The sequence below is a fragment of the Polypterus senegalus genome, chromosome 7, assembly GCF_016835505.1.
Source record: "Polypterus senegalus isolate Bchr_013 chromosome 7, ASM1683550v1, whole genome shotgun sequence".
In the NCBI taxonomy this organism is placed as follows: Eukaryota; Metazoa; Chordata; class Cladistia; order Polypteriformes; family Polypteridae; genus Polypterus; species Polypterus senegalus.
This window is the reverse complement of record NC_053160.1, coordinates 145,602,170-145,746,348: the sequence shown is the minus strand read 5'-3', so window position 1 is coordinate 145,746,348 and position 144,179 is coordinate 145,602,170. Positions and strand designations below refer to the sequence as shown.

At 36.2% G+C, this 144,179-nt stretch overlaps 1 protein-coding gene across 1 annotated transcript; it reads left to right on the top strand.

The window, feature by feature from the left end:
- Nucleotides 1-77,098: 77,098 nt before the first annotated feature.
- Nucleotides 77,099-136,236, top strand: pcsk1 (proprotein convertase subtilisin/kexin type 1). The gene is made up of 14 exons (XM_039759382.1): nt 77,099-77,572; nt 86,012-86,116; nt 89,524-89,646; nt 106,775-106,921; nt 108,770-108,846; nt 117,667-117,755; nt 122,766-122,938; nt 123,524-123,736; nt 125,585-125,685; nt 126,993-127,226; nt 130,289-130,446; nt 132,144-132,277; nt 132,708-132,869; nt 134,169-136,236. Exons 1-14 carry the CDS (start codon nt 77,402-77,404, stop codon nt 134,514-134,516), a joined length of 2,235 nt encoding a protein of 744 aa, XP_039615316.1. The 5' UTR covers nt 77,099-77,401; the 3' UTR covers nt 134,517-136,236.
- The last annotated feature ends 7,943 nt before the right edge of the window (nt 136,237-144,179 follow it).

The following is a 144,179-nucleotide window of genomic DNA, read 5'->3' as shown; positions in this document are numbered from 1 at the left end:
ATATGGAGTCATTAAAAATGGCCAGAAAGGGGCCACTGGAAATAGAACACTTAAGGATAGGTCATATTACCTGTTTTCAGTCCTAGATTTTTTTTTACATATTTTACATACCACCATATAGCAGTTTTCTCTGCTTATTATAATTGTTTTAGGTAAGAAGCAAACCCGTGGTCATCTATCTATCTATCTATCTATCTATCTATCTATCTATCTATCTATCTATCTATCTATCTATCTATCTATCTATCTATCTATCTATCTATCTATCTATCTATCTATCTATCTATCTATCTATCTATCTATCTATCTATCTATCTATCTATCTATCTCATTTCTTCCCATGGTACACTCTATGGTTTTAAATATTTTTCTCAATTTATCAGCGCACTTTTTGCATTTGAAGGTCTCATGTAGCTGGGGCTTTTTCAGGCAGCACACATTTGAACACACATCAGAACCCAATACCAGATGTAATGCCAATACACATTACATTATTCACCTACTCAGACTGAAAAACAACAGTTAGATTTACATTCATATGTTAACTTCACATAAACATACCTAAAGAAAGCTCATGCAGACACATGTAGAACATGCAAACTCCACAAAGAGAGTTACCGGGCCGCATGCCAAGCTGCTTTGGTCCTGTATTGTTCTTTTTAGTTAATAAAATATATTTCTTTAAAAGAATCCTGATGTCTGTGTTACCAGGTTGGTTTGGACGTAAATGCTTTAAATGTCATCACACAGATACCGTCCAACAATTATTATTTTATGATTATTTGGATTTGGCATGTTTGATAATGTCATATTATGATAATTTCTTATTCTTCTAATAAAACAGGCCCTGGCTCTTATCTTATTTCACTGTATTCAACTTCCAGACATATTGCATTTGACATCAAGTTTGCTATTATTGCCCATCACAGCTTGTCACCACAGCTCAGATATCAACAGGACACAAAAGTGACATAAGTGACTGACCTAAGGAAGAACTTCTGGAACCCAAGTATCTTGCCTGTGAGAGAAGTTCTGATATTATATAACATGTCTATAAAAAGTAACACAGGAGCTGGATTTAGGTGTAATGGACTTTTTTAAAATTTACTCAAGGGAAAACTCAAAACATTCTTTGTAAGCAGCAATTAAATGATATTAAATAAAGCTCTGTATCTCCAGAAAGTTAAAGCACATCTGCATTTTCCTATTTGTTTAAGTAAATCATATGTTATGTCCATAAAGCCTGGCTGGCTCGGCTTAGATGGAGGTAGCGCACCTTGTTTACTTAAATATCTTCTCAATATCCTCATTTGGAGGCCTGCTGCTTTCACCACTCCTTAGGTGATATCAGCTGAATTCCATCTCATCCGGGCATCGTGGAGACTGTTGCCATGGTTACCTCACATCCTTGATAATTGAAAGGGTCAAGAGAAGAAATGAGTCAGAGCTGACAGGAGACGCTGGAAATTGAGAGGTCTGCTGAGAACAATGTGCTCATCCCTCTTTTTCTCTTGTGTCGGCGGTAAAGATTTAGCTGTTTTATTTTTGGTTTAGTGCTCAATTAATTGACTTTCTGTTTTGTAATGCTTTCACTTTAACCACTTAGTTTTAAATTACAATCACAATTAAGGAAATGACCACACACTCAAAATGTATTGTTGTCATTATAATTAAATAATTCTAGCAAATATTTAGCTCCCAGTTGATGCAGGCAAAGCAAACACTTGTATCTGCTGACTTGGGATATTTGATTTACATAATGAGTATTTGAGACAGGCAGAGAAGGATAACCTGTTGGGCTCTTCTTCACAGATTGGCATGTACGATCCTATCAAATGCAGGGAAGGGAAATCGCATGGGGGCAAAACACTAGCAACTTCTCCAGGGTAGTGGCAGATTATAGGTTCCAAATCATGATTTGGAATAAGAGAATTTGAAAATGTTATGACATTTATGTGTAACTACTTACCATAATCCATTCACAAATAAAAAAAATAATCTATCCTTTAATTGTTTATCGGACTAAATCTCAACTCAGGGTAAAGGGGCTGGTCTGTGTGTACAAGGTAGAATCCAATTACAGATGAGTTGCTATTTGAAGTCACCCATAAACATCAGATAAATGTATTAGAGGTGCAGAGGTAAACCAAAGCACTGGGAGAAAAGTCTAAGCAGTCACTTTCAGAATGTGCAAATTCTGAAATGTACATTGATTAAGCCAGAATCCAAGTCTAGAGAGCTACGTGTGGAATTCAATGATAAATTCTATCCTAAATATTGCATGTATTTGAGCAGGACAGTTTAAATCTAATTTGGATGTGAGACGATGAAATATGATTCCATTATTATCATTTAACAATGATCGTAATATTAATAGTAAGCTCTAGTAAGCCAATGGGTGTGCACTGTGGCGATCTTGGTTAAAGCTTCATTGAAAAAAAGCCATGAAAAGTAAGGAGGCTGAGAGTACTGCAACAACTTAAAGAACTGTAGATACAATTCTCTGAAAATTACCTAGTGCTCCAACTTTTAGCTCTTAACGGTTGATCATCTGACCATTTTAAAATCTGAGAGGTGCTGATTTACACTGAAGTGAACCAGCGGCTTGATCTCCATGTACATTTCTCTGTCTGATGTTACTGCATTGGATATTGTTTAGATCACAGTGTAGTAGACACCCCTTCAGCCCATGCAAAGTGGGAAAGACCTCCATACACAAATGACCCCCACATCAGATTGCCACATAGCCAGTCACAAAAAATTTATTTCATTTTAACATTTTTAGGCTAAATGAAACAGTAAAAAAACTAGTGTGTCATGTTTTTTAACATTACAGGCAACAGATGAGTGAACAGCAAAACATTGGCATAAGTTAGCTAGTAGACAACGTGATAAGAAAAATTAAATAATAGTGCTGCCCAAATCAAGAACCTGGGACAGCAAGCCATTGCCAAGCCACCAAAAATAACATTTGTGCTTAAAGCATCAGCGCAAGAAGGAATTGGCAGAACACTTCCTGTGTCATAAACGGAACTGACTACCAGCCAGCATCTTTAATTTGCCTGACAAAATTCTTTAATCCATTTCGAGCATGCAGGGCACATTCAGGATAGGCAGATCTGGAGGAGTTGCAAAATTGGTCTGAACAGTTAAAAAAAAAAACAGATACAAGGCAAAAATCAGGATAGGCACTTTAAGATGCAGCATGAACGTAGCCTTAAAATAATTCTGCTTTTTTAGACAAGAGCTTTTTAATGTTGACAATGGCATCCAAAAAAGTTAAATACGTGAGAATGCTAAATATGGGAGTATTAAATCAAATTTCTATTGTAAATGTTTTTTTTATTCCAAAACTCTGTGTTACACTACTGGTTTGGATGTCTAAGAATACTGCAAGAGAGAAAGCATAAAAAATAATATATATAAACAATAATTAATAATAATTGGCACTATTACATTTAAGTACTGGTTTAACTGTAATTTAAAAGAAATAATGTATTCTTTAATATGTCCATGTCTGTTGATGTACATTGGAAAAACTATCATTCCATTAGATACAGGATAGCCGAGCACAAAAGTGATATTAGGATTCAGTTAGAAAAAAATGCAGTCTCCGGACCACTGAAATAAAAACTAATCTGAAAATGGTGGTCCAAAGATATTAACAATATCAAACAAAAAAATAATCATATCAGGATAATCTAAAAGAAGGTAAAGTATAAGATATATACAAATATGCAAGCGGTACTTGTCAAAACTTCAGGATCCTTACAAAACTGTGCTGTACCAGAGATGAGGAATGTAATCAGCAATAGGCACATGTGCCAGAAATCCATAATGGTTTAAATTCAATCACTGTCAAGGTGCCAGTACTTTAAATGCCAATACATATTGTCAGATTATTGTCCTTGGGCAATCTTCAGATAAGTATCTTGTCATGTACACCTTTGCAGAAGAAAAATGTGTGCACTTGGAAGTAGATTGAAAAAAGGACTGAAAGATGAATGAACTGAAGGAATCAGGCAAAGTTGAGGTCTAAAAGGTAAAGTAGATGTAACAATCTGCCATCTGAACAAATGGCAGGACAAAAATGAACAGAAGTCAAATACCAAAATTAAAAAAAGGAGATCTCTAAACAAATATAATTACTTAGCAAAGCCAGAAGTTCTTTTAGAAATATCCAGAAGATTGAATAATGAGTACTGTGCATTTTGTAATGGTGCATGGTGATGTCAACATGCAACGTCCATGTAACTGGCACCACGCATCATTACCATAAACAACACAGCCAAGGCGATGAGAAACAAACAAAATGACAGTGAGCGTGAAAATAGAAAAATAAGGCATTTGCATGAAAAAATGATCATAAATGGTAGATACATGGGGGAATGGTGGCGCAGTGGTAGCACTGCTGCCTCGCAGTAAGGAGACCTGGGTTCGCTTCCTGGGTCCTGCCTGCGTGGTGTTTTGCATGTTCTCCCCATGTCTGCGTGGGTTTCCTCCGGGTGCGCCGGTTTCCTCCCACAGTCCAAAGACATGCAGGTTAATAATGATAATACATTTTAATTATTTGTAGGCACCCTTCTAAGTACTCAAGGACACCGAACAATAGACACAACATAGATTATAAACAAAAAACAAAAAAACTAAAATACAAAAATTTAAATCAGACAGAGCAATTGTAATCAAAGAGAAAAATCAGTCTTAAACAAATGAGTTTTAAGTTTAGATCTGAAAAGTGAAAATGATTCAGTATTTCTAAGCTCAGATGGTAGTGAGTTCCAGAGATAGTGGTAAGACGGACGAAGGGGACAGCCAAGTGGATGGAGGAGGAGGGAATGGCAACATGGAGGAGGTCGGACAGATATGGAGGGGCTAGGTTGTGGATAGCCTTAAAAGATTGAATTGAATGTGGAACTTAACTGGAAGCCAATAAAGCTGCTACAAAACTGGAGTGATATGGTGAATAGAGGGGGTTCTAGTAATGATGCGGGCAGCTGAATTCTGGACCAGTTAAAGCTTATAAAGAGATTTGCGAGAAAGACCAAAGAAAAGGGAATTACAATAATCCAGACGAGAAGTGACAAGGCTATGAACAGGGATAGCAGAGGTGTGGGGAGTGAGTGAGGCGAGAATACGATTAATGTTAACCAGGTGGAAATATCCAGACCGGGACATGTTACTGATGTGGAACTGAAAGGATAAAGTACTGCCAAGGACGACACCCAGACTCTTAACCTGTAGGGAAGGGGAGACAGAGGAATTATCAATAACAAATGACAAATTATCAGTTTGGATAATGTTGATTTTGTACCAATGAGGAGAACCTCAGTTTTGTCACTAGTTAATTTAAGAAAATCTGAAGAAAACCAGGATTTGATTTCTGCTATGCAATCAGTAAGTGAGGAGGGTGTAAAGGAAAAGGTAGGTTTGCTAGTGAGATAGAGCTGGGTGTCATCAGCATAACAGTGGAAGCTAATGTTATATTTACGAAAGATATTTCCAAGGGCAAGGAGGTAAATAATGAAATGGAGGGGCCCCAGGGCTCTGAAGTACCTGAACTAACAGTGGTGGGTTGGTATGTGAAAGTTTTAAGGTGAGAGGTAGGATCTGAACCAATCTAGTGGAGTGTGGGTAATGCCAATCGAAGATAATCTATTGAGAAGAGTAGTGTGACAAATAGTGTCAAAGGCTGCACTCAGATCAAGGAGATTGAGAATAGTAATTAAACCAGTTAGGTGTATTGGCAATCCTAAATTGTGTGTGCTTGGTGTGTGTGTGTGTGTCCTGCGGTGGGCTGGTGCCCTGCCCGGGGTGTGTTACTGCAAAAGCTACATTTAGACAAATAAAGTACTATCTGTCTTTTAATTATCTATCTTTGTCTGTCTAGTGCCTATCTATAGTGTTTTTTAAATATTGATCTCTCTACATATAGTGCTTTTAAATGAACTATCAATGTGTCTATCTATTGTACGTGTCCTGTAATGAACCCAAATCTCACTTGAGGCTGGTTCCTGCTTTGCCTCTTGATGTTATTGAGATAGACTGTGGTACCCTGTCTCTACACCTCTTGCTAGAGTAAGTGGGTCTAGAGCTTGAATGGATACCTTTATGCATAGAGTTCAAATCCTAAGCGTTCCATTGCTTTAAGGCAGGGGCCTCCAACTTTTTTTCCCCTGAGAGCTACTTTTACAAAATGAAAATGGCCGAGAGCTACTCATGTTTTCTAACGTTTATTCTCATAGCTTATTTCAACCCAAACAAACTGAATAAGCTTGTTTTGCCTGATCATTTACAAAATGTTGCTGTCCACAACTCACATCTTGCATTAGAAACATCACAAAAAAATATTTAGTTCACCTGCAAGTGCATTTTGTATGTCTGTATGCATTTTCTAGTCTCACACTATTGAATTAAAACATGAATGCTGTCAAAACGGGTGGCACGGTGGTGCAGTGGTAGCACTGCTGCCTCGCAGTTAGGAGTCCTGGGTTTGCTTCCTGGGTCCACCCTGCCTGGAGTTTGCATGTTCTCCCCGTGTCTGCGTGGGTTTCCTCCGGATGCTCCGGTTTCCTCCCAAAGACATGCAGGTTAGGTGCATTGGCGATTCTAAATTGTCCCTAGTGTGTGCTTGGCGTGGGGGGTAAATGTGTGTGCCCTGCGGTGGGCTGGCGTCCTGTCCAGGGTTTGTTTCCTGCCTTGCGCCCTGTGCTGGCTGGGATTGGCTCCAGCAGACCCCTGTGACCGTGTAGTTAGGATATAGCAGGTTGGATAATGGATGGATGGATGGATGCTGTCAAAACAAAACAATGCAATTACAAACACACACAGATATTCCTTATTCATTTGTCATTTTGTACATGACACTGTTTCACTTCACAAGAGTATTCACATATCCAGTTGCATGTGTGATATGATTTTAAGTAAGTCAGATGACTGGCACTGCATGAAGTCAACAAGAGAGACAGGTGTATGGTGGAGTGTAGCCACTTAGGGTCACTCTTACGGAGTCATTTAAATGTCAGTCTTGTTCTGAACTTTGATTACTTGACATTCATGTCAGAAAAGGCAGACTCACAGAGGTATGGAGACCCAAACAAAGCAGACATTTTCAGAGCCCATTAGTGAAGATTCTTATAGTTATCTGGCTCTACTAAGCTCCAGAAATGCTGAGAATGCTGTTGAGACTTTAACTGCACATTATTTTCAAGGTTTACTAATATATAATACATAAAATCCCATGTCTCTCTGTCTGTATGTCTGTTCACTTTTCGTGAGAGAACTACTTAACATATTTAGATCACGGTTTTTATCTATAATTTGCTTGAACATTCCGATTGATTTTGCAACTTCTCTCATTTCGCTATGTATCATAGTTCACTTGCGGTACCGATTTATTTATGCGAATCCAAGAAAAAAGCAGCAGACCGAGGGGAGGAGTCTTCCTCATTCACTCACCAGCTTCAGGGCATGTTCCTTAACTCCGCTTAGCTAGAGAACGAGAGAACAATTGAATTCAACTTTGTTTGATATTTAAAATAATAGTTTGAGTCCAGATATTCTCTTAAGTGTATGCCACAATGAAAAGATCGATTGCAATTCAGATTGTGGATCGTGATATGATTTTTTGGAAAGATCCCCCACCCCTAATTTATGTAGGATTCATTAATCCTTTGGCAAGCTACTTGGAAAGGGGTTGCGAGCTACCGGTAGCTTGCGAGCTACCGGTAGCTTGCAAGCAACGTGTTGGTGACCCCTGCTTTAAGGCCTTGAGCATCCTGGATCCTTTCTACATAGTCTTTGCTGAACCTTGTGGGCCCAACCTTGCTTCCGTTTGTTCATCTTGCCTACTGTCATCTGGGGCTGACTTCAAGATGCTATCACCCTTATGCTCTCATTGGTATTCATTTAGTGCCATTGCTCATTGCAACAGATTTTCTGTTACATTTTTATTGCACAATTTTTTTTTTAAACCAAGGCACTGAGAATTTTTTTTAGAGACTGAAGTGAGAAGTCAAGCAAAATGACACCTTTCATTGGCTAACTAAAAAGATTACAATATGCAAGCTTTTGTCATTTTGCTTGACTCCTCACTACATTCATAACGGCTAACACGGTACAACACCCTAGTACCTTTAGAGACTGAAAAATCTTAATTCCTTCTTTTGTGATTATAGTTAATGGTTTAAATTGTTTTAAAAAATGTGATAAATAACAATTTGGAGAATTAAGATGTAATATGAAATTAACTTGATGTGCAGGTTGTTTGTAGAGTTTTGACTTAGACTACCATAAATGAAATCAATTAGTGTACCTTTATGATACTATAAATAATAAAAAAAATACTATATACTTAAAATACTAATTAAATACTAAAATAAATGTTAAAAAAATATTAAATATATTAAATACTTAAAAAAGTGCTTAATTTAAAGTTACAAGAATAAAGTTATTATACTTTCTACTGCTAATTATCCCTTTTCCACAACCTTGGTAATGAATGAGTGGATAGAACAGATTGATGAATAGATGAACAGATAAATGTATGGTTGGATGGATGGATGGAAGATTAAATATAAGAACATTCAATGACTAAAAAACATACACAAGTAAAGACAATCACCAGGACTTACAGAACTTTAGAATCAATCAAACAATCAAAGATTAAAATTACATGTAAAGCAAGAAAGGCTTTTAAACCAATCTGGGATGTGCTTCTCAAAAATAATCGATCTTAGTGAATATCAAACAAGATAATAAATGATGCAGGTAAAGAATAAATTAGTTTGGTGAGTGTTTCCTGATGCTCTTTATTATTCAAGACTTAACAGATGAGTATAAAGTACTTGTTTGTAGGCTCCTGCTGCTCTTCCCCAGCATCCACATCAGAAAAGCACAGAATGTTGATAATATGAACATAAACCCCCCAATGGTCAAATATATGTTATTCTAGCAACAGCACCCAGCATTGCCTGATAAGTAATTTTAAGGCAGAATTATTTAACCTCTATAAATGGTGTTTCTTAAAGTGTACCTTCATAGAGACAAATTAAATTGATTTAAATTATATCAGAGCTGCAAATCTGGGAAAATGCAGTTTCCTTAAAACTCAGTGGAGGCTTAGAACATTTGACATGCAAGGGATTGCATTTCTTTTGTTTTTCCAATTGGAGCACAGACAGATGAAGTGATTTGCTCGTGCTCACAGAGTGTCAGCAATAAGATTTGAACCCACAACCTTGTTATTTGTTATGCGTATGGCTCAATATTAAGTTGGTTGTTGTGTGCATAGATTTGGACATAGCTGTCTTTCTGAGGACAAGTGCAACACTGGTGACACAGAAATGGAGAGCTGTCAAAAACTGAACAGTGGGACTGAGGGCACAGTTCTGATGTGTTCCTCTTTCCAATTTGTTCTGCACCAGACCAAGAAGGGTCATTATTTCACAAAAGAGCAGCCTGTATGTTTCTATTACTTGTTAGTTATTGAGATAGTCCAAGGGATTCGTGTCCACCCGCAAAAAGAAAATTTAGAACTGTGACTTGACTTCTTGGACAGCACCGTCTCAAATGCTGCCACTGATTGAGATTTACAGTTCCCGGATTGCAGCCACTCCCATTGCTGGTATTAAGGAAAGATTCTCCTTCTGACATTAAAGGATGTGACTGATTACATAGGGAGTTTGATTACTTAACATATCATGAACTCAGATCATCTTTAGGTATTAAAGTGGCATTATATGAGCTAAGTTGCAAAGAGACCCTTTTGCATTAATCTATAGCCTACATTATAATTTTATATTTATACTGCATCATTGACCTATTATTATTAATATTATTATTATTGTTGTTTTTATTTTAATTGATATTGTTATCACATTGTCAAAATAACAGCATCAGTGTGTTTGTTGTGATCTGCTTCTCTGTGGAAAACTCGCAGGCAAAAGCACAAATAAAGAACGATAAAAATAATGAGTGGGTTGGCTCATTATTTTTCAAATGACATTAAGTACTACTTTAATTTCAAAGGGTTTCGGCAAACATTCATAAATTAATGAACAATCTCAAGTACGAGATAGCGAAGTACTTAACGTTATGAAGCTTTCATGAAATACACATCTGACTATGATGAGTAATACAGTTTTATATAAAGAAATAGGGTGAGAGTTCCAGAGAGTAGTAGATAATGGAAATTTTAAGTGGGCTTAGAAAATTCAGATGGTATGGTATGGTATGGTATGGAAAAGGAAAATCAGGCCAGAATTTTGGAAATTATATAATCTCACAAAAAAGCCCGACTCGGCAACCTTCTCTTCACGTCTTTTTAATCATTTTCCTTAAAGCCCTGTTATGAAGCATAGAATCTGATCCGCCAATACCTTTCTATATATATTATGTAATGTGTTGTGACATCTGAAATCTTCAAATAAATGCATCTTCACTAGGAAAGATTTATAAATTCTATTTCATTAATTGAAGATGATAAATTGTTTAAGCAAAATCTTATGATCTTCTGAATAGACCAGCACTTTTTGTATCTTAAATGACTGTCAAATTTGACCTGTTAGTCAGAGATTAGAACAAGAATAAGGAGGACATCATGTAAGACGATTTGTGTTTTCTAGAACCGTAACATCTTAAGCCCCTGCGTAAAACCTTCAGACACATGGCAAAAATGCAAGACCCCATATAGACAAATAAATCCTGGAAATAACATGCAGGAGAAATTAAATTCAATACATCTACCATTTTAATGGTGTCTCCAGAATATGCTAATATAGCATGTTAGTGAGTACTGGTGCTTTAAAGCTTTGAGTTTAAAGAGTTTGATTCCTGGGCCCATCACTGTTTTGGTGGAGGTTGCTTTTACTCCCTGTTTCTGTGATTGTTTTTTTATTAGGTGTAATTAAAAGACAGAAGAGATTACAAATCTCAAAATGGGGCACCCAAAGGCAAACCCCATATTACCTTTTCGAACTTTATTAGTAAACCTATTTTATTGTTTTAATACAGGATTATTTTTATAGGGAGTATTAATTTACTATGGGAGGTGATTTTAATAGTAGGTGACTTGTAAATAATTAAAAATATTTTTTATGGGAAGAGTGTGCCAGTGCCTCAGTCCTGCGGGACTGCATTCCTCCAATAACCCATATATTACAAATAAGACATGGGTTGAAACTCATTTAAAAAAAGGCAAAAGAAAATGTCATAAAGATGCAAATTAAAAATAGACTGTTTAGGCTGTGCTTCTGGTCTTAAAGGCTCCTGACAGGAGGAGGTTGGTCCAGGCAGGCAGACACCAGAAGTGGTGTCAGAAATGTCATGGTCGTCAGTCTTCTGGGGCCTCACGTATAAACGGCGCGTACACACAGAAATGTTGCTTAAGAACGTTTCCACGTTCAAATCGCGATGTATAAAACCTAAACATGGCGTAAAGTCACACACATTTCCACGGTAGCTCATACGCTGTCGTATGCAAGTTCTCCACTCGGTTTTGCAGACTGGCGGCACCCAGCGTCAAAGCAGTGCTACTGTTCCTGTGTGGTTTATCTTTCTTTTTCAGATCCACATCCCTGACGTGGCTTTATAAATACACTGAAATTAACCGCATATTGTTTATTAGTTTAATGCATCTGATTGTAATTAACCTGTAATAATATAATGTTCCACAGAATGGTCAAACTATTCCAAATACCATAACTGCTTTAGCGTTGTTACTCTCACTGCACCTTTTTCTTTTTCTTTCAGCTGCTTGCATTAGGGGTTGCCACATCAGATCAACTTTTTCCATATTATTCTCACTGCACCACTCAGAGTATTTACTGTATATCACTGTATCTGAGTGTGAGTCACAGCTGTACAGCAGCTGATCGAAAAGAGAATTATCGGTATACAGCATCAAGCACACGCTGCCTCAGCTATTCGCTATTTGAACTGCTCTCATCCGACAAATGCTTCAGAGTCTTTCTTGTACTGACCTTGCGGTTCAGAAACAGTTTCATCCCAAGAACTCTAAACGCACTCCATCAGTCCATCAAGTGTTCCTTGTAGAACTGTCTGTACTTATAAGTACAATCACCTCACTATAAACATGTGATACAGTTATAATATTGCACCACCTGAGCCACTTTATAAAGCGCGTATTTACATATGATGACAATATCATTTTTAAGATGAAATGCAGCAAAACATGTTTATTATATTATACAGATAAAACTTTAACTTTAACTACACAGTGCCGCAGCGCTAGCCAGGAGCTGGAAGTTCATTCACGGATTGTTCCTGCCTCGTGCTGTATTCTTGCTGTGGCTGGCGCGACACTGGAAGGATAGATATATAGAATAATTAAACATTATGAAGATATTTCAATGTTCCTTAAAAGTTTTGAAGAATTGGCGTTCTAACATTACAGATGACTTAACATCTATTACAGAGCTGATTGTATGGCGATTGGGTATTTGGAGAAAGAAAAGTAAGGGCAGGAATTGGAGGTTAGTACGTTTGAAAGAGGCAGTACTTCTGTAATAAAGTATTTCATCGAAGGTCACGCATGGCACAGCAAGCATCTTGTTTGAGACATGGACAATCACTGCACCACCGTGTTCCCATGTTTAATAACATGCTTTAACTCCTATCATCATGAAAATTATATCACGTATACTTCTCAGTATTTTAATTATTCAGAGAGCTGTAATATTACAAATGTAATGGATTCCGTGTCCTGTCGGAGGAAGAGAAAGCCCGGAAGCACATAGTGACTCACACACATAGAAGATCAAATACAAAACAAAGCATTTAACATTCTACTTTAGTTACAATGGGATTTGAGAAACTAGTAAATGAAACAATTTTATGATGAACTTTATGATGTTCTTATTTAATGACAAAATAAACTACATGATTAAAGTGGAAATTTCGAGATTAAAGTTGACATTTTGTGCTATTTTTCCCACTGTGTGCGTTTTTTTTTTCTCTGTACCCTAATAAGCTTTCATATGACACTCAGACGGTAGGCTACGACTTGCCTTTTCACGGCGACTTTGATATGTGACAACTTCTTTTTTTATTTTGGGCACTGTGTAACTTTGTGAACTTGAGCTTTCCAGTTTCTCCGACACGCTATGTCACTCGATCAACTTCCTTTTGTTGTTTATACCACTGTTTAAACCAACAAATAGTCAGCTGCCTTGCCTCCACAAGGTATTCACTGAAGTTCTTCTATTTTCCCTCTTACTTTTGTCATTGTCTTTTCACAGAAGGCTGATCTTAAGGGCTATTTATATTGATTTGCATATTCAAAGAGGTGTAATTCTGGGAGGAGACGGGGCGGGACAGCAGGTGTGTGCACTTGCGTTACTTTTCACGCTGACCGGGATTTATGTAACGGAAGAACGTGGAAGTTGGCGAACGCACAGATTTATGTATCTGGATTTTTTTGTGCATAAGTACATTTCCGCTCTTTTGTGCTTATGTCATATTAAAGTGCGAATTCTACACTCGGCGTTATGCATGAGGCCCCTTGTCTTCAGAGAGATAAGGAGAAAAGGTATCAGTCAACAGTGCCCCCTGGCTTTTCAGTGGGAAATGACAATTATCCGAGCCTTTAAACTGTCCTCTGTGCGCACACATGTGACACCATGTTCTCACTCACATTCCAAAGATGTATATTTTAGGTCAACTGGCAACCAGTGGTGTTTCATTCATATTGGGTGCCCACTTTTATTAACAAAAATATAAGAATCATAAGCTTGATTAATTAAATTAGATTCTTTTTTGACTAATTCCTTTATACTGTTTATTTTGATAAAAAAGAACATGATCAGAAGCTGCAATAGATTATCTGTCTTTGCTGCTAAAAGCGACCCTGTGCTGAAAGTTTCTGTGTCTTCAGATTTGACTTAATGCAGTATTTGTTAACCAATCAACAACATAGAAAACAATTAGACTAGGGCATTGAATGTCTTCGTCAAATTGAGTGGGTACACAAATACACATCATGTACAAATGATGTAAAACTCTCAAAATCAAATTGAGAAATTTAACTGTTGTGCAATTTGGACCAGAAAAAGGAAATATTCCCATTAAGCAGCAATCAGGTGATTGTGGAAAAGTTTATTTGAGGATATTGTTTCTATATGAGGATAAGCTCAATATTGTGATGAACTTGTGGCAGAACTACCATGAGGACTCCAATTCTCTGCAGTCAGCAAGAGTGGGTAGGAGTTGATGTAAGGAAGAGTGCCATTTAAAGGGAGTCAGTTTTAAGCAGGAGAAAGGATTACAGCAAAGCTGTGGTCGTCTTTCCCAGACAACATCTCAATGTGGATGCCCTGCTTGATTCTTACATAATACAATGCAGCAGGGCTTCTGTTTGCAGAGTGACTACACATGTATGATGTGATTAATCTACTTAAAACATGCATAATCCTAAGTACGAACATTGTCCATAGCTGATTTATTGCATATTCCATAGTACCAGAATACAATTTCAGTGTTCAGCCAACACTGAGCAGTAACATGACTGCCTATTTACTGAAAAGGATTTCACATCTTGCTGAAAAGTACATAATTTTTAAACTATAACACTGAGATCACTACCTATGGTGTCCCCACTCCTTGTGGGAAACCTCACCCAGTCGCATTTAGCAACTACAAATTTTCCCCTTGTAATTGAACGTGGGTATGAGTTTGAGCATACCCTGGAATCAGTCAGTGTCCCATCCTTGCATATGGATCACATAACCCTGAAGTGGACACAGAGAGTACAAATAACAATAAATGAATTCCAGTACACTGGCTCAGGATGCTGTAGAATATTTTCTGTCAAGTAACCATACATTACCTTGGTACATATATGTACTGTGACCTTCAAGCTAGGACCTTCTCTATGGTATGGATTAGCTTCAGCATTATATTCCTGTACATTAGCATGTACTCTAATTTGTAAACCCCAGTAACTGAATGCAGCAACATGTGTAAGGATGGATTTTAGGAATCTAACTCTGAAGGATTGTAGTGTTTTATTCATGACCTTTTAATTTATAGTTTTTACACAACGATTTTATAGAATTCAAGGTACTGTGCAAAGTTATTTCCCAACAAATGAAAGTTAAGTAATCATATTAGCACGATGGCAGGAATAAATCTTTTAAAGCTCTGCCAACCTTATAAAATGTGAGCTCCACTGACTCCTCTCCTCACGCCCACCTTCCCATTCTTCATTAGGCAGGATTTCTGCATTCACCAACTGTGCTCATTCGGCAAGCCCTTCGACAGTCAACATAGCAATAAATAACTCACCCTGTGCTTCTGTGCAAACAAAGGCTTTTATGTTGCTAGGTAGGCAGACATTAAGGTTCCTACTCGAATTGTTTCCTGTTTGCGCTTGGTAGGTAAAAGAGACTTGATGTTTGTATAACACTAGCATTTAATTGCTGGTTTGCATGATGAAAATGCTTGTGTGCTATTTTTTTTCAAGACAGATAAATTAAATCTTGGCTTGCTTGCAGTCTATGGCACTTTGAGCAATTGCAAATGACATATTTAATTTGACAGGTTACAAAATTTTAAATATATGCTATAAATGTGAAGAATGACTAGATACGCCTGGCAATTTCAAAATTACAAGGGTGGTATACTGCATTCTAAATTCAGTTGTTGTTCAAAAAGAGAAACACAAAGCAGAAATATAAGGGTATTAACAAAATTTAATTTGAAAAAAGAAATCTTTATAGTGTCTTATATCACTTTTTATTATGATGTAATCTTTTGTGGCAAGGATTCTGTCAAATAAACTGAACTTAAATGAATCCTTCTCAGAGTGGCACAGAGGTTAACTCTAGAGATCTAAGATCAGCTTCTTCTTTCTGTGTGTTTGCTACCTATTTATCTCATTGATTCATACAAAGGAAAACTAGCAAGTGTTGTACAATGGTGCAGTGCTACAACTTCATAGCTGGGTTCAAGTCCCTGACTTCAACATGGTTTTCATATTTCTTCAGGTAATTATATTTCCTTTGCACCCCATACACCTGTGATTAGATTGATTATAGGCTTTAAATCACCCCAACCTGTCTGGAGTTGTTTCCTGTCCTGTATCCAGTGCTGCATGAATAATGTTTGGATCACTACAACCACATAATAGACTACACAGGTTAAGAAAACTAAAGGATGAGTAAATCATTGTAAGGGTGGCAAAGTAATTTCTATGAACCTTACTTTGGTCTTATCATTAATATCAATTGACAAAAACAAGGCTAGCACACAGTTGCAGAGTCTGGTCAGTTGAGTGTGTTTGGAGTTTTCCGATTCTTCCTCTATTAGCATCTGTTTTTCATCCACATCTCAAAAATGTGTGTTTCAATAACCAGTAAATGTTAAAGAGTTGGATTAAAAATGTTGTAAAATGATGATGCTATAAACCTATACATTTGTTGCACAGATCTATCACAGGTCCACAGGTCTGGATGTATTTTCCACCCTGGTAACTATGTGTTTATTACATGCTTAAGGATTATAAAAAATACAGCAGTAACTTATACACCTTGTTGTACGGAGCATGTGCCCATTCAGTCACATAAATGGCATCCCCTGTGCACAAAGGTGTCCGTAACTTTCATAACTGCTGCCTGTAATGGATGGACCAGCTCAGGTTGTAATCACTATCCAGAATTTTGTGCTGCAGGCACCTCATGCTGCCCCTATCGCCCATAGCTAAATCCGCCATTGGATGTTATAATGGTTATTGGTGCTTTCTAGTAACTTCTGGCACCTACTTACATTTCCACTCATTTCAGCACTCTGGGTGAAGTTTGCATGCTCTCCCTATGTCTGTGTGAGTTTTCTCTAGCCATTCTGTATACATCCAGCTTTTCTTAGCCATCTTATTCAATTCATGATCAAAGGGAGTGGTCACCTATTGTGGAACATCTTGGGGCAAGGCAGGAAACAAACTTGCGGAGGGCACGAGTCTACTGCAAAGCACTTTCATGCACATAATACCAATATAGAGTCTCTACTGCACTTAATAATACATGTTTTGGAAGTTGGAGGATCACCAGAATACACACAGTAAAACACACATATATTCCATACAATCTGCACAAAAACAGTGTTTGCACCAGAATTTGAATTCAGGATTAAGACAGCAGCTTTAACCATTGATTCACTAGGATGCACCATCCCACTGATATTAATTAGAAGCATGAAGAAATAATCAATCAGTCACTCGGTTAATTCATTTTTTACTTAATTCATTGGTCACTTTTCTTACCTGATAACTTGGAATAGTGTGGCTGCCTGAGAATGTGTTCCCTGTTAGAGTGGATGTAACCCTCCGCCAAAAGCTGCTAGTTTAATTTCCTGTTTCTCACAATCCTATAAAGATGAAACAAGATTGAATGATGAATTAATTAATCAATGTAATGCTTCAGGTTGACTTTTTAACAATTTTGAAAAATAAACCAGTTTAACTGAAACAAAGATGTCATTCCAGCACCGGTTCTGGTGTTCATCAACAGGAGGGTTTCCTATGTAGCATCTGTTTGCTGATGTACAGAATTGTATTTTGGTTATAGTTTCTGGTTTTCTTTTTATTTTGAAATTGTTAACCATTTTTATCATTCTTTTTATTAATATTTCACAGATGCTGCCATCAGGTGTGTTTTTAAGGCCGAGTCAATGTTGTTTATGACTGTTTAGGCTCGTGGCTGAAGTTATAGGTGTGATGTCAGTGGACCTTGTTTAAAACAGCTGCATAATATCAGTACCATTTTAATTTCTGAGCTGAAAACAAAACTATGTGGTGTGTTCATTTATTGAGAATTAAGAAAATAACACAAAGATGAAACAATTATAAAATAATTTAAACATCCATAGCAAGTAAAAAGGTGTCTTGCCTCATGATGCAACCCATCTCCCCAACTACCCCAAACACAGCCCTGCATGAGAGAATTATACGGATACAAAAAGTTACTAGTTTCCCGATCTTAGGACAAAGAGGTAGTTATTAACAGTCACCCTGGCCATTGGGAGTTGAAAGAAAAATGGAGCAAAGAGAGAGGAGGCCAGGATTATTATTGACAATCTTTATTAGAGTGTCAGGATCTTGTATGTAATTCCGACAATCACATTTAGTCAACATTTTGGACTTTGGTATTTTAGGCTCAGATTGGTGGCTTAGGCTCCGTAAGATGTCCTGTTATGACACCAAAAAGTTTAGCCAGTGCCCAAAATTCTTTTGGTATAAACAAAATGTCACCACAGATAAAATCATGGATGGTGATACAAGTTAACAAAGAGAGACTATTGGAGGTCCTGCCAGTTCTGCTGACTTGGAAATTCTGCATTTACATTTCTGGAAATTGTACACAGAAGCTTTTTTTTGAAAGAACCATTATTTTAAAAAAAATGACACAAATCATAATTCAGTCTTCTGCAATGCCAGATATTGATTTGCTTAAGCCTGTTTTAGTGAGATAGGAATTAAGTCAGATTAAAGCAATGGTCAGCACTTTGTGCACAGAATAGATAACCAAAGAGCAGAGATAAACAGATTTGTTGAAATGCATATCATGATATTTGAATTTTTAAAAATATCCATTGTCTGAAATCTTAAGCTTTACAGCTTTCCTTAAATAGCTAAAAATAATCCAGCTTTAGTCTGTGCTCATTTTAGTTATTAATTATTAATATATATTATATCATACTCAACTATATTCAACAACTCTCAGGAGGCATGGTGGTGCGAGCAGTGTTTTTACTGCATGTCCTTTGAATTCCTGTTTGATGTGATTTCTCCTCGTGTTCCCATATATATTACTGTTTTGCTTTCCTATTTTATATTGTGTAAAGCACTTTGAGCTACATTACTTGTATGATAATGTGCTATAGAAATAAAAATGTTGTTGATGTTTATAAGTTGCCTTAGATAAAGGCAACCGCTAAATGAACAATAATAACAACAAAAACACTTATGATGGTTTGGCACATTTGCATATTACATTTTATAAATACTGATTATGTACAGTTTCAGTCACAAAAGTCTTAAGTTTGTTTAGATAAAGGAGAAGAAGCCTTTTAGCTTGCAGGAAGGGGTTTGAACCTACTGATGAATTTGGAGAAGTGCACAGGAGGAGCGAAAAATCTGAGTATTGCATTTTCATTAGATAGATAGATAGATAGATAGATAGATAGATAGATAGATAGATAGATAGATAGATAGATAGATAGATAGATAGATAGATAGATAGATAGATAGATACTTTATTAATCCCAAAGGGAAATTCACATACTGTGGCAGCAGCATACTGATAAAAAACAATATTAAATTAAAAAGTAATAAAAATGCAGGTAAAAACAGACAATAACTTTGTATAATGTTAACGCGTTACCCGGTGGAATTGAAGAGTCGCATAGTGTGGGGGAGGAATGATCTCCTCAGTCTGTCAGTGGAGCAGGACGGTGACAGCAGTCTGTCGCTGAAGCTGCTCTTCTGTCTGGAGATGATCCTGTTCAGTGGATGCAGTGGATTCTCCATGATTGACAGGAACCTGCTCAGTGCCCGTCATTCTGCCACGGATGTCAAACTGTCCAGCTCCATGCCTACAATAGAGCCTGCCTTCCTCACCAGTTTGTCTAGGCATGAGGTGTCCCTCTTCTTTATGCTGCCTCCCCAGCACATCACCACATAGAAGATGGCGCTCATCACAACCGTCTGATAGAACATCTGCAGCATCTTATTGCAGAAGTTGAAGGATGCCAGCCTTCTAAGGAAGTATAGTCAGCTCTGTCGTCTCTTACACAGAGCATCAGTATTGGCAGTCCAGTCCAATTTATAATCCAGCTGCACTCCCAGGTATTTATAGGTCTGTACCCTCTGCAAACAGTCGCCTCTGATAATCACGGGGTCCAGGAGGGGCCTGGGTCTCCTAAAATCCACTACCAGCTCCTTGGTTTTGCTGGTGTTCAGTTGTAGGTGGTTTGAGTTGCACCATTTAACAAAGTCCTTGATTAGGTTCCTATTCTCCTCCTCCTGCCCACTCCTGATGCAGCCCACAATAGCAGTGTTGTCAGCAAACTTTTGCATGTGGTAGGATTTAGAGTTGTATTGGAAGTCTGATGTATACAGGCTGAACAGGACTTGCTGGGTCTAGTGGGCACATGGGATCTGCAAAGAATTGTGCTTCTTACTCCAAGGGTTAGGGTAATGTCATTACACCACAAGTACTCCCGGGTCCAGCATAAAGGGAGTTGCCTCATCTTCTCCCAGTGAGACAGAGTGTGGAGTGGTTTTGGGAAAAGTTCACCTGGGAAGTTTGGAAAAATAGGAAGAAAAATGAATACAGGGGGTCCTCGGGTTACGACACAGTTCCGTTCCTACAACAGTGATGTAACCCGAATTTTGGTGTAAGTCGAAACATACCCTAGCCTAAGTCACTTACCTCTCTTAACATATTTGTAAAATCAAAATCTAGAACATAAAAACACAACTAAGCCACAGAAACAGGACATAAATATACTGTACTGTGTACTTTACTGTAGTAACAGAAAAAATGAGTGTAAAAAAAATCCTTACCTTTAAGTTTTTATGGGAAGTGAGCATTGTAAACTCGAAACGTTGTATGTCGAGATGTTGTAACCCGAGAAACCCCTGTAGTAATTATGTTGAAGAATCCTGTTTAAGGAATTGTCCAAAAATAAAAAAAAATAATTTATTTCAACCCACAACTGTGTACTTAGCTGTGTCATGGGTTTGAGGCTTTGATACATTCCCTAATGAGCAGTATATATATAGACATAGTATACACATAGTAGTAATTTAAATTAATAGATGAAAAACCTATCTGTAATTTTTGTTTTTTGCAGTAATATGCTTTTGCAATAAATTATAATAATGATCTTTTATAAGTTAGTCTGTTGCAAGGTCCTTTTTACTAACTTATACCAGCCAGATACAGTATCACATGATGTGTACATAACACAATTTTATTGCATATGTTAGCTAAACATTATGTAAATCATTTTATAAGTAAGAGACTCCATCTTCTCTTTAGTTATCATATTTACTAGTATTTAATTCTCTATTATTAATGTGCAGCAGATGGTGCTTATTGCCTTTATTCCAAGTTAAAAAAAATCCACAAACAGCCTAGGTTGCTTGCTTAAACATTACTCCTTCAATGATTGTGTTGATTAAGACAAGTAAATCAAGTTGCAAGGTATCTGGTGGTGTAAAATATTAATGTGATGAATCTGGGCTTTTACCGTGCTAATTTCAGTATAATTCATGATTTTTATTTTCTTTTGTGGTTATTCATAATTGTTTTGTGTCATTTCAATGCAATACAAGGTCCTTTGTTTCATATGGGTGCTGCCACAGTCACAAGAAATATTTTGTCTTCAGGTCTGCTCACATAAGACAGTGACACATGGCTTCTGGCATCTGTCACTGTATTGGATTCAGCTTAAAATCAGGGCTAGTCAGGAGAGTTCAAAATAAGGTTGTGTAAAGATGCTTTGGCAACATTCTATGACTTTTGATTTTAAATTTATGTCTCTGGTTTTATCCATTTAGCTATTATTTGCTTTTAAATTATTTTAAATGCCAGATTAACAAAGTTACCAATTAATTTCGGTTGCAGCACTGGTATACCTATTTGTTTTTTAGACCCAAATTTTCTTGCTACAGAAAGAATTTACAAAAAGGATCAGGAGATAGATGTAGTCATAAAGATTCATGTAAAGGTCAAAATACACAGATGACAAAACAAAAAATAAAATCTTAAATTCAAGTGAAAAGTCATTGCCACAAGTCAATTAGTCAAGAGATACTGAACATAGAAAATTGCACGTAATATTTTAAGGAAATATTCACAATCTTGGATAATCAGAACATGTGCAGTTCCAGCCTTTGTCACAAAAACGAGACATGAACAGATAAAGGTTTGGGGCAGCCACCCGTATAATATGGTATCCTGGCTGCAAACGTCGTTTTTAACAGAAAAACAGCACTGAAGTGCATACAACTGAGTCCAGAACAAGACTGAGGGAAAAGGGAAAAGGGGCAGGCTTTTAAAGGGGAAGACAGGAAGTGAGGTCATGGATCGAGCCCGGACGTGACGCCAGAGGGACCTGAGCTGGTAAGGTCTAGTTCCATTGGCTCGGTCTCGGAAGTGACGTCAAGAGGACCAGGTGGAATCTCCCTTGAATGGTCTACAGGAAAGGGAGAAAAAGAGTCAGGGCACTCTGCCACATCCCGGCATGCCTCAGAACTGCCTTCACTCAAGCCCTTTAGCTGCCTCCCATGTGCACATGTGTGACACCTTATAAAACTATGTGTTAATAACATCGCACACAACACCCTCCTGATGATTCTTGAAAACAAAAAGATAACTGTAAACAACACAGTTTTCTTAATGGTAGTGCCAACAATAAAATTTAACAATATTGACATTTTCAAAAAGCATTCTGAAAATGTATAAAGTGGTGAAAATGTATTCTCCACAAAATAAAAAAACAAAGAAAGCAGGAAAGATGCAAAAATGAGTGCAAATCTTCACAGGTATCTGATCTGTGCTTGTTTTTTTTTGCCATACACTCTGTAGTTCCTGGTCGCAACCTTCCATTTGCTTCTACTGTATCTGATTTCTTTCAAATGACAACAATTGACCTGACTTACAAACTCTTCTTCTATGTATCAGGCTGTAATCCTATCCTTGACTGTCAGAATTTCATCTGCTTAGATTAGTAGACGGGGATAAGAATCATAACACATTCTACATATGAAACCTATATGTGCTCATGGTGTAAGCATATAGCCATTCATTGTTTGAATACATGGTTTTAGGTTGCTCTTTGACAAGAGGACATGTTTTAAATCAAAGAATATGGCAATTAAACTATATTACAAGTTGGGTTGCTCCTCCAAAATTCATGTAATCTCTATAAGCATTCTTGTTTGTTTCTCATGTAACAACAGAAAGGTTAGGTACTTAGTCGAAGCACCACCTGAGAGAGAAATAGGTGAAGTGATAGGTGCTCATCCTCATACCTCCCATCCTTTTGCGCCACTTTACATAACATCTTCCATTGAATTTTCATTATCCCTCTTTACTAAATTATTCAATATGTTTTAATGTTAACTATTGACTTAAATTGTTAAATAAATCTGAGGTGAATGGTGCATCCTGGTCAATCAGTGACTCTTTAGCAATCATGGTAGAGGGACCATACTCACTCAGAGGGTCTCAAGGAACAAAATTGCATAGACTGCAGCTCTGAGTATATACTGTACAGGTGACACTTACCTAACTTTTTCAGCAGCCTTAAGATATCAGTCCCGACCCGTTTATTTGGAATATGAATTTTCAGCAGTGCTGTAAGGCTCCACTTGGGTCATTATTCCCACTGCTTGGGCACTCCCTGGTTGTAGCCCTCCTTCTCCTCTTTCTAGTTATCTACATGTGTGTTTCAGTGTGTTGTTACTACAATATAACACAATGCTCACAGTTATTTACTTAGTGGATGATAACAAATGATAAAAGCTTAAGGGAACAGGCAAAACTAAAAAGTCTCATAAATAGAAACTCAAAAAGAACTAACTGAAAGAATTTCACAGATTTCAAAAAAATAATGTAGAATATGCTGCAAAAAGTTTAGTATTAGTTCAAAAGCTTGCATACTAAGCCTTTGGCGCTGTCATTTTTATAGGGAAATAGACATGAAATAGGAAATCGCCCTGGAAACTGCAAACATGATGACAGCCATTCACTAAATATTTGTAGAATCTAGAATTTTGGATAATTACCATTTGTGTGATGCTGGAATAAATACCATCTCAGAACTGATGTTATCCATTGCAATGTAAAGTAACCAATGCCAACAACATGTACTGTAGATGGGTTATAGCAACAGCACCGCAAAATGTCGATAAGCATACCAGAAACAATATAACTGGGCGGGAGAAATGCTAATTGATAAATAATCAAATGTTACTTTTTAATAAAAGGAAGTTGTGCAAAAATGAAAGTGAATCTGAACACCGCACAATACCATAACTACAAAAAAATTGTCATTAATAAGAAAAATTTAGTAAAGAAAAAAACAAAACCATACTTGCTATACTAATTCATAATATCACCATTATAATGAAGTAATTATAATAATTAAAAAAAATAAATAAATATTCCTATGCAGAAATTATCAAAAATGAGTAAATACAGGAAAGAAATAATCAGGACATCATCACAACAATGTGCAGTGGAATATATACCCCTAGGCTATATTCTGTGATAACAAACCCCGAGTGACAACTAAGGCTATGTCCAAACTAATGCATTTTTGTTTAGAAATGCAGATATTAGTCTAAATGTTTGCCTTTTATCTACACCACCCTAGCATTTTGAACCTCCATTTTGAAACCTTTCTTTAGAGCTACAGTTATCTGAAGTGTGGATGGGTTCCAATGTATTTTTCAAAATGCAGGCTCTAATTGCTTTATGATCTGTCCATGCTTATTACGTAGCCCTTCTCCAATATGTTTCGCCCTTTACCCAGCCGGCAGCTACACCTCCAAGACCTGTGGCCTGGATAATTTACTGAGAAATCTAACTATCAAGCCGTACTTCTACACAATTAAACTTTTCCCCACAATCGACGGTATAAATGCAAGTACACAAAAGCAGGATGTAAAATTAAACGGATTAAATGTATTAAATGAAACAAGACATGCCACAAAACAGATATAAATATAAATATCCCTCCACCCCAGCAACAACAAGACAGCACCAAATATAAATACAAAAACCCTCCCTTGTCCCTGTAACATATAACACACAACACGAACAACAAAATGACTGATAAACAGAATGATTGTGAACTTGAGTCCGAATATAAAAAATGTCCTGAATACGGATGACTGAACTAGCGGCAATTGTGGTGTTTGATTTTCCCGGCGATTGGAGCAACCTCACCGTGATTCCTCGGCGTATGGTGGATGGTGAATCGACCCCGGGGTCTCAGCAGATGCAGGTTGAAAGACAGTCCGGAAAATGAAAAGCAAACTGGTGAAAGGTGCGATGTGAAGGAACAGCAAGCAAGTTGAAGTGGTTGAAACAAAACGGTCTTTTTTTCTTCTTCCCCCCTCTTTCCTCTTAAATAGTCTGTGACGGCTGTGATTGATTAAATAAGAACAGGTGTTTTCCAGGTTTGCGGCTGTGGTCTCCTTCCATCATCCGTCCTCCTTTACGGGGACGGCATTAACTGATGCACATACAAACAGCAAATGGGACAATGAAACGAGACGCACTCAGAACTGACATTTAAACACTAACTATGTGGCCCCACTACATTGTTTCCCCGTTTCTAAGTGAACCTGTTTCACCAGGAGGTGCCCTAAATTGCACTCTTTTAACCAAAAGGCAGATTGCAATTGCTGCTGGTGGGTCGTCAATGAATTTAAAAAAGAAAACCTGGGTTGTGAGACCATAAAAGGCTTAGGAACAGTGGTGCAGGCCGAATGCATAAAAAATAGCCACTAGGAGCAGCATTGATCAAAACAAACCTTAAAGGACTCTCCAAAAGTCTGAAAACATTTGAGACCCTGTGAAAAAATAAAAGTAAACAAAAAAATATACTTTATACTGTGGCTTGGTTTGGAAATTTCTAGAGCATTATTACCCTACTATTTTCCTGTGGACCTTGGCCATAAGAATGAATTACCTTGAACTTGGTTGGTCATAAATGTGCCATGAAAAGTGATCATAAATAAATAAATGTCTTATGAAATATGCTTTTTGTTGCTTATTTACTTATTTATTTAATATTATCCATAATATTCCTCCAAACGCATTATGAAATAATGCTTGAAATAAAACTATTACTTTCACAAGTCAGAGTTGAGAGGGAGGGCTCTAGCACAGCATACTGTGTTTTTCATTGGTGGATCAGTAGATGGGCGTAAATAAAATAGTTCAGAATTAATTAGAAAAATGCATAGTACTGCACACGAAATGGATTCTGTTCTGATCCTTTTCATTTTTTGCCTTTTTACTGTATGTTCGCTGTCTTTCTATGTAAATATATGGGAAGGAAAAAGGTGACATCTAGACTGAAAAAAATGTTATTTCCAGGGTGAAAGGGAAAGAAGGAAAAATACACAATGTTTTGGCTGTATAGCCTTCATCAAGAATGCAATTGAAATGGAAAAAGCAGGCAATATATAGCATGAACACACGTGCTAGTCATTTCCTGGTTCTCTTGCTTGCAGCGAATCGTGCAGTGCATTTGGATAAACACGAATATCAACTCTATCTTTGATACAGTATCTCCATCTTTTGAAACTATTATTGCTGACAATTCGTCACATGACGGCTTATTATATATGCGAGTGTAATCTTTCGGATTTATATAGAAATCCAAGAAAACTTCTTTGTATTTTTCAGATAAATTTCGTGTAAAGTGCAAAACTTTTGGACGTATGCATTTGTATCCATTATTAGCTATAGAATTTCTAATACGTCTGATCGTTTAACTCTTTCGATTCTATATTGCGGTGGCGAGGTAACGCTGCTGCCTCCCGGTTAGGAGACCCAGGTTCGCTTCCCGGGTCCTCCCTGCGTGGAGTTTGCATGTTCTCCCCATGTCTGCATGGGTTTCCTTCGGGTGCTCCAGTTTCCTCCCACAGTCCAAAGACATGCAGGTTCGGTACATTGGCAATTCTAAATTGTCCCTAGCGTGTGTGTGCCCTGTGGTGGGCTGGCGCCCTGCCTGGGGTTTGTTGGCTGGGATTGGCTCCCGTGACCCTGCAGTTAGGATATAGCGGGTTGGAAAATAGATGAATGGATTCTATGTTGCATCGTTTCTCCGTGATCATAAATATAAACCTGACCGAATTGTGGTTTCTTTGAAATTAGTAGCTCTGTCATATCACCTAAGTCCATATATTCGATCTCCTTTTGCTGTTCCGTTATTTCACAGAGTAATAATTTCCATTTATTAGCGTTAATGTGATCTTTACTATCAGTTTTTTGAGACTTTTCAATTTAAGTACTTTCATAATCTCTAACCTGCTCTGCATGTGTATCATGCCAACGTTTTTGAACCTCTTTACAACGTTCTACTTTGTCTTCTACTGTTTGTCTTTTCTTCATCTACCGTTTGTCTTTTATTTCGGCCCCCGCTTGAACCTGTTAGGTCTTCAATTCATCTCTTGGCACAAAGTCTTGTCTCGCGGGACGTGACATTATCTCTCGGAAAATATCTTGTCTCGTCTCTTTGAAAAAGTCTCGTCTCGTTCCAAGATTTTTTTATATTATATCTTTTCTGACCTGAAAAAAACAAATAAAGGGACGTGTCAAAGTGTCGGGACATAAGGGGGCTACTCTGGTTAATGATGAGGTTGGTTGAATACATTGCTTTTTGAATTTTGGTCCCATAAGAGCACCACTGATCTTTTTCACCATCGCTAGTAAAATGAGGTTGGTGGGTAGAGGTTGCTGGCTTATGTGACACCAGAACCAGATGAGGCAGAATAGGAGGCTGTGCCTCTACATCACAACCATTAAGGCATACAGGTCTGTTAACTTACCCTGTGACTCTGAATGCTTTCCCCTATGTACCCCTAAATTTGACACCAAAAGAAACATAAATTGCTTTTGCATGTGACAAACTATATAAACTTGCAATGAGAAAAACAGCTTTGTTATTGTAGTGAAATTAATTATGGAAATAAAAGTATATTTTTCAAAACCATATGAAGGGAACTTTACCCCAAAAAACAGGAAAGAATCTAAACTTGCCAGCCAACTGAATTTTTGCTGAAATGAATGGATGAGGATTGGCATTGACTTAAGCAAGCAAGTGTTATATATTATGTAATGTTCTTTACATTGTGTTGTTACTTGATTATCATATTTTAGAAACAGTTGTTCTAGGATGAGTCTACATTACATGACAGTATACTTAAGACTTTTAGGCATTGTTAGTCTATTCAGTTATCCATTTGTGTAGTTTCCTTTAAACATAACTTAAAACCTCATTATGTGAAACATTACCACGGCTATATATTTAGAGAAACACTTTTCCTAGGTAAATATCAGGCAAATAAATGGCTAAAGTAAATGCCTTGAATCCACCTTCAGAGAGAACAACAATGAGGATGAATAGGCAATGTATTTTGCCCTTCTTAGTTAATTTGTGCTATTGCGGCAAATAGTATGTACTGCTCAGAATATATAAAATCCTTATGCCTTCAATGGTGATTACATTTAGACAAAAGCATCTATCCTTTTCTTTTTAATGAGCTATGTGTGCAATCACTTTATCCTCTTATGAAAAGCATTTACATCCACATAGATTACTCTCATCCGGAGTCATTGAATGCGAAGTGGTGATAGTCTTTTTGTCATTTTAAGTGTTATTGTAGCACGCACCTTATAAAATAGGGCAAAAAATAATAACATTGCAAGGAGAAAGAACTTAATAGGATATATTACGGTCTAGGGTGTTTTCCATATGCAAGATTGTAATAGGAATGGAAAAAACTTGAATAAAAACAACCTCAATGGATTACTCAACATTCAGACTCATTACAATAATAGCATTATAAACTTATAAACATTTTCAAAAAGGTTTGGTCAGCCCTTTAATATAATAATATGATAAGAAGACAGTTGGTGTATTCTGCATGCATCTACTACATAGAACACAGGTTCAAACAGAGAGTAGTCCTTGCAGAGGCAAACTACACTAATTAGTTTTTTTCAAATTATAAATCACCAATGCATAACTTCTTGTAGCTATATCTGGGAATGATGTGTTATTAGGATGTATTGTCAATACTCGTAATGAAAATGATATTGGTGTCATGATGTCATAGCAGATATATTATCATCATCATGTCAAAGTGTCTAGACCCTAATTTCTGATGGTGTTAGCATGTGCTCCGTGTGCTTGCATGAGTTTCTAAGTGGAACTAAGAAGTCTCTATGATAATGCTGTTAGCTGGAGGACTAAAAGTGGCTAATCATTTAGTTAAGGCGGAGGCCAATTTTAGATTTTGAACTTCACTTAACTGTCTTTCAAAAAGCATTACACAATGTGGACATTCCTAAGTACCTGAACCAAGCAAACACTATCCTGTTACATAAAGAGGTGACTGCATCAATCCCTAGTAAATTTAGTACACTTATCCTAATGTGCATTCACAAGCAGACTGCTGAACTAGTTCAAAGGACAAGAGAGACAAACAGGTTTTCCATACAGGTCTGTTTGTGAATAGTTAAACTTATTTAGGTCATAGAAGTCATATTTCTTTAAGTTGCTTGAGTTTTATGAGGAAGAAATAAAAGATTTAATTGCTGTAGAATATATGATCTTCCTTTCTTTCAGCTCTAAAAACCTTGTGATATGGTACTTAAGAGGCAGTTGTTTATGGTGTGTTGAGGAAAACAAGGACATTTTTTGAGAATTATTTGAGTTTGAAAGGAAGGTTTCAAAGGTAACGCACTCCTCTCAGGACTACCCAAAAAAGACTTAAATCATTTGCAACGAGTGCAGAATGCAGCTGCTAGAATCCTAACTGGGAAAAGAAAATCCGAACACATTTCTCCAGTTTTGATGTCACTACACTGGTTGCCTGTGTCATTCAGGATTGACTTTAAAATACTGCTTATGGTTTATAAAGCCTTAAATAATCTCGCTCCATCTTATATATCGGAATGCCTGACAACCCTATATTCCAAATCGTAACCTTAGATCTTTAAATGAGTGTCTCCTTATAATTCCAAAAGCTAAACTTAAAAGAAGTGGTGAGGCGGCCTTCTGCTGTTATGCACCTAAAATCTGGAATAGCCTGCCAATAGGAATTCACCAGGCTGATACAGTGGAGCACTTTAAAACACTGTTGAAAACACATTACTTTAACATGGCCTTTTTATAACTTCACTTTAACTTAATACTGATACTCTGTATGTTCAATTCATCATAATAACTATTCACAGTGGCTCCAAAATCCATACTGACCCCTACTCTCTCTTCTGTTTCTTTTTCCGGTTTCTTTGTGGTGGCGGCCTGCACCACCACCACCTACTCAAAGCTTCATGATGCACCAACATTGATGGACTGAAAGCCAGAAGTCTACGTGACCATCATCATCAGGTCCTTCGATGAAAACCCTAAATACAAAGAGGACTGTTTGACTTATGTTAGATAGATTGCCCAGAGGGGACTGGGCGGTCTCTTGGTCTGGAACCCCTACAGATTTTATTTTTTTCTCCAGCCTTTGGAGTTTTTTTTTTGTTTTTTCTGTCCACCCTGGCCATCGGACCTTATTCTTATTCTATGTTAATTAATGTTGACTTATGTTTATTTTTTATCGTGTCTTCTATTTTTCTATTCATTTTGTAAAGCACTTTGAGCTACATTTTTTTGTATGAATATGTGCTATATATATATGTGCTAAATGTTGATTGATTGATTGATTGATTGAAAGGAGGTCCTGGGGTTGCTGCTTTTTAAAAATAATGCATATAATGCAGCCAGTATGTCTGCTATAGTTACAGAAGACACTAAATTAGCTGGTTTATAGGAAAGCATGGATTTAGCAAAGTTTCTACAAATTGTTAGATTCTATTCCTTTTTAGGATGCTTTTGGGCTATTTTTGAATTTATGATTTAGTTCAATAAACATATTTTTGATCTGGTATTTGTTTCTGTTTTTCTTTTCGCCATGTTCTGATTTTTTCATCGTGTAATATTTGGTGCCATCCTGGTTACTAACATCTTTTCTGTGTCCATTTGATGCAAATCGTCTCTGAGCAGATGGCACAGTCAATGCTATTTTATAAAAGACCAAGCAGAATTCTTGTCTGACCTTTTAAATAAGAAAGGAAACAATCTGATTTTCTTCATAGAAGTATAACATATTTGAAAACTTTTAGGGTCTTTATTTTTTCTGGTTTCTGACTGAGGTTTGGTTCAATTACCTGACCTATGCCCCTTAAAAGAATTATGATACAGTTTCACAACCGAAAAATACCTTTGACACTTAAGATGTCTGTATTTGTTGAACATACTGTATATGACAATTAGATCTTTTACCTTATAGTATTCAAAAACACATTTAGGAGGTCAAGTAGCCTCATCACTGTCATCAAAAAGATATGCCATTAATTAGAAAAGCTGCTAGGATGGTGGGCTATATAGCACATTAAATGCTTAAGCCATCATTGAGACGACTTGTGGAAAACTGTGCTGTTTCAGGTCTGACTCCAGGGCTAGGTGGTATGCGCTAGGAAGGAAAATGATATTGGTGGCATGTTGTCACAACAGGTACATTAGCATTGTCACCTCAAAGTGCCTAGGCTCTAATTGAATAGCTTTGATTTACAACTGAGATTAAGAGCTGGCATGATAGAATTGTTTAGAATAGCAAGTAGACACAGGGTCACTGGTTGAAATGGGTTACAGGCAGTAACACAGCCAAAGGTAGACGTGGATGGGTAATCATCCTCCCACTCAGAGCTCTCACTCACCCAATTAATTTTCAATTTTCAGATTGAAATATATGCACAATATTTATTTTATGTAAAAGAGTTCTATGTTTCATTGTTAGTATTATTGGCTATCCCAAATAATATATAAATATATCAATGTTTACTGTAGTATTTTATGACCACACCCACATCCAGTCATCCTATCAAGTGCTGCATGAGCGTGTGTGATCATTTACTGATAGTTTGTTAAGCAAAATTGCATAAAGTGAAAAATCTAGGTTAAAGTAGAATATATGTTAAAATGGCTAAACAGAACTCTCTATTCAATTTCTTTAAAAGACTTCGATGCACTTTAGAAGAAGATGACATACAGTATCTGAAGTTAACAAGCAAGCCTCTGTGGACGAAACTAGACCTATGCCTTCTCTGTCTCCACTACTGGAAAGTCCCAGCCAATGCAGACACATCAGATACTAGTGTTTCTGCTTTACTCGCCCCAACAGACCTTTCAGTGATAGATGAAAAACCTTCTCAGCCTTGGTTGCAAACATCCCTGGCTACAAAAACTGCTCTCGTTTGAAAGAGAACTGAGAGAATCATTGGATTATGATGAGATCATTTCAATGTTCAACACAGAGCCATAACGACTTGTGCTTGGATTACAACAGTAAGGAAATATTTTCTTTTGCTTATGTTGGCCTAAGCTACTTGTATATACTTGTTTATAAAGTAAAGTAATGTATTCTAGGCCTATATAATAAAACATAACCATGTATGTATAAGCCTAACTGTTGTAAATATACATATTTACATAATTCACAGTGTACTGTAGCATTATACACTGTCCTGTTTAATTACAAGACTCTCATCATTTCTTTTTATATATCGTACGTGTTTTATTCCATTAGTATGCTTTAGTAATAGGCCTACAATTTGTTAAGGTCATGCAGGGCTGGCAGAACACGGGCTGTTGAGTGCCCCAGGTCCTAGCGCCCTCCACCCCGAGTCGGCAGCAGTCTCGCGCCGCTCAACAGGGATGCAGATGGGAAGGAGGCTCTTTCTTTTCAATAAGGAGACTCAGACCGTCAGGGCGTCCCAGAGTGACAGGAGGAATCGGAGGGTGAATGCCGGTTCCTCCGATAGGATGGGATGTGGTGCTGGGTGCACACGTCCGGGTGCTGGCAGAGGGAACCCTTACGGTCAATGGTTAAATCTATTCCAACGACAGGAGGGACACGGAACCCCCGGAGGGGGTGCCGAACAGGCAAGTGCCGGGGTGCCAGATGGAGGGGGGAACGCTGCCAGTGCGTGGCACAAAGGGATGTCACGGAAGGGTGTCCAGGCAGCAGTTCTGCCCCTTTCTTTCTGTCTGTTGCAGGACCGGACCCCAGACAAGCAGTAGGACCCACTTCGTTGGGAACCTGCCCTCAGGAGACGGGCCGTCTGCTGGAAGGACTCTCCGCTGGCGTGCGGGTGCCGCCACGGCTGGAGGAGACTGCGAGGGAGCGAGTGGCTCCAACCAAAGGGGTGCGAAAACCTCGGAGGGGGTGCCGAAGGAGTGGGCAACGGGGTGCCGGTAAGAGGGGGGAGCGCAGCCTGTGCGAGGCACAGGAGGACACCAAGTGGTGGTATCCAGGTGGTGTCTCCGCCCCATCCCTGTTGGGAGAACAGGGCCGGACCTCGGCTGCCCAGGAGTAGGACTCACTTCGGGGGTAAGCTGCCCTCGCGGAACGTGTCGCTCCTCCCGAGTGGTCTTCGCTGGCTGTGGGGCACTGTCAGGGATGCCAGGGGCAATGACCCGGACAGGACGCCTTGAGGGATTGAAAGAGGGTTTGCGCCCACCCTGGATCACATGGGGGCCGACATCCTGGTTGCTTTGAGGGCCACGGGTAGAGGGCTTGGAAGCCCAACCCCGTAGGGACCCGTGGTCACCACCAGGGGGCGCCCCAATGCCTTGGGGACCCTGGACCTCAGCACTTCCGCCACACCAGGAAGTGCTGGAGGAAAGAAGAGACAGGACACTCGGAGAGCTTCCGGGAGAACAGCCAGCATTTCCGCCACACTGGGGCATGTCCAGGGAGGAATGCCGGGAAACATCTGGAGCTCATCCGGGATGAGATAAAAGGGGCCGTCTCCCTTCATTCGAGGCTGGAGTCGGGTGGAAGCGGGACAAAGCAGGAGAGAGAGTGGAGGCGGCCCGAAGAAGAAGGCATTGTGTGGCCAGGACTGTGTTTGGGGTTTGTGTGCACTTGATTATTGTAAATAGTACATTGTAAAATAACCGTGTGGTGGTGATGGATTACAACATGTCTGCCTGTCTGTGTCCGGGCCGCGTCCACACTGGTCAGTTCTTTAAAAAACAATGTATTCTGTATGTTTATTTTCATAAATTTGTAAAAGGTTCTATTTTATTCTTTTGGAACATGCTGTCATTCAATTCAGAGTATTACTGAGTATAGGGTCAACCTTTAAAATTATGCAAATTATACACAGATATACAAATGTTAATCACTAAATTATATTAACAGTGAATTTATTTATGTGCCATGCTTTAAGCTTTGTAAACTGTATCAGTTATAATCCTAAAACCAAATGAAGGTAAAACAAATTTCATAATAATAAATATAAACTAACAAAGAAATTATTAGACAAATTATGATATCTAGATCTCAAGGCTAAGCCCACACTCAGGAATCTGGGTGTTGTTCTTTAACATGATTGGAGTTTTATATTATATTTACTAAGACTGCATTCTTGTAGAACACAAAATATACAGGGTATCTTGACTTACTCTGCAAAATGGTAAAACTCATTTATGCAAATACCCTTTGAACCTCCATCATTCACTATTTACTCAATTGCTGAAAAACCTATAGACAGGCTACCTCTTACATAAATACTGCAGCCAGATTGCTAATGTAAAATTGCAATAAGTGACATATTAAACATGTTCTGGCATCTCTGCATTAGCAATACATCTTATTAAAGAATGATTTTATAGATAATTACTGGAATTTAGATGTTTCAGTGGTTTTGATATCTTCATATATAGAGATTGTTCTGTTGGCCATTGTGCCAAATTATTCTCGTCAATAATCTAAAGCTGATTTCTTTAAGTAACTTACAGAGAAGCATAAACAGGTGGTCAGACAGCCCTAAATTCAACCATCCTTTTAAACATGTTACCATCTTTCTTTTACATTTACATATGTGCATGTAGGCCCAATGTAGAAATGGCTTCTATGTGTAGTTCTTGTGCTTGGTTTAACATTGTTAAAAATGACAGGTGGAATTCCCACCCAATATTTAGCTTCTACACTTCATTATAACAATTCAACTAATTCATTTATATTGTAATTTACCTTAGTGTTATTTTGTATATTCTACTAATGAACAATGAATGCATTACAACTACTACTGTAGGAGTCAACACTAGGTTCCAGTGATTATAATTTAAACTTCGGTTAACTGGTGAATTAAGTTAGTTAGAAAATTAATGTACTTGTAAGAAATGTAAATTACTGTAAATCACTTCAGTTCAATTCAATTGATTTGCATCGAATGTTCCACCCTTTCAGATCTCAGAGACCATCAGTAAAGTATTACCAAACGTTGACAAAAGCACAAAACAATACTAAGTAATAATAAAACGTCACTATGCAATAAATTATAAACATTAAAAGACCATGCAATATGTACATACAAATATACATATAATATTTAACACACAACTATGTGATAGGAAACACAAGTATCTTTAGAAAAATGACATAGACCATGAGGTATGCAAAAACAGACCAGAATCTGAACTCCGAGCTTCAATACTGTAAGGCAACAACACTAATGACTGCTTCTTCCTTCATTTATTATCTAAGTATTAACACTAAACCATTGAGAAAAACACAGAAGGTGTGAAAAAAAAACTGTTTTTTTTTTAAGTTTTATAAATGTATTATTCTTTAAAGTGCTTAAATCCAATTTAGGGTAACAAAGTGGTGAAGCCTATACTTGCAATATCAGACATGGTAAGAACCAACTGTGGGAGAAGTGCTGGTCCATCATGGACCATTCATGCACATACAGGGACAATCAATAATTGCCAATTATTCTAACACCCATGTCTTTGGGGATGCAGGCAACACCATGAAAACACAGGGAAGATGTGCAAAGTTCATATTGACACTGTGGATTCAAACATTGGATGCTGGGGCTATGGGGAAATGGTATTAACCACTTTACCATGTCTATAAAACAATCACATACAACATAGCATTTGCAACCTATAAAAACCCAACAATGTTCAATTTTAAGTTGAAGTATACAGTGATTTAACAAATTAAGAAAAAAATTAAAACAAATTTAATCAGTCTTCTAGTCAGATGTCGTGCAAATAGCCTAAGAAAATTTTGCAGATTTGATTTGGATATTCTTTCATATAAATTTCACAGTTCCATTTTGATAATAAATGACTGTTTAATAAATATAAACATATTTATTTATATTTAGCTCATTCAGTTTGGTAATATTAAAGGAAAGAATTGATTAAAATGTTTCTGCTCTAGGTCAGTCTGTTTTGAAGAGGAAGATTTAATTGTGAACTAACAGGCTGGTAGACAGCTTATTGACTTATTGTACAAGTATCTGTAAAGGCTACACACCATAAATTTTCTGTGTTTTTTTCAACAAAGGCAAGGTCAGAAGATCCGAGTGTCTGTTTCCAGAGAATGACTTGCCATACTAGAGTAAATGTACAGCTCTGACCCAGGGGCATACACTAATAGTTAATCCATCCATGCTAGTGAAGATGTACAAGAACTGGGAGCTAGGCTACTTTTACAGAGAGCTACAGATATTTGGATGTTTATGAGGAAGGCAGAAGACCTGGAGGCTGACTGGCAATGTGAACAGAATACAAGAGTGAGTTTCAATGTGTTTAGGCACCAGTAACATAGCACTTTTTTTAAGAATGACAAAACAGAAAGGAAACTAAACAGATTTATAGCAACATACAATTAACATTTGGAATGTTGTAATTCCTTTATAGAAAACTCACTTAATTTATGGTGGCATCTTCTAATCTTATGAATTATTTTTGTGCTCTTTTATCTTGATTAGGGTCTTGATGATAACAAACTAACCATCTTCTTATGGGGTATTTTCAGGTTTTCAAGGCTAGCTAAGACATATAGTATTCCTTTAGCACAGCTTGGGCCAACTGTATTCAGCCGTCCTACAGTAGGCAGGTGAGGTGCTTGAAAGGGTGCTGCCCACTGACTCTGTAGTCTTACTGAGTGACTTCAATGTTCAAGTTGGGAATGATGGAGATACCTGGAAAGGAAAGAACAGCCTGCATGATCTCAACCAGAATGGTGAGTTGTTACTGGATTTCTGTTCTATTCATGAATTGTTTGCATCATACACCATGTTTGAACACAAGGTGGCTCATAAATGTACATGGTACCAGAGCACCTTGGGCCAAAGGTTGATAATAGTCTTTACATGTAATTTCACCTGAGACCATATGTTTTGGATACTCACATGAAGAGAAGGTGCAGAGATGTTAACTGATCATCACTGGGTATTGAGTTGAATTCAAAGTGAGGGGCATAGGCCGGATAAAGCAAAGTAACCTAGACGAGTGGTTAGGGTTCCTCAGGAATATCTGGCTGAGGCTCCCATTCATGATGAGTTTAACTCTTATCCTTGAAAGAGCTTCTCCCATTTGCAGAGTGAAGATGGGGACATTGAGTTCAAAGGATCCCTGCTCATGACCTCATGGAAGTGGCTGCTAAAAGCTGTGGTTTTAAAGCAATTTGAGCATCTCATGGACGCAACCCTATGACCTGATGGTGGATACCAGAGGTAGGGGAAGCTGCCAGACCAAAAAATGTGGCCCTTCAGGGCATTGCTCTTTGTGGGATCTCTTGACTTGGTTAAGAGGTACTGACAGGCTAAGAGTTAAGTCAGATTCATTCACTGTGAGAGTAAGACTTACCAAACCTATGTCTTCTGACCACTCCAGGCTGTGTTTGCATGGACAGTTTTTCAAGGCACAGCAAACGACATGAGGTTGCCCATTTAGGAAGTCAAATGATTTGCTGTTGAGTGTGAAATGGCTGGGATAAGGATCAGCTCAAGTCTGAGGTTATGGTTCTTTCTTAGAAAAGAATGGATTGCTCTCCAGGTGAGGAGGAAACAACTAGCCTTAGAGGAGTTATTTTAAGTATCTTGGGATCTTGTTCAAGTGTGATGGAAAAAGGGAATGTGAGATCGACAAGCAAATTGGAGAAGTGGCTGTTGTTTTGAAGGGGCTGTATCGAACTGTGGTGGTGAAGCGGGAGCTAAGCCTAAAGACAGAGCTCTTAATTTACCAGTCGATCTACATCTCTGTCCTAAATTTTTGGTAATGATCAAAAGAATAACATCATAAGCACAAGATGAAGAAATAAGGTTTCTTCCCATCGTGGGTGGGCTAACACTTTGCAATAGGGTGAGAAGCTCAGAGATTCAGGAGAACCTCAGAGTAGAGTCACTGCTCATCCAGATGAAGTAGAACCAGTTTAGGTGGTCTGGGTATGTTGTAAAAATGCCCCCTGGATGGCTCCCTCTAGTGGTGCTAAAAGCAGGTTCCAATGAGCGAAGATACTGTAGCAGACACAGAACATGCTGGAGGGATTATATCTCTTGGCTGGCTTGGGAATGACTAGGATTTCCCCCAGAAGAGCTGGAATCTGTAACTAGGGACAAGGAGGTTTGTGCTGACTGGAACCCTTATCAGGAAAAGTGGATGGGAAAATGAGATGAGATGAGGTGCAATAAAATCTGTTCATTCTCACCATTTTACAATTGACAGCAGATTCCAACTCAAGTGAAGGAAAAATACATGTGCTATTGTAAGTGGTTAGATATTGAGGGTCTGTGGCTAACTGTAGTTAAAGTTTCTTCAGCATAACATTTTTCAAAGAAGTATCCAATGGGAATTTAAAACATGTGCTGATGTTTCAAGCTAAAATTGTTAGCTACATTTGAACATGACAGATAGCAGATCACGGTGGTGCATTGCAGATAAATTACAATGTCAGAGAGTATCAGAAAAGTATTGAATCATTAAAACCTTTAGATAATGCGGTTGTGTGGTGTTTTTCAATGTAATTGAAATACTGAGTACAAGTTTAATCACTGTGCCACAGAGCCATCTTTCATCATTTCTAGGAATATTAAATTGCTTTTATTTTTTATTTTTAATGGTCAAGAACATCATATCACTTACCCTTTCAATTTCCAGGAGCAGCAGGAATAAACAGCTGTGCCTGTGTTTTGCATAAGATAACCATGCACCAAAAAGAGACAAAAACAGGATGGGGTGGAGGAAGAAGCCAGACTGTTAACATATAATGAGATCCATCTTTGCATTCTGGTACAGTAAGAGACAGGATTGACTTTGAAATCTGCTTTTCTATATCTATATGTTTCCCCTTTGCCATACTATTCGTTGCTTTAGACTGGGTTATCATTTTTATGCAGATGATCATCAAAGATTTCTGACCTTAAAACTTTCCTCAGTGAAATTAAAACCTAGATGGAGCAGAACTCATTAAAATTAAATTGCAACAAAACTGAACTCCTGCAAACTGGCACTAAAGTGCAACTTAAAACAATGAGCTCCTTTTTAGTTCCTCTTGACGGTGATCTCATTAGACCTTCTTTTAATGCAAGGAATCTTGGTGTCATTTTTGATTCCTCCCTTTCCTATTCCACCCACTTAAACCACATTTAAAAACTTTGTTACTTTCACCTCTGTAACATGTCCCATGTATGCACTCACTCCTCTCTTTTTCTAATGCTGAGAATCTTGTCCATGCTTTTATCACATCCCACATTGTAACTCCCTACAGGCAGGTGCCGTTTTTAACCTTTTATCAAAACTCTGCTCCAAGAGTCCTAACACATATAAAGCACCAGCAAGCACATAACACTTATCCTGCTTTGCCTCCACTGGCTCCCTGTGCCTTACAGGATCAAAGATAAAATTCTATTAATAACCTACAAAGCTTTAAATGGCCTCACACTGCAGTACACCCATGACCTTCTTTCTTTCTATTACTAAGGTCCTCTGATTCTGGATCTTGTCGGGCCCCACACTAGCCCAGCAGTCTATGGGTGACAGGGTTTTCAGCTCAACAGCGCCCAGACTTTGGAATGCCCTCTCTAAATTAATTAGATCAGCCGACTCCATTCATTCTTTTAATAAACAACTTAAAACTCATCTGTTCAGGAAGGCGTTTAACTTATCCTAACATTCTGATGCTTCTTTTAGTTTACCTCTCTTCCAGATGCTCAGGATAATGTGTGTGTTTTATATCACAAATGATATTTGTTCAGACATTTCTTTTAGTATCGAATTCAGTATTTAACTCTGGTTTATTTTTGCTTTTATTCTATTTAATGCTTTCTATATCCTGTATTTATCTGTTTAGTGTTCTATGCAGAAGATATTTGTATCCAGTGTTACATACACCCTGTAGTTTATATCCTGACCCCACTTTATCCCATGCCCTGCAGAGAGGCATGGCTGGATTCAGCACATATGACTGCCAGTGTTTCACTATTTTGCTGTTGAGAGCTGCTAACAAATGAGTAAAAAAATTTAAAAAAATAAAAGTTGACGTAACCGCTGTCAAGGTTAAATTGAAACAGTAAACTAATTTGTAGTTAAAGAGGCACAGAATGTTTGCCAATGCTTCCCAATGGGAGATTTTATAATTTCAAAAATTTATAGAGCACCCTGTGTTCAAGATATCTCACCAAAAACTGAGCAGTCCTGACAAAATTTCTTTAAGAATAAGGGTGACATGGTTCAACAAAATTGGTTCACTGCGATCTAAATTGTTTCATGTAGATATACTGGCAGATATCGCTATTGCAGTAGGTACTTTTTGTATTAAAAGCGAACACACCTAAAAAGACATGGGCAACTCTTATAGTTACAAGTGGTCCCCCATCTTATTAAATTAAAAAAAAAACACACACAAATATCTTTATATATAATATGCTACCATGGCTTTTCAATTGTCTATCCAGGATTTTAAATCACCTGTACCTCGCAAACCATTTGAACTGTTGACCTGAAATTTGGTACACACATACTATATGGCGTCTAGTATCTGCTTTTGGGGTGATGATTGACCTCCAAGGTTATTCCTCTTTTTATTTTAATTTTATTTTATTGTAGAATCAACTCTCGGCAGTGGCCAGCAGGGCAGCCATCCAGCACCCCCTCTTCATATCTTAAATCATTCTTGAGGCAGATTGAAGACTTAAGTGCCAGCTGAAGTGAAAAATTAAAGAAAACTTACTAATTGCAAAACAAACACTGACTTAATCAGTTTTAACTCAAAAAGATGCTGACAAAAAAAAGAGAAGAAGCGGGCCGCTAGGGTGGAGACAAAAAGAGCTTCTCAGGAAGCAGCAAGCGCATCAACCTCTGAGCAAACGAATGCTAAACTTACAGAGAAAGAGAATGAAAACTAGGAATGCTCAAGTCAAGTGTATTCACTGCATGTTATCGTGCAGTGCGCTGTTACTGGTTAGATTATAATAAGCGAAGGGACAAGAGGAGTCATTTGAACTATACATTTTGGCCTCCAGGCTTAATCATATTTTGAACACAGAGACAAAACTGTAGAATTCTCTTATATGAGTTTTATTTTCCAGATCCTCATACATTTCTTAAAAAAAAAAAAAACTTACTGTTAAAGGGCACTTTTTACAGTTGTATTCTTGCAGACCAAAATATACCTTTAAAATTAAGCCGCTACTTTTCTAATTGCTACCTCACGATACAATCTGTTTTACGGAGCCATGTTGTTAAAGCAGAAACCTTAACAACCTTTATAAAGTCTCTGGTTGAGATATTAAGACAGTTTAGCTATTAGCTAAACAAATGGGCTTGATGAACTTAATAGTCTTGTTTCATTTGTCCAATTTCTGGTGTTCTTACATTCTTTAGACTGAATGAAAACATGCAAGTTCTTTTTAAATGTTGGTACACATGTATGAAATCAATTTTTTTGATCCATCCAGCAATTAATTTTCCATTACATGGTTTTAAGAAACTGAAGCCTATTGACTTTACCTGTACCTGGGACTGGATTCACGTTTAATGCTCGCACATGTGAGCGAACCCTGATTTTTATGCTTACAGCCACACAGCAGACTGCATACATAAATTACCTGATTGACTGAGCTAATGGCGACCTCCATTTTAAGAAGCTAGCATCGCTGTCATCTGTAGAAGGAAATAAGCACTGTGACAGACTTGCACATTAAGCACTCTCATAACATAATGCAGCAGTATGACAATTCAGTACAAGTGTAAATTTATTCCTTAGATGTTTATAATCGCAAGCTGTTTCACCTCTAAAAGTACTTTATTTTGACTTCTATTTTCTTTCATAGATAGTGGGGATCTATTAAAAAGGGTAAAACTCCTTTTCAACTGTACATCTTTAATATACATTTGTCCATATCCTGAGCTAAACCACCAATAGCCCTCCAGTAGAATAATCTTAATTATTTTAATAATTGTTAATCACATTTTAAATATTTATAAATGCAGTATTTAGAATACCTGGGGACTGGAATTGGAAATGGTATTCAAGGATATTAAAATGCAAAATGTCATAAATAAAATCACTTTACTTTTCAATAGTTGGCTATGGAAAGTATTCATTCAATGTAAACTGGGAACCCTAAAGGAAAATGTGATCTTCCACAAATCATGAAGACCATTCAACTAAGAATTTGCATGCAACACTCAGGAATACTTGCATTTTTTATTTTACAAAAATTTCAGTCATTGTAAATTAAACCACCCATCCGCTCATTTTCACAACTTGTGTACACTGTTCAGTTAAAGGCTGAGGGATGTCCCTATTCATGTATATCACGTTGGTCAGTCATTCATACATGTCACTAATATATATAAGCCAAGTCAGGATATGACGTCTGTTAATAAAATAACAAAAGTAAGTACAGTTGTAGTGACTGACATTCGTTAGTAGAGCATGTGAAGCAGTAATTGTTCTGAAACAGCTGGAGATCAAAAACATGATTGAGGGCAAAGAAAATCCACAAAGCCTCTGTAATTAACTTTGAGCAAGCGCCCCCTGCCACCAATGGCCTGAACAAGCAGCAAGCTAATGAGCTCCATATGAAGTGGTTAACCTGGGGGTGCCATTTGATCAAGTTAAGTAGGATTTTAGAGAGATTTTTGCAATCAGCCTCATACCCCTGAGCATACAGATTAACCCACATGTGAAATCTGGTGGTCTATGTTTTGTAAACTGATTTTCTGGGAAATTAAGAATCTATTTAAAGGAAATGTTTCAGAGCATCTGTAATGCTTCTTCTACTTAAAATTTCTACTTTTTTGTTCTTTTTTTTCTAACACAATGACGCTGGACTACTCCCTTCTTCTCCACTTTAAAATGTCTCTTTGCCTCTCTAACTTTTTGTTAGTACTTTAACACTTTTCCATTTTGTTATTATTTTTATCTTTTCTGGCTTTTTAGTGTAGTCCTCTTGAAACTTAGCAATCAGTAGCTACTTTTCCTGTAAGCCTTAAGCAAAAATGTTATATGGAAATGAAGGTGAAAAACAAGACATTTTAGTTATTCAGATTTCATTGATGACCTGGTCAAACTGAGTTAAAAAGTAATGAGAACGATCTATGTGGAAAAGCAAATTAAAAAGGTTGGAGTTTTAAATTCCTGGCACCAGAAAACCTGTTCTAAATGATTCATTACTTGTTTTTATTATATTTTTTTCTTCTTTTGTTTAACTGTATCTTTTCTGAACTTGTATCTTCATTTTTATGGTAATAAACCCAGTGAGTAAGGAAATGATATATTTTTCTCCAGTTTTGCAGGGTGAGAGAGGCTAATCTTTATTAATTAACCATAGTTAAACCTGACACTGTAAATTTTTTTAAACTAACAAACCTTTCCTTTCTAAACATGCTTTCACACCAAATTCATTTGGGGTGTTTTTTTTTTTTAAACTCTGGAGCAACTTCCCATGTAATCCCCTTCATTTATGTAGATGTGAACACACCAATCACACTTTAGGGCAGATCAAAGGAGTTGGACCGAGACTCTTTTGAGATGGTAGTCTTGGCACAGTGCCAAGTGAACCTTTGAACCATTTGCATGAGGTTTAAATGTGATCCAACACAAGACTGATCTAACTACAAAAAAATAATGTGCATAGTGGGAAACATTTCTGTTGGTAATTAGCCAATCTCAGCATATGTGGACAATCACATAAAAAAAAAATCCCCTAATCTGCAACACAAGAGTGATGATCGTGGGTGTCATGGGCACCCTCTCAATGCGATCACACTTCTGGAATGAGGCCAACACTGAAAACACATTAACTTTGATACTATGTCGTAAATAGATATCCAATAGATGTGATATTCATATAGCAGGTTACTGGAGAGTAAATAAGCTCCATTACAGAGTGAAATTTCACGTACCTGATGTCAGTCTGAATGAAACTGAAATACATTACTATATGCCCTCACTAGAGCTTGCCCTCTTCTGTACTGTCATTTAGATTAAATATGTCCTTTCTATTGCATGCAAAATAAGGCATCTTTTTCATGTACTTCTCTAGCTATCACATAATCAACTTTTCTGCTCACAGACTGTGGTGGTGCACAAGTGCAGCTCTTCTTGACCCTTCAATGAATAAGATCACAGCACACACTTGAAGGTAATTAATCAGCTTTGACTATTTGAAATCAATCTTAATACTAATTGACACTATATTTTGAATCTAGCCAAGCCGGTCAATGAATTGTCAAAACACATGTGATATATTATGCCACATGTAACCAGTAACAAACACATTATACAACAATGGATTTATATCTGCAATGAAATCAATATCCCTGTCATTAATGTTTTGGTGAAATCATGCCAGCCTGTGAACTATAAAATGACCTTACAGTGGTCTAACTAGTAAATCTATCCATTATCCATCCCACTACATCCTAACTACAGGGTCACAGGGGTCTGCTGGAGCCAGTCCCAGCCAACACGGGGCACAAGGCAGGAAACAAACCCCGGGCAGGGTGCCAGCCCACTGCAGTCTAACTAGTAAATCATTGTATGTAAAGAAAGCTGATAATATTGATGCTGATTTAAATTATTTACATAGCTTTAGTGTTGTTAGCTATAAACCTGTGCTAGGATATGGTTGTTCTGCAGTGACTTCATGTGCAATATATCAGTACTATAGTAATGGACCTCTGACTAAGAGGTCCATACAAAGTGGAAATAGATGCGCATAACATAATTGCTTTTTTGAGATGTCCCAACACTCTGATACATGCATCTGTGCCCTTCTGAGATCTTAAATGTGGCTTTATTAAATATTAGTGTTAACCAGTAAGAATTTTCACATCAATGAACTGAGTGGTAGAAAACAAACTTTCTTACATTGAGTGAAACATGGCTCAGTAGTGTCTGTGTGGCAGTGTAACTTGAAGCAGCACCCCTGAATTACTATTTGTTCATTAGGTTCTCCAAGATAAAAAAAGGAAGTGATTTAGAGACAATTTTCTCAAGCCGATTAAACCGTAAAGATACCATGTTTGGCACTTTCATATCCTTCAGGTAACTTGCCATAGTTATTCAAGGAGTGATGCAGTCTCTCGTATAGACCATTTAAAACCAAAACATAATGTGTCCTTTATTAAAGAATTCTCAGACTTAGTATGTATAATAATAACCAACTGTGACAGATTCCAATTGTAGAGGATTTCAGTTTTTATCTTTATATGCAGTGCATCCCTAAAGCAGTAAATTGTAGAGGTTAAGGCTTTGGACCTCAAAACCAGTGGTTGTTGGTTCAAATCCTGCTACTGACACTGTGTGACCTTGAGCAAGTCACTTGGCCTGCCTGTGCTCCATTTGAAAAACCAAAAGAAATGTAACCAATTGTATCACAAATGTTGTAAGTCACTTTGGATAAAGGTGTCAGCCAAATCAATAAATCTAAAGCAAGAGAATTTATTAACTTGCTCCACTCATTTGAAGTTGGCCAGTACACCACTGCCTACACATAAAAGAGAACACATGTCGTATAAAGTAACTTCAAAATGATTTAATGTTGATGCGGGGCAGGTTGTGAATATCAGGTTATCTGACCATTTCTATATTTTATTTAATGTAGAAATACTGCTAATTAGAACTTGTTGTGTGGTACAAAATCTGTAAATTTTGTTCTGTATTTTCATTATATTTTGCTCAAGACAACAACAGATGAACTAAATTCAGGATACATCAAAGCATATGCTCTTTAAAACAGCTGTTCAGACAAAAAGAAAGGAAGACATGCTGATACCTCAGGCTATTGATTACTTTATGACCTAAGAATGGATGGACTTCTGGGACAATAAGTTGCTAAATGATTTTACAGCCTGAGTAAGGAAGACATGCCAGTAGGTACTAAGCATCATCAAAAAAAGTTGTATTGTTTGGGAAAACGGACAGTGAATATATTCATCATACTGACAGCCAGCCAATCAGAATATCTAACAATCACATCTTGCAAAACTCCCCGGTAGAATTTTATAATAAATATTCCTTCGTGTGAAGAGCAGCATAGGAGGGAGGAAGAAGAAGGGACAAAGATGTCAGGAGAAGAGAACAGAGTGACGTCATCATCCGGGCGTTTCCATCTGATGATCAGAAAAGCATCTAATGAACAATTCTTAGAGATCAAAAGTACTACAGTGATCCCTCGCTATATCCTTTTAACTTTTCGTAAGCTTCACTCCATCGCGAATTTTAAATGTAAGCATATCTAAATATATATCACGGATTTTTCACTGGTTCGCGGATTTCTGCATACAATGGGTCTTTTAATTTATGGTACATGCTTCCTCAGTTTGTTTACCCGGTTGATTTCATACAAGGGACGCTATTGGCGGATGGCTTAGAAGCTACCCAATCAGAGCATGTATTACGTATTAACTAAAACTCCTCAATGATATACGATGTGCTTCCCACGCAGTGCTTGAATGTTTGCTTTTCTCTGTCTCTCTCACTCTGACATTCTCTGTGCCTGACGGAGGGGGTGTGAGCAGAGGGGCTGTTTGCACAGAGGCTGTTTGCCTAGAGGATACGGATGGTCCTCTAAAAAATGCCGCTTTATCGCGGTGCTTCGGCATACTTAAAAGCCCAAAAGCACGTATTGATTTTTTCGTTTGCTTTTCTTTCGCACACTCTCTCTCTCTCTGACATTCTCTGTTTGCATTCTTTTAATTGTGAGAAAGAACTGGCATCTCTATCTTGTCATGGAGCACAGTTGAAACTTTTGACTAAAGGGTGTTATTTCATGTCTAGAGGGCTCTAATAATGTTAACAGTGTGGGAGAGTTTATAAGGGCTTAAAATATATAAAAATAACCATACAAACATATGGTTTCTACTTCGCGGATTTTCATCTATCGCGGGGGGTTCTGGAACGCAACCCCCACGATCAAGGAGGGATTACTGCATTTAGATCTGAGATATATTTAAAACATTGTATGTTGTTTGTGCCGATAATAAGTAAGTCTCTTGAAGTGCTGAGAGAGTGACAGGCTGTGTTATTCCTAAGGCACTTGTTTGGTTTAAAGAGCTAGAGGTTAACCAGCTGTGTGTGTATTATTCATGGGGCACTGTTGTGGTTAGGGTCTGTGTGTATGTGTATATCTATGTATGCATGTGTTAATCTTAAAGTGCAACAGTAGACCAACCTGGTAACAACTTGACAAGTACACTTACTCTTAAAAGAAATAGGTAAAGGGTAAGTAGAGGGAAATATCATGATAATACAGAACTAAAGAACAGCATATTGTTAAAAAATGTTATTTTGATGCATTTGCAGCATATAAGTTTGGTAATATTCACAATAATCAGATTGAAATCAATGCTTGTCTCAGCACTGCCAACAATGCTACCAGTAAGGCGGAATATTTTGTTTCTAAAGTGAGAGTACATAATATCCCCTGAAAAAAATTATTAAGAAATCCTTTAGCACTAAATTACTTTGGAAAACTTACAGGGTGTTAGATCTTAAGAGAAAATGCCATAGGAATGAACATAAATAGAGGAAAGCTAAATTAAAAGTCCACTATTAAATGTTAAAGGCATGTATAGCTGAACATAACAAAGCATTCCATCTTCAGAGGAAGTCCTATTTTTCTAAAATGATAAATGACAGTGCTAGAAATCTCAACAACTCATTGTTTTCTAAACCCAGTTCTTTCAATGGAACACCTTCTAAAAACTTCAAGCAAAACTTTTGTCTCTTTTCTTAAACACAAAATAAATGATATTAGAAGTAATATAATGCATATATGAATCTTATTAAACCTCATGATGCTCTTTTTAGAGAATTAAATTCCTTCACTTAAATACTGTATAGGTGTACCTGAACTCCATATAGTAATTTCTCAACTAAAACTTTCCACTTGTGTCACTGACACTGTCCCAACTGGCTTTTTTAAAGAAGTATCCAGTTTACTAATTGATAGGGTATTTGACATAGTTAACTCTTTTGGGGGGGTCTTTCCAGGTTGTTTAAAGACTGCAGTAGTTAAACTCCTCCTTCAGAAAAATAATCTTGACTCGTCTGTTCTTGACAACTTTAGATCTATTTCTAACTCATTTTTTTTAAGTAAAATTCTAGAAAAATTTGATATTCAGCAATTAAATAAATATTTAAATAAACATTATTTTCTTGATAGGTTTCAGCCAAGTTTTCAAACATATCATAAGTACAGTACATTCAGTACAGAACCTAGACTGCCTAAAGTAGTAAATAACTTGTGGCCAGAGGCCAAGTCTGATCTTGTTCTACACTGTATGTTAATAAATCATCTCAATATGTGGGCTGCTCAGCCAGTGTCTTAAACTTTAGTCTTATTGTCTTATCTGACATGTAGAAAATTCTTTGTTAGTTATTGCGATTGTAGTTCAGAGGTCCAAGATATTGCAAATGGCGTACCTCAAGGATCTATTCTGGGTTTGCTATTATTTTCAATCTGTTTGCTCCCATTAAGAAAGATTATCACAAAACACAGGGTGAAGTACCACAGCTATGTACAGTAGGTGACATACAGCTTTACCTGTTTATAGCATCTGATAACCCTGACACTCTGGGCACTCTGATCCAGTGTCTTCCTTTTATTCTGAATGGATGATTACTAATTTCCTCAGGCTAAATAAGGATAAAAAAACTGAAATCTTAGTTGCTAGTAAAATGAAAATAATGAGGGTATTAAGAATATACTTGATCTCTTAGCATTAAAAGCCAAAGCAGAAGTAAAGAATTTAGGCATACATGAACTCTAACCTAAACTTTAAGTCACATATTAACCACATTACTTACACAGCATTTTACGACTTAAGAAACATTGCAAAAATTAGACCTCTTATAACACAGTAAAATGCTAAGAAATTATTTTACCCTTTTGATTTTACTTGGCTAGATTACTGTAATGCACCCCTAATTGGTCTGCCTAGCAAAGACATTAATCTTTAATAGTTAGTCCACAATGCAGTAGCAAGAATCATATCCAGAAAAAGAAAATCTGAGCATATCTCACCAGTTTTACCATTCACTTAAAATACTACTGGTATATAAAGACTTAAATAATCTTGCTCCTTTCTACATTTTTGACTGGCTAACACACAACTTTTTAAGTCGTAACCTTAGCTCTTCTAATCGTGGTCTGCTTATTGCTCCAATAGCCGAGCTCAAAAATGCACCAGAAATATGGAGTATGTTACCAATAGAGATGTGCCAGGCTAACACATTCAATCACTTTAAAAAACTCCTATAACTCCACTTTTTCAAATTTTGCTTTTTCATACCTAAATTTTGCTTCTACCTTTAATAAATTAATATACACAGAACAATCATAGTATTTAATGAATCTGCAATCATTATTAATCTTTATTCTGTTCTCTTTTCTGGTTCTTCTGTTGTGATGTTCTGCACCATTACCACCTGATCGAAGTTCTGTGCAGCCACCTTTGATATTTGAATGAAAGCAGATTGCCAAACTTTCTATGAAATCCACTGTTTCGAAAATCTTTAAGACAAAGCCTAAAATAAATAAATAAATAAATAAAATACTTAACAATTATGTTAAGTAGAATGCCCATTGGGGATTGAGTAGTCTTTTGGACTAGAACACCAACATATATTTTTTTTCTTTCATATTTCTGACCAACCTGGCCACCTGACTTTATCATTGGACTTGCATTTAGAGACTTAAAAAACAATTCTAAGAACTATATAAGAACTATACCTCTTTTAATTATATATCTATCTTATGTAAGTGTGCATTATTTATTTGTTGCATACTATTTAGTCATTATTATTTTAATCTAATTTTCTAATCTAATATAATTAATTTAATCTAATGTAATTTAATTTGCTTTTTCTTTGCTTGTAACTATTTCCTTGACATCTTATAAAGCACTTTGAACTACATCATCTGTATGAAAATGTGCTATACAAATGAATGTTGTTGTTAAAACTGTGCTTTGTGAATTGCAACCTATGCCACAAGGGGGTACCACCAACCCTCAAACCACAGACACAACCACAGCAAGACAGTCTTGGGTGCAAATAAACATTTTTTATTTACAAAATACCTTTTTGCAGTCCACATTACAATGTTCAGTTCATGAACTTTGTCCTCTGCCTCCCGACTCTGACTCAACTGAAAGAGGCTGGATGGTTTCCTTTTATGTTGTACCATGGAGTACTTTTGGTGCCAGGGCCCAGCCCACTGAAAGCATGTCTGGGTCAACAGAAGCCTCCCAAAACATGGAGTCCTTCTCCTGGCAGTACCAGTACTACGCATCCCATGGATCCCTGTGGGTGTTTCTACTGGGTCCACTCCGGCAGAGAAATGCCACATATCTGATACACAACTTCTCCCAGTCTATCCATTAATCATTCCCCTAATGATCAAGCCCCATCCAGCCAGACTATTCCTCCTCTCATGTTGTCCTTCCGTTACGGCTTCCTGGCCAGGCAAGGATCCACCTTCCATCTCAGTAGGGATGCCAGTCTGTCTGCCATGGGGCTTACAAACTGAACTATCTCAGATTAAAACAAAGTAATTAGTCCTCTTCTGATTTGGCACAAAGCAAACAGATTACAAGTATCACAAATGTTACAAGTCTTTCTTTTCAGAATTTTCTCACAGTTTCCTTTGTTAAGAAAAATTCATGCACTACCAGTTTAATCAATTCTTGTATCTTTCAGTCTGTTTAGTCTAATTTAGGGTCATGGAAGCTGGTTCCTTACCTGGAAGCAAAAAGCACAAGTCTGCAACCAACTCTAAACATGTATCAGGTTATTGTTATGCCTACTGACAACTATACTATACAGTAGAGCAATATTAATCTTAAATGCCACTGACATGATGACATCATACAGCATGCCCACCAGATACCATGCATATGATCAGCAACTGGTGTCATCACTATAAACAGCATGATGGCACCCAGGCCGAAACATTGCAAAATAATGTCACCCACATAAACAAATTGGTGGTATGATAAGTAATAAAATTTGTTAAAAACTGTTCTTGCATCCAAAATTTTATTCTTGACACCCATCACAATACACATTCACACGCACACTCACTCTCACTCATACTGATTCAATTTAGAGTCGTCAATCAACTTAATTCATACATCTGTGGGATGTGGTGGGAAACATGGAGTGCTTGGAAAAAATCCCAAAAAGGGTGAATATGGAAATTTCTCCAAAGTAATTGCCTTAGAATTTAAACTCAGGGCATTGGATCTGTGAGGCAGCAACACTCATTTTCAATTTCTCCATTAATATTATTTCCCTTGGTTATCTCATTAGTCATTTTTTTTCTTTTACACTCCCACACAACATTGCCCAACTTGCAGGCGTCATGCTGCTCAGTCCTCTGTATTACACATAGTGGATTTTTCTCAAAATCAGTTTCCTCTTCATTGTGCAGTGATGCACTAGGTGAGATATCAGAGCAAGAAAAAAACCATCTACGTATCTCTTAATTTATCTATTCATTTGCCAACTGACTTAATCTACATTAGGTCGATGGTGGCCAGATTTTTTTCTCATCTACATCAGGTTCATGAAAGGAGCTCTAGGCTGAATGGTAATAATTAGGGAACCTATGCATGGAGAAGCAAAAGGATACAGAGACTAAAAGAGAAATTTTCATTTTCAGAACCCACAACAGTTTAATGTGGAGATCATCCTGGTAGGGTAAGGGGAAGAACCAGACCTAGACAGAGTGCCAGGCTACTGCAGGGCACATGCATGTATACAATCAAACTCACTCATGCATGACCATTTTAATGTTACCAGTTAACCTAACATGCAGGATTGTGGATGTGAAACAAATCCAAAATTCCTTTAGAAAGGAAACAAATAAGATAATAAATGGAAATATACAATGACATTGAGTGGGCTGTAATTCTGATCACGGTTACAATGGATGAGTATGTGTATATTGCAAATTATGCATTATGTTTGATATGAAAGTATTTGTAATTATATGAATATAATGAACAGCTCTTGCAAGGTTACAATAATCACAATACCTTACATGATGGCATGCCCATGGTGCACTTTCATAAATGTGTCTTATATGTGCAAATATAATATATATCATATATATCTATCAGCATATTTTCTCAGTTTATTTGGTTGTGAAAAAAACGGAGTGGAACTTAGCAGCATCATGGACAGAGTAAGAATCTACCTTTAAAGTGATGCCAGCTGATTTAAGGGCACATTCATCCACACTCACGTATACAAACCTAATGTGGTGAATTAACTTAACATTTGTGACTAAGGATGTGGAAAGAACATGAAAAACAAGGAGAAAGACCACTCTGACACAAAAAATAAATAAATAAATAAAATGAGCATGCAGCAAATAGTGTTAGAACTTGCTTGGGTACCCTGAGATGTGAGCTGGCAGTCATATTTTTTATTTTTGTGTCTGTTGGTGTTGAAGAAACAAGCAAGTAGGAATTTTATGGTTCCCAGTTACAGTGTCCCAGTGTCTTGATTTCTCATCCTTATCAAGCTACACAATCTCTGATACCTAAATGAAGAAATGTCCATTCTTGTTGTTCAAACCCACTTAATCTAATTAAGTGTCACAGAGGCCAAGACAACATTATGGATAAGGTAACAGATAACAATGGGTGGGGTGTTATTCCATTGCAGGCCACTATTCTGCACACACGCACACACATGTCTTTAAGAGGTTGGGAAGAAAACTGGAGAACCCTTGGTAAATTAAAAAAAAAAAAATTACATAGACCCAGGGGTTAATTTCACACAGAAAACAATTTTCTCTAACTTTCAGCCGGATAAGTGTTAGATCACCGAGGGAAATTAATATGCCAGTGGAAGATTAAAGAGGAAAGATTAAATATTGAATAATTACATCCTCTCAAACAATGACACATTCTAAAATTACTTGTAATCATTCAAGGGGCAACATTGATAACGAAGAAGTCAATAATTAAGCTGAGTTGCTTCCAGTGAACCACATACTAATAATACCGGGAAAAAAAAGGGGGAATTTCTGGTAATTATGTTTCCGCAATGTTTAATTTTATATGCACTTAACTCTAGGGTGTTTGATTGCTGATGGAAATTATAGAAATGAAGGAGCATACAGATCTTTAATGTCCTGTTAAGCTTGATATGATCAGATAGATAGATAGATAGATAGATAGATAGATAGATAGATAGATAGATAGATAGATAGATAGATAGATAGATAGATAAGCATAAACTTGATTTTTTTTTTTTTTGGCTTTCATGTAATTGTTTAAGTACATTGTGTTATCTGTAAAATAAGCTAAAGTATACTGTACTCTGTGGTCGCCTTCTCTTGCACTCCACTGTTTTTTTCCTGACAAGCTATATTTTGGTGAAAAATATTACAAATCTTTGTGTCAATAGGAAAGTCTATGGTTACATAAATCATTATGAGCCTTTTGTTATAAATGCATATGTGATATATGAATCATGTTAAAAACACTACAATGAAGCCCATTATATTACAATTGTAATTATGAGCAATATTTTGATTAAACCTCCTCTGCATTGTTTTCTACAGTGGAAGGCTAGTCATTTGTTAATTAGGCTTATTGATGTTTTGGTTCCTGCCATTGTGTTAATAATGGCTTGCACTGCTCTTAATCATGAATATATATGATTACAGCCATGAGATTCATTTTTCCAATTAAAGCTCTATGGCTGAATTACGATTTCTGTCGTTCATTTTACTCAGATCTTAAAAGCAAGAAATAATTGATCTGTAGCTTACTAAATTAACTCTGATTTTAATTGTATTATTTTTACAATAATTTATAATCCAAACTTTAGAATAGGTTAATAAATATAGTGTAATAAACATTCATAAGATGTAAGCACTTCATAAATTGTTACTACAGTATATGACTTAAATGGTATAATTAATTGCCATGGACAAGGACAATTCTTTAAGAGAGAGAAACCTTCAATAACCTTCAAATCAAGAAGTTCCATATATTTCTTTATCTTAATGGACATTAGGATGAAGAAAACAATGGCAAAAGGTTTACACAAGCTGCTTTGAATATCACCTTTATGCCATAGTTAAAAGTTTTAACCCTGTGAGTTCAAAATATAATCTTAAGTGTTAACTGAAACACCCAGCTATCAACAACAACAACATCCATCCATCCATTTTCTAACCCGCTGAAGCCAAATTCAGGGTCACGGGGGTCTGCTGGAGCCAATCCCAGCCAACACAGGGCACAAGGCAGGAACCAATCCCGGGCAGGGTGCCAACCCACTGCAGGACACACACAAACGGGTCAATTTAGAATCACCAATCCACCTAACCTGCATGTCTTTGGATTGTGGGAGGAAACCCAGTGCACAGAAACACGGGGAGAACATGCAAACTCCACGCAGGGAGGACCCGGGAAGCGAACCCGGGTCTCCTAACTGCGAGGCAGCAGCGCTACCACTGCGCCACCGTGCCGCCCTACAACAACAACAACAACATTTATTTATATAGCACATTTTCTCTGAGGCTAAGGATCTGCGCTGGTATCCCAAAGGTTGCCGGATCGAATCCCCGTCACTGCCAAAAGAGATCCTACTCTGCTGGGTCCTTGAACAAATTCCTAATATGAGAAATTGTATAAGGAGAAGTAAAGAACAAAAATAAATAAATACATAAAAAATGATGTAGCTCAAACTGCTTTGCAAGATGAAGAAAGAAAAAAAGAAAAATCTAAAAATAAAATTAGGCAACGCTAATTAAAAAAGAATAAGATGAGGTCCGATGGCCGGGGAGGACATAAAAAACAAAAAAACTTCAGGAAGCTGGAGAAAAAAACAAAATCTCCAAGGCCACGAGACCTCCCAACCCCCACTAGGCATTCTACCTAACATAAATGATCTAAATCAGTCCTCATGGTTTTCAGACTTCACTTGGAAGAATTAGACAAGTCATGTGGACCTCTGGCCTTCAATCCATCAATATAAGGACTGCATGATGCTTTGATCAGGTGGTGATGGTTCAGATCGCCACCACAGAGAATCAAAAAATGAATAGCAGAGAAACTAGGGGTTAGTATGGATTTCGGAAAAAAGAAAATCAAGAATTCATCACTTGTCAGTAGTCATAAAGATCCCCCAAGATCAAACTGCTTCATCGTGAAACAGACTAATGTCCCTTCTACTTGAATGATAATTTTCCTGAAGTAATTTTATTGGACTAATAATCATGTTTTATTTATTATTTGAGTTACTATCATTAAGGAGATGCCATTACAGTGACATTCTGAGATGTATTTTGATGCATTCACTGCCATTTTGTTGAACTCTAACACAGTGGTAACCATATTGTTATCAAGCATGTGCTTAGGTATCTGTGTTACCCATGTCATCATCAGTTCATGATTATTTAAGATGGTAGCATAACGTTGTTGACATATTAGTGATATAGTGATTCTTAAAATAGATCTTTTCTTAAAATAAACACAATATTTGTGAAATTATTGCAGTTAGGGAAAGGACATTTTTAGCTTATGTTAGGACTTTTTGGTTTAAAGATGTTTTTGCAGATCTCACATCTTTTCTTTCTTTAATTTTTAAGGATTTATTTGTTTTTCTTTGTGTATTATAGAAGGTTTTGTAAGACTTGCTAAGTCCATTACTAGGTTGTCTACTCTTGAACCTTAAGATTATCACACATACAGATACACATACACATAGGGATCTTGTAGACAAAGTCTCTAGTGAAAGCCTAATTGTCAGTCACCCCACAATATTCTACTGAGAACCTCCTCATATTCACACATAGATATCCTTAAATAGACAATTGAGAATATGTCTTACAACATTCTCTATGGGGTTTTAACTTACGTAAATATTCTTAAATAGACAATGGAGCCTTAATATCTCTCACAATCTATACTAATAAAAGGCAAAGCCCTCACTGACTGACTGACTGACTGACTGACTCACTCACTCACTCATCACTAATTCTCCAACTTCCCGTGTAGGTAGAAGGCTGAAATTTGGCAGGCTCATTCCTTACAGCATACTTACAAATGTTAAGCAGGTTTAATTTTGAAAGTCTATGCGTAACGGTCATAACTGAATCCTACTTACGTACATATATACGGCCATAGCCTGCAGCTCGGTCGCTGTGTGAGGCGGAGTTGTGTCCCCTATCACCACGCCTCCCACGTAGTTGGCTGCCTGCCTATATTGTGTCCCCCATACCCACGCCTCCAATGTAATTGAGTGCCTCCCCATATAAGGCCGTCTGTCAGTAGCAATCCAATAGACACGCTGCCGCTAAATATTCGCAGGCAAATCAAAAAGTTAATTCCGGGAATGCCTGTTAAACATTTTAGATTCATGAGTAGCGATTTGGGTGGTGAGACGTCTATCGAGGTGATCATTGTAATATTTATATGTCATTGAAATGAATTATTATCAGGCATGGTTTAGGCACCTATATCATCAGGAAGGCACCAGAAAAAGGCACCTCAAGGTTACTATTATGCAAGTTAATTTAGAGCACGGATGTCGTGAATGTAAGAGCTGGAATAAATAAAGTTCCCCTGCATACTTTAAAAGAAAGTCTCACCATCATTTCATTTTTCACAATTTGTGAAAGCAAGACATTGTGTCAGAATAGAGGACAGTCATGGATTTTGTTGGAGTTCCCTCGACACGAATTGACTGGGATTCTCTAAACCTGCCGGGAGAATGGAAAAAGTTCAGACAGCACGTGGAGCTGATGTTTTCTGACCCACTAAAATGCAAAGACGAGACTGAGAAATGCAGCTACCTGCTCCTGTGGACTGGGGAAAAAGGAAGAGACATTTTTAACACATGGACTCTCACCCAGGAGGAAGCCAAGGTACTGAAAATTTATTATGACCGTTTTGAGGCGTTAGTCATGTCTAAGACGAATACTATATTCACAAGATACAAGTTTAATGAGAAGACGCAGGGTATATATGAGACTTTTGATCACTTTGTAACGGAGTTAAAATTGCTGGTGAAGGACTGTGCTTATGCAAACGAAGATGAGATGGTCAGGGATAGAATAGTGTTTGGCACAAACTCAGCGAAAAGTGCGAGAGAAACTTTTAAGTGCCAGGTCTGAGCTAACATTAAATAAAGCTGTGGACATCACAAGATCGCACGAGATAGCACAAGCACAGCTGAGAACCTTCGATGCATGTACTCCGAGTGGCTCACGTGAACCGACTGTGAGCATGATACGCAGACAACAAGCAAGAGCTCCAAAGAGCGCTGAACAAAAAACGCATTACACAAATGAAAGTTTAAATTAAGTTCATAGACAGGCTGCCGCTGGTGTTTGTAATTTAGTGCCTGCCCATATAAGGCCGTCCGTCAGCGGCAATCCAATAGAAACACTGCCGCTAAATATTCACGGGTGAAGGACTGTGCTTATGCAGAGGAAGATGAGATGGTCAGGGTGCTGGGTCTTAGCTGACATTACATACAGCCATGGACATCACACCAGATCGCACCAGCACAGCTGGGAACCTTCGATACAAGAACACCAAGTGGCTCACGTGAACTGACGCAGTGCACAAACAAAAAGCAACAGTTCCAAAGAGTGCTGAACAAAAAAAAAGCATTACACAATTGAGAAGGCAGCAAAAGAATATGAAGCGAGTGACGCATACAAGCATATTCATAAGTGCAGCTACTGCGGAAACAAAGCACACGGTGGAAAAAGTCAATGTCCAGCTAAAGGAAGACAGTGTAAAAAATGTGGTAAATTGAACCACTTTGCTAAAGTTTGCAGGACTGGGAAAAGTAAACCCGTGCATGCAGTGTGTGATGTCTCAGATAAAGAGGAAGACGAGCTGTTTATTGATGCAGTAAGAAAGGAACAACCCTCTGAAGCTGAACAAGCCTTTGTAGACATATCAATAGGAAAGCAAGGTGTAAAGCTTAAGTTTAAATTAAGTTCATAGACACTCTGCTGCTAAATATTCGCAGGCAAATCCACAACATAATACTGGGAATGCCTGTTAAACATCTTAGATTCATGAGTACCGATTTGGGTAGTGAACACTTCGATGAATGAAACCTGTTATCTTTACAATGGTTGACAAACACGGAATATAACTTCAAGACAACACATCCTCCAAATACGAACCTGATTGAAAGAAATAATGATAATCAAATCCTTGATGACAGCAACACTCATAACAGTCACAAAACAATTACATTGACAATCATGTTCCGTTATTTTTAAAATGTTTCCTTTTCTTCTTCATAACTTCTTTAACACACTACTTCTCCACCCGAAGCGAGGGTATTTTGCTAGTCTTCTTATATAATACGCTACCATGGCTGTTTGTTTGTCTGTCAAGGATTTTGAATCACCTGTAGCTCGCAAACCGTTTGACCTATTGACCTGAAATTTGGTACACATTTGGTGTGGCAGAAAAGTAATGAGACTGGCAACACTGCAAGCGATCTGGCAACGCTGCGCTGTTGTCCTTGATAGAGCATGTGTATCAGTACCCTCCCATAGCTCAGTGCGAGTTTCAACTCCTTCCGTTAACTACGTGATTTTTGTGATTGCTATTAGTGAAGTTGTGTTTTTGGTTGTGCGTTACGCAAAATGGAACAGCGGAATTTGAAGCAACGTTGTGCCATTAAACGGAAAGTGTGACGTTTGAAAAGTTAAAACAGGCCTATGGGGAACATTCTTTATCCCAAGCTCAAGTTTTTCACTGGCACAAATCATTTTTGGAAGGCAGAAAACACGTTGAAGATGAACACCGTTCAGGGAGGACTTCAACTTCGAAAACCAATGAAAACATCGAACGTGTGAACACTGTTGTGAGATCAGACCGTCGTTTAACATTAAGAATGTTGAGTGAACAATTAAATTTGAACAGATTTACCGTTCGTCAAATTTTAACTGAACATTTGCACATGCGAAAGGTCTGTGCCAAAATGGTGCCGAAAAACTGCCCTCTCCATAACAGAATTTTTGACCTCAAAAGGCATTCCTGTGGTTCCCCAGCCCCCTTATTCACCTGACCTCAGTCCGTGTGACTTTTTCCTTTTTCCTAAACTGAAAAATGTCCTCAAAGGACGTCATTTCGGGACTTTAGAAAACATCCAAAAGAGTGTAACGGACATGCTGAAGACCATACCGGTTGAAAACTTGCAGCGCTGCTACCAACAGTGGGAACAACGTCTCCATCGCTGTGTAGCTGCCCAAGGGAACTACTTTGAAGGGGATAACATTGATGTTTGAAAAAAATAAAAACTTTGGTAAATAAAAAATCAGTCTCATTACTTTTCTGCCACACCTCGTATAATACATGATGTCTACTAGCTGCTTTCAAGGTAATAATTGACCTCCAAGGTTAATCCTCTTTTTATTTTTATTTTATTGTTTAATAAACTCTCAGCAGTGGCCAGCAGGGCAGCCACTGTGTATAGGCACCGTTCTCATTCCCCACCACCTTCGCCATCACTTCCCCTACCTCTTCATGTCTTAAATCATTTTTGAGACAAATTGAAGACTAAAGTACCAGCTTGTGTGAAAAATTAAAGAAAACGTAATAAGTAATTGCAACACAAACACCGACTTAATCAGTTTTAACACCGATGAAAGAAGAGAAGAAGCGGGCTGCTTGGGAGAAGAAAAGAAAAGCTGCTCAGGAAGCAGAAAGTGCATCAACATCTGAGCAATCGAATGCTAAACATGCAGAGAAAGAGGATAAAAACTCTGAATGCTCAAGTCAAGAGTATTCACTGCAGCACCATTACTGGTATTCTATATAAGTCTCTACTTAAGAACTTACTTACCAGCACTGACGAACATACTGGTGTCATCACAACACAATTAAAAGTGCAACTCTTACCCACATACCAACCAAACAATATGCCCTGTTTTTTAAAGAACAATAATACCAGCAATATTAAAAGAGAATACAAATAGTTGTCTTTTCTTTCAAGTAGCATAAACACTATGGGCAGGTTATGTGGCTGCCCAAATATGGGTATCTTAGTTTTCAATTTATTATTTCAATCACTCTAGCTATAAAGACAAAGTATGTAAGTTTAAAAGTAACTTTGTATTTATTAAAGAACAATAATACCAGAAGAAGACAATATTAAAAAGAGAATACAAATAGCAAAGACTGGATATATATATATATATATATATATATATATATATATATATATATATATATATATATATATATATATATATATATATATATATATATATATATATATATATATATATATATATATATATATATATATATTAAGAGGCTAAAGGCAAAGCCCTCACTGACTGACTCACTGACTGACTCATTACTAATTCTCCAAGTTCCCATGTAGGTAGAAGGCTGAAATTTGGCAGGCTCATTCCTTACAGCTTACTTACAAAAGTTAAGCAGGTTTCATTTAGAAATTCTACGTGCAATGGTCATAACTGGAAGCTATGAAACTGGGGGGGCGGAGTTTCGTGTGACATCATCACGCCTCCCACGTAATCATGTGAACTGACTATCAACGCAGTATGTAGAAAACCAGGAAGAGCTCAAAAAAGCGCTGAAGAAAACATGCATTATATAATTGAGAAGGCAGCGAAACAATAAGAAGCGAGCGACTGACATATACAGCTATATTCATGAGTGCTGCTACTTCGGAAACAAAGCACCGTGGAAACCTAAAGTTTAAATTAAGTTCATAGACGGGCTGCCGCTGGTGTTTGTAATTTAGTGCCTACCCATTTAAGGCCGTCTGTCAGCGGCAATCCAATAGAAACACTGCCGCTAAATATTCACGGGTGAAGGACTGTGCTTATGCAGAGGAAGATGAGATGGTCAGGGTGGTGTTTGGCACAAACTCAGCGAAACTGCGAGAGAAACTTTTAAGTGCCGGGTCTTAGCTGACATTACATACAGCCATGGACATCACACCAGATCGCACCAGCACAGCTGGGAACCTTTGATGCAAGAACACCAAGTGGCTCACGTGAACTGACGCAGTGCACAAACAAAAAGCAACAGTTCCAAAGAGTGCTGAACAAAAACCGAATTACACAATTAAGAAGGCAGCAAAAAAATATGAAGCATCTGATACATACAAGCATATTCATAAGTGCAGCTACTGCGGAAACAAAGTACATGGTGCAAAAAGTGAATGTCCCGCTAAAGGAAGACAGTGTAAAAAAAAAACCCGTGCATGCAGTGTGTCACATCTCAGATAAAGAGGAAGACGAGCTGTTTATTGATGCAGTAAGAAACGAATCGATGAATGAAACCTCTTATCTTTACAACGATTGACAAACACGGAATGTAACTTGAACACAACACATCGTACAAATACGACCCTGATTGAAACAAATAATGATAATCAATTCTTTGATGACAGCAACACTCAATAACACTCACAAAACAATTACTGTATATTGACAATCATGTTACGTTATTTTTAAAATGTTCCATTTTCTTTTTCATAACTTCCTATATATACCCCGATCTACATACTCTCAAATAGACAAGCCACATACCGTGGCGCAATTGTAGAGGCTTCGCCTCTAGCGCTGACAACCGAGGTTTGATTCCCGAGAGGGTATGTACGCGCGCTTCCCAATTATTTTAACCTCGCATCTCCTTGGTTTGGGACATATGAAAAAATATGCGGTTAACGCAGAATCATGTTACGTTATTTTTAAAATCTTTCCTTTTCTTTGCACAAGCACAGCTGAGAAGCTTCGATGCATGTACTCCATAACAAAAAATTTTGATTTTTTTAATCACACTTTCAATTCCAAGCAAAGGGGAACTTTTGTCAATGCATGATTTCCTGGTACATCGATTACACTGATGCACACATCACAGCTACAAAAATGTTACAGTCAGAATGAAGCGCGTTCCTACCCCATTTCAAAAAACTACCCGAGCGGAGCCTTGATAAAAGCATGGTTTTGTGCACACTGAAAAGCAAGCAAAATTAGATGCATTACAGAAAGTGGACTTTGTGGCTCTTACTGGGGATCATTGGACTTCCGTGACCGTTAGTAATTCTAATTACATCTAATTACAAAATGTTCAATGATCTCACTGTTTTAGCCTAATGTACAAAATAATTTTGGCTAAGGTTACTCAGAGTTTAAAGATTAAGTTGGTCAAATTACCTTTTATGTTTCTGACTTATTTTTTTAAGAAGAAAAACTGCACTTTATGTTGAAATTTTGGTTATTATTATTTAAAGACAATACCATTCTGAAAATGTACTTAAAGTACTTAAACTACCACTTTATCTTTAAGTCTGCCCAGTTTTAACCAGGAATGATATTTTTGTTTCTGTTTTGAATTCAAATGCAGTTTAAAAGCATTTTTTTCAGAAATTAAAACAGCTTGAGTTTACAATATTCATGTCCATGTCTATTATTTGATTCTTTCGCCCACTAAAACCCTTTTAAATTAAAAAAAAACATTTGCAATTTGGGGCAAATTGATAGATAGATAGATAGATAGATAGATACATAGATAGATAGATAGATAGATAGATAGATAGATAGATAGATAGATACTTTATTAATCCCAAGGGGAAATTCACATAATCCAGCAGCAGTATACTGATACAAAGAAACAATATTAAATTAAATAGTAATAAAAATTAAAAGAATTAAAATAAAATTAATGTTTGCATTTACTCCCCCGGGTGGAATTGAAGAGTCGCATAGTGTGGGGGAGGAACGATCTCTTTAGTCTGTCAGTGGAACAGGACAGTGACAAAAGTCTGTCACTGAAGCTACTCCTCTGTCTGGAGATGACACTGTTAAGTGGATGCAGTGGATTCTTCATGATTGACAGGAGTTTGCTTAGTGCCCGTCGCTCTGCCACAGATGTTAAACTGTCCAACTTTAATCCTACAATGGAGCCTGCCTTCTTAACAAGTTTGTCCAGGCGTGAGGCGTCTTTCATCTTTATGCTGCCACCCCAGCACACCACCGCGTAGAAGAGGGCACTCGCCACAACCGTCTGGTAGAACATCTGCAGCATCTTACTGCAGATGTTGAAGGATGCCAGCCTTCTCAGAAAGTATATTCTGCTCTGAGCTTTCTTAAATAGAGCATCAGTAATGGCAGTCCAGTCCAATTTGTCATCCAGCTGCACTCCCAGATATTTATAGGTCTGCACCCTCTGCACACAGTCACCTCTGATGATCACTGGGTCCATGAGGGGCCTGGGCCTCCTAAAATCCACCACCAGCTCCTTGGTCTTGCTGGTGTTAAGGTGTAAGTGGTTTGAGTCGCACCATTTAACAAAGTCTTTGATTAACTTTCTGTACTCCTCCTCCTGCCCACTCCTGATGCAGCCCACAATAGCAGTGTCATCAGCGAACTTTTGCACGTGGCAGGACTCCGAGTCATATTGGAAGTCTGATGTATATAGATTGAACAGGACCGGAGAAAGTACAGTCCCCTGCGGCGCCCCTGTATTGCTGCACACGATGTCAGACCTGCAGTTCCCAAGACGCACATATTGAGGTCTGTCTGTAAGATAGTCCACAATCCATGCCACAAGGTGTGAATCTACTCCCATCTCAGTCAGCTTATCCCTAAGGAGCAGAGATTGGATGGTGTTGAAGGCGCTAGAGAAGTCCAAAAACATAATTCTTACAGCACCACTGCCTCTGTCCAGGTGGGAGAGGGATCGATGAAGCATATAGATGATGGCATCCTCCGCTCCCACCTTCTCCTGGTATCGAACTGCAGAGGGTCTAGGGCGTGACGGACCTGTGGCCTCAGGTGGTGAAGCAGCAGCCGCTCCATACATACATACATACATTACATACGATTAATCAAGATTAATTATTACGCAGCCTCTTATTAATTGGATAAATTTTTTTAATTGAGTCCCACCCCTAATATATATATGTAGATTTGTATATATGTAGATATGTATATGTGTATATATATGTATATATATGTGTGTGTGTGTATATATATGTGTATATATGTAAATATATTTACAAAGTATATATATATATATATATATATATATATGTTTATATATACAGTATGTTTATATATGTGTGTGTGTGTGTCTGTGTGTATTTCCGCTATATATATATTTTGCTATATATATATATATATATATTAAATATATATATATAGATAGATAGATAGATATGACAACAACACTCATATCAATGACAAAACAATTACATTAACAATCATCTTACATTATTTTTTAAATATTTCCTTTTCTTTTTATAACTTCGTTAACACACTACTTCTCCGCTGGCTGGTATTCTACTAGTATATATATATATATATATATATATATATATATATATATATATATATATATATATATATATATATATAGTCTTACGAAAAAGCTTATGAACATTGTCAAAGAGTGGCCTTTGACTAGCAATAGATGTTATTTAGCTGGCAATCTGACGAAAATGGTTGCACGTCTCTCACCCTCTCCCGATGTCTTGGGTCCCTTAGACACGCTGTATTTATTTCAAAATTCCAAGTGGGATTCCAGAACATGTAATGTTACACACATTTGAATGGCCATTTGTCGATATGATGGATGAATTTCTTACAGTTTTTGACTTACGTAGTACCTTCTGGCATTTCTTCCTTTCCCAAGCTGTAAACCAATTTGGCAAGGCACCTCCGTCTGTTTGCAGGTTATAAAGTAATCAATATGGCTGAGGCATCCCAGCCATTTCCCTGAGCTTCTGTTCTGTTTACACAGATGTTTTTAAAGTAAGGCATAAATCGGGAAGAAGAGATGCTTTGATGTTAATTACCTCCTTAAGTGTTAAATTCATCCTGTCCATCTGAGCAAAATATTAGTTCTAAGGTGATACTATTCAGGTACAGAATCCACTTTGATATTACTCGTCCTTGTAAAATTAAGTTCATCTTTGTTTGTGTGGGCAAAAAAATAAAATATATAATTTAAAATCCAAGACATTATACTTGGTTAATACACCTCTTACCTGTCCTAGAACAATGTTTAGGTCTGCTCCATTGAATATGTTGCCATTCCCTGATAATCCGTTAAAATTACTATTTTAGCTCCATAAATACTGTTGATCTTTGTAACTCTGGACTTTCTTACACCACCAATGATCACTAATTCCTTAAGAAGTTAGTGTATAAGCCTAATGCTTATATACAGGATCAGAACCATGATGTTCAAAAATATTACTAACTTCAGGATATTCCATGAGTTCAGTTGTCTCTTGTCTCTTGTTCTCTTGTCTATAACTGCTACTTCCTCAGGTTGTCATCAGTTGATATTATTCAGGTTACCAGTCAACACCAACTCACATATATTTCTGGATTTTACAGTCCTTCAGTGGTTTGGTAAAGCTTTGAAATGGTTGCCTTCTTATTTTGCTTACCACTCTGTATATTCACATTAATATACAATCTTCATGGCACGGGGAAATTTATAAGAGATCAGAACCAAACTAATGTGAAGGTAAATGGCCAAAAGGTAAAACTTTTTGACCTATGTTAAGACAGTGAAGGGACCTGTTTCTGTCATATTGTAAAGAATAATTACAGTGATCTATTTATAGGCAGCCTTAACTTACCTTGCCTTAAAGGCCAAGACAAAGGTGAATAAGATAAAAAATCATCATTCTCTAGCATACAGATGACTGTATCATCTTTTCCCACTATCCAAAACAAACTGCCAACTGTTTTAGTTCAGGCCCACGAGAGTCTAGGTCTATTCCTCAACACCGGGAAAACCAAGACCTGCACCAAAACTCACATGGCCAGGAATATAAGCCCAGATAATTCACCAACTCTATAGAACTTCTGTATATTTTAACCCGTTTCCATACATGAGCAGACAGCTGTCACAAAGGGCAATCATCAAGACTGAAGTTCAGCAAAATATCAGCTTTGTCAGTAGCTCTTTCAGGAAATGGTTCTGTCATTTCTTGGAGAACCTTGATCTTAAGAATGAAACCAATGGTAAAGGTTTATAAGACTGTGTCAATCAATAGTTATCCTGACAGTATTGAGATCTACTATTGTAATTTCTCAAAAGATGCTGCTTCCCAAAGATTAAAAAAATTAGCTGGTAGGAATGCTGCACTAATTCCAGCATCCTCACTGAAGCAATGATGAGCAAAACTGAACCCTTGATTCTGCTGAACCAACTCCACTGTATCAGTACTAGATGCCCCTCTTCACAGTCAAGTCTGCTGCTCAAAGCTGAGCCGAGGTAATACAACCCAGGGTGGCCAGCAGAAGTGATTTAAAAACACACTTAAGGCCTAGCCACTAAAATGTCAAATTAGTATCATTAGTGGGAGACACTGGCCACTCAACACATTTTATGGCACTATATAATTCATCCAGAAGCACTATATTTTGAGACAGATCACCTTTGTGATAAAGCAGATAAAAAGCAGAGATATAAGTAGAGGGCGAAGAGCCAAGATTTGCAAAAACCATTTCCAAACAAAATCTCTTTCCATCATTGTCCCAAGGTCAATGAGAACCTCTTCAGGACTTGTAAACCATCTAATGTCATAAATACTGTATAACCTTAATCAGAAGCATTCTCTTTTACAGTGACTACCAATGGTGACTCTGCACCAGTTGCTCTGTTCCGTTTTTATGTAACATCTGTTTTAATTATCTTAACTCTTAATTGCTCATATTTTACCAACAGTGAATTTTTTTATTAATCTACCATTTACATGCTGATTTAGCCTTGCATGCAATTTTGTGAGGTGAAACTATTAAATAAACATTCTCTGATGAAAACTGAAACAATTCAAATAATTATATTTTCAGAGTACACATTGGAAGGAGTTCAAAGAGAGATAATAACCTATTTTATTAATTATACCATCATATTTTACCTAATAAATACAGTATAATATAGTTTTAACCTTCAGTGTATGTGTCAGTTTCTTTCAGAATGTTCAGTTATTTAGTTAGTTTTATTTTAAACAGAGTTACCACAGCCTCTCACTGTTAAATCTATAATCAGATGTACGTATTAATTAAATCCAGTAAAATATTTTCAAACTCAAACTGCTTTATTTACATGATTTAGAGTATTTTAATACAATATTTAAATGATTTTATTGCACATTCAGTATTGAAATGAATGACCATAACTCCTATCAGTTTGTATTCTTTGCTCATGAATTCAAGTTTTAACGTCATGTCTTGTATGCCACCTAATATTTTGGTCAAAACATTTTTATCATATCTTTCTACTGTAATAACATGAAGTTTTTTTATTAGTTCTACTGAACATCTTGAATGGTGTGATAGTTAGAGCAGTCAAATTTAAGCCCGGTCCTGTCAATATTTAAATTGTATGTTCTGCCAGGGTCTGTGTAGGATTCTTTCATTTTACTATGGATTTCCTTCCACATTCCAAAGAAACACGTGAAACATTTATTCGTGCCTAAAGACTAAAGTGCTGACGTACTTCTGGTGATATCTCAGACAGCTCAGTCACATACATTCTCCATACTGCAGTTGTGATTTTTGATTAGTGGCAAGAATGTCAGAAAAAAATAAGTTTTTAAGTTTCAGCATATACATAGCTCTACAGCTGAACATTGTTGTATACCTTTACATTGAGCTTCCAGTAAGTACAAAAAGATACTTAGTTTCCATACGTTTCCCTCCGATACGGAAATCCGATCTAAATGGGCCGTCGTTATCTGGATAGTGAGCTTTACGGTTAGCCCCATACTCAAGTTTGTAGCAAGCATTTTAAAAAAATATTTTCACAAGCAAGGGTCTGAGACAGGGTGACGATTGTTGAAGAAGGGAGTGGATCCTGTGTTGTTAGACTGAAACTATTTCTCTGTTCAATATTAAAAACTGGGGGTTTGGGAGAGGAGAAAGCGAATGATGGAGGGGGTGAGGAAGACGATAATAAAATCCTCAAGGACTACTACTATGCTTCAGCTCCGGATCCAGCAGTTGTTAACCTTGTGCTTGTTAAAAACATGTCTCTCAGAGAGGAGATCCTCTAGCTGAGGAAACAAATTGAGACCCTTACAATGAAGCAGCATTCAACGTTTTCCTATCTCAGTCAGAGACATTAGCTTTTTTAAAAAGGCAGACTCATGATATTATTTATTGTAGCATTAGCGCTGAGCACCACAGTGGATGGAGTCTCTGCTCTTTACATGGCTCTTTGAGGTGGCCCGCTATCTGTAAAAGGACTGCCTGCCTTTTTGTTGCACTAGTTGAAAAAAGTGCATGTGACTGTGCAGAGTTGCTGTTTTTCAGTGACTCATCCCTGGCTGATATAACTTGTCCAGCAATCGCAGTATTAAGCGTACATACATATTCACCTGTCCTTTGAATAAAGTTTAATGACTGTTTTTTAAAAGAAGCCTAATGTAATCACATATTTCTCCCATGTAAGTTCATAGTAGCCACAAGTTTTTAATACGTCCAGATTTTACCTTCGTAATTTTTGATGTAACATGAAACCTTTAGTTTGATGCCCTTCTCCTTTTTAGCTGCTTATGTTTGGCACAGTGTTTGAATAATGTGACTTATGTTATTTACCATAAGTCTAGGCATGGCTTGAAGTGATCGAGTGAAAAACACAAGTGCTAGTCTGTTTTGATATCAGTGCCAGTAGTGCAGCAGCTGGCTGCCATGGAATCCGGAAGAGAGTATTGTGCATTGTGGTATAAAACACACAAATATGGGGAGTGTTTTATTTGTTGGGGCAAAAACAAAGAGGAAAATTAGGAGTGATGAAAACTTATACCTAATGTCTCATTTTCATACTTAAGAATGTAGGATGATGCTTCAGAATATATGTAACGTAATGTCTGCCCTGTATCCAAGGAATTGGCCCCATCCCTCTACTCACTTCAAGAACAACACTGTGACCAGAAAAGTGTGCTATACAGTATATAGAACTAGTTCTTACTAAGTATAGAAATTCTTACAAGTCTTTGTACAACAGAAATGAACTGGCTGTAATACCAATTTTTCCCTTTATTCTCATCTTTTAAAATCCTATTTAAGTTTGTCAACAATTAAATGGGATGCCCTTGATTAGTCTCCAAACCTTTTTCTGACCTCTGAATTTTGCTTTTACACTTCTTTCAAACACAGTTGTCCCTCTAGCTCTTTTAATAATAATAAAAATACATTTTATTTATATAGCACCTTTCTCATGCTCAAATAGCTTAAGGATAATGGTTAATTTTAAGATTTTATATGCTTGATTTTATAATTGTTTATACAGAACCATTAAAGAAGATGGCTGTAATTTGGCTGACCTAGCATTGCAAAATGTGAAGAAAATCATTACAAATCTTAATAGATCTTGATGGGAAAACCATATTTATCTCTAGAACCAATGGTGGTTTTGGACCTGTATTTCAAAGGTTTTGAATCCCAATACAGGCCACATCTGTTGTGTGGGGCTAAAAAGTATGATTCATATTAGAAACACAGGCAACTAAAGAGAGCCGAGTCACTATGAAAAGGTCAGTCATTGAAACACATAAACAATAACAAATGTCAAGTCAAAATCAAAATACTTAGCAAGGCAGCCTGAAGCACTAGAAGTCAAAGAACAAGGCATTAATAAGAGAAAATGGCAAGCTTAAATATACTGCTTAAATTTTGTGAAAATTAGGTGTTTGAACTAACCCTGTGAGGAGTATATGCCCTGTAAGTGCCCTGTCCAAGACTTGTTCCTCCCTTGTGCCTGATGCTATCGGGACAACGTCTGCCAACCTATGACCCTAAAATGGAATTAACAAGGCTTGAGTAATAGATGGATGATAATATGGTAATAAATCATTGCCAAACAACTGCAAAAACACTGCTATCTGGTATTACAGAATTGCTCCAAACAACACGTTTTTGCAGGATGCTTTAATTACTGGTGGGGGCTGAGGTCACAATGATTAATTTCAATCCAGTCACACCCCCCATCAACCCACATCAACCCCTTCAGCATTCACATTTAATCCCTTTTAAAAACAGGGCACGATAGTCATCCAAAGATAGGAGGTTTAATGGGGCAAGTTATAAATAAGGATAGATTAAAATTTGTCCGACTGATGGGCAGAGGATTGACATATATATATTCAGATGGTAACAAGGACAGAATAAAGATGTGTAATTAAGGTAAAAGAATGTGATGAGTAAATTAATATTGGAAATTGTGGCATAAGTCATTAATACTAAAATGAAAAATAAGAAATAACATATTACTTAAGAAAGGAAAGTTTCAGTGAGGGGTTTCCATAAGAAACAATATATTAATAAAAAGAAAAATGTCTCAAAGTCATTGTTAGGACCTTTTTTATATAATAAACAAGACTTTGATGGCTGCTTGGTTTTTTTATTGCCTTACAGCTCAAATTGGGAGATGTGACAAGAGACATTCTGCAATATGGAGGTGTGGTGATGGATGTGCTTGAATTTGGCATGGCATGTACATGGACCCAATATTAGGAACACCATACTAATACGGTGTTTGACCCCCTTTCGCCTTCAGAACTGCCTTAATTCTACGTGGCATTTATTCAACAAGGTGCTGAAAGCATTCTTTAGAAATTTTGGCCCATATTGATAGGATAGCATCTTGCAGTTGATGGAGATTTGTGGGATGCACATCCAGGGCACAAAGCTCCCGTTCCACCACATCCCAAAGATGCTCTATTGGGTTGAGATCTGGTGACTGTGGGGGCCATTTTAGTACATTGAACTCATTGTCATGTTCAAGAAACCAATATGAAATGATTCGAGCTTTGTGACATGGTGCATTATCCTGCTGGAAGTAGCCATCAGAGGATGGGTACATGGTGGTCATGAAGGGATGGACATGGTCAGAAACAATGCTCAGGTAGCCCGTGGCATTTAAACGATGCCCGATTGGCACTAAGGGGCCTAAAGTGTGCCAAGAAAACATCCCCCACACCATTACACCACCACCACCAGCCTGCACAGTGGTAACAAGGCATGATGGATCCATGTTCTCATTCTGTTTACGCCAAATTCTGACTCTACCATTTGAATGTCTCAACAGAAATTGAGACTCATCAGACCAGGCAACATTTTTCCAGTCTTCAACTGTCCAATTTTGGTGAGCTCGTGCAAATTGTAGTCTCTTTTTCCTATTTGTAGTGGAGATGAGTTGTACCCTGTGGGGTCTTCTGCTGTTGTAGCCCATCCGCCTCAAGGTTGTGCGTGTTGTGGCTTCACAAATGCTTTGCTGCATACCTCGGTTGTAACGAGTGGTTATTTCAGTCAAAGTTGCTCTTCTATCAGCTTGAATCATTCGGCCCATTCTCCTCTGACCTCTGGCATCAACAAGGCATTTTCACCCATAGCACTACCGCATACTGGATGTTTTTCCCTTTTCACACCATTCTTTGTAAACCCTAGAAATGGTTGTGCGTGAAAATCCCAGTAACTGAGCAGATTGTGAAATAGTCAGACCGGCCCGTCTGGCACCAACAACCATGCCACGCTTAAATCACCTTTCTTTCCCATTCTGACATTCAGTTTGGAGTTCAGGAGATTGTCTTGACCAGGACAACACCCCTAAATGCATTGAAGCAACTGCCATGTGATTGGTTGATTAGATAATTGCATTCATGAGAAATTGAACATGTGTTCCTAATAATCCTTTGGGTGAGTGTATGTGGATTAACTAAAATAAAAATGCAATTGTATCCAATTCATAAACATGACTGGATTTGGCTATACAATTCTGAAAAAAACACTTACTTAAAAAGGTTAATTTTGATTTCAGTCTTAAATACACTTGACCAAAGTGTCCACTCTGATTACTGAAACTTATTTGCTGAATTCACTTTGCCAATACCTTGGATCACTTGATCACTTCAATTACTGTAAGTAATTTTGGGGTTGTCACTGCTCAAAACTCAATACATCCATATCTGTCAATCTTTTAATGCAGGACACGTCTTTTAAGCAGGAGTATACCAGTAAAAAGTTTTTTCCAATATTGCAAAATTTCAGTAAAGTTTATATTTGCATTAGAAGCTAAGTATGAAAGGCATTATATTAAATGATTTACTATAAATCACACTGATATAAGAGAATAAATGGTTTTCTCTCATATCCCTCTGAGTTTCTTCACTGTCTTCAACATTGTTACTCTTGTATTGGCCAGCTGAATCTTTGAGATGTGCCATCCACTTAGCACAGGCTCTCCAAAGTTCACTACTGAGTTGTCAAGGCCAGTCTTTGAGAGTAAAGAACCAAGCTGCAGTCAGATGGTCACGCAACACAAGGTGGATTTGGATTGTCATTTGGAGTAAGCACTGGGTCAGAAACAGACAATTCACAGACGCTTACAGTATGCCAAATATTAACATTCAAGTGAATAACCTAAACTGTATAATCCTTAACAACACTTGAAAGCTTTAATAGATTTTGCCTAGGCAAGAGGTCGCAATGCTAGAAAACCATGTTTATTTTTTACCTATCTTATCACATGACAGCTGCATATATATTGTATTTTACAGTCTTTGAAGTAATGAACTAAAAGTGGAGCAGGGTCCTTGTTTTTTCACAACGTGGCCTAAAGGACTTTATTGGATGTAAATCCAAACCTAGCCTGGGTTTGTGGATAAACTTGTAAACACCACATCTATACCCGCTACATCCCAATACAGCTTGAGTACATGCATAAGATCATTTCCATTTCTAATAATCATAACTGTAATCTTTTACATCTGACAGCCATTATAAAAAACAGGGCCCTACCTGGAACACAGATGTCTTAGTTTAGATGATTATTGATAATTGTAAGACAAAAAGCCTTCACCACATATATTATTATTCTTCTTCTGCAATAAAAAAAAAATAATAATGATAAGAAAAAGAAGAAAAGAACTTTAAGTGTAGTAAACGTTATTAAGAAATAATCATTTTAACAATTTGCCCCAATATGTTAGTCTAGAATACAATGCTAAGCAGTAACTATGGACTGTACTATTTCATTGTTTTTTATTATATATAATAGCAAGGATAAAATATAAATATAAAGATGTAAAAGGTGAATATGTAATAATCTGTACAACAGAACATCAGTAAGGTTATTTTAAATCATATTACAAAAATACCAACTCCTTATTAAAGGAGCAGCACTTAAGGTCAAAGGAGAGATGTGTGATGAGACTTCCTTTATGACAAGGTTGCATATTGCATTTTTCACATAATATCTGGTTTCCTACTGTATTCCTATGCTGCAGTTTTGACTGGCGAACAACCCATAAACTGGTCAGATGTGAGGGCATGTATGGAGGTACATGTAACAATCCTGTGGCAGAACCGTGGTTATTACTGCAAGATTCTGTCTTCAACCTGTTGCATTCTAAAACATCCTTTGAATCTACTGTGAATAAAATAAAATTAATAGGAAAGTTAGTTAACAATAACTTACTAAAATAGGGTAATGTTTCAAACTCCAAATAGCCCTCCAGCTTCCAGCCTTAATTGTAAATATATTCAATATGTCTAACTTAAATTATGAAGTCTTCCATTTACTTATTCAGTAAACTATACTGCTTTAATACATTTTGCAATTAGGGATTTTTCCAGAATTTGAAATTTGATGGGAGGAAAGGAAACTGTTTCATTGAGGCATACCATATAATGTTTTAAACTCAACAAAATATTTAAAATATTCAGATAGTTCATATCAGTCTTGAATGTCAATATTGTAAATACTTTATATCTTCCATCTACTAAATATTTGAAAACATTTTCACAGCTTTACATATAGCTATAATCTAGGCTTCTATATCTGTGACTCACATGTCTAAACATTCATGATTCTCTTTCACTGCTAAATTGAAATAAAGGAGGTTAACTCCCTTGAGACAAAGATCCTAGAAAAAAAAATCAAGGCTAGGCATTAAAAAGCAGTACATTTTCGTTACCAAGGATACAGATACTTCTTGCTGCCATGTTAACTGTGCCTCCCCCACCCCCAGGTGATGAAGGCACAAGTATGAAGAAAGACTATCCTCAAGGTAACATTATATAATGTTTTTACTATTAAATTACCTCTTGTTTCTTTGTTTTGACTTTTAAGAGTAATATAATGTAAATTTGATTCTTCTGTCAAATTCATGTAAGTGCAAATGTAAAATTTATTTATATGGAAAGGAAAAGCAACAGTGCAGATGAAGTGGGGCTAGAGTTAGAAAAATTAACATCTCACTTCAATATGAGTGTGTGGAGTCAGCACAACAGTGTTCTTAAAAACATGTACTTTGTATGATTGTTTCTTAAGAAATACTGCAAAACAATGAAATTATCTAATGATATAAAATGAAGTGATTGAAGACAATACACACAGAATTCACCAATACAGATACACACCAATGTATCAAAGGGTAAAGCAGAGCAATCAGTAAGCTTCCTCATGTTCCAAGGTAAATACAAAGACAATGATTTGGAACACCTGACTGTGGATTGGGAGAGTTGCCCACTGTGTTGGAGGCCTTTCTGAGACAGTTTGCCCCTACATCTACATACATATTTGAAATAAAACACATATTATGAAAAGTAAACCCCTATATAATATGTTATAAATAAAAAACCTGGTAATAAAAAATAATTGAGGAACTTTGATTATCTAGTTCATTTTAGGCTAGAAGCAGCACCTGGTGTTACACCGATAAGTAATTTTAAGTTCTGGTCCATTTGCTGCTGATTTACTAGTCACACACACAGGCTTTGGGCTTTATGTATTAGATGTATAATGGATATCCACTGCTTATTAAAAAAAATTACTGTCAGATATATAGTAAGACCTCAAAAGCTCTGGAACGGAAACTCCTATGTTTGAAGCTGCTGACATTATAATTAAAAAATGCCCACTAAACATAATGTACATTTTAACAGTTTAAAACAGAATGGTAGTGTAATCACTTTGTTTATAACCTTTGTTACAGCAAAGCACTACTGTGTCAAACCTATCTGCAACTCTCAGAAGCAAGTTCAAGTGCAAGTGGTAGAAAACATTAACAATTATGTAAATCGATGTCCTAAAACAAAATACTCAACCTAGCAACCTACATTTTAGTACTATCCAATGTAACTATAAATCATGCAACTAAAAGTAATGATTACAGTATGTTGAGAATAGTCAACTGAAAGAAATCTTCAAAGATGTCTTTTAGATTGTTAAAATATTCCTATAATAAAATCAGTCTTATAAGATACAAAATTGTAATTTATTCAATAAAACAGTATTGTCATCCGCATCATCCCTTTAGTAACATCACAATATAATCTGGGTGCAGTTATTGCTTGAATTTATACCAAGAAAGACAATATTGAGCAAATTGTTATTATAAATTAATGATCTTAACAGATTACTAAGGGTAATACTCCATAATTACAAGGCAAATGATATGCTGCATAAACATAAAATGCTAAGAATTTAATAGAGATAGATAGATAGATAGATAGATAGATAGATAGATAGATAGATAGATAGATAGATAGATAGATAGATAGAGTGAACTCATGTGTTCCAAGACAGATAGAATGATTTTATAATTGTATAAAGGAAATTATCTTCTGCATGCCAAATGTTCAGGGAATTAACAAACCTCAACTTCTACCAACACTCATAGACTATTATTACTATTTTCACTATAATATATTTATTTTTATGTTGGTCTAGTGACTACTCACTTTTTATTCCAATTAACATAAGGAATATGTATATAGATTGGTTTTAAACAATAGTTTATTAACAAGCATTTAACCAAAAAGGTTAAATCAATAAAATGTATTTTACATTTATTATAACTGACAAATTTAAAAAAACTAACATTAAGTATAAAAGAATAAAAAACAAAAATTGTCCATCCTGAATGGACCACAATACACCTTCAATTCCACACACTTAACAGAAAATATCACTTTCATTGGCAAGATTATAATACGTAAACACAGAATTTCAGTGCTTTACGCATTAATAGTTTGAGTGTTCTGTTCCATGACCCTTTGTGTTTTCACCTTTGGAAGATGTCATTTGCTTTTTAATTTTCATCGGTACATCACTTCAGAACTGCTTTGGGCTGTTACCCTGCCTGAGGTTTGTTTCCTGCCTTGCGCCCTGTGTTGGCTGGGATTGGCTCCAGCAGACCCCGTGACCCTGTAATTAGGATATAGCGGGTTGGATAATGGATGGATGGACATCACTTCAGAAATGGAAGTCTCCTTTTAGAACGTAATCTGCCACGTAAAAGAAAAACGTAACAAGTGAAAAAGAAAACTGAACAACCTTTAAAATGCCTTAAAATACCTAGAAGATAAGACGAATACAAAATTTCATTTGTCGAGACACTTTAAAAATACTGGACAGACAGACAGACAGACAGACAGACAGACAGACAGACAGACAGATAGATAGATAGATAGATAGATAGATAGATATGATCTGAGATGCTGAAATTAACGGCCGCCTAAACAATGAGCATATCGAGTTATATTTTCTCAGGCATTATAGTAAATTTGAGTTGACGTCTGAACAAAATATATTCCTGAGTTAGATATTAAGACATGACCACCTGCACACATATACTCCCATACTCACAAAGATAAATCAAGTATACACTGTAAATATGAACGAGCATAAAAGACAGAATAAACCAACTAAGCATACACATATCAGCTTTTCTAAGCCTCCTGTTTTTAAAATAATGACCAGAATCCGAGCCGAGCTTTAATGCAAAGGCCCCCCTCCACTCAGTATTATAAGTGTCTAGAACATCTTTCCGCGATGAACAGGGCGCGTCTACAGACGAAGACAGACAGGGATGGGTTTTCGCATGAGTACCCTGCAGGCAGCGCATCCCCCCACCAACAACCTCAGTTTCTCACATCTTTAAAAGTCGCTTCTATTTTTAGAATCTTCCCACGTCGCCAGAATCCCACTTTTCTCTTGGGATCTCAGTGCGCTTCGTTCTCCAGGTAGGCTCGATTTTGACGTCAGAGGCAGGCTGTCGTAGTTTGACGTGTAAACACAGAATCCCATCCCATCTCACTATAGCATGCAGTTTTTGCATTATTATTTATTTAATTTTTCAATAAGGCAACACCGTGACTCGACTGAGATCTACTTAAAGTCGAAAGGAGAAGCTTTTTTTTAATTTGACCGCTTTTTTCTCTCAGTCTTTTTTTTTTTGTAAATATACAAATCTATATTTTTTACAATGGATACGAGATGCTGTATGTTTCTCTCCGCTGTTTGCGTGCTTTTATGCACTCCGGACATTTCTGCTGATGAAAAACAATACGTCAACGAATGGGCAGTAGAAATCCCAGGAGGAGTCGATGCCGCCAAAGCAATAGCCGAAGACCTGGGTTACGAATTAGTGAGACAGGTAATTTCTGTACTATTTCTCTCCGCCAAAGTAACGTTGTTTGCTGGCGGCAGGTGCCTGGCGCGCATCTTGCCAGTGGCACGTGCGAGTTTACCGTGCGCCCCACCGTCGGTTGTAGTTAAGTTCATCACTGCTGGGCTGTCAGGGTTTATTCTTGTTCCGTGAGTTTTTAATTCACAGATTATTGAAAAATTGAAACAGCAAATAAAGTGGAAGTTTAGCTGTTTAAAGAGATTACGATTTGTTGTACTGAAAATACACCACATGGTGTTCAGGTGGCAAAGGTGCGGTTTGCTGTTCTCGCCAGCTGCCGGGTGCGGGTTTCCTTCTGCGCCTCCAGACGCCCATCACTACATCCACACTTTCCGTAAGGTTACAAGGAGAAACTTTGACAGTAAGCGCATTATGGCAGTCGTCTGAAAAATCATATAGTGCGGAGAACGCCGATGTAGTGATGAGAACAAAAATAAGGTCGTCTTTCCCGTCAGTGAAAGCAGCGTATTTGAGGGGCACATGGGGTATCATTTATTTAGAATGGATTTTTAAGATTTATTTTTTGGATGATTTTAGTTTTAATTCGGGGATGGTGTAGTGGTTTGCAATTTTGCCCCAGTATCCTGGGCTCGAGTTATAGTCTTCGTGGACTGTACATTTTTCCCAGGGCACTCCTGTTTTTTTTCCCACACGCCAAAGTTGTTAATCGGCACCTCCAGACTAGCTGGTATGTGGGTGTACGGTGCGCCTCGTTGATGGATGGTTTCTGATATAAGCTGCAAGCCCCCCGAGACTCCGAAATGAATGCAATTATTTGTAATACTACTACTCTACAGTTTGAAAGTGAGATTCGTATCAGAATTGGTTATTTGACAGCTTTGTAAACAAAACAAAATTCACCTAACGCATACCATGTATTTGCTCAGCAGTCTGTTTTCCAGGCAACTGATAACAGGCATGCAGGTGAAAAGATGGAGAAGATTTTTTTCTCTCTCATTTTCTGGTAAGGACCTTACAGTGGACAAATCTACAACATGGGGATTCCAGAAATAAGTTGGGAGATGTAAATATAATTTAACTGCATAATATGCGTCATATTTTAGCTTTAAAGTTGTCAACCTAGAATTTTAAAGCAATTCTTATTATAAACCAGTTAATAGGCAGTATGTTACTGTAGCATGTTTTCTTGCCAATTAATTGTACAAGGTCTTCTGTGCCTTCTCTGGTTTAGCAATGATAACAATATGCAGTTACACTGTTTTTCCTTTGCTTGGAAGAATTTCAGGCAAGTCACTCTGTCCTACCATGCCACTTCTTGCATATGTGTGTTCTTTGTTCAGATCTCCAGTGTCCTTACAGAATGTCATGTTCATGGGCATCTTGTATACTTTTCAGTGGGTCACATTTGCACCTCCCTGAGCAATACACATTTTCTGTGGATTCCCTGTGTGGTCAGATCAGTAGGTCTTGCAATTTAATGAATACAATTTTATTTTTTTAAACTAAGTGACCCTGTTTCATTGTCAGGAAAACAAGTTTCATTTAAAAGTTGAATGAAAGTAAAAGGCTTACAACTTTTTCTGTTTCCAACTGTTTCATGTCCACTGTCATTTTATGTTTTCTGCAGAAAAATACTTTTTTTAAACATTATTTCAAATGAAAGTAATCTGATATAAAATTATTTACAGTATGTTAAATGTTTTAAAATTTTCAGTGCTTTTGAATAATGGAAAAAATAAACATATACTTGGTAACAAGGCCTCGGAGATCTACTATGTGATACTCCAGCCATTTTCAGTTATCTGAACTTAATGTGCAATTTAAATTATGTTAATTTCTCTCAAGTTGCCATTGATGTCAGTTATGCTATTTATAAATATGGACCAAGGAGTATGGATGTACTGTGAAAAAAAGTGATTATACTATAAATGAAAATGTATGGGCCTGATATTTAAAGAGCAGATTAAGTTTCAATGATTGATGTGACATAAACCTTTCATACTACTAGAAAATTCATACATTGACAGTCTTGATAAATTTTAAGATTTGTTCACCCTGTAGTATCGGTTTAACAGTTTGCTTTAGTGAAAAAGTAGAAAAAAAGATTAAATAAAGAACTATTTACATAAAAACAGAAACCTAAAATGAGCAGAAACAGATTTGGGAAACACAAGATAAGATAAAGTGGAATATTTAGTAAAACACCTAAGTCTATTTAAGTTTTTGACTGTCATATTGAAAATAGTTAAGTCAAATTTGTGCAAGAGAAATAAATCCAGAGAAATATCCAGGCAGCATTGGGTGCAAGGCAGAAATCAAACAGGGACAGGACACCTGTCTGTCATCGCAAAAATAAAAAATAAAAATAAAAAAGCACACTTCACACAGAGAGTAACATGGTGTGGGATTCAAAGTCAGGATGTTGCCTTCTTGAGGCTCTGTGTACTGTAAGTTCTCTATAAATGTGTGGCAGTAAAACATAACTGAAACACAGCATTATGAAGGTGTAACAAGCCATGACTATATTTGATTTCTAAGAAAGGTTAAGTATTATAGTTTTTAAACTGTAATAATGCAAGCACCTGAAATATGAATGGTGTTGTTCATAGTGCATTTTTGCTGTCAATAAGTAAAACATAAATTTGTAATTTTTTTTTTTTATTTATTGAAGCAAAAATGTCTTTACAGTACTTATATACGCTAGCATTCAGATGTTTGCAGTCATCCAGAAATGTTGACATTATTGATAGAAATTGATCCTTTTTATACAATACCATTAAACTGATTTAAAAATATAGCCAAGACATTTCTAATGTTTCAAATGGCTCTGCTGCACTTACCCTCCTGTGCTGTTGTGCATCTGGGGTATCTGCTTCTTTTCCAGTTTTCCTTCTTCTCCTAAGATAGTTTGTCTCTTGAATAACCTTTATTTTACAAAACTACAATAGACACATTTCTTGAGAAAGCTTTTTTGTTTTGGCAATTTTTTAACCCAAAATTGAACTTTAGGTGTGCCAGTACCTTGCAAACCAAGGAAAGAAAATTTAATTACTTTATTGAAAAGTGTGACAGGTCTCAACTGTGCTAATGCAATTATAAATGTTTCTTTAATACCAATTAGCATTTAAACATGTTTAATTAAAGACAAGCTCTTAAGAGTTTACCATTAAGACACTGAAGAAATAGCTGCTGTAAATGGTGCGTTGTAGTCATATGTGCGTAATAAATTATAAATCAGTCATTCCAAGCCATTTGCAACATTAGTTATGTCTTGGCCATGTTTTAAGTCAATTTAATGGCACCTTGTTTTACTTAAAAGTATCGGTTTCTATCAAAAACATGAAACTTTCTCGGTGATTACAAACTTTTGAATGGTAGGTTACATACACTGTAACATTTACTCTGAAAAGTTACAACTTAAGAACATAAGTAGTCGGGCATTTTATCCCAGCATAGAATGTCACTTCCAATACATGTGATAATTCCTAAATATTGTGTAGTTGAGATCTGATTACTCCGAAGAGTGCAACATTTAACTAAAATACAAATTATACTGGTTTCATGTAGATATGGCTGTGTGCCTGAGAAAATATTTCATAATATTTGAGAAAAAAAAAGACTATTAACAAATTTCAATGTACATGTTGATTAAAAGATTTTAAACTAACACCTGATTTCCACTGTATTTACTGCCTTCATAATTTTTAACATTAATATCATGTCACCTCTTAATGTTTGTTTATCTAAGTTTTGAAGGTGCAACTCCTTTTGTCTTTCTTTTTAGTTTTGGCCCCACTATTTTTTTGTTTTCTAGTACTTCAGCTTGTCGCTTGAGCATTTCTTACTCAGTTATATTCTTTCAATATGGAGACCAAATGCAACCTCACCAGTGCATGCGTAACATGTTAGGATTTCTTTTCCAGTTAAGTGTTGACAGAGCTACAGTATGTCTTTCAACTAAGCTGTACTGAGTTGGTTCTTAAGTAGTGAATGTTTGGATGTTTGGAAAGTCTGATAGCTGGTGTTTGTCAGGGACATTTTGGATGTCAGTTCATAAGACTGGGAGGAGTTGTGGCTGGCTTGGGTTCAGTGAAGTCTAGGGTTACTAAAGATCAGGACCAATTTGGATGAGGATTTCTGTTTGGAAGAGGAGAGTACAGAATCTGCATAAAAGGTATAGAGATGTTAATATTTTATTAAAAGAAAAAAAGGAGTTTAGGAAACAAACCATCAGCCTCAGCAGTTTTCCATAGGTCAAAGAATCTAGCGCCACCTAGAGCTCTGACAATGTAATTGGGGAATCCAATGTGGTGGCATCATCCATTAAAAGTCTAGGATGGGACAACTTATCTAAAAAAGAATGCATTTTTTGGAAAGGACTTAGTTTTCAAGGAATAATTCATAACAGAAGTTACAAAACCAGTTATTGTGTATCCAGAGGCTTGTTAATCCATCCATCATCCAACCCACTATATCCAAACTACAGGGTCACAGGGGTCTGCTGGAGCCGATCCCAGCCAACACAGGGCAGGAAACAAACCCCGGGCAGGGCGCACACACACACACACACACCAAGGACAATTTAGAATCGCCAATGCACCTAACCTGCATGTATTTGGACTGTGGGAGGAAACCCACGCAGACACGGGGAGAACATGCAAACTCCACGCAGAAAGGACCCGGGAAGCGAACCTGGGTCTCCTAACTGCGAGGCAGCAGCGCTACCCACTGCGCCACCCCGGCTTGTTAATACATTTTAATAATTTATTTTTAATGTAGTATTTGTAAAGGCTTTACATTTCTGTAATCTTAATTCCAGCAGTGATGCTTACATACAGAAACATAATAGTGAGCTCTTGTGCAATAAATTTCAAATTTTATTTTCTGCAACAGCAAAAAGTTTAATACAGACCATATTGGTCTGATCAGTAGCTCATGCTTCACATTCTCCACATGAAGACGGGCCTGCTCCAAGGATGAGAGGTGAATTTCAAGATCAGGAGTTTTTTGCTGGTACATCATGATATGTTACTAGCATATCAAATTGTGAAATTATGAGAAAACCTTTTATGCCTAACTACACATATGCAGGGCCATCCATAAAGCCTGAGATGATATTAATTAAATCTACAAGGTAGAGGCAAGCATATCATAGAATACTTTATTGTGGAGCAAAGATGAGTTAAGCCTTCAATGGAAAGCACAAAAAAGCTTTGGGAGATTGTGCATTTACGGTTAGTGAAGCTGAATATTTCAAGGGATGCATTAACAATAAGAATGGTGTGAAAAATTCATTGAGAAAAATGAAAATGTTTTAGTGGGAGGATTTAACAATCAAAAAAATAAACAAATTTTAAATCAGAAATAGGCTTTTACAGCAAATTAAAAACAGTCAATTTAGCAATGCAGTTAGAAACAGGAGTTGATATTTTATTGGGAGATTTTATAAATTTCAATTGATACTGTCAATAATATTTTAGTCTTTCAGATTTAAAATGAATGATTACAAAATGAATGATGATTTATATAGTATTGATGGAATAGATTCAAGAGAGGGATTTTTTTACCATCCATCTGCATTAGTACAAAACATTATCTACTGATACAGTCTGAATCTTTGTTAAGAATTCTGGGCTAGTGCTGCTAAGGTTTAGCTGATGAAAGTAGCATTTATCAGAGCACATCTCTGTCCATTAATCTGGATTCCAGAACAAAACCGCATCCCAGTAATCAATGACACTTTTGCCCAGTGAAGGTTGGGTGGTAATTTTTGCCTTGGAACCCCTGCAGATATGTTTCCTTCTCTAGCCTAACTGGAGTTATTTTTTTTTTTTATATTTTTTTCTGTCCTCCCAGCCAATCTGACTTTACCTTTTTCTTTGTTTCTTATTCTTTAATATATTTGCCTAATCTTTTTTATTTTTCATTTCATATAATGTTTTGTGTTTGTGTTGCCAGGTAAAGCACTTTCAGTTACATTGTTTGTATGAAAATGTGCTATATAAATAAAGGTTGTTTTGTTGCACATTTGCAGTTTACTCCATAATCTCAGATGTTCGAAGAGGCTACTCAGTAAATAGGAGAAACCAAAAGATAAAACAGGTGACAATAAATAGGAAGGCAATAAGCAACAGGTGTCTCTATGCATCCCCACTCCACTGTAAACATGAATTGAAAACGACTAGCAGGGCTACCTTTCCGGTTCCCACTCCAACCAAGCCAGTGACAACCCACATCCAAATCCAAAATGTACCATCTAACCCTACTGGCAACCACTAAAACAGTACAGAATAGCTTAAAGCTAAGTCTGACTCCAAGAAGCATACAGTATCTATTGCCTAAGGCAGTGCCAAACAAGTCCTTGAAGCCAAAGAAGACCTCTCTCATAACAATTATGTTAAACAGTGCCCATAGACAAAATGGTAGACAATATTGACATTCTAAACAGATAGCATTCTCCCAGAAGGATGGTAGAAAAGTATATTTTTTTGTGATTGCAAAATGTGAATGCGTTCATTTGAATGAGAATGTGCCAGTAGTTTCCAGAGCTAGCTTTGGTCAATGATCACTTGTGCTTAAGTATGTAATATATTGAGTTCGGTTGAATGCAGCAGAAATGTTCAGAGGTATATCTTTACTGGTTTTAGTTAATGCTGAAATGAAGTTGGGAAAAGACGAAAATACACTGGCCCATATAGGAAAGATTAAAAATAACCTTGCAATCAATAAAGTTGATGATCTTCAATATTCATGGGTTTGGGCAGTATAAATTATGACGTCTCTTCAGTATAGGAGCAAAATCATACAAGGGTAGAATTACAGTAAAACTGAGCATAAATTATTTAGAAAATCAATGGCATTTCAATGTTTTTGTTTAATTTCCAAAATATAAATGTTATTTATGTGGTTTCTGTCTTCCAGGTTCTGAATGCTTAGAACTTAGTTATCCCACTTGATGTTCCAGTAAAATAATCTGTTTTTAATCATAGCTGATAATTTCCATCATCATTCTAAATTCCAATAAGATTTTTATCTACTCAGTTTTAAGTTTATATAGTTGTTTCTTAGAAAGCTAAGGTGAACTTGAGTTTCCATACTTGATTGAAAAGTATGCTCAGACATGGTTTCCTTTGTATGCAGATATTTTTTTATGAGTTCAGGTTATTCCCTATAAGGTGCTGATGTCTCAGCATAGTGCATGGTTCAAGTAAATCTTTGAGCCCTTGCCCGACTTTAAAGAGAGAGATACAGAGTATTCTAACTCATCTGTCTATCCTATATTCAATGAACAGAATGTCAGTGTTTCCTTAGAATTCCATGTTACCTTTTTTGCTTTTTTATGACTAAGGCTGTCAGTGTACTAGCACTGATTGTACTCAGTTTGATTGGTTGTCTGCAAAGAATTCCTTTTCTCGATTTCAGTTTTAACAAATGGATTACTACAACTTAGTGTTACTACTTATTTCTGTAAAGGATTCATTTACTAAGGTTGGGACCTTCATATTTACATATGAAATTATAAGAATGGAGATAATGCTGCTTTGGTCACACTCAGCAGACAGTGTAGCACACCCACCCATTTTACAAATGAAATGTGCAGCACAGGATGGAATCTGTCACTAAAGGAATCAAACCTTTCCATTTAAAAACAACACAAAACTTCTAGAAACAGCTCTCATGTTCTTGCCCACTTTTTTGTTCCGGGTCTATATGTGGAACGTGTTGATATCTTTTGGTTTGATGAGTTTAAACAGAAATCGATTTTATGGAGTTTCTTGACATTTCTGACACTGACTAAAATAATTCTTTTGAAACCTGTGGCCTAGTGATTTTTTTTTATTTTATCTTCTTAACAAGTGGAGAAGTGACTATTTTATTTCACCTTCCCAACTACTCAGTGAAATAAAACACAAAGGTAACTCCTCCAGTTTGTGTAGATATTTCAGACATAGTTAGGGGTGAATAGTGCTTTGTGTTCAATTAAAGTTTTGACTGAAGATTGAAGACCTAAATATAAATTTTTATGAAGTTGCTCCGAATTTTGCTCTTAATCCTTTTATATATATATATATATATATATATATATATTTATTTATTTATTTGTGTGTGTGCGCACATAAGCTGGAGTTAATATTTGGACTTTTTCATTATTTAACTTCACTATATGCTATGTATTTTTTTTGTTTTGTTTTTATATAATTTCAGAAATGTCTGTCATCTTGCTTATTGTATATGGAATGTCCTGCTAATAGAAGTTTGAATCCTTTTAATAATTTGCTAAGATATTCTATTGTATCAAATTATGTTTTTAATGCAAATGAAAAAATTACATGAAATGTAATCAGTACTGTATCTTTTTTAAGTACTGTATTCTCACCTATTACTAACTAGAAATGGTTTAAGGTAAGCAAGTGTAAATGTACCTTTTTTTAAATTATACTTCAGATTGGAGCACTTGAAAATCATTATTTATTTAAACATCCAAGTCATCCAAGAAGATCGAAACGAAGCCTAGATCACATTACCAAGAGGCTTTCAGAAGATGGAAGGGTAGGTTGTTTTAGTGATGTCAATATTGTCTAAAAATGACCAGAAGTATTAAATACAAATAAAATAAGACAATATTTTAAAAGAGGCATTGTAAAAATATCTACAAAAAATGCCAAATACTTAAATGAAGCTCTGTTAACAAAACATTTTATTTTAGGTGTGGCAGAAATCATTTATGTCTTTGTACTCATTTGTGTAGTTTTAATTTTTAGACTGTTAATTTGGAGTCTGAAAATAGTTGTCAGCACCAATATCAGCACCAGCATTTGTGAAGAATATCCTGTCTGTTTTGTGTCCAAGTGCACTCTGTAGTAAAATGCTTAAAACAGCTTTTGCATTTTAATAACTGCATTGATGACCTTTTCATTTTTTCATAAGTGCACTTAATTCATCTTTGAATCTGTAATAGAACATAGTTATTTCCTTTCTGACTTTTTTGATGCCATTTCTCATTTACATTTTTATTTGCTCTTAAACTTTCCATCAGCCTTTTCAAACGATTTTGCAAAATGAGAACAGTTTGATCTTTGTATTAAAATGGAGGGATAAATTATTTAGCATCTTTTCTTTGTGTCTCTGAAATGCTAATTGTTCAGTAATAGTCCAGTCAGATAATGTTTAATTGAAATTAATGAAATATGCATCAGTATGGTGTTTTTTGCATGTTTTGTCAAGGTACAAGTGATAACATACCTTACACTAAAAAGTATTTTTAAAGTATTGTTACACAAGGCATTTATATAACTGTTACACTATACAAAAATAGATTTTCTAGTATAAAAAACGCTATAAAATATTTTTGAAGTCTTAAAAAGGTTATAATCAATACTGTAAACAAGCAAAGAAAATAACTAAAATATTGTCATAAATGTAAATAATTAATATTGATGTATTGATCACTAGTATTAGTATTGATTTATAAATATCAGGAAGACTTTTTGTTTCACTTTTGTCTGTCTGGTTTGAGAGCCTACAAAGTTAACACATAAACATGTACTGTACTAGTGCACCAGGGTAATTTAACATAATTTAACATCAAAAGTTAATGTACCAGCACTAGTCTTTGTACTGTGAGATAAAATCTGGCCATCTGTATAGCTCTACTTGAACACTTTGATAACAGATAGTGCAGTGATGCAGCAGTGCTGATCGGAACACAACCCTTGATTTAAATTGTTTAGGCTAATTATAATTAAACCTTCTAGCTTGTAAGTGTTTATTACTTAGCAGTGTTGTCAGGGGAATTTACTTCAAATGTTGTATTAGACATGTAGGTTGGCAAAATATAGGCTTTATTTTTAAACTGTTGTTATTTCAAATAAAAATTCAAAATAGAAATGTATTTATAGCAGAATCCCTTAAAATAACTTACTTCTAAACTAGTATATTTAAAAGCATATTTTTTCCTTTCCCAAACTCCTGCTGTGGCATGGCATTTAGCTGTTTTTAATTTCCTATAATATTCATATTGGGATAAGTTCTGTCTCATTTTCAATAAAGTGAGTTCAAAAACTGGATCAATGGGTCAGTGCTTAGTTTTAATATTCTCATAAAACACCTTACAAATAGGGCTAGTCGTGAACTAGGAGTCTAAGAGTTCTAAAGCACTTCCAATAATACCCACTAGAAGGAGGATTTCACTGTCCAAACCCACCTTATAATGAGAGAAAGCACAGAATCTTTATAAAATAAAAGATTTTGTCTTCACAAAAAGGTATTGCAATCACGATGAAGCACCATGGAACACAAAGACAAAACTGAATCGCCTATAACAAAGGAAATCCAAGTCGTACAAGCTCTCAATATAGAATGCAAATAGAGAGGTTGAAATAACAGCAAGATAGGCAAAATATACAAAAGGAATAAGGACAGCAAAAACATAAATAACTCACCTACTTCAGAGCACATTCATAATGAACCACCAGGAACTGTGGAAGACCCTCCAGATTTATAGAGTGGAGGGCAGTTGCTGGTGGTGATTGGCAGGTGGCACTGCCTCTTGGGGGACCACCGACAAAAAACGTGGAACATAACTAAGGCAGCTTATATATGCAGACAAAACCAAAGATAAAGAAAGATGCACGTAATCAGGATAAAAATGATTAAAAATGAATAAAAGAGACATAAAATATTGATTTGAACCCCAGCCACAGAAGTAACCCCGAGATATGATAGGTTCATCAGGAAAATTTGTTAATATCTTTTGATTTGGAAATTTCAACAACAAGGCAAAGAATTTTTTTTTATATAGAACTCTTCTATCATGAAAGAACACTCATAGCCTTGGTTTGGAATGTGGGATGTGGGTTGAGGTGGGATCTGGTATGAGTTGGGGTGGGTTAGACCCTCCTCTATTCAATAATTCTTCCCTAGTGGGGAAACATGGGGTGGGTAGCAGGATGTTAGAAGAAGCAGGGACTGATGTGGGCGGAGTTGGAAGTCAGATGTCTTCATATTCTATTATCCTCATATATCTGCACGATGTACAAATGTTAGCATATGTCGAAGACATTAGATGTTTATTCAATTAATATTGTTAGTAATGATATTTATTAATTAATTCATTCATTCATCACCGAATGAGATAAATACTAGCCCCTGCTGTACCAGAATATACTGTAGTAATATCATATATTTGCAGAGCCACAGAGCCATGAAGTCTGTGCAGTTTTAAAATATACTGTCACGTTACACTATTGAGACAGTGCTGTTAGGATAGAAGTTAAGGTTAGTGTTTAGTGTAAGCAGTAAGTGGTAACACTCAGACATCCAACCCTACCTGCAACTGACCTCAACCCATCCTGCATCCTATAGCAAGGACCCTCTCAAAGATCATCCTAAAGAGTTTTTAATTTAGAAGAGACAGAACACCTTGTTTACACATAGATTTTTACAACTGGAGCACAAACAAGTTAACTTGCTGAACATTACACCGACTGAACTAGCAATGTTGGGGTTTAAACTCAAATATCCTAGGCAATATTAGTTTATACTTGACTTTAGTGCCATAACAGTATTAGTTTCATGAAACAATTTGATAAATCTCATACAAATTAAACATCTACACAAACTAGCAACATAAGATGAACAACTAGAGCACACTGCCTAAAACGAATAAAGTGTTATAGCCTCTGCTTGGCAAGTCTTATATCATAAGCACTCTTAGGCAGCATAGTGTAGCTGTATGCATTGTTTTTTGTTTATTTTAATAAATATGTACAATATACTTTTTTGCTGTAGATATAAACAAAAAGATCAGCATTCATAGATTTGTTTTTTACATCTTTATATTGCATGTATTCAGGTATACTTTTTAAATTTGTAAATTAGCTTTAATATCAAAATAACAAAATTCACCATTGCTCAGCCAAAGACAAGGATAATATTTGCCTTTTAATATGACACAGGTGTCTTGGGCAGAACAGCAATATGAGAAGAGAAGGACAAAACGAGCTCCACTCCAAAGCTGCAATGACTGCACCACAGAGAAACTGTTTGATGATCCAATGTGGAGTCAACAATGGTACCTGGTGAGTTTTCATTTCATTGTAGATTTCTTATAAGTATTATGTATCTCGAAACGACAGTAATTGACAAGTAAATTAGAGGAAACTGGGAACCTGAAAAGAATGTATTGATCCATTCGGTGTTGTACAATTATAGGTAATGAACAAGTAGGTCAGTTAATTTATGTCAATACATTGCTAATCACCAAAGGACGATAAATGTACTAGCAATTGCTGTATTAGTTTAGCATTAAAGAAATTAATGTAAAAGCGTTATTCTGCTTGCTTCAATATATTTTATTGGATATGACTTTTAAGCCCATTTTATGAGTGAATGGGGGTACAGAATAATGCTTCGCTAAATACCATGTTTTTTCCTTTTGCACTTACCTTCAGAGATCTGATTTTTCTAAAAATGGAGAGTGCAAAACAAAAGATGCAATTAGAAGCTTTTATAGTTGCATATTTTAAGCAAACAAATGTAAAGGCTGTCATACATCATTTACATCATGTTCCTGCATATTGAAAAAGACAGTTGCACAATACAGAGCCATTAAAATAGCTAAAAGCAAATTAGCATGATTACAGAGCACATTTTTTTCTGTATCCACAGCATTACAATATAGAGAAAGCTACTCTGAATTTGTCATCAACATGGGAGATTGTGTTGTACTGTTGTTTAACAACATAAAGATAAGGAACGGCATACAAAACTTGTTTTTTACATTAAATTACATTTTTAAAAAAGGCTGTGTAAATTGGAATCACTTTAAGATAGATTAAAAAGTAATATGATCCGAAAAAAATAAAATAAAATAAAAATGTGGCTTATTCCACTACCATGCACCATGATTAGGACAGCAGATGATTTAAATACTGCATAAGCAGTTGAAGTGTAGAAATTTAACCCACTATGAAAGGTGGTTCAGACAATGAATAGATGGGTGTTTATGCAAATTTGAATGAGAAAATGTTGATTGTATTGGCAGGAAAACTCTATAAACAGCATAAACAAAAAATAATTTGAAACAATAGGATGTCAAATGTTTTTGGACCAAAAACCAAATTTACAGTTTATCTCAAAACTAAACAATGATATAGTATATTCCATTCACACGTAAACTGACACTATGATACAATTAAAAATTGATTCCTTTTACTGTCCTCATTCTATTAGATTTTATTAGAGTTCATTAGTTTGGATATCGTAAAAGATGATAAGACAAAAGAAAAAGAGTTGGGGCAACACTGCAACCCCATATATTATTAAGACAAAATATTAAAGGCATTGCAGCAAAAAATGTCCCTCTTTTGCTGTTTTAACTGGTTCTAATCATCTTAAATATAGTGGGGGCAGCTGAAATTTTCACCTTCTCTTGGCACAAAATAAATTCTTATGACACAAGTCTCAAACTAGACTGGACAAAATGACAACATTTCTTGTTAAGTAAAGACCAGGCCGGAAGAGCAGGATCTAGGGGGATAAACACCAGAAGTGATGTCAGAGGTGGTCAGGTTGTCAGTCATCCAGTGTGTAGATTGTGGAAGAGAAGAGGCATTAGTATCCTGTAGATCACAGTTGAGTTATCATCACCAGAGTCTATAAGCTGTCCCCAAGGTGCACATGTGTGACAATATAAACCAAGATGCTCCTACTGCTGCTCGTTGGTGACAATGAAATTACTGCCTAGTAACTGCAAGTATTTTAATAATACAAACTGGTTATTACATTAAAAATAGTTGAATATGTAAGTACGAATTTCACTGCACTCTGTAACAGTGATAACCCTACCCTTTTCACCTTCTGCCTGCACAAAATAGATTCATATGACTATCACTTGTGTTTTACTTTTACAACCATGCTTTCTGTCAATAATATTTTTCCTGCTTTGTTCTCCAAGCCTTCTCAGAGGTTTGGGGTGTGCTGTCTCATGATAACTGCCTAAATGCTTGTGCTTTTTGTCACATTAATTATTGGTATATGCAATTTCACAGTGTGGTGAGGATTGCAGAACTATACTCCATTGAATTTAAAGGTCATCAGTTCTTTAGCAAGCAGCAAATAGTACAGTAAAGTAAGCGGAATCATCTCACTCCAAATAGATAATTCATTATGGCCAGTTCAAGCTTCAGATGAATATATAGGTTTGGGCAAAGCAGGTTTATAGTTGTTTGTAGGGAAAAAGACATGTAGGCTATGATTGCTACACTCAAGCAAACTTTAGTAATAATAATAATAAGAAGACAAATGATACAAATAAATAATACAATAATTAATAAATAAATAATAATATAAGAATAAACTGTGTTTTGTGTACTCACAACTGTAAAGCTAATTTTGCCTACCTCTGTATATTAGTTACCACTAAATAACATACACCATGTGGTTAGTTAAAGTTCTTTCTTTTAATGAACTTACATATGTAGTGAGCAAATAGCTCATACTTGAAAAGTACACAAGGTGAAATATGCATCTTACATACAAGCTAAACTTTACATGATGAATCCTTAGTATTAACAAACATCTTCCTATACATCATTCTTGATAGGTTTAGCATGTATGGATAAATATTTTTCTTCTCAGATATTTTTGCAAAGTATGATCATTCTTAGTTACAGTGGTGCTTGAAAGTTTGTGAACCTTTTAGAATTTTCTATATTTCTGCATAAATATGTCATAAAACATCATTAGATTTTCACTCAAGTCCTAAAACTAGATAAAGAGAAACCAGTTAAACAAATGAGACAAAAATATTATACTTGGTCATTTATTTATTAAGGAAAATGATCGAATATTACATATTTGTGAGTGGCAAAAGTATGTGAACCTTTGCTTTCAGTATCTGGTGTGACCCCCCTTTGCAGCAATAACTGCAACTAAACGTTTCCGGTAACTTTTGATCATTCCTGCACACCAGCTTGGAGGAATTTTAGCCCATTCCTCCGTACAGAACAGCTTCAACTCTGGGATGTTGGTGGGTTTCCTCACATTAACTGCTCGCTTCAGGTCCTTCCACAACATTTCGATTGAATTAAGGTAAGGACTTTGACTTGGACATTCCAAAACATCTATATATATAATTCACTAAGGCAAGACACCCATGGAAAGCACGCCGGACGGGGCGTTGATTCACTAAGCTGTCGACAAGTAAGACGCCCATGGCGCATGCAGGAAGGAGCCACGCCCACCAACTCTAAGACCATTGGATACGACGACAACTCGCAGAACCACGCCCACCAACTCGGACGTGATGACACAGGAAAACCAGCGTCATTTATGTTCGTCTGTCGTAGAGTCCACATGCAACTCTGAGCCACGTTGACTGTTCATAGAGGCATGTTTGTTGCGGAAGTGAATCGCTATATGCAGCGTGTAAAACAGTTTGAGAGGGGTATCCCATGGGATCCTTAAAACAATTCTTTAAAACTTAGGTTAAAACACAATGAAGGAAGCAGTCTTTAAAAACCAATAAGCCCTGTGCTTCTGTTTCATTACCGTCTCACCTGTTTCACCAATGCAGGCCCTGCAACAGTCGAGACGCTCTCTCAGCAGCTGACCTTCTCTGTGCCTGACCGGTTCACACAGAGGCAGCGCAAGAGAATGCCACGCACACACAGGCTGCGCCAGAGACAGACAGAGGCACACATACAGGCAGCTGGTGGGCGGCTCTCCATGAGTTTCTCTTGCGAGCGGGCACATGACCAGGCAGTGTGTATGCTTCGAGAACAAGGGTGGACGCGGCATGCAACCGGGCACATGACCAGGCAGTGTGTATGCTTCGAGTGCGAGGGTGGACGCGACAGGACCATCTAGGAAAAATCATGTCGCGGATGTGAATTGCTGTAAACAGTGTGTAAAACAGTTTGTTTGTCACAGATGTGAATCGCTGTATGCAGCGTGTGGAACAGTTTGCGAGGGGTGTCCCATGGTCTTACAGTTGGTGGGCGGGTCTCTGTTGGTTGCTCTTGCGAGCGGGCACATTACCAGGCTGTGTGTATGCTTCAAGAGCGTGGGTGGATGCGACAGCACTATCTAATAAGAATCATATTTGTCGCGGATGTGAATCGCTGTATGCGGCGTGTAAAATAGTTTGTCGCGAATGTAAATCGCTGTATGCAGCGTGTAAAACGCTGTATTGTATGTTGCCCTCTCCAGAGTTACATCTTTTCATTCACCTACTGTCGTATCCTCAAAACCAACCCCATTTGGACAACTGTGTCTTTCAGGAGGCCCCTGGGAAGACCCAGGACACGCTGGAGGGACTATGTCTCCCGGCTGGCCTGGGAACGCCTTGGGATTCTCCCGGAAGAGCTGGAAGAAGTGGCCGGGGAGAGGGAAGTCTGGGCCTCTCTGCTTAAGCTGCTGCCCCCGCGACCCGACCTCGAATGGATGGATGGATGAATGGATGGTGTCTTTCAGGAGGTGTTCACCCATCAACACATAATTATGCGGCTTATGCTACACCGCGGGTTGGCTAGTTAGCTTTATTCTTCTTTAAACATTCTTTGATAGAATGACTTGTGTGCTTAGGGTCGTTGTCTTGCTTCCTTCTCTTGAGATTCAGTTCATGGACAGATGTCCTGACATTTTCCTTTAGAATTCTTAGATATAATTCAGAATTCATTGTTCCATCAATGAAGGCAAGCCAACCTGGCCCAGATGCAGCAAAACAGGCACAAACCATGATACTACCACCACCATGTTTCACAGATGAGATAAGGTTCTTATGCTGGAATGCGGTGTTTTCCTTTCTCCAAACATAACGCTTTTCATTTAAACCAAAAAGTTCTATCTTGGTCTCATCTGTCCACAAAACATTCTTCCAATAGCCTTCTAGTTTGTCCACATGATCTTTAGCAAATTGCAGACGAGCAGCAAAGTTTTTTTGGAGAGCAGTGGCTTTCTCCTTGCAACCCTGCCATGCACACCATAGTTGTTCAGTGTTCTCTTGATGGTGGACTCATGAACATAAACATTAGCCAATGTGAGAGAGGCCTTCAGTTGCTTAGAAATTACCCTGGGGTCTTTTGTGACCTCGCCAACTATTACACACCTTGCTCTTGGAGTGATCTTTGTTGGTCGACCACTCCTGGGGAGGGTAACAATGGTCTTGAATTTCCTCCATTTTTACACAGTCTGTCTGCCTGTAGATTGGTGGTGTCCAAACTCTTTAGAGATGGGTTTGTAACCATTTCCAGCCTAATGAGCATCAACAACACTTTTTCTGAGGTCCTCAGAAATCTCCTTTGTTCATGCCATGATAAACTTCCACAAACATGTGTTGTGAAGAGCAGACTTTGGTAGATCCCTGTTCTTTAAATAACACAGGGTGCCCACTCACACCTGATTGTCTTCCAATTGATTGAAAACTCCTGACTCTAATTTCATCTTCAAATTAACTGCTAATCCTAGTGGTTCACATACTTTTGCCATTCAGAAATATGTAATATTCGATCATTTTCCTCAATAAATAAATGACCGAGTATACAGTAATCCCTCGCTATATCGCGCTTCGACTTTCACAGCTTCACTCTATCACGGATTTTATATGTAAGCATATCTAAATATATAACGCGGATTTTTCGCTGCTTCGCGGGTTCTGTGGACAATGGGTCTTTTTACTTCCTGTACATGCTTCCTCAGTTGGTTTGCCCAGTTGATTTCATACAAGGGACGCTATTGGCGGATGGCTGAGAAGCTACCCAATCAGAGCACGCAGTTAAGTTCCTGTGTGCTGAATGGCTCAGCAACAAAGCGCTGAATTCGATTCCCCAGCGTTAACCAGGAAGACTCGTCTCGCTCATTCAGCATCAACGTGTTTCGCTGTGTAAAGATTTAACTTTTGTGCTCTTTTGTGTTTATCTTTGTGCATAGTCAAGCCCTTCATTATGGTTCCAAAACGATCTGCTCCTGCTACTGCTTCAGGGGCCGTGCCCAAGCGCCAATGGAAGATGTTAATGATTGCCGAAAAGGTAAACGTTTTGGATATGTTGAAGGAAGGGAAAAGCTACACCAGTGTAGGACACCATTACGGCATCAATGAGGCTATGATTCTTTTTTTTTAAAAAGTAGGAAAGGAATATAAGATCTATGGCCACAGTGTCCTTTTAACCAGGGTGCAAAACGAGTTGTAAGTGGATGTAATAAGGCAGTAGTCCCGATGGAATCTGCTTTAGGGATTTGGATTGAAGTCTGCCGGAAGAAGAACAACGGCGGTGCTACACAGTTGCCTGAAAAGGCTCCTTTAGAAGAGCTGTAGCACTCTCCTTTGTTGTGCAGTAAAACTAAACTCATCATTATCGGTCAAGTCATTGTGTCATTGTTGGTGAGTAACAAAATTTAATTTTCTACTTACACTACTTAGTACATGTACGTACATTTAGTGTCACTGTACACACATTTACTGTATACAATTTTTCTTGCATTGTATGTATTTATTGCTGGTGGCCTGTCTATTGTAAAGGCTGTAACATATGTGATATCGGAGATGCTGATATCTTATAATATTTAGGTTTTACTGTTGTCGCAGTTGGGGGCACTAGCGCTCCCTTGAACCCTCAGGTACCACGCCAAACACCTGGTATTTACAAGTTTCTGACCACTTATAAAATGTGTTCAATGTGCTGCCCATTGTGTTGGATTGTCAATGCAACCCTCTTCTCCCACTCTTCACACACTGATAGCAACACCGTAGGAGAAATGCTAGCACAGGCTTCCAGTATCCGTAGTTTCAGGTGCTGCACATCTCGTATCTTCACAGCATAGACAATTGCCTTCCGATGACCCCAAAGATAAAAGTCTAAGGGGGTCAGATCGGGAGACCTTGGGGGCCATTCAACTGGCCCACGACGACCAATCCACTTTCCAGGAAACTGTTCATCTAGGAATGCTCGGACCTGACACCCATAATGTGGTGGTGCACCATCTTGCTGAAAAAACTCAGGGAACGTGCCAGCTTCAGTGCATAAAGAGGGAAACACATCATCATGTAGCAATTTCGCATATCCAGTGGCCTTGAGGTTTCCATTGATGAAGAATGGCCCCACTATCTTTGTACCCCATATACCACACCATACCATCAATTTTTTTGTTTCTCCTGCGGTGTTGCTATCAGTGTGTGAAGAGTGGGAGAAGAGGGTTGCATTGACATTCCAACACAATGGGCAGCACATTGAACACATTTTATAAGTGGTCAGAAACTTGTAAATAACTCATGAAAGAATAAAGTTACGTTAAAACCAAGCACACCATTGTTTTTCTTGTGAAATTCCCAATAAGTTTGATGTGTCACATGACCCTCTTCCTATTGAAAAAACAAAAGTTGGATCCAAAATGGCCGACTTCCAAATGGCCACCATGGTCGCCACCCATCTTGAAAAGTTTCCCCCCTCACATATACTAATGTGCCACAAACAGGAAGTTAATATCACCAACCATTCCCATTTTATTAAAGTGTATCCATATAAATGGCCCACCCTGTACTTCCTCATAGCTCCAGGAATTTTGTTTTGATTCCCCAAGAAAGTCATTGACTGTACAGAATTTGCATATTCTTCTCACTTTAGTCTTTCCTCAATATACTACAGGTTTCATGTGCATGTTGGGTAAATTGGTAATAGGAAATCTACCTAGTATGAGCAAATGTGGTCAAGTATAAATCTGAGTGTGCCCTCTAGATTTGGTTTTTACTTTTTGTCTGATGTAGTATACCTATAATTGGAAACTGTAAATGAAATGAACAGTTTTCAAAACATTAATTTGTGGAATAAGAAAATAAACTCCTTTAAAAAATCACTGTTGCAATAAAATGCTTAGGAAGTACACAATCCTTTTTTATTTATTATATTGTATTACTAATTGAATGGCATAGTAATGCTATGTTTAGCACTGGTACCTCACAACTACAGAATCCAGAGTTAGATTTTCATTCAGATTGCTGTGTATGTAGAGTTTGCGAATTACACTGAGGTTGGTGCGTCATTTATTGATATACTCCTGTTTCCTCCAACATTGCTAACTTTTTAGGTTTCCTGTTTTACTGTACATTGGCCACTTGTGAGCAAATAAAGTTGTGAATATACTGTAATTATGCTTTACTATGGACTGGTGCCCTAGCAAGGGTTTGGACCTCCCTTGCGCACAGTGCCCCGGAAAAGGCTCTTGTATGATTAAAGGTAATACCTGTATTTGCACATTTCATACTTATGCATAGATCTGAATTGATCGGTCTGTAAAGGGAAGTGTAAATTAAATAGAAATTTAATCTAAGTAATATATTTACAGATATACCAAAGAAATATCTTAAACAGTCTGTTTTGCCTCCACAACTCACTAATTCTCCTCTCCAATTTCAGCCTATCATATTGTTAGCAAAAGTAATGTAGACTTATAACAGTTACTGGGGACTGTAATTAAGATGGCCATTTCCTATTATTGTAGAAAACTAGGGGGCTTCGCCCATACTTCCATTATATCTCACCTGCTCTGCCTGTGTATTGCACCAACGTTTTTGAATTCTTCACGACATTTTACTTTGTCATCTACTCTTTGTCTCGCGGGACGTGAAAGTGTCTCTCTGAGAAAGTCACATCTCATCTCTCTGAAAAAGTCTCGTCTCGTCCCAAGATTTTTTAATATAATAGAGAGATGTTCTAAAAGAATTCAGACCCCTTCGCTTTCTGCTCACTTAATTGTGTTGTGGATTTAATTTTAAATGGATACATTTGCAATTTTTACCAATCAATCTACTCTAAACAACCCATAATGACAAAGTAAAAAAATGTTTTCAGAAAGGTTTGCAAATTTATTAAAAATCAAAACCTGAACATTGAGTACCTCGTAGAAGCCCTTTTAGCAGCAATTATAGCTTTGAGTGTTCTTGGATAAGTCTCTACAAACTTTGGATAGTTTCTCCCATTCCTCCTGGTATCCAAGCTCCATTAGATTGGATGGGAAGCATCTGTAAACTTCCATGTTCAGGTATTGCCATACATTTTCTATGGTATTTAAGTCTGGGCTTTGGCTTGGATATGCAAGGACAGTCAAAAACTTGTCCCAAATCCACTCCAGCATTATCTTTCTTGTATAGTTAGGGCCATTTTCACACTGAAAGGTGACCTCTTACCCCAGTCTGAGGTTGCATGCATTCTGGAGCAGGTTTTCTTTAAGGACCACTCCATGTTTGGCTACAATCATCATTCTCTCTCTTCTGACCAGTCTCTTTATCCCTGCCACTGAGAAGCACCCGAATAGCATGATACTGCCACAACTATGCCTTACCATACGGATGATATAAAGCAGTTGATGAGCAGTGCCTGGTCTTTGTCAGACACAGTGCTTGGGTTTCTCCCAAAGTTAAATGTTTGTCTCATTAGATCGGAATCTTTTTTTCCTCATGCTCACAAAGTCCTTTAAATGCTGTTTGGCAAACTGCAAGCAGGAGTTAGCTACTCTACCATAAACTCCTAATTAATGGAGTCATCCTTCTGACAGGTTCACCCATTTCAGTAGAGGATTTCTGAAGCTCTTTTAGAGTGACCATTGGATTCTTGTTCACCTCCTTGGCCAAGGCTCTTTCTGCACAGTTGCTCAGTTTGGCCAGTTGAGGCAAATGTGCTCCTAGGAGCACTCAAAGCTTTTTGGTTTTATAACCTTGCCCTGATCTATACCTCAGCACAATTAGGACTACAGATAGTTCCTGCTACTTCTTGACTTGTTTCCTGGCCTGACATACAGTGTAAATTGCAGGACCTTATACATACATATGTGTGTCTTTCTACACTTTGTTTTTTGTTCTGTCATACATTGTTAATTGCGGGATTTTACTGTAAACATAGGTGTGTGTCTTTCTAAACTATGTACAAGCAATTAAGTTTGCCACAGATGGACTACAGTGAAGTTCTAGACACCTCTAAAGGATAGTTAAAGCAAACAGGATGCACCTGACTAGAATTTTGAGTACCACAGCAAAGGGTCTGAAAACTTATGAAAATAAGAGATTTATGTTATTTTTAGTTTAAATAAATTTGCAGACCTTTCTGAATATGTTTTCATCTTTTTCATTAGGGGTTATTTAATTTAGAGTGATAGACACAAATGGCAACTTTATTCATTTAAACTTGCATCTACAACACAATAAAGTGTGCAGAATGTGAAGGGTTCTGAATACTTTATGAATCCACTGTAAATTAACTTTCCATTGAGACTGGATTTTTCTGGGCTCAGAGCCATTCTATTGATTCATTAGTGAAAGCTGTTTTTCTTTAGGTGGTCTTCAAATAGGCAAGAATTTCTAGTCAGTCAATGAGTCAATTAGGGACACATAGCTTTATATACTGTATGCTGCATAGATAATAGGACTATAAATAATTTAGTGCTTGCATCACAAATATTTATATAATGTTATGTGATATATTAGCAGTGTCCTGCTGATATGTTTAAACCAAATGTCACTTGATCTCTTCAAATTATCCACAAGGTCACTACTGTATTAGTGTTTTATTTACATCGTCAAACTCTCATATTGTTCTGCTAAAAAAACAATAGAAATGCCTTCATGTATTGTTGTGATCTGTTATATATTGTATTAGACTGTTATAGCTTACTAAAGATACTATGTATTCTATATTTCCACCCTTCTGAAAACTGTCAGTTGATAAATTTAAAGAATATGCCTAGTTTGAACTTATTTGATAGTTCAATCTTAGATGTCACATGGAATGAAGCCGAGGGGCAGTTTAATTTCTCCTCAACAAAGGTGACTTGCTATTGTTGAACTGTTAGGATTTTGTTCAATCACAATAACTGTAGTGTCTTGTCAGATATCCCAGAAAGTAAAGCATTAAAGCAGTTTAGACATGAATTTCAGCTTGTGGTTTTATCTTTGATACACTTGTAATCGTTAAAGCTATTAAATGTCACCTTATTCAGCCCTGTCTCTTGAAGATGTTAGTTGAATTGACATGTCACTGTGGCTTAATTAAAAATGCTCACTTAATAGCATGGTCTTGTCACTGTAAAAGTTCTAAAAATGTTTCTGGTTATGTGATGAGGAAGGGCATTGATGAGGAGTAAAGTTGGTAGGTCTTGGGAATCTTCTGGTACCCTTGAAAATTGGCTTTATTTCTTTGAATTGTTGGCAAAGGTAATCAAGGAGATATAGTTCTAAGCTGGATCTCGGGTAGTAGTATTGAAGTACAACTGAAAAGACAGAGTTTGAGCAATTGCAGATTTGAAAAAGAAGCTCATCAGAAAGAAAAGAAAACATTGTTGTTGTAGTCATCTTATTAGTAATGGCCAGGTTCCACCAAAGGCAAGGGTTTCTTTTTAAGATGGTAATGATTCTAGATGCTCCAAATAGGGGTGTGCGATATTGGCAAAAAATGGTATCTGGATATTTTCTAGGACTGTGATGATTACAATAATTAGACGATATTTTGCATCCTGTAAAAATGTGTTTGTAAAAGTCTTATTGATCTAGCTTGGTCTTGATAATAGGATATTAATTGTAGCTTACTAATGAGATTAATGGAAACAACAGTTAAGGAAAACAGGTCTTATTTATTTACTTAAAACTAAAGTAAAATAACATCAAAACATTAAAATTACCATTCAAAGTATTGCTGAGTTCAAACAGTGCAAGTATGAGTAAACCATTGCAAAGTGGCCTACAGGATTTAAACAAAAAAATTGTACTAAGACCAACAAAATTATTATAATTAAAGCATTTTAAACAGACACTTACCCTTACTGTAAACAAGATATGAATCCAAAGGGAATAAAGTACTAATCATAATTGAAATACAGGGCATGAACATTACAGTTTGGATAAACATAAACTACTAATTAATGGAGTGCACTAAATGTGTTCCATCAGCACTGTAAGAATGACAACATGACAGAGGTAAAGAGATGGTGAACTCTGTATATTGGTAGATGAATTGGCCAAAAGGACAAAAAAAAAATAATCGAAAACAAGTGCTATGTTAAAATGTATTCTTAAGGCGGGAGTTATACACTGACTGACTACTTCTGATGGTGGTGTTCTTAACCTGGCCTCTAGTAGGAAGAGGTAGGTTTGCTGGTGAAAGAAGAAGTAATGTCACAGTTCCTCTTTCATTCCACCACCTATTCTGAAGACAGAAAGGAGAGATGTCCCCTATTCATTTGTGTATCAATCAATCAATCAATCAATCAATCAACATTTATTTATATAGCACATATTCATACAATGAATTACAAAATGAATAGAAAAATAGAAGACACAGTAAAAAATAAACATAAGTCAACATTAATTAACATAGAATAAGAGTAAGGTCCGATGGCCGGGGTGGACAGAAAAAACAAAAAAACTCCAAAGGCTGGAGAAAAAAATAAAATCTGTAGGGGTTCCAGACCAAGAGACCGCCCAGTCCCCTCTGGGCAATCTACCTAACATAAGTCAAACAGTCCTCTTTGTATTTAGGGTTTTCATGGAAGGACCTGATGATGATGGTCACGTAGACTTCTGGCTTTCAGTCCATCAATGTTGGTGCATCATGATGCTTTGAGTAGGTGGTGGTGGCGCAGGCCACCACCACAAAGAAACCGGAAAAAGAAACAGAAGAGAGAGTAGGGGTCAGTATGGATTTTGGAGCCACTGTGAATAGTTATTATGAAGAATTAAACATACAGAGTATCAGTATTAAGTTAAAGTGAAGTTATAAAAAGGCCAAGTTAAAGTAATGTGTTTTCAGCAGTGTTTTAAAGTGCTCTACTGTATTAGCCTGGCGAATTCCTATTGGCAGGCTATTCCAGATTTTAGGTGCATAACAGCAGAAGGCCGCCTCACCACTTCTTTTAAGTTTAGCTTTTGGAATTATAAGGAGACACTCATTTGAAGATCTAAGGTTACGATTTGGAATATAACGTGTCAGGCATTCCGATATATAAGATGGAGCGAGATTATTTAAGGCTTTATAAACCATAAGCAGTATTTTAAAGTCAATCCTGAATGACACAGGCAACCAGTGTAGTGACATCAAAACTGGAGAAATGTGTTCGGATTTTCTTTTCCCAGTTAGGATTCTAGCAGCTGCATTCTGCATTCGTTGCAAGTGATTTATGTCTTTTTTGGGTAGTCCTGAGAGGAGTGCGTTACAGTAATCTAGTCTACTGAAAACAAAAGCGTGAATTAATTTCTCCGCATCTTTCAATGATATAAGAGGTCTAACTTTAGCTATGTTTCTTAACACTACATATACTGTACATACAGTATGTAAATGCAATGTAATATCAAAACATTCCCATCTGCTTAATACAGTTCAGGTTTACAGGAGAACTGTCTCGGCTATGTACAACAAGGCGGAATCCAGTCCTGGGCTGGTCTTAAGTATATCAGAGGACATATATAGCCATGCAGGTCTAATTTAGAATTGCAAGTTAACTTAACAGGCTCGACACTGATAAAAAGAAGATAAATCAGCATAACTGGTGAAGAATTTAACTCAAACATTTGGAGAGCAAATTATATAAAAGAGTTACTCATTGATACATTTAAACCAGGATGATGGAACCATGAGCCATCTGTGTGAATACATGAAGCCAGTTATATTTCCCCAGTGGATATTTGACCCTGTCGTTGCCATTTAGACTTCTCCATGCTTAAAATGTACTGGAGAACTGGATTTTAGTTCCATACATGTATTATCTCAGGACACAGGTGTGAGACACACCTTACATGTGACGGGAATGATGGGACAATTAATAATGACCTATTTGCCTGTCTTAATATGAATGTCTGTTGTTAGCAAGCCATTTAAAGACATGGCTGGCTGAACCTCAATATACTGTATATTCTGCTTGTATGAAGTATGAAGGCACTGTCCTCTTATTAGTATAGGAGATGTTTAAAAATGTCTGATGTAAAATAGCTCCTGTTCCTGTTTCTTTCTAGGCAAATGCTCCTTATTTTGTAAATTGAAGAAGACTGGAGGCACACATTAAAAAGCATAACCATTTTTAGATGATATTAACAATGGATTTGTGCCAATATTTGTTAAGGCCCAAATATATATAATATACCCTACAGCAAATAAAGTCTATATATGTGCTTCTTCAAGTTTGCATATCTGGAATCTAGCTGTCTGTCAAGTTATTTCTAAAGGATTAAATAATTTACTTTAATGAAGTCACTGCATGACAGGGTTATAATAAAATTATATTAAATGTTTCTCTTGCCAAAGTTAGTATTTTTTATGGTAGCAGAAAAAATGTTGCAGTCCTGCCATTTTGTTTGGCATTTCCATGGAGAAGCTTCAATTAAAGCAGTTGTGCTTAATTCCACAAAAAGGCCTTTTTATCTTTTCAAAAAAGGTGTGCTCAAAGAACTCAATTTCAAAATCCTGTAATATACACAAAAAATCAAAAAATGTAATGTAATTTGAATATAATAAAAAGAAATGGAAGGAAATAAAAAATAAATTAAATGTAAGGTTTCATTATCATGTAGCAAAATATTTTTCAGGTTTTCAAATACAGTATAAGTTTGCTTGTAATATGCCAAAATATTGTCCAGTGTGTCACAAACTATTTTAACAGAGTAAACTCTATACCAGACTTTAATATATAGGACTAACAGAAAGGTGGTTTACATCCATAAAATATTTGAACTGTTGCATTTTTTGATTGCCCAAAGTTTAATTACACATTTCAATAATAATAATAATCCCAGAGCTTTAAAGTGTAGGAAGAAAAGGTCTAAATCTCATAGCATAGAAAAGAGAGAAAAATGTTGAGAACAGGTCTGAAGCTGTGAGTGGAACTGTAGAAAACTCCACAGTGCATAACATGATTTAAATATTCAAACGAAAAGTTTAAAATCAAAATGAAACTGACCAAGATCCAATTTTATTTTTTGAGAACAGTAAAAGTATAATCTCAGCAGGGTCACCTGTTTAAAATTATCATAACAGAGATTTGCATACCTTATAATATATTAACCAATTTACTGGATACACAAACAAGTCACATAAGCAGTAATCAAGCTGGTAGAGTATGATGCACATACTGTACTTATTTTTATTTTTGTTTTGTGGATACCATGCGTTGTATCTTGGGAATGTGAAAATTGCGTCAAAATGTTTTATACTAGTTAAACATTTAGTCAGAGTATGAGCTTTGACAAGTGACCAAAATAATTAACAACACACCTTCTGTTATTGTAGCTTAGTAGGGGATGAGTTTGTGATGTGTAGAGCTTTATTTGTTTAATAAAGGAAATTAAGTAGTTCTACAGTCAGTGTATATTTCAGTGTAGTGCAGAAAATGACATTTAAATCATCTACCCTTTTACCAAATACCTTAGGTAGAGCTGTTCCTGGCAGCATAAGGTACAGTATGGAATCCAGCCCTTTTTATTTTTATACTGAATAAAATATATGCACCTGTTTGTGTTGCTCCTAATATCTTTTTTTTTTACTTTCATATAACTGTGGCTATTACTGAAGTGCTAATGTTTAAGGGCTTGTATAAAATTATCCAAATATAATAAAAATAAGTTTGATCTCCAAGGATTCAGATTTTTCATTGAGACAACAATGGATCTAAGATGAGTCACAAACTGAAGTAACACTTGGCAGGTGTAAAGGTTGTATGTTTTTCCGTTTCATGTGTGATTCATCCTGTTTTCTTTAAAATGCCTCACATTTTCAATGTCTTAACTAGATTCTCTTGTGCTGGAAAATATTCCCAAAATGTAATAATCAATAAACTTGGGTAGGGTGTATAACATGTTTTACATTTTTAAAATTTAGAGTTTGTACAGTGTATCTTATTAATATATCACCACATCACCACATACATAATAATACCTTGTACTGTACTTCTTTTTATCATATGACACAAAAGTGCTTTAAATATTATGATGTTATGTTTACCTTATTAAGAATTGTTATAATGTGTTCAAATACAGTAATACATTAAAAAGAACTCCAAAAAAATGTAGTATTAAATTCAAGTTCTAAGGTATGTCTATACGTCAACACGGCTTTGTGAATTTCCCCTTGGGATTAATAAAGTAATCTATCTATCTATCTATCTATCTATCTATCTATCTATCTATCTATCTATCTATCTATCTTAACATTCTGATGCATACTTAACATGATGGCCAATAATACTGAAAAAAATTAATTCCCCACTAAAGCACTGTAAGATATTATGTGTCCTCATGCACAATGGTAATGCACTGAAGAGCCATTCACCCCACACATTTCATATTCCTTTCAGTCAAATTCTTATATTCAGTACTATACCACCTTCATTGTGAATAACAAGAAGTAACTATATGGAGTGTCCACTAATTCACCCATTTATTTTCTAACCTGTTTATACTGTACAGTACAGGGTGATGGGGAGCTGGTAAATGAATGGAATTGAAAATGGTCAAAGTCCAGTTTAGGGCATACTCACTCACAGTACCTGCCCATGGTCATTCATATTGGAACAATTAAGAGTACCCTATCAACCTTATTATTATCTTTGGGATAAAATCAGAGTCACCGAAGTAAAAAAGATCAGGAGAGAATATGCAAACTCCTTCCAGACAGTCCCAGAATCAGGTTTTGAGCCAGGATCAAATAAAAGTAATCATTGCACCACTGTGTTTTTCTCTGGTGTCTTCATGATATTTTAAATTACATATTGCAGGGAAACAGTTACAATATTAATGTTTGAAGGTGATCATGAGAAATATAACTGACCTGTTATTTCAAAGTGCTATGTCATACTAAATGATAAATAATTTATGTTTACTGCTCTTGCTTGATCACTGTGTTGCGTCCTGTTTCGGGTCTTTGTAAATCTGGTCACCCTAAATAATAAAGATACCATGGTTTTTCTTAAAGCATTCTGATTGATGTAAGTAGAAGTCAAATGAGCTGTGAAAGTTATAGAAAAATGGTAGTGGAAATAAATAAGGGTATGTGGTTTATCTTAAAATCTTAATCCTTGGTGCTTTGGCTAAAAGAAAAGCCGTATTATATTAAATTATCCTCACTAAGATTGTAAGATATTTTTTAATGTTCAGAGCTCTCTTGCAAGGTAATTTTTGTAGTTATAAGTATTAAAAATAAAGTAGTTTACATGTTTTCAATCTTTAATTTCTTACTTAAGCAAGATACAAGGACTTCACCTTCACTACCTAAACTGGATCTCCATGTTCTCCCTGTATGGAAGAAAGGCATTACAGGCAAAGGTGTGGTCATAACAGTACTTGATGATGGACTAGAGTGGAATCATACAGACATCTATTCAAACTATGTAAGCATATTTAGTTGTTTTGTTTGTTTTCTTCTTGGATTAAATGTAAATGAAGTAGTGCTGGTTCATGATAACAGTCATATTTTAACCATCCTATGTGCAAGTTTCATTTAATTAAGCCGATTACCTGTTTACAGAAAAGAAAAATAAAATGTAAAGAAAAAACAAACTTGTAAAGGCACAGTTTTCAAAGATATGTTTAAAGAAAGACTTGTGTTGTCCTAGAGTTGAGAAAAAGCATTATAGGCAAAGTAATAGTCATCACTGCACTTGATTAGGGGATGAAATATTATCATACAGACATATATTTATGTGGTGCAAGTATGCTTGTTTTTTTTTTTTTGTTTTTTGTTGAAAATTTCTTTTTGATTTGTCGAAATTTCTCAACAGCATTGCCTCCTGCAAAAGAAATAAGGCTAATTATACCCATCATAACCAGGAGGTGGTGCCACCACAATAGCATTGGGTTGGGCAAACCCATGAATAATAAATACTGTAGTTTTATTTGATGTCCACCAAGTTACTAAATGATGATATATGTTTACCTCACAAGGGCACAAAAAAGTATCTCATCTGTAAAGAACAGTGGTAAAACAGCTTAATAATACATGAAGTTTGGGTTACTTGGAAGAGATACAGGCCCCAAGTTTAAAGCCCCTTCTTAAAAGTCTTAGGTTGAGCTTAGAGAAGGGAAGAGTGATTGAAGAAAGTTTAACTGGCAGGAGGAAGGAAGGCCAACATAAGAGGTGTTTTGTAAATTGAAAGTTTGACAAGCTATTTGCATCTCACTGTGTGAAAGTGGACTGACCACCTCATAGGATAGTTAATGACAGCCTTAGTGTAGGTAGGCCTTTATGCTCAGGCTTTTCTGGTTTTGTCTTTTTTGTGTACTATATCTTTATTATGGTATTGCTATAATTAATGTGAAATATTTGCACACTGCCCTAAAATAGGACTTGATTTGCTGCATTGTTATTAAAAACTTGAATTTTATACAACATGACTTTTTGGTAAGATAGAATATTTGAATACATTCATTTTATGATTCAAATGTTAGTTACCTCTTGTTTTGTATACACAAGGGTATATACATTATGTGAATATATTGTAAGAAGGTCATTATCATAATAAATAATGAGTCATCCAGGTAGGGTTTTGATTAATCTGCAGAATTTGTTGTTTAGAATGAGAATTAGAAAAGCATGTCTTTTTAGTTATCACCGGGCACATCAAAATTCCAGTCATGATACATAAACTTAGTACTGTGGTACTAAGACAATGCTTATATACTTCAAGACCAGTAGTGTTAAGATATTTTTATTCCTTTGTAAACACCATTTAGATTTATTGACAGTCTGAAATTTTATTTACCAATTAAATGTATCAAAAGTTCATTATAAAAGTAAACATTTTCATCTGTTAAAATAAGAGATTTTTTGTTGAGTTTGCCAAAAGCCACTGCTAAATCGGGAAAATACAAGGACATGATGATAGGCAAAAATAAATTAACTTTTGAAATTTTTAGTATCTGATCTGATAAATGAAAATTTCAGTAATAATTCTTTTTTCAAATTGGGACTGTACAATAAAATTACATGCTTCATGTGCTCAATTTCCTTCTCCTTGGAGCTGTATTGGCTAGTAAGGCACACTGTCTAGTGTCTTTGTTGTTGGCAAGTTTTACTTGTGTTTCTTTGTCTATGAACAGTGCAAAGCCTTTTGCTACATTGGGAGCACCTTTTTATTTGAAAAAAATATTGTGGTAAATTTCTGTTTTATCAATACTACAGTAGAATGATTTTAATATTCTTTTACAACATTTTTTTTTTACCTTTTACATGTATTTAGGATCCTGCTGCAAGTTATGATTTTAATGACAATGATCCAGATCCATTCCCAAGATATGACCCTACCAATGAAAACAAGTAAGTTGTATTTTCTGAAGTGGAACTTTGCTGGATAATTTGAAATAGCAGTTATTGTGTTAAATGGACTACAGACAAAAAACAGCCTTGGACAAAAAGATATATCTATGGTTGGTGGGGTTGGGGAAGGTTGGGAGTGGGTTGTTCTGGATTGCCCAGAGGAAAACCACACACACACACACACATGAGGAAGATGCAGACTCTGAGCAGGACAAGGAATTAATCCAAGGTTTCTTCAACTTTTGTATGGCAAGGCTTATCACTGCCACCATTATGTTTTTACTGATTTCACATATACAGTAGGGTTTTCATACAATCCTTTGTTAAAGGTTGCCAAAAGCCATGTTTGTTTACTTTTTTCATTACTGGCTGTTCTTAGTTTTTTATACTTTTAATCTCTTTACATATATATTTTCTCTAATAGAAGAAGGCATCTATGCGAGCCCATCATTCCCAGAATTATAGCAAGAAAGCAATATTGTGACAAAAACTTTGCCAATATCAACATTAAATAAAGTACATGTTGTGATATACACAGAGAAAACAGATTATAAGTAAACTTCAAAAAATCAAACCTACAATGTCTCAATCATGGCCTCTGTTCTGTTCACCATCAATAGTCACTCTCCTTCCTGCCATGAGATTGCTTCAACCTCATCCAGAGTGATGGGAGTGTAACATCTGCTCCTGGGGTATCCAACATTTGCTTCTGGAATATTCAGGCTAGGTCTCTGTCGAATGGATGATTGTCTCAGACCCCTGTTGAACTTGAACCTTTAGTCACCTTGTTCTGCTAGTGAGAGAGCACATTCCCACTCCTTTCTCTCTGCATCTGTGTGCCCTTTGGCAGCTAGAAAGTGTTGCCACTAGCCTCTCTTTTAGCTTAGGTTAGATTTTATTATGCCAGTAGATAATATGTGCTACACGGTTACAAGAAAATAAGCCAAGACACAACATATGACAGTAATTGTTATAATCTGTACACAAACCCACAAGATTTGTACAAATAAACATACAGTACATCCGGAAAGTATTCACAGTGCATCACTTTTGATGAATTGATGAATGGATTAAATTCATTTTTTTTCCTCAGAATTCTACACACAACACCCATAACAACACAACACATAATGACAACATGAAAAAAGTTTACTTGAGGTTTTTGCAAATTTATTAAAAATAAAAAACTGAGAAATCACATGTACATCAGTATTCACAGCCTTTGCTCAATATTTTGTCGATGCACCTTTGGCAGCAATTACAGCCTCAAGTCTTTTTGAGTATGATGCCACAAGCTTGGCACCCCTACCCTTGGCCAATTTCGCCCATTCCTCTTTGTAGCACTTCTCAAGCACCATCAGGTTGGATGGGAAGCGTCGGTGCACAGCCATTTTAAGATCTCTCCAGAGATGTTCAATCGGATTCAAGTCTGGGCTCTAGCTGCGCCATTCAAGGACATTAACAGAGATGTCCTGAAGCCACTCCTTTGATATCTTGGCTGTGTGCTTAGGGTCGTTGTTCTGCTGAAAGATGAACCGTCACCCCAGTCTGAGGTCAAGAGCGCTCTGGAGCAGGTTTTCATCCAGGATGTCTCTGTACATTGCTGCAGTCATCTTTCCCTTTATCCTGACTAGTCTCCCAGTTCCTGCCGCTGAAAAACATCCCCACAGCATGATGCTGCCACCACCATGCTTCACTGTAGGGATGGCATTGGCCTGGCGATCAGTGGTGCCTGGTTTTCTCCAAACGTGAGTTCAATCTTTGTCTCATCAAACCAGAGAATTTTGTTTCTCATGGTCTGAGACTCCTTTTGGCAAACTCCAGGCGGGCTGCCATGTGCCTTTTACTGAGGAGTGGCTTCCGTCTGACCACTCTACCATACAGGCCTGATTGGTGGATTACTGCAGAGATGGTTGTCCTTCTGGAAGGTTCTCCTCTCTCCACAGAGGACCTCTGGAGCTCTGACAGAGTGACCATCGGGTTCTTGGTCACCTCCCTGACTAAGGCACTTCTCCCCCCCATTTGCTCAGTTTAGATGGCTGGCCAGCTCTAGGAAGAGTCCTGGTGGTTTCAAAACTTCTTCCACTTACAGATGATGGAGGCCACTGTGCTCATTGGGACCTTCAAAGCAGCAGAAATGTTTCTGTAACCTTCCCCAAATTTGTGCCTCGAGACAATCCTGTCTCGGAGGTCTACAGACAATTCCTTTGACTTCATGCTTGGTTTGTGCTCTGACATTGACTGTCAACTGTGGGACCTTATATAGACAGGTGTGTGCCTTTCCAAATCATGTCCAATCAACTGAATTTACAACAGTTAGACTCCAATTAGGTTGCAGAAACAGCTCAAGGATGATCAGGGGAAACAAGATGCACCTGAGCTCAATTTTGAGCTTCATGACAAAGGCTGTGAATACTTATGTATATGTGCTTTTTCAATTTTTTTATATTTAATAAATTTGCAAAAATCTCAAGTAAACATTTTCCATGTTGTCATTATGGGGTGTTGTGTGTAGAATTCTGAGGAAAAAAATGAATTTAATCCATTTTGGAATAAGGCTGTAACATAACAAAATGTGGAAAAAGTGATGTGCTGTGAATTCTTTCCGGATGCACTGTATTATCTTTAACAGCTGTATCCCTATAACTAGAATTCAAAATGCTTATAACTCTTGGAATAAAAGAGTTCTTAAATCTGTTGCTGTTTGCACACAGGAACGTGAATCTGCAGCCCAATGGCAAAAAATGAAACTTAAGAAAAAGTAGATGACTACTGCCCAAAAAATCAAGTAAGCCTTCTTCCTACCTCGTTTGTGACATAACGCGGTAACAGAGGGCTACTGCTAACTAATAATTTTACAGCTAATTTTGACAATATTGTTTAGACAAGATTCATGTTCTTAATTCTAAGGTTTCAAAACCATTATATAAAAACGAATTAGACAAAAGATTCAATAAAAGACTTAGAAAAAATATTTAATTTGGTTTTGTAACTTTAAACATTTAGTTTCTTTAGAGGACAGCTGTTTCTTTCCCGTCTTCCACATTGAATCTGTGTTACGATCAAAGGTTCGCCCTTATGATTGTTTCCAGAATTATTTTATTGCCTTACCATGTCCACACTACCCGCTTTTATTATTGTTGTTTAGAGAGTGGAAGAAGGGGAACATCCAAAATCTAAAGCATTGTCCTTGGTCTTAGAGATATGTACTTGTAAAAAGGAACAGTCACACTATTGAACATATTCATCTACTGTATACTAATAAAAGGCAAAGCCCTCCCTCATTCACTCACTCACTCACTCACTGACTCACTCATCGCTAATTCTCCAACTTACCGTGTAGGTAGAAGGCTGAAATTTGGCAGGCTTATTCCTTACAGCTTACTTACAAAAGTTAAGCAGGTTTCATTTCGAAATTCTACACATAACGGTCGACAAAAGTCTGCCATGTTGAGCTTTCTTATTTATGGCCCCATCTTCACGAAATTTGGTAGGCGGCTTCCCTGCGCTAACCAAAACCGATGTATGTACTTATTTCGGTGGTATGACGCCACTGTCGGACACCATATTGAACTTTCCATCGTCACTAATTCTCCAACTTCCTGAGTAGGTAGGAGGCTGAAATTTGACAGGCTCATTCCTTATGGCTTACTTACAAAAGTTAAGCAGGTTTCATTTTGAAATTCTACGAGTAACGGTCATAACGGTCAACAATGTCCGCCATGTTGAACTTTCTTATTCATGGCCCCATCTTCACAAAATTTGGTAGGCGGCTTCCCTGCGCTAACCGAAACCAATGTACGTACTTATTTCGGTGGTATGACGCCACTGTCAGCCGCCATATTGAACTTTTCCAACGTCACTAATTCTCCAACTTCCTGTGTAGGTAGAAGGCTGAAATTTGGTACTTATTCCGGTGGTAAGATGCCACTGTCGGCCGCCATATTGAACTTTTCAACGGTCTTTGTTACTTATGGGCCCATCGTCAAGAAATTTGGTGCGCGGGTTCCCAACGCTAACTGAATCCTACGTACATACATATATACGTCCATAGCCTGCCGCACGGTCACCGTGTGAGCGGCGTTGGTCCCCATCCCAACGCCTCCCACGTTGTTGGCTGCCTGCCTATATAAGGCCGTCCGTCGCTCCAGTCTCTACATTCCCTTCCTTGCTTCGCCACGGGATTCACGTCTCCCTGCTGATAACTACAGCCTTTTTATTTAATCCACGGCTTCTCTGCTGTTTTATTGTTCATTTATTACGATTATAGTTATTGTGTAGGTATTTTAGACTTACTTTACATTGTTCAGGTACCCATTTCCTTTATCATTCCAACCGTACCCCCATTAACATGTCTATTGAGGTTATCACCATCGATCAAAGAACTGTCACTTGCCGAGTGGTTTCCATACCCGGAGATGGCACCTACCTTTTCCATTCTCTTTGTTACATATTGCACGGCCAAATCAAGCTCACTCTTGATATCCGGAGGAACATTGTATCTTATGTATTGAATGACTGGGACAAGTTCAAGGTGTAGACTTATGACGGTACAGGAAATAATTATACTACACAGGAGCACTATAAGAGTGAAATGCTTAAGCCCTTCACCTATGGTTCTGCATGTGAGTTGATGGCTGATGCTGAATTGTTTGGTTGTCGCTTTCAAGTGTACCAAAATGGCCAAATATTTTACACCTTTCAACAACCGCCAATGCCTCTTAAACGTCTTAGATTCACAGGTGACGATTTTAGTAGTGGACACTTTGATGTTTATGAATGTTTAAACTTTCAAAAGCTGGATGTGAAGTTATCGATGAAACCGGTTGTGTGCTTACAACGCTTGACAGATGCCGAATGTCACTTTAACACAAGTCCTGCAAATACTGTCGTAATTGAAACAAACCATGAAACTTAAACCGATTATGACAGCAGCAATCCAAGCTGTGAGATTTAAGACAAGATTACTTTTCACATGGCCAACTGTATGTTGCATGCTCAAGAGTAAGCTCAGTGCACAGCTTGGTCATATTACAACCGGAGTGCCGAACTGACAATGTGGTATACAAAGAGATCCTTAACAAATAATTATTGGTATATTTTCCCTCAGTTTAAAAAGGTTTAACTTTCTTCTTAATAAAAATTTTAAGGCAGTACTTCGCCGCTGTGAAGCGCAAGTATTTTGCTAGTCAATAATAATGGTTGTCCTCCATATCTTATAACAGATTCACAATGACAGAGTCACTTACAAATGTCAAGATGTACAGTGTCTTTATCTGAACTGGTGCAGTGTTTTTGTACAAAATTAACAGAAGACGAGTCAGACAGCAGCCTTGAGGTGATCCAGTGGATAAAGTCATGCTTTCAGAGAAACAGTTGTTAACACTTACTTGCTTGCTGTTAAGTTGAAAAGTCCAGAATCCATATCTTAAGCTGGAGTCCAAACAGAATTTATCAGTCAGTTTGTCAACTAAAATGTGAGGCTGGATTATACAGTATGCAAATAAATACTGTATAAACAGCACTCTTGCATGTTTTAGTTCCTTTCAAGTGATAACACAGCTTATTCAGAAGTGTCGCTCCACTCCATTCTTTGGTCTGTATGCAAATTGGTAAGGGTCAGATAGGTAAGTTTTGTTTAGTAGGACTCTACTAATCAACTTCTTGGAGGATTTCATGGTATGAAAAGTTCAATGGCCTGAAATAATTTAAGACTTTTGGTTGTGTTATTTTGGCTATTGGAATAACATTTGTCTTTTCCCAGAATTTGAGCACCTGTTGTAAATCCAGAGTCATCTCACATATAGAGTGCAATATTGGACAGAGTTGTTCTGCACAGGAATAAAGCAGTCATCCACTTAATCTGCAGGGAATGAACTTTTTGATTTTAGTTTGTTGAAGGAACTTTCTTACATCATTTTGATCAAAAAAAGTTTGACTTCTTTCTCCAGTCATGAGTTTGGTTTTTTGACGAATAATTTCTGAAGCAATTCACAATGAACCTAGGTTATCGGTCTGCAGTTCATTCTCAATCTTGTTCTTATACTTTGGCTTTATCCACTTAATTTCATACTTCACCTCCTTCTGTTCAGTTATATACAGTATACTGTATATTTTTTATGGATTTTTGGTCAGCATTCAGTTTTTATGTTTTCTTCTATGGTATTATTTTCAGTGAAGAGAGGATGAATTGATGGATAGATGAATGAATGGATGGACAATATTATTTTTGTAAAAATCTTTCTTAGCCTGTTAATGGAAAAATACTATGTGAGAGTATGTTTAATTGAATATTAAATAATATTAATAAAGTTACATTTTTTTGAATTTTAAATTTGGTGAATAAATAAGGTATACATCTATTATATAGTATGGTAGGGTGTAAACTTAATCTTAATTAATCTTAATCTTAATTCCACAAAGACCACAGTAAACAAAGCTGTCTCGGACTGCAACATCTGATTTAGAATTTGAGCTTTTTTGTGAATGCCATCCTCTAGGAGTGCAAGTTTTCTTGCTTCCCTCTGTATCAACTACTCAGTGGCCTTGTAATCCTCTTTTTGTTTCTTTGTGAAGATTTGTAATCCCACTCTCACAGTTGTGAAAGAGCAGTGTTTCTTATCTGCAGCTTTTCTGCAGCTTCACCATCCTTCAGTGTTAGACCAATGCAATTAACTCAAAGACTGTGAGTTTTTCTGCAGCATTTGACTGTAGACACATTACACTAAAATTATGTCCTTTCTGGTGATTTATTAGTGCAATTCCTTTATAAACAAAACGCATTTTACTTTAAGAAGGCAGCATAACAATAAGTTGCTGAGTAAATTTACAAAGTATATTCTTTTTTTTTGATTTCCTGAGGCTTTCATCATTATTCTTTTCAATGTAATGCACAACATATATTTAAGTTTAAGGAGGAATCATCAAAATAAAGAACTGAATTTCTTTTAAAGAGAAATGTCATTTACAATTGCTCCTGGCTTCTACCTTCATCTGCTCAGATAACCATTTTAGACTTTGAGGACAGCAACATACTGTGTGATAACAATTAGTTACATATTTCTGGCAAGGTTACATTTGCGAAGGCTTTGTATAATTGCTGGAAAGCAAATGATCTGAAATACACATCTTTTTCTGATTCAGTTTTTGTGTGTTTGAATATTAAACAGCCCTTGTCTCTAAGTTGGTATTTTTAATAGTCTGTGATAACATTGTGCCTTTAGATTTCAAATTTATTTTTGTTTAATTATAACAATATACTGAATTATTACTGAATTATTGGCAAGTGGCGCAGTGGGTAGCACTGCTGCCTCGCAGTTAGGGAACCCGGGTTCGCTTCCCTGGTCCTCCCTGCATGGAGTTTGCATGTTCCCCCCGTGTCTGCGTGGGTTTCCTCCCACAGTCCCAAGACATGCAGGTTATGTGCATTCGTGATTCTAAATTGTCCCTAGTGTGTGCTAGGTGTGTGTGTGCGCCCTTCCCAGGGTTTGTTTCCTGCCTTGTGCCCTTGTGTTGGCTGGGATTGGCTCCAGCAGACCCCCGTGACCCTTGTAGTTAGGATATAGCAGGTTGGGTAATGGATGGATGGATGAATTATTGGCCACTACTAGTTGTTGTAAACTGTTGTAAACTGTCATATGGACACCGATCATACAAAAATATGCATAAATACGATGTCTTTCTAAATGTTACTATCAAGTCTTAAAAGGACACTTGGCAAGGCTTTAAAAGTCACTCTTCACAGAAACAGATCTGGTTCCTTTAGTGTAGTTCCATTGTGTCTTTTGTATGATCTTATTTTCTTATGCTTACTACTTCTTATTAGATCCTAAGCCCTCTTCCTACAACAGTCAATTAGTCAGCAAGGTATGTTATTTAATATCTGACATACCATATGTTAATAATTGGAATGTCCAAATTGAGATAATTCTTACAGAAATGCAGTATATACTGTATTTCATTTAACTATTTTTAAGAGATAGTGTCCTGAATTTTGACTTACATATCCTGTTTCAGCTAACACATTCAGTATTTTAGAATATAACATTTTCTATATTTCCTGCTTACAAAAATAATGTTATCATCTTGACAGTAGTCAGTCACTACTTGCACAAAGAGAATGTGCAAAGATCATACAGACCCTGGTGCTATGAGGCAGGAGTGAATAACTCTGCACTACCACACTGCCTAAGCTCATCTCTACAAAATCTACTAAACTTTAACCTGATTAAAACTAAATGTGTGCCTGTAGTGTCTGTTCATTTCTTATCACCGATTGCACAGTATGCACACACTTGACCTATTTCTTACTGCCTGTCATTAGAGTACCAAAACATAAACATGAAATGAATGTACAACAAAACTGCCAGTAGCAGGCAATATCTTTGTGAAATATCTCAAATTTAATTATTGCAAAATAATACAATTTTTTTGAGTGGCAAGAATGGTTCAGCATTAGGGGTGCATCAGGAGAAAAGTCTCCACACATATCACAGACAAGTGAACAATATATGTATTCTTAAGAAAAACAGTACCAAGAATCTGATATACTTTTTTGTATGTAAGACATTTTTGCTAATTTCAAACCCTTTGCATCCTTACTGTTTTATTTGGCAGATTAATCTACAGCATATCAAGGTTGTAAAGAAAAAAAACTTGAGTTAAAAATACTAAATGTATTCTGTAAGGTCTCTCAAAAAATGATTTGTGTTTTTATGAGAATAATAGTGTATAATACATTTATTCTTTTTTATTTTCCTGGATAGATTTTTCATAATCCAATATTTAACAATTTTATGTTGTTTTGTTTTATTTCCTTAGGCATGGCACTAGGTGTGCTGGTGAAATTGCCATGCAAGCAAACAATAACAAATGTGGAGTTGGAGTGGCTTATAATTCCAAGGTTGGAGGTAATGCTTCCATTAATGCAAACTCACACTAGAAAGTTATTTCTTAGGAAACAGAAAACATTATGTTTAAAATATTATTTAAACGGTACTTTATGTATATAAAAAGTAATAATTAAAAAGTGAATATCTTTGAACATACAAAAAATATTTATTTAAATGTCACATTCTTTCTCTTTACAATACAAATAGTGTGCTTGTGCTTGATCAGCTCACATTTCACAATTATTTCCTAAAGGTCTGAATTCTGCAAGAAAATATTTTACCTGAATAAAACATGATTCATTGAGAATAATGGATGTAACTTTGTTTTAGTGTGTAAAGTGAAAAACATTTTTAAATTATTTCCGAAAGTCAGCTTTACAATTTCTTTTCTTTATGTTTTCTTAATATTTTCATCAGTTTTTCTTCTTTGAAAGTTGTACTTGTAATTGCAGCCACACAGCAACAGCATTACTCATAACTCTGTACCTTAGAAATACAGGTTACTAAAGAATTTACATACTGATAGAACCTATTTAGATTAGATAGATAGATAGATAGATAGATAGATAGATAGATAGATAGATAGATAGATAGATAGATAGATAGATAGATAGATAGATAGATAGATAGATATAGGGGCCCGTGGTCACCGCCAGGTGCGTCAACTTCTAGATAAGAGGCAACACGTGAAGTTTTTTTTGTCAGTTTAGTAACTCTTTAAACTGGAATTTTTACTGTTCATTCCACAATACCCTTTTGTATTTTTTAAGTTTTAAACAGCTACATATTCTTTCAAACAAAACAAAATATATTTCATATTGTTTCGGATGTAAGTATTTTGAGCACAATTAACAATTTAAATTTCAATTTTGTCAATTGGTCCTCAGCACTGCAGTGCTGCGGGGAAGAAGACCACCACCCTTAGTGCTTCCGGCAGAAGCTAATTAGAAGGCACTTGGAGCACATCCGGGTGTGTATAAAAGGGGCCACCTCCCTCCATTTGTTGGCTAGAGTTGGGAGGAAGAGAGACAGAGCTCGGGTGGAAAGGAGTGTAGGCGGACCTGAGAGAAAGGCCTGGATTTTGGGGGAGTACTAGGGTTGTGTGTGTCACTTATTTGTAAATATTAGAATGTACAATTAACGTGTGTTGGGTGAACTATCGATGTCCGCCTGTCTATATCCGGGTCATGCTCCACAATAGATAGATACTTTATTGATCTTACTTGACCCCTGGGAATTTCAATGTTATATATTATATGTTATATATTTGCAAAAGTAAAATAAATCTCTCTAAGGTACATATTCAAATGGCAGAAAACAACGTATATGCATATATAGTAAATGAAATTGAAATTTAAATTGTTAATTGTGCTCAATGTACTTACATCTGAAACAATATGAAATATATCTTGTGTTTTTTTTTTTGAAAGAATATGTAGCTGTTTAAAACTTTAAAAATACAAAAGGGTATTGTGGAATGAACAGTAAAAATTCCAGTTTAAAGAGTTACTAAACTGACAAAAAAAACTTCATGTGTTGCCTCTTATGCTCAATGTACTTATATCTGAAACAATATGAAATATATTTTGTGTTTTTTTTAAAGAATATGTAGCTGTTTAAAACTTAAAAAATACAAAAGGGTATTGTGGAATGAACAGTAAAAATTCCAGTTTAAAGAGTTACTAAACTGACAAAAAAAACTTAACCTGTTGCCTCTTATCTAGAAATTGACAATGCAAATCACTCAATGGCTGCAAAAAGAGAAAAACAGTTAACTTTGTTTTGTAGTTTCTCAGGGTGTGATTTGTCACTTGTGAATAAAAAACAGACAAGTAGTACCAGAGGAACTATGGAGTCTGTACATTTTTGCAATAAATTGCATCCTGTTTTCATCCCTGTAAATATCACAAGTGAAAAAACTGACTCCAGTGATTAAAATAATGAACAACTTTGTGTTCCACTTTATCCATCATTTAACATTACCAGTTTGCTCTTTATCAGAGTACAATGAATCTACTTATGTAGTCTGGATATTAATGTCTCCCATTAGTTGTGCTGATTGTTTCATAAGACTGGCCAGAATAGTGCAACCATCAAAGAAAGTCAATTTGTCGACAGTGGTTACATTCAGCTGTTCATGGGTCATTAGGTACAATAAGCAGAACACCTTCTTTAAGCAGAGAGCAGTCAAAAGTGACAAGAGATAATGGTGTATGAGAAGGGAGAATAATATGAATACAGAAGCCACAATGAAACAAGGATACTAATGACAATGAAGTGAAGGAAAAAGTATCATGCTCTTTTCATTTTAGTAACAAAAATGATTCTGAACAGACCATATAACCATTAAATTAAGTATCTGTTTATGCTAAATATACTGTATGTTAGTATTGCTTTATTATCATCATATGTTTTCAATCATAAAAGTAATGCTTCATAAGTTCTTAATATGAAAATACCTTTATTTTGGCTACAGTACACTCTTACATACATTACAGCAAAATATACTTAAGGATCTTAAAGGGACATAACTGGAGAAGTTTGATGTATACATAAACTGAAGTTGTCTATCATTTATAAAATAGTTAAATAATTCACAGAAATATATTTATGATTTGACTGATTTTTAAATAAGTTAATACTGGCATGTAGCTGTGACACCTCAACACCACACTAGTTTGAATGGAACAATGTGAGGTTTTCCACAATGTCTGGACTGCCAATCCTACCACCAACATCCAAATTTTCCCTTCTGAGTTGGAGGACCTGCTTGCAAGTTAACATCATACATATGCCCAATGGAGTGGAATCACTTCTGCCATTTACGGGATTCGAACCTGCAACCCCCTGATTGCCAGCACAGATCACCAGCTTTAGGGCAACCACATTGATTTAATAATTTACAAAATAAATGATGAAATCTAAATTAGGCAATTTTCCAAATTATTGTGTCTTTCTGACTTTCTAGTGAAACTCACTTTCAGCAGAATTTATAGAAAAAGTAGATGATGGTTTTAAAGTATATTCGTTTGTAATTGTTTAAATTATTTGCATTTTTCTCCTCACCCTTGATGGTATTTACTGGCATTCAGTGTAAATCCTTAGGTGTTTGCCTTTATTTTGTCCATGCGCAGGACTTTTCAAAGGACATGGTCTTCTCCAAGGGAGCCTGTTCCTAGAATATGAGTGAGGCTTATTTTATCTTGGAGCTGTTTATGCATTTTGAAAGCAGATCAAACTATCCAAGAGTTCCCAGTACTGCCAAAATCAATCATGTCATACCCATATCAGGAGATAACTATTGGTTTTGCTGTATTGATGTGTATTCTTTTGCTTCTTGCAAGGGGCTAACAAAAAGAATGTGACTGATATGCGAGTAACACATTCTGATTATGAAGTATACATTTTGGTTAAGAATGTCTCTCTTAATGGTAATGAATGCTGAGCACAGTAATTTAAACTACTATTATAATACTCTATTTTTGAGTCAAGAAATATCTGCTTTTGGGTAAAGGAAAATGCATGTTGCTAATAGTTATCTGGTTTTGTGATCTGTTCCAATCAATTACCCCAAAACTGTACTGCGGCACTGACATTGCCAGGCTATTGATTGCTTATTTATAATCGAGTTACGGAAGGGCTGCCTCAGCATGAATCTACAATGGAAAAATAAGGGTTAAAGGTTATTAGCCCAGTAAAAAGGAAAGAAGGTAAAAGACACAACTTTTTGGCTGACAGCTGATAAAAGTAAACATTACATTATACATTGTATATTTTACTTTATTTTCTTTTTATTATGGAAATAATCATTAACCCCATTCCCTACATATATATGTTTAATAAAAAGAAAAATAAAAGAAATATATTGTAAATAAACAGTCTCTGCCATGTCTCTGCAGTTGCTTTTTCTCTGGCTACAAGATTAAACATCACTTACTGTTAAGTGGCTGTGATCTATGGGACCTCTCCCAAAGGGGTGGAATCTCCATGTAATGCATTATCTTGACTTTGTCCTTAAGAGCTGCAGATGTAAAAGAAGAGGCAGTTAGTGACTACACCCTCTCTTATCATGGGGAAGAATAACTTACCTTGCAGGAGCTGGGCATATGAACCCTAAATGCACATGCGTAACAATATATCTTTGCCTTTGCTTTCTAGTTACTGACAAAATGCTGGTATAGTTTGTTGGAAATTAAAGATGTCTAAATTTTGTAAATTGTTGGACGGAAGATGACTAGATCATCGTTCATTGGGTACTTTGGGTCCTTGCCTTTTAAGAGTAGGAACATTACACCAGTAGTAAACCAGTTGCATGATTGTTAGTCAATCCTGTAAAAGCACCTGCTAGGTCTTCACACAAAGTATCAACTTTAAAAAGTTGTGGAGCTCTTTGGTGATTGTTTTGATGTTCTGTAACTTTTAGATAATCCTTTCAGATTTCAGGTGTTTTTTATGGAATCTAAAGCTTCTTGGTCAATCAAAGAAGCCTTGGTGTTATAAGACCTGCCTTCTCCAAGTCATCTGGTGACTTGGAATGGTGTTTTCTGGTTCTGTGTCATTCGAGTCCTATCCAAGGACTTGAGAATCTCAGAGGTATTCGTGCAAGACATGTGCTGTCACCAGCAGAGTTGCCTTCTGTATCTGACTTGTCTAGCCCAAGGATCCACAGGTATTTTTCCTTGTCTCTGGGAATTGTGCACTCGTCTGCTATAGTCATTGGTACTACCATGGCTGTCTTCCTGTTTTTTCTCTTAAACCTTAAGGTCCTGGTATTTCACAGCCTTCTCCAGTTCCTTCAGTTAAATATGCTCTTCCATAATTTTGCCACATCCACTAATATTTCAGTAGAATTTTTACCAGTTTGTATCTTTATAATTATGTTTTTCTTATGGTATGGTATTATAAATTTTTTGAACACTTTGAGTTGCATATAATGTATATAAACAAATGTATCTGTTTCTGCAAATACAAAAAAAGTGTGCAAAGGTTCTATTTTTTGACTCACCAAATTCATTGTTTGTCTTTAAGGAATCAGAATGTTAGATGGTATTGTGACAGATGCCATTGAGGCGAGTTCAATTGGGTTTAATCCAGAACACGTCGATATTTACAGTGCCAGCTGGGGTCCAAATGATGATGGAAAAACTGTTGAGGGACCAGGAAGACTGGCACAGAAAGCATTTGAATATGGCATACAAAAGGTTAGTGTAAAAAAGGATGAAATACTACAATTGTTTTAATCAAAAATTAGCGTGTTCAACTTCTTTTACAAATGTGCAAAGGAACTTTAAAATCTTGTTATTGTCATTTTTGTAACTTAGATTAAAATAATATTGCACTGGAAGTTGAGTAATTTATATTGTATTCTGTATTATACTGTAAATATTGTTATCTATTAATTTTCTTTTTGATTCACTGTACCTGACTGAGGACGAACCAGATGGGCACATGATCAAATTCCATTCATTAAATCTACCTATCCTAATCAGGCAATATCCATTGAAAGGAAAACACAGGGTGTTTCCTGTCTCATTAATGTTTCACTGTTCATAATGAGCAGAACCTGTGTGCAAAGTAGCTTCCCATTAAAGGCTGAGATCATTGGATGGTTTCGTTCTGTAGTGTTAATGAACAACTCCCATTGAAAAGTTCTTGTCCAGCATGTATTATTTGAAGGCCAAAGCTAATTTTTTTCATTTTAATAAAAAGAGGTAACACTCATATTTCTAATAAGTCATATCTCTTTACGCATGTGCTTGGTTTTTTTTTTCTTTATTCCAAAATAGGGCCGTGGAGGTAAAGGTTCCATCTTTGTGTGGGCCTCAGGAAATGGTGGTCGTCAAGGTGACAACTGTGACTGTGATGGATACACAGACAGCATCTATACCATTTCAATTAGCAGTGCTTCTCAGCAGGGTCTCTCCCCCTGGTATGCAGAGAAGTGCTCATCCACACTGGCCACGGCATATAGCAGCGGAGACTACAGTGACCAGAGAATTGTGAGTTGAACTGTCATGTTGTGTTTTTTTTTCTGTAACATTTTAATTACTGTAATGTCATTCTGTTAGTACATTCCAAAAGCAAGTTTTATGAAAATGTACAATGCATTATAGGTTGAGGTTATTGGATAAATAATTTCACAAGATGAGAAAGCAAAATGATTGACTTACACAGCATATAATCAAATCAGTTGAATTTATATCTTTTGGTTCCTCATTAAAATGTAAAGAGTTTTATGATATGTAATATTTAATAAAATGTTGTCCCTTAATTACTGCAACAAAGAAAAGGGCTCAGCATTATCAGTAATGGACACTAAAGATATACAGTAACTAGGAACTTAAAACCAACTTTATGTAAGTGCACTCTGGGTCTTCCTCCTGGACCAAGATAGGTCATTTGGACACACTGATTTGGCACTTCTGAGTAAGTGTGAAGTTTTATATGAGCGAGTGTAATATTCAGGGTCAGTTCCCACCTTGCTCCCACTGCTCTATTATAGGTACCAGCTCACTATGACCCTAAACTGGGAAAGTGAGCTATAAGAATGATCTATGTATAGTTTTATAGTAAGTGTTTTGTGGGGGAAATAGTATTCATTAAATTAGAGTGATTGGTGAAGTGCAAAAGAGTTGTTAGAGGCAAATGTGTTACCATGACATACTGCAGAAATTATTCATCAGGTACTATTTTGCTCAGCTCCATAATTAATAGAATTTAATCTCTCCACTTTACCAATAATGCATTCTGTTTCTGACAGTGTCTGGACATTGTTTGTATGGAGTTTGCACATTTCCTCTTTGTCTGCATGAGTCTTCGTTTAGATACCTAATTGTTCCTCCCACATCCTCAGTAACGTGCAGGTTACATTAACTGCAGATTTCATAATGGCCACTGTGGGTATGTGTTTTGGCCCTGAGTTATCCAGCGCTGCTTCTTGCCTTTAACCCAATGCTTCTGGCATAGTATCTGGCCTTCCATGACCCTGAATTGGATTAAGTGGGTTTTAGAATACTATGTTATTTTTTCTATAATTACATGTAAAATATGTGCCATAATCACTTCCCTTGATAAATTTGTTATTTAGTTTTTGTTTAATTTCTACAATGTTAAAAAATGCTAAAGTTTAAATACAGTTATGTTTTTCCCCTTTTTGGGAGACTGTACTGCTCTGTGTGAGTCTACCCATTTATCCATTTCCTTAATCCAATAATAATAAGAAAATCAAAGCCAGTATTAGTGCCTTATTAAAATTTCTTACAAAAGATACCTTATTGGAAAAAATGCAATGGGCGGCACAGTGGTAGCGCTGCTGCCTAGCAGTTAGGAGACCCGGGTTCACTTCCCAGGTCCTCCCTGCATGGAGTTTGCATGTTCTCCTCGTGTCTGCATGGGTTTCCTCCCACAGTCCACAGGTTAGGTGCATTGGCGATTCTAAATTGTCCATAGTGTGTGCTTGTGTGTGTGTGTGTGTGTGTGTGTGCGCGCCCTGCCTGGGGTTTGTTACCTGCCTTGCGCCCTGTGTTGGCTGGGATTGGATCCAGCAGACCCCCGTGACCCTGTTAGGATATAGTGGGTTGGATAATGGATGGATGGATGGAAAAAATGCACTTCAGGATAAGTACAGAAATGCTATTCTGTTAAACTGAGATTGATTTTTACAGTTTCAATTTAGGCATTAAATCTGTCCTTTAAGCAATCAAATCATTTTTCCCCCTTGAGTAGACTGCTGTATACACTGTATCAAAGCTTGAAACAAAAATATTTTGAGTGCTGGACTTTTCAATGAATATCACTGTAAAATAGCACTTTAAAGTAATAATATCTCTTGCATTTTCTGATTTTAGACAAGTGCTGACCTTCATAATGAGTGTACTGAGACCCACACTGGAACTTCTGCTTCTGCACCATTAGCTGCTGGCATATTTGCCCTGGCTCTGGAAGCAAAGTAAGGCAAAAAGTCTCCCAATTGTTCAGTAACTACTACTTTATAATTACTTATTTATTTATATTGCTGCACAAACATCACCAGCAAGGACTACAGATATTTGACTTCTTACATTCAGTAAATCAAGCAAATAATCTGTTCACCGCATGATGATTAGCCATGTTTTTTTTTTTTTGTTTGTTTTTTTTTGTATTTGTAGACTATTGAGATTTTAAAAAACAGTTAGTTCTCAGAAAGGATCTACATGTTAGAAAGACTGAAATTTTTAAATTAGTAAACATATGAGTGTAGGCATGTGCAGCCTATTCTGGGTTGATTTGTGCCTTGATCCCACCATTTGCCAGGACAGGCTCTGGCATACTGTGATTCTGATCAGTATTAACTGGATTGAGAATGTATGTATGTACAGTGTAGGTGTGGATGAAACAGTTTAGTAATAGATTATATCACATTATATACAATGCTATGTTTAATGTTTCCCTTTTGTTGTTCTCATTTATTAGCTTAGCATGTCCCTCACTATTTCTCCCATTAATTAACATATTAGGAAGTAAAGAACAGAAGATAAAGTTCTGCGATTTAAGTTTGTTGCTATATTTTGTGGAACAGCTGGATTGAACCCCACTGAGAATATTTTCTAATTTCAGAAAGTATAACAAATTCCTAAGCCATTATGAAGCAGAGGTTGATATACAGGATTTTCCAGATTAGCAGAGTTAACTAGCATATAAGATCTTCTTCAATTGTTAATTTAAGAAGTAAAAGAATAATTTAGTAATTAAATCACAGTGAAAAGATATTTGATAACCCTTCTTTTAGTCAGAATTTAGTATAGCTGCCACTCCACCATTTTAGTTTCCTTTACACACCACAGTGGTGAAAAGAAAATTGTATAGCAATATAGAAAATAAGACAGAATTATTTCAGAAAACAAAAGTCAGTATGCTTATCCTTAAATCTCCACTCAAACAATTTACATTTAGGTATTGTACATAAAACATTAAAATGGGTTTAGGTTAACCCTAAATCATATTGTAAAATATTTTAATAATAAGGTTGCAACAATTTTTCTTAGTAAAATTTTTATTTAGAACAATTTAAAAAATAGCAGCATAATGGTATAGCAAAAATGTGCCAGTTAGGTGAATTTATGGTACTAAATTATCTTGCTTACTTGAATGAGTGTGAAATCATATAATATAAGAGTATCGTCTGTGATGGACTGGCTGCCTAGTTGTAGTGTGCTTCTTTGTAATTAGTGTTCTTTTTAAATTATTAATATATTTTTTTAATTTTTCATTTGCTAGCCCAAACATTACTTGGAGGGACTTGCAACATTTAGTGGTCTGGACATCAGAATATGACCCACTGGCTAACAATCCAGGCTGGAAGAAGAATGGAGCTGGCTTGATGGTGAACAGCAGATTTGGGTTTGGCTTACTCAATGCTAAAGCACTTATTGATTTGGTTGACCCTAAAATATGGAAACATGTGCCTGAGAAGAAGCAGTGCATTGTCAAAGATGATACATTCAGTCCCAGGTAAGTGTATCTTATTTATTTAGACTGGATATTTAATTATTGCCACAATGGCGGAAAAAATAATTATATTTGAGCATTATGTAAAAAAAATCAGTTCATACTGCTACGAACCACAGGAAGGCTACATTTCAATAACTTTATTACATAGTTTACTTCATTCTATTTCTGCTGCTGTGGGTTTTCAAACTAGGGAGAGTTGGTAGACACCTTGCAATTTTTCTGTTAATGCTGGCATAAAAACTTTGTGCAACTAGTCAGGTTTGCTACAAAGAAATGATACTGAGTTTAGGAAGAACTCAAGGATGAAGTCTAAACTTGGTTTTTAGAAGTGGTCTCTACCCTTCCTCATACTTTCTTTAAAAATAAGTCTAGGCCGCACTCATTAAATGATCCCACAGGTTTTTGCCTGGGACAGTGTCAGCAATATTGTGTTGTTACCTGTGTCAGTGAACCAGTTGATCATTTTGTGTTGTGTACTGATCTATTGTTTTTATATTATAACCAACCAGAAACATAGATTATTACAAAACATTATACTAAGAACTTTATGTGAAAAAAATGAATAAGTATTACTTCGTCACAATATAAAAATATGCTAAGCTAAAGTAGTTTTAAAAATGAACTTATTTTATAACTTATATATTCATATTTATATTTAATAAGTATTTTTGTAGAAGCTGGTTATGCCGCCTATTTTAACTTGAACCAGTAGCTAAAAAAACAGTTTCAGCTGGTATTGGTATAGAAGGCAAATGCAAGTAGCACCTAACCTTATGCATGTCATGTACTTGTACATTTTGTTATTTCATGTATAGAATGTCCGTTTATTCAAATTTTAATGACATTATTGTCTCAGAAGTGCAGATGTCATTTTGCTTAAAAGTTTTTCCATAATGGATTTAAAAGGAAGAAAGAACCCTTAAATTGTTACTTCTGGTAAACAAATGTTACACTCTAAAGATGTTTTCCTTCATACTACAGGCAGCCATTTGCTGTGCTATGTGAGTCAGGGGTTTGAGCTGCTGATGTCATATGTGTGTGTCACAACATAATGTAGGCATCCCTTTCAAATTGCAGTCAATAGACTTCTTGATTTTTGTGTTAATATGTTTGGTTTGTTTTGATAAATCTTGAACATTCCTATTGTATAACAATTTTAGATCTGACCAGATTTTCAAATTTACTGTTATTGTGTTATGAAAGTTTCTTTGCTATATACCATTTTCTAATATTTATTAATCTAAATGTTTTAATATGAATCGAACAATTGATTTATTTTATTCATAAACCTTACCAATAAATAAATAATATTCAACATAAAAGAATTATAAGTACATTAATGCAATCTACAGTATGTTGTCTGTTTAGTAGGAATGAATGTTTTCTGCTTTAGCTGTTTACTGTGAAGGGTAATCACTTTTAACCTTTTTAATCTATCAAAGAAATAATTACAGTGTCATAGTGCCTATTGAATTTCACATATTACAATTATTATAAAGGATGTTGAGTTTGTAAACATGCTGTATTTTGTGGTGAGACAGAGGTTAGAAAAATTAGAAAGTGAAATAGGAACAGGGATTTAGCCAGTTATGCTTTTCCAGATTAAGAGCAGAAATAGTCAGTGTTGAATTAATCTTCAAATCGTATGTGTTACAGGGCAGAAATAGTCAATGTTGAATTAATCTCCAAATCATATGTGTTACAGGGCAGAAATAGTCAATGTTGAATTAATCTCCAAATCATATGTGTTACAGGTCATCAGTAGTTCCCTTAATGATATGTAAAATATGAATAATCCATTGCTACTGTAAGTGATGCCACTCGTATTGTTTTGTTTCTCTATCAAAAAATGGCCTAAAGCCTCTCAACTACCCTAGATGTTCCCTTTTGCTTACTAAAGTTATTATAATTATTTTTTTCAAAGTTGGATCTTTGATTTCAGATTGACTCATTTTTAAGATAAAGGGTAATTATTAACATTTTAGGGATGTATTATCTTGTATTATTGTAGACATTGGAGAATTATGTACTGTAACTCTCTTGGGATGGCACAGGGTCTCAGTGGTTAACATTACTACCTTACAACTCCAAGGTCTGCAAGGTCTGTAAGGCACAGGCATCATTTCTGCTGAGTTTACATGTCCTTTTTTTTCTCCTTTCCCAAAGACATGAATGTTAGATTAATTGGCAAATCTAAACTGGCAGAGTAAAAGTGAGCATATGTAAGTGTGCTTATTATGCTGAGATGGGCACTGGGTGCCTACAGCCCTAAACTGGATAAACATTTTAGGTGCTTAAAGTAGAGTTTTAACCATTCTGAAAAATGTCAACTTTTAAAGGCAAAGTTGTATAGTTATACTTTTTTTTTGGCTGATGTCTTTATCCAAGGCAACATACAACATTTGCGATATGATTGGTTGCATTTCTTTTGTTTTTCCAATTGGAGTACATGCAAGTGAAGTGACTTACTTATGGTTGCACAGTGTCAACAGCAGGATTTGAACCCACAGAAGAATTTAAGTCCAAAGCCTTAACCACTACACCACACTGCCTATTAACATATCTAAAACAACAGTACTAAATGCACATGTGAATGATGACAGGAAGCTTACAGATTATTTTGCTGATGGAGAAAATTCCTAGTACAAACCACAGTTTTCCACTCCATAAAAAAGAAACTGATGTAGTATGTAAGAAGTTAAGCATATCTTCGTTCCAAACACTATTTTAAAAATAAAATACCGTAGGGAATGTTTAATTGATTAGCTTGGGTAACATATTAATAAAAAAAATGCTGAATGACTTGAGAGTTATGGGTTGATATTTTATTTCCGTACAGTGTTTAACCATGCTGTATAAAATGTCATTATTACGTCTTTGGACCAAATGTAAAACATAGTGAAAAACTAAATAAACCGACTGAAAAATATTTATTTCTGACATCAACGGAAATTTATTGGTCTAAGGAAATTTTTAATTTTGGGTGTACTTTTCTTTTAATGACAATTCCTTTCAATTCTTCTGAAGCACTGTACTTTTGATCCACTTGTTTATTTACTTAGGTCCTTGAAAGCTGATGGTGAAATTATTATTGAAATACCTACAAAAGCCTGCGCTGGGCAGGAAAATACCATTGTTGCCCTAGAACATGTACAATTGGAGGCAAGCATTGAATATACTCGCAGAGGTGACCTCCACATCACTTTAACATCCCCTTCAGGTAAGTTAATTGTTGTACTATGCAAAGCTTCTGGATGTTTTCCTTTAAATGAGTTTCACTTAATTATATTGTCTTAGTAAAATTTTGAATAAAAAAAAGTAATAATTTTGGTAAAAAAATAATTTAGATCAAAGTTAGAAAGGTCCCAGAACTAGAATAATGCAACTTATTCCTTTACTAAGTTATTTTTAACTAATCTGTCTGATACAAATTATTGATAACAGATGTATTGACTAATTGCATAAGCCTGACATTTAAATTATTAATTGAAATAATCCATCTGATAAAAAGTAATTAACAGGTTTAGCATTGGCTCAATGTGTATGCTAGGACATTTTAGCGTAGTACTTTTAATGAGGATTACTGTAGGCATTAAAAAATTTAAAAACTTTTTATTTGTACTGAAAGTGTGAGAAAATAAAGTAAGAGAAGCGTTGAGTCAACTTAAAACAGTACTTCTGCAAATGGAAGATGTGTAAAAAAATCACATTGAAAAAGTTAAAGGAAGGGTACTTATGCAACATTTTGGCAGTTCATTCTTAATCAGATACATTATGTTATGTTTTGATATCATTTACCAGTTACACAGTACAGTATTAAGTAACCAAACTTCAATAATAAATGGCAATACCCATACATTTAAAAGTACATAAAATTTTGTATACTTTAAAAGTAAATCATAAAAAGTCTCATATAAAAAAGAAAGAAAAACCTCAAAAAGAAAGAATCATTCACAAAAATGGTAAATTCTAACAATATAATAAAATAGAAAGTGAAACTGTAGGACAAGTAGAATTAAAACTTAAATACAATATGTCCAGTTCTTACTTCTGCTTACTTCTGCTCAACCCCTGAGGTTTTCTATCTCTTTGTCATCAACTGCTTAGCACAGCATCTTGCCTAGATGAAAGTAGGATGTTCACCACCATCTAAGCAGTTGAGTTGCACCACTAGATGTACTGAAGTCACACAGTTCATTGCAAGGATTTATTTAATTCCCAACTAGTAACTATTAATTAATATTTCTTACCACACATTATAATTAGTGCTTTGCATTATGATTGTATGCAGTCACTATTAAGTAAGTTATTTCAAATAATAAAGTAGTTAAAAAGCACACAAACTTTAAACAATACACTTTTGCTTAATTGCTTGGATGATGTTTGAAAACTCACAAGTCTTAATCAGATTCTTGAACATGAATGCAGTTACACCAGCTGTCAAATAAACTTTATATCTAACACCTAACAGTACTCACCAGGTTATCCTGGGATTATGTCTTATTTGCATACAGTGAATTACATATAGCAGCTGTACTAGAAAGTACTAGATCAAGCAATGAATTTTAAAATGCACCATTTTTCTGGATAATGCTGGATTCCTTGTTAACATTTATATGAAGAGCTGAATTTATTTCATTTGTTGTGTTTCTCAGCCTAAATTATGCATATTTAAGATGCAAATATAATGCAGAATGCAAAAGGTTTTCTCTGGTGTCTGATATTTCTTAATACATTTGCATTTATCTTCATGGAGTATGCATTTTTCTGATCAATTTTGACCAAAATGTGCATTATTAGATAATCAATCTGTACAATAAATTAATAATAGAAATAATTATTTTATGGTTGAAATATACAAATTTGAAAGCAAAATGTGAACTAAAAAAATGTTTTCCACCTTATTTCTATTTATAGGGACAAGTACAGTTCTTCTAGCAGAGAGAGAAAGGGACATATCTTCTAATGGCTTCAAAAACTGGGATTTCATGTCAGTTCATACTTGGGGGGAGAATCCTGCAGGCACTTGGACTTTAAAAATAAATGATGTTGTAAGTAATGACAAGGACCTCGATATCCAGACACATGTAAAATATATATAGAAGATGTTTTATTCAGACAATACTATTTTTTCAAACAGGAAAAATGCAACTACTGTACTTGTCTTTAAGTCAGAAAAGGAGAGTAGACAGGTTTATAATAAATACTACCTGAGTAACATGCATCCCATCAGCTTGTGAGGGTCTGATTATCTATCAGTTTCATTCACAGGAAAAGTAGCTAGACATTAGCACTGTAGGACTATTACTTGCAAATATCAGCAATAGTATTTCTATTCTTTTTAAAAAAAGGAGGTTCCGTGCCTTAAATAAGCCATAGAGATATATTTTTGTTTATGATTATTATTTCTAAGAAGAGTTAATCAACGGACTACTTTATGTTTCAATGGAAAAAATCCATTGCTTTCTTTCACCTTTTTAGTCAGGGAGAATGGAGAACGAAGGGCGAATTGTAAACTGGAAGCTCATTTTACATGGAACATCTGTAAAGCCTGAACATATGAAGAAGCCCCGAGTGTACACTCCTTACAATGCAGTGCAGAATGATAGGAGAGGTGTAGAGAAAATGGATGACCCTGTAGAGGTAAGCAAAGAAAAAATGTTATATCATATTTTGCATAAAGCTCAAGGAAATTTGCAGGAAAAAATAAAACGCTAGCCAAATACATGTTTATTTATTTTTCAGAGAACTGGTTGATTTATACATAATTTTAAATCAGCTCTTAAAAAAATCTACTTATTAAGCCAGTTAAACAGTCTAACAAGCAAATCTGTATTTTTCTCATGTACATTTTGTCAGATCAGCAATAACTTTAATTAGACATATATGGCATTTATATTACTTAGTGTTTTAAGTTACAAGTTCTGCTGTTGTAGAATGGAGGATGCAGTTTAGTGCTTGTCTGAAGTGTGCATGTAAAGTAGTAGTAGTAAGCATTAACATTATTGAAAAAATAAATTGTTGCTGAGAAAGGTGAAACTACAAAAGAATATGTTTAATCTTGGAACAGTTTTTAAATATTCTTGCCTGGCCTTGTGGTTTTAGGTTTCATTTTTGAACGTAGTAGAAAACTATATTTTGTTTAAAATGGCCACAAGGAGACAAACAGAATTCTGTTCTGATATTGAATGCTGTATTGTACATTCTAACATAAATACTATAAATGTATTTCTTTAGATGTACAATGCTAACATATTAAAATGTGAATATTTTTTATATTGTCAAAAGTGCCTTACATTTTTTTTACTATATTTCTGTAAAAGGGATCTTTTTTGATGCATTAAAGCAGTTTATTTACATAAAGTCTGTTGTATTTTACTTCACTCTCAGTAACTAATGCAAAACTGATTTTTAACTTGTCCTCATAAGATAAAAAAAATAAAACATGTGTTTTGATTATTCTGTTGAAGAAAGTGTTCTTTTGTGAAATGAGTCATTTGTTAAATTTTCCTTTTTTATTTAAGAGAGTAGACCTCTGTGAAAAAAGTTAGTTTAAATATGTAACACATAGCTTGCTCATGAGCAAGCCACTTCATTTGCTTGTGCTCCAACTGGAAGAAACAAAAAGAAATGTAACTAATTGTATCTCAAATAAGTCATCATCCAAATAAATAAATGTAAATATAAACATCTTTAAATGTAATTAAATAAATAAATACAAATATAAAAATCTAAAAAGTTCTATTACAATATATAACAAGAATTCTCACATATATTCTGCAACACTTTGCAAAACTGTTTAGAAATACTTTTGCTATATATATATCTTACCCAGCCATATAGTACTTTGTATTTTATTTTTGGTAGTTAAGGTTTCATTGTTAAAATATCATTATATTAATACTGTTAGTGGTTTATAATAATCAATCTTTTTTTTTTTAGGATAATAAACTCTTAGATGAAAAATCCAAAGATAGTGATTCTAGCAACACCAAGATAGAGGAGAGGGCCCCTTCAGAAGCCTTGATGCGCCTGTTGCAGGATGCCTTTGCCAAACAGACTGTCCAGAGCCAGATGCAGAAAAGTCCATCAAACAACCCAGAGTTTCATATTCCCCATCAAAATTTCTACCAAGCTTTTGACAACTTAAACAAATATTCTCCAATTAAGGACTCTGTGGATAGTCTGTATAGTGATTATAGTGATGCATTTTATAATGCCAAACCATACAAGCACAGAGATGATAGACTTCTCCAAGCATTCTTTGACATCCTCCAAGACGACAACTGACACCTGAGAAATACTTGTTTTATTGTTGAAACCCAGACCCTCACGTTAGTCAGAAATCCATTCAGGTCTTATTTATTTAATTGAAAAATACATGTTTAAAAGTTTAGGGTTTTTTATTATTATTATTTTACTTTATGTTATTTCACCTAAAGTATATTAATGTGATCCTTTGGTGTCAGCATTCCCCAACCTGCTGTAGCTCTGTTACGTTAAATTTGAAGCTAAAATGCAAGATCCTCACTTAGTCATATACTATTGAAAACAACTGTGGCTTCCTCTTTTTTGCCTGCCTTAAAAATTAAGCTGTGTTTGCTTGCTCTGTTTTATTTTATCGGTGATTCTATATTAGTTCTTTTAATCTTAATGTACATGAAAATCTTTGATTAACCTGCCATAGATAATTACCAATTTACCCAATGTAAGTAGGCCTACTGGTGGCAATAGATAGATAGATAGATAGATAGATAGATAGATAGATAGATAGATAGATAGATAGATAGATAGATAGATAGATAGAATAACCAGTATTTAAGAGACCAGTTTACCAAAATATATATTTATCTAAATAGAAAACTGTCAATAATACAGGTTTAGTTGGTCTAGCAAGTTTATCCAACATTTGTTTGAAATCACTAAAAAAACTTTGACATGTGCAAAAGAGATGCCATATCTTAAAAAGAAATATAGGGGAAAAAATGACCAGAATTTAAATAACAAATACCAAATATCTTTTTCTGTATTTTTGCTTTACTGTCATAAAACAGTGCACAATTTTAAAAGCAGTTATTTTTGAAAGTGAAGAACATCTATTGTTTAGTGAAAGAACTACAAAGGCTGTAACTAATTTTCATCAATAAATTTCTAATGGCTCTTCTAATCCATACTTTGGAGAAAATATAAAATGACATCTCCTTAGCTTTCAAACAGTTTTACTGAAGCAAGAAACAAGTTATTTCAGTTTTTTACAAGTGTACTTCAGCACACGCTTTATCCTGTTGTATAGTATAAACCTATAAACTGCCTCAAAATGATTATTCCGTATGGTTATGCAAGACTTATGGATATACAATTTCATTTTGATCCCAATTTCAAGGCATATGTTTCTTTACTATAGTTAGGTGAATCAGGACCTTGTTATGCTGCCTTAGAATTTAATTATGTGATAAGACCATTCAGGGTGCTCTTAGAATGTAATTATAAGACAACAAGATTTAATTTTTCTATTTCAGGAACGAAGTGCAATTAGGAGATGGCGTCATTCAAACTGGTATATATAATTCTTTTGGAGCTATGCAGGTGTCCATTCAGAAAGTTCAGAACTAAACTGTGTAGATGTTTTCAAGAAAATATCTTTATTTTGCAGCTAGGCAGCTTAAGCATATTTTTTAATTGCCATCAGTAATGTACTGTGTGTTCTCCTACTGGTATTTACCGTAATCCCTGGTGTGCCATTAGCTACTTCATTTTTCAGTGCATTTGGTCTAATGGAGTAGCTAGCCCTGCTGCCATCACCAGAAATGGTGTAACTCTGTATATTTATCTGCATTCTATTTTTGTGTATGCTCTACTTGTACTAGGCACTTTGTTAATGTTGTATAAATGTATATGAAGCAAATCCTTTCTCAATATATATTGTCCTTCTGTGAAAGCTTTACAAGAGATTTTAAGTGTGAACAATGAAAACAGATTGTTTTTTACATAAAAAGAAAGTATATATTAACTTTGTAATGCAGTACTGCATTTATAGTATATTCATTAATGACAGCACTGCAGTCTCTGGGTAATTTAATAGTAAGTGTATACAAATTATTTCACTGCCTCATCATCATCTTTAAATATGGGAGAAAAAAGTTCTTCATGAAAGAAAAACCATACAAAATTTATTTTGAAATAAGGGTAAATAAATTAAATAACTGCACATAGCTAAAGATTTACTAATTAAAATGATTACAGGTAGAAGAAGAAGATGGTCATGTATTGACACACAAAGTGAGTAGAATTATTTTTCTGTGTAGAGCTCATGGGAAATAATTTTTTTAAATAAAAGAAAATTAAATCTTGGGCTGTAGGATCTTAGTTTCAAGCTAATACCTTAAAATGTTTTAATCCAGATCACGTATGCTTCACAGATTAAATCGCTAATAAAATTCTTTCCTGCATGGCACTATTTGCATATTTCTTCTGCAACAGCCCGCAATCTTCTTTCATTAGTAATTCAACAGGTGGTTTAATCTTGTTTAATGTTTCTTCCTTTAGTGGTCAAGAACACTGGAGTCACAACCACCATTACACCATGACAGACACATGTGTTCAATAATTAAAAGATCTCAATCAACAAGTTATATATAAATTGTGTGGAGTGATTGAAAATTAAAACTAAGGGTTATAAGAGAACAGGACTTACTATAATTATGGTATATAGATTAAGAATTATAAAGCTCCTCTTCTGTGTTCATATTTGTATTACATATTTCTAAAATATACTTATAAGGATGCAAAAAGCTAAAGCATTACATTTAGAGGATAAGAACACCAAAACAATTTTAAATATTTTGAATTTGTTTCCATTCATCAGAAGCTCTTTAGGTGCTTTAAAATACCAGGGATGCACAAAAAAAGTAGCCTGCACACAATTTTTTTTTAACCACTATTTTTCTGGAGAAAACATTTGTTGGAACTTTCCATTTTACAGGTCTCTGTTTATACCGGCATTTCTAGAATGATATATAATGAATTTGTGGACCGAAATGTCATATCAAGTGTTCCTCCAAAACATATATTTGAACAAATGGTAAAAAAGTGGCATGCTGCTTGTTCTTTGCCCAATGTACAGAAACTATGAAACTTTTCTGTCCATATCCCATAGGTTTTCACCAGTATTGTTTACCTGATAAAAAGAGGACTCTGCAAATATCACAACAGATGGATGTGCCATAAAAGTCATGTCAGCATGTAATCCATCATTTGTGGTTACTTTCTCATACGCTTTTTCCTGCCACTCAAGAAAATATTTAGTTGCATTATTTCTCAAATTTGTTGCCTGCAGCCATTGGCATCATTGTGCACACTTGCGCTCCACTTGTCTAGTGACAGCCACTGAAGGAGAGCTTTGCTACATTCATAGCATGCAATGAAGAGGAAATAACTTGACAGACCCTCCAAGCTAATATGTTTATTATTAGTACATTTAACCATACAGTATAGGGTCACAGTATAAAGCAAGAAGCAACAACGCAGGCCACGATTGCACAGATGAGTACATAAAAATGTCTATTCATCCATTCATTATCCAACCCTCTATATTCTAACACAGGGTCACGGGGGTCTGCTGGAGCCAATCCCAGCCAACACAGGGTGCAAGGCAGGAAGAAATCTCAGGCAGGGCGCAAGCCCACTGCAGACATAAGAATGTGCTGCATGCAAACCAATAAAAGAAATCTATAAATAAAGCATGTGTTTATTTTTAATCCAGTTATTTAGTATAGATATCATTTTGAAACAGGATGATTTTACTGTGCAAATTCTAGTGTTGATACATCAAACCTTCAGAGGCTCAGGTTTAATTCTTAGCCTTATAATAGTTGATGTGTTTGTGTGAGTTGATTGCAATATATAAATGTGCCCAGTGAAATACTGGGGCATCTTCCTATGTTGATTCCAGCCCTGTGGCCAATGCTGCAAACATAAGTTTTGCATGTTTTCCAAAAGCTCTTTGGAGGGCAGACTTACTTGCATGTGAGCAAACAATAGCATCATGTCCATAAATGTCTGCCTTATGTGACAGAAAGCAATAATACTTTGAGATCATGAGCAGCAGTGAGGTACCGGTAATAATGTGATAGTTGTTAAAATCTTTTTTGCCTATTGCCAATTGAATACATTATGTGAAATGTTGTTTTAGTTGTGCATATGTATAGTATATGATGGAAATGTACTTGTAATATTCTATTTCTCTTATTAACACGGTCAAGTGCTGATTTCAACTGTATTTAGTAGAAAAAAATCGAAAAAGTGCACTTATTCAGGTTATAGAAAATTAATTGAATAGAGGACATTGACAGCATCAGCAGATAACAAATGACATATAAAGTTATACTTTACATGATGATTACATACACATTTAGCACACCTTTAGTTTTCAATTTCAGGTTCAAATTTATTGTCACAAGTGTGCACATGCCTAACTTATCTAATAGCTCTCTACTCCATCTTGTGGATGAATAGGAAATTGCAATACAAACTAAGGAAAGCCACTGCCAGCACGGCATGTTATTTAACTCAAAGTCACACTACAAGCTTCCATGTAACCATAAGAATTAAAAAAACATGAATTCATTGACAATTACAGTCCAAATGATAGTGGTCAGAGATGTCCCTTCACATTTCCATACTCCTAGCCCTATCATTATATATGTCACATTTCCACACTCGCTGCATGTTTATGTGGGAATTAACAGATGAGCCCCAACCAACATACATTTCAAAGACATGAAGTTTATGCTGCTAAACTGAACAACAAGTCAATAACAGTAGGTGTGAGAGAACTGGGATGCTGATTTCTGACTTGCACATAAAACTAGCAGGACTGGCACCTCCTCACGAACCATGTAAGGTAAGTGGGTTTGCAAAATCAGTTAATAAGCTTTCAATACATCACTTAATCTGCAGAAGAAATCTAGTAAAGTTATTTAGTTAAAACATATGGATATAACTTGTTAAAGCACATGCAAAATATGTAATGATTATCCAAAGATCTGAAAATGTAAAACAAAGTCTTCTTAAAGAAGTAAATAAAACTTCTAAATGCATAATAAGCTGTACACCCAAATAAAGGGGATGGATGTTATTTACTTCACAGCACATTAAGGTCTAAATTTTTGAGGTAATTAAGTATTACAAGCACAATTCTCAGTGTTATCATTCACAGTTACACACACTTACTGATACCAAGCAATCCACAAATACTCAGGGAGAACATGCAGACCCTGGCACTAGTTCAGGAATGACAGTACTGCTCTACCACTCTATGTTACAACATCTACTAACTTACTAAAGTTTAACCTGATTAAAACTAACTATATACCTGTATTCAGTTTTATATATGTACAGTATGTACTTATAACATCTGCTTAGTTCTTGTCACTTGAAGACCAAAGTATGTAGTGAAGGATGATACTGATGGCATCAGACAATATCTTTGCAAAATAATGTAATACATTGGCAAAGTCATTGAGAAACAATGGCATGTTAATTGTGAAGTAACACAGAATTTTTTTTTGAGTGGTAGGAATACGCTTCCATACATATATAACTGAAAAATATAATATATATTTTTAAAACCTTAAACATTTTTTCTATTTACCAATGTTATTATTTTTGCATTTCCTGAAATGCCCATAACAGTATCTCTGATCTAATAAATATTGTTAACATTGTTTTTGTATCATGCATTTATAAAACAAACAGTAGCAGAATATATTCCTTTGTGCTTTACTTTTTTAAAACTTTACATCGTAGAAAGAATCCTAATAATGTAATCCACGTCTGCAAATTAAACCTTACTACTCTTGTACCTTGCAATCGAATAATTAAACATGCCTGATGGATTTTGTGTTTTTTTTTTTTTTTATAAAAATCCTTCAATCTATTTGTTTTACTTAAATTAAGGACTATATAACCATTCCATGCAGTTGTTCTGTCCTGAATCACATTTTTTTCTATGTTTTATTCCTCCAAATGTTGCCATATTCTTCTGGGCCACTTTCACCAAACTTTAGGGGCTTCAGTGACATTTTATCAGGTCTGCAGTTCACACACTTTAATCCTCCAATGGTAGATAATTGTTTAGACGTTTTACAGCCTAAGGTATGGTTCTGATTCATAATAAAGCAGATAGGGAGTGGTGCAGATAACTGGGACATCATTAGCAGGATGGGAATAGTCCTTCAGCATAACGCAGTTATGCTAACGAAGCAGAAGAAGATGACTTCATGTGGCATAAAATGATAAGTTGCTCCAATGATAAGTTACTAAAATCCTGTCCAAAGCCCATACTGAACAGACAGCTTTCAAAGTACATGACATCTGAGATCAGATGACCTTAACCCCAGGGTAGACACATTGTCACCTTTTGAATGTGGTGTTTGTTACAAATAACCAATAACTAGAACAGAAGCCTAATATTCATAAAGTGTATATCCCTTAAATTTTCAAAGGCTGTGGTCCATTATAAATGAAGGAGAACCCATCTTGGCGCACTCACGTACCCGCACTAGACCAGTTTAGTGTCTAACCTTACCTGTCAACTCTTTGGATGTGGCAGTGATGTTATCAAGCTAGTGTTAAGGGCTTTTAAAGAATCGTTTAGCACCATATACTCTTTAGTTTTTCCTTCCCTGTCATTGTTATCATCCAGTCACCTCATTGTTGCACATAAAACCTAGTAAAAAATACTAATTCATTTATCCACTGAACTGACTGGTGGAGGAAAGATGGCAGCTTTATAAGCCGAAAGGCGGGTGTGATGTCATCTGGCCGGAACCGGAAATGACGTCAGTCTGGAGGCTGAAACCAGGAGGCGACTACTTCAGTCTAGGAGCAACACCGGAAGTGTTGTTGAATCAGGCAGGTTTTCCCATATTTGGCCTGTAGAGATAACAGAGGTAGGTTTAGTGCACCCCACCACCCCCAGGCCTGACGGGTAATTACCTCCACTTGGTCCACTCAGCTCACTCCTAGTATATATATAATGTTTATTTTTTATTTATTTTTTTTATAAGTCAAGCAAATGAAGAGGTCAGTTGGTAAGGGTGGACAGAAAAAAAAATTAAAATCCAGTTAAGCCTCAACCCTAAATCTGTAGAGTTTCCAGGCCAGATGCCACCCACTGGGTATTCTGCCTAACATAAATGTTTTTAAGTAGTTTTTTTACTGTTTTTGAGGATTCAGCACAGTTGATCTGCTGGTTGTGGTATTTGCTTTCATTCAAACACTCAGACAGCACAGGACTTTGATGAGGTGAAGAACCAGAAAAACAGAAAAGTAAAGATTAATAAAGATTCATTGAAGAGTATTTTGTGCATATCTAATTTATTAAGCATAGAATTAAATTGTAGTTTTTAGGTGTTATCCTGGTGTATCTCTATTGGTAATAAAAACATGAACAGTGAGAATATAGATTGGCCCAAGTGTAGAAGGGTGTGCGTTTTATGGCTGTTCTTGATACAGTATTTGTATAAACTTGGTCCAATGTATTCTGTGCTCTACTTTACTGGGCCAATGCACATATTGATAAAATTATTGTGGAGGGTACAAAGTACAGTGAAATTTTCACTTGCACGTAATCGTCAAAATGCAACATGTTACTAGAGTGCAGATATCTTATGTTAATAGGATTTTTTTTCCAATGAAAGGCTTACAAAAACTCACATTAAAACTTATGTAATTGTATACTAATTTTAGTTTATTTTGCAGCGTTTTCATATATGAATGTCAAATAGGAAGTAACACTAAACAAACAACTTCTTTCATGAAAATGTATTATCGTGGGAATATTGTATCATAAAGTCTGAATTGCAATGTGAATTGTATGGTCAGATAAGTGTATTGTCTTATCTGTTAGTCGGAAGAACACAGGAAATTTGACAAATGCACTTCTTTGTTTATCTAATAGCTCAGCTGTCCCAATATCCCATCCAGATACTTCTTAAAGGTTGTGAATGTTTCTGCTTCAACTACATGTCTTGGTAGTTTGTTCCAGAGTACCACAGTCAGCCCACCTAGTAACCCCAGACAGATGTCCGACTAGACTGCGCATCTACTGATACCACCACCAGTCTCCAAAAAATGGCTTAAGGGGTGAGTCTTCATTTGGAACACAGTTAATTTTTTCAAAGAACTAATTTGCTCTTTGTCTGTGATCTGTCCTTATCCCAGTTGTCTAAGGGTATCTACTCTATACCAAACACCATCAGTCTAATGACCACTGAAACAAACAGGGTCACCAGTTCACTTTATATATTATTGTTCCAAATAAAAACCTTAAATCCAGCAGCAAAAATAAATGGAAAGTACACATCATCACGATTTGACAGAGTAAGTAAAACCTTTTCAGATGGCTGCAATATACCATACAAGTGGTTAGTTTTATCCAGGAGTGCCCAATTTCAATTCCAGGGATCACAGTGACCACAGGTTTTCATTCTAACCCTAATTTTAACCTAATTCTTTTTTTTTTTAAATTTTATCGTAATCATTCCATACAAATAGATCAATTTTTACAAAAAATAGGTTTGAAAACAAGTCGACCTCACCCCTGAGAGAGAGATCATGGCCAACGGAGTAAAACTTAAGGCTTGTAAACCTACCTAAATTGATGAGTTTAATAGGGCAATAGAGATGAATGGAGAAGGAAAAGAAATGTAGAGATAATTTCTTCCTCGGTGCATTAAGAGCTTATTCTAAAATATAATTGATTAGATCCTGTCAGGTTTTGAAAAAATTCTGTACAGATCCTCTAACTGAATATTTGATTTTTTCCAATTTTAAATAGTATAAAATATCGGTTTCCCACTGACTTAAAAGAGGAGAGTTAGGATTCTTCCAGTTTAGCAAAATAAGTCTTTGTGCCAATAGTGTAATGAATGCAATCACAGTTTGTTTGTCCTTCTCCACTTTAAACTCATCTGGAAGAACACAAAACACAGCTGTTAAGGGTTAGGAGGGATTGTGACACCAAGGCTGTCTGAAAGGCACTTAAAAATTTTGGTTCAAAATGATGTTAATTTGTTGCAGGCCCAAAACATGTGACCCAGTGAGGCTGGGACTTGATTGCAGCATTCACAGGTTGGATCATGCCCTGGAAACATTTTGGACAGTTTTAGGCAAGACAGATGTGCTCGCTATATAATTTTGAGTTGAATAATTGTATGCTTTGCGCATATGGAGCTCGAGTGAAGTCTCTGCATTGCTATTTTCCACTTCTTTACTGATATAGATCTTTTTCCCAGTGTCCTCTTGGATCTTTAAAAAGGAGGGACTGCAAAATAATTTTATATATTGCAGAGATGGTGTCTGAGTCCTCGAAACTGAGCAATATTTTTTCCAGCATGGACGAGGGTGCAAGATGAGGAAAATTGGGCAGGTTCTGTTTAACAAAGTTCCTAATTTGAAGAAAGTGAAAGAAATGTGTGGCTGGAATGTTAAATTTGGAATGTAATTGTTCATAGGATGCAAAGATGTTGTCTATATAAAGATCTCTCAGCAATTTAATCCCAAATCTCTTCCAGATATTAAAAACTGCATATGTTTGCGAGGGTTGAAAGAGGTGGTTCTCTTGCAGAAGTGTCACAGATAAAAGATTCCCCATCTTAAAATGCTTTCTGCATTGGTTCCATATTCTGAGTGAGTGAAGCACAATTGGGTTATTAGTATATTGGCGATAGCTTACATTTGTTGGAGCACAAAGCAGGGAATATAAAGAAGTACTGCAGGATTTTATTTCTATTGCGGACCAAGCCTGTGTATGTTCATCTATTTGTGTCCAGGTTTTTATAGCTTGTATGTTTGCTGCCCAGTAATAAAACTGAAAGTTAGGTAGAGCCATGCCACCTTCTGCCTTAGGTCTTTGCAGGGTCACTCTTTGAATAATTGGATGTTTTGAGT

Excerpts from the sequence above, each read along its gene's own strand:
- pcsk1 (XM_039759382.1), top strand. The coding sequence starts at position 77,402 with ATGGATACGAGATGCTGTATGTTTCTCTCCGCTGTTTGCGTGCTTTTA. Across the intron at positions 86,117-89,523 it reads GGCTTTCAGAAGATGGAAGG|GTGTCTTGGGCAGAACAGCA; the intron begins GTAGGTTGTTTT and ends AATATGACACAG. Across the intron at positions 122,939-123,523 it reads TTGAATATGGCATACAAAAG|GGCCGTGGAGGTAAAGGTTC; the intron begins GTTAGTGTAAAA and ends ATTCCAAAATAG.